A 144,179-nucleotide genomic window follows, 5' to 3' on the forward strand; every position below is an offset into this window, starting at 1 on the left:
ATGTAGTGTCCTTCTTTGTCTCTTTTAATAGTCTTTATTTTGAAGTCTATTTTGTCTGGTATGAGAATTGCTACTCCAGCTTTCTTTTGATTTCCATTTGCATGGAATATCTTTTTCCATCCCCTGACTTTCAGTCTGTATGTGTCCCTAGGTCTGATGTGGGTCTATTGTAAGCTGCATATATATACGGGTTTAGTTGTTGTATCCATTCAGCCAGTCTATGTCTTTTGGTTGGAGCAGTTAATCCATTTACATTTAAGGTAATTATCAATATGTATTTTCCTATTACCATTCTTAGTTGTTTGGGGTTTGTTATTGTAGGTCTTTTCCTTCTCTTCTGTTTCCTGCCTAGAGAAGTTCCTTTAGCTTTTGTTGTAAAGCTTGTTTGGTGGTGCTGAATTCTCTTAGCTTTTCCTTGTCTGTATAGGTTTTAATTTCTCTGATGAATCTGAATGAGATCCTTGCTGGTTAGAGTAATCTTGTAGGGTTTTCCTTTTCATCACTTTAAATATGTCCTGCCACTCCCTTCTGGCTTTCAGAATTTCTGCTGAAAGATCAGCTGTTAACTTTATGGGGATTCCCTTGTATGCTATTTCTTGCTTTCCCCTTGCTGCTTTTAAATTTTTTTCTTTGTATTTAATGTTTGATAGTTTGATTAATATGTGTCTTTGTTTGTTTCTCCTTGTTTCTGTCTTGTATGGGACTCTCTGTGCTTCCTGGACTTGACTGACTATTGTCTTGCCCATATTAAGGAAGTTTTCATCTTTAATCTTCAAATATTTTCTCAGACCCTTTCTTTTCTCTTCTCTTCTGGGACCTCTATAATTCGAATATTGGTTTGTTTAATTTTGTCCTAGAAGTCTCTGATACTGTCCTCAATTCTTTTCATTCTTTTTTTCTTTATTCTGCTCTGCAGTAGTTATTTCCTCTATTTTATCTTCCAGGTTACTTATCCATTCTTCTACCTCAGTTATTCTGCTATTGATTCCTTCTAGAGAATTTTAAATTTCGTTTATTGTATTCTTCATCATTTTTTGTTTGCTCTTATTTCTTCTAGGTCCTTGTTGAACCTTTTTGTATTTTCTCCATTCTATTTCCAAGAGTTTGGATCATCTTTACTATCATTATTATGATTTTTTTTTCAGGTAGACTGCCTATTTCCTCTTCGTTTGTTTGGTCTGGTGGGTTTTAGCCTTTCTCCTTAATCTGCTGTGTGTTTGTCTGTATTCTCATTTTGCTTAAGTTACTGTGTTTGGGTTCTCCATTTTTCAGTCTGCAGGTTCGTAGTTCCAATTATTTTTGGTGTCTGCTCCCAGTGGCTATAGTTGGTTCAGTGGGTTGTCTAGCCTTCCTGGTGGCGGGCACTGCTGCCTCCTTTCTGGAGGATGAGGCTGGGTCTTTTCTTTCTGGTGGTCAGGACCATGTCTGGTGGTGTGTTTTGGGGTGTCTGTGACCTTATAATGATTTTAGGCAGCCTCTCTGCTAATGGGTGTGTTTGCGTTCCTGTCTTGCTAGTTGTTTGGCATAGGGTTTCCAGCAGTGTAGCTTGATGGTTGTTGAATGGAGCTTTGTCCTAGCATTGAGATGCAGATCTCTGTGAGAGCTTTTGCCGTTTGATATTACTTGGAGCTGGGATTTCTCTGGTGGACCAATTTCCTGAACTTCACTCTCCCTCTTCAGAGGCACATGCCTGACACACAGCTGGAGCACCAGGACCCTGTCAGCCACATAGCTCAGAAGAAAAGGGAGAAAAAAAGAAAGAAAGGAAGAAGAAAAATAAAACTATTAAAATAAAAAATTAAAAAAAATTAAAAGTAATAAAAAAAGAAAGAAAGAAGAGAGCAATGAAACCAAAAAACAAATCCACCAATGATAACAAGCACTAAAACCTATACTAAAACCAACAAAACAAACAAAATGAACGGATGGAGGGAACCCTAGGACAAATGGTAAAAGCAATGCTATACAGACAAACTCACACAAAGAAGCATACACATACACACAAAAAGAGAAAAAGGAAAAATATATATGGATATCTATGTGTTAAAAAAAAAGGAAGAGAGCAATGAAATCAATAAACAAATCTACCAATGACAATGAACTCTAAATACTAAACTAAGATAAACTAAAACCAGAAAAAAATTAGAGGCAGAAAGCAAACCCTAAGCCTACAGTAGCTCCCAAAATTGACCGAATCAATTTTGGGATGATTCGTTTTCTTTCCAGGTATTCCAGAGATGCAGGATACATCAAGTTGACTGTGGAGACTTAATCCACTGCTCCTGAGGCTGCTGGGAGATATTTCCCTTTCTCTGTTTTGTTTGCACAGCTCCTGTGGTTCAGCTTTGGATTTGGCCCCACCTCTGCATGTAGGTTGCCTGAGACCATCTGTTCTTTGCTCAGACAGGACGGTGTTAAAGTAGCAGCTGATTAGGGGGCTCTGGCTCACTCAGGACGGGGGGAGGGAGGGGTACAGAAGGTAGGGCGAGCCTGCGGCGGCAGAGCCCATCAAGATGTTGCAACAACCTGAAGCGTGCCATGTGTTCTCCCAGGGAAATTGTCCTTGCATCCCAGGACCCTGGCAGTGGCAGACTGCACAGGCTCCTGGACAGGGAAGTGTGGTTAGAGACCTGTGCTTGCACACAGGCTTCTTGGTGGCTGCAGCAGCAGCCTTAACATTTAATGTCTGTCTCTGTGTTCCTCACTGATAGCCGCAGCTCAAGCCAGTCTCTGGAGCTCGTTTAGGCGGTTCTCTGAATCCCCTCTCTTCATACACCCCCAAAACAATGATCTCTTGCCTCTTAGGAATCTCCAGGCATTTTCCTGGACAACCTCCTGGCTAGCTGTGGCACACTAGCCCACTTCAGGCTGTGTTCATGCAGCCAACCCCAGTCCTCTCCTTGGGATCTGACCTCTGAAGCCTGAGCCTCAGCTTCCAGTCCCACCCGCCCTGGCGGGTGAGAGACAAGCGTCTCAGGCTGGTGAGTGCTGGTCGGCACAGATCCTCTGTGCGGGAATGTCTCCACTTTTCCCTATGTACCCCTGCTCTTGTGCTCTCCTCTGTGGCTCTGAAGCTTCCCCACCCCCATCTCTGCCAGTGAAGGAGCTTCCTAGTGTGTGGAAACTTTTCCTCTTTCACAGCTCCCTCCATGAGGTGCAGGTCCTGTCCCTATTCTTATGTCTCTGTTTTTCCTTTTTTCTTCTTCCCTACCCAGGTATGTGGGGAGTTTTTTGCCTTTTGGGAAGTCTGAGGTTTTCTGCCAGCATTCAGTATGTGTTCTGTAGGAGTTGTTCCACATGTAGATGTATTTCTGATATATTTGTCAGGAGGAAGATGATCTCCATGTCTTACTACTTCACCATCTTGAAGGTCTCCTGAATGTGGCATTTCCTACCATAATTCTCTGGGAATGAAGAAAATATTGACATGAGAACAAAGAAAAGATGAGACCTGGGAGTCAGCACTGCATTGTACATGCCCAAGAGAGGAAATATTGTCCACAAGACAGCTAGTTTTTTGCTGTTAAAAAGAGGTCAGATGACATTGACTAGAATTTTTGCTCAGGAGTCCTAAATTCAGTAGAAAAATGAACCAATAAACAGAAGGTAGAGGAAGGCAAATATTTAGCTATTTAATATAAGGAAAATAACTGGGAAGTTGAATGAGTTGTCTTGGGAGATCGTGAGCTCTCAATTATTGGAGGCATCCAAACAGAGTTTGTATAGTCATAAGGAAAGATTGTTGTATTGGGAGTTTTCTGATTTATTTTGCTAAGAACAGTTTCTTTGAATGAAGGTCTACATGGCTGCTTAACCCAGAATATAAAACAGGTAAATGCAGCTCCTTTAAGAGCCCTGGGAAGCAACCTAATATGGAAGTAAACACCATCCATGCCTTCTGAGGCCTTTTTTGCTCACTATTCTTCTAACCCGAGGTACCCCAGGTGGATTTGGGGGTTAGGTGCTTAGAGGAACTGGGCCAGGCTCATTACAATGGGTCAATTCGAAAAGCATAGGGACTGGCAGTGACAGACACACAGGACGTTTTGGTAACAGACTTGTTGGTCAAATAGTGAAACTATCAAGTACAACTAAGCCAACCTTAAAACTGGAAAAGTCCCACCTAAGTCATCTTCCCAAATGAAGGTTATGAATGCAGCTGTTTTCTCTTAAGATTTTGCTGACCATGCCCAAAGAGTGTCTTATTGATTACTTTGTTCATCATTCATTCATCTAGCAAATGTTTATTGAGCACCAAGTCTATATGAAGTGTTGTGCTAGGCTCTGAGGCTACAATGGGAAGCAAGAAAGATGTGATCCCTGAACTCAGAGGGTTTCTATTATAAGCTGTGAAGACAGGCAGTTAAACAAGGAATTTCAATAAACTCTGGTTAAATACACATTGTGTTTTGGGAGCACATGGAAGGGCCACCTAACTGAGAAACACAGGAAGTCAGGGAAAACCACTTGGAGGAAGGGAATTCTAAACTGAGACCCAAAAGATGAGTGGTAAGAATAATAGAGTGAAGAGTGTTTGAGCCAGATAGAACAACATATAAAGTCTGGAGGTAAGAGAAAGCATGTAGTACCTTGGAAAACAGACAAACTGATAGAACTCCAGTATGGGTGGAACACAGAGTATGAGGTGAGGAACGACAAACAGTGAGCTAGAAAGATTAGGTAGGAGGAGCTAAATTACAAAGGGCCATATAAGCCATGCTAAAGAGTTTGACCTTTATCCTAGAGAAAATGAGAAGTCATTAATTTTCTCAATATAACAGTTATAATTTTCTTATCCATAGGAATACAAAGAAAGAAACAAAAGTCAGTATATATTCACTTTCTAGATAATCTTTAAAAAAACAATTAATGTATGAGGTTTGAAAATTCAAACAGTTCAAAGTAAAAAATGAAATTCATGCTCCTCCCCAACTAGGTCACTCTCCCTGAAGGAAAACCACTGTTAAAAATATTTTTGTGATGATTTCCAGAAGAAAAATTCCTTATTCTCCTATATAAGTATATACATAGAAGTATGTGTGTGTGTGAATGAAGGAAACACAAAATGCTCATTGTTCTGTACCTTATCTTTTACTTAATGATATATCTTGGAGATATTTCCACATGTGCGCATACACACACACACACGCGCGCGCGCGCGCGAGGAACATTTCACCAGTTTAAATGTTATCTTTACCCGAGAGCCCTGTTAATCTCCATATTACTCTAACTTCAATCAATAAGGCAAGCACTTTGGAGGATTTTAAGTAAGGGGAAAATATACATTTGTGTTTTGGACAAAATAGCTTTGGTTGTTATTTGAAGAGCAGATTTTGGGAGGCAAGAATGAAGACAAAAAGAACAATAAGGAGGTCATTACAGTGATTCAATTAAGAGATGAGCATGGCTCAGATCACGGCTATGGCAGTGGAGATGGAGAAAAGTGGGTGGATTCAAAAGATATTTAAAATATAAATATGTCAAGATTTGTCAATGAAATGGGTGTGGATAGTGATGGAGAAGGCAGGAATCTTGGATGACATTCAGATTTCTGGCTTGAGAAATGGGAGTGGGAGGGAAAATGATATCATTCAGTCATTTATGAAGCTTATCCTGACACACACCTATTGAAAATGACTTCTTCCTGAGATTCCCTGGTGGCGCAGTGGTTGAGAGTCCACCTGCCGATGCAGGGGACACGGGTTTGTGTCCCGGTCCAGGAAGATCCCACATGCCGCTGAGCGGCTGGGCCCATGAGCCATGGCCGCTGAGCCTGAGTGTCCGGGGCCTGTGCTCCGCAACGGGAGAGGCTGCAACAGTGAGAGGTCCGTGTACCACAAAAAAAAAAGAAAAAAAAATGACTTCTTCCTTCTCTTAATTGTTGTAACACTTTGTATAGGCCCCCCTTCTCTCACTTACTATGTTATTTTATACTAATTAAAGGCTTTTTATTCCTTCATTGTTTTATCCTTCTTACTTGTTGCCAGCTCCTTAGTAGCAGAGGTGGTAGGCTGGAGTGAGAAAAGTAGAGAAAGTAAGGAAAAAGAGACTAACATTTACTGATATCTTACTATGTGACAGGTGTTGCACTAGGCCTTTTTATAGACATTTTTACATTTTATTTTCACAGCCTGATTTTACAGATGACAAACTGAGGCCTGTGGAACTCAGGTACCTTCCCACGATCACATACTTCAGGGAGAGGCAGAGCCAAGATTCACAGATTCACTGTCTGTGCCCATAGCCCACAATCAGGAAGCCACATGAGAATATAGAGGAGAGGTGGAAGGAGAAGCTGAGGCCATTTATAGAGCTGTTCAAAGATGGCAGCCAGAAAACAAGACATATTAACTGAGTGTGGAGGAGAAAGGGAAGTTTACTCAGGCAGGCAAGAAGGGTCTGAGGTAAAGGGAGTGGGCAAATAGGTGTTGGAAGGACACTCAGGGAGACTGCAGATGAATGAGGTACCAGAAAGCTAAAGGAAATATACTTTTTGACCTAGAGCCAAATATTGGATACCTGAGTACCAAGGCTGTTGAGAGCTGTCGAAATCAGTCTACAAGTGCAAGTTAGCTGGCAGGGGGGTAAGCTTCAGAGCCAGAGTCCCTTAGCCCTGAGCAGTGGTTCTTAAAGTGTGGTCTTCAGATGAACAGCATCAGAATCACCTGGGAACTTGTTAGAAATGCAAATTATTGGTCCTCACCCCAGATTTACTGAAGCAGAAATTCAGTTTCTTAACAAACACTCCAAGGGATTCTGGTGCATGCCCAAGTGTGAGATCCACTGCCTTAGAAGACTTAAGAAAGCAACAAGTCGAATTCAAGAACCACAGCTCAAGAACTAGACAGTGTGCCCTGAGGGAGCCAAGGAAACACATCACAGCAGTGTAGATCAATCCTTTCAAAGCATGATAGAGCCTGCTGGTGAGAAGTGGTGGTGGGTAATGAAAAGGGAGAATGGTGTCTTCAGAGGTGTGGTCTCTAGGGGAAAACCCCTTCCTCTCTTCCTCCCTGCATCCCTCAGTCTTTTCCCAGAGTCCCTCTTTATAAAAACTGCTAAGGGTAAGTTCATCAGAGTCCTGAGATAAAATGGTAGACTGGCTATGCCAGGGCACTGCTCAGGGCTTTTTATTTTCACAAGGCAACTAATGCTGCCACTAAATTTCACTGTGGGGAAGATGGGAAGAAAAGGAATATCTATTGACAGTCCCTAAGTTATTGAGCACTGTTCCAAGGGTTCATGCAAATTGCAGCTTATTTAATCCTCACAATGTTTCAGTCATGGAAGTGTTATTGTTCCAGTTTTACAGATGAGGTACCAGAGAGCCGGAAAGGTTAAGTGACTTGCCCAATGTCACACAACTCAGAAGGAGCCAGCCAGGATACCAATCCTGGTGTTTTTGACTCCAAACCCCATGCTTCTCACACTGGATAGCCTTTCCCTAGCATGAAGTTCCCTGTGATCTTCTCATCTTTGTAGACATCCCAGGGCCATGCCCTTGTGATTGTCCATACACAGATAACATGGAAATATTGACTGAGTAAATGAAAAAATGAAGGGATGGGTTAGTGACAGAATTTAAGACTTGAAGAATGCTTAAGCACATTCTGGTCTTGTGCTACTCAAACATGCTTTTAGTGTTAATGAAGGTCCTTACTTGTGCTCCAGGGTTAACCACATTGTCTGCATGGGCAGGCATACAAATGAGTAGGTCCCTGGGTATCCTCATCCCTGCTCATTTCCTTTCTCCCTCCTAACTTGCCTGTAGTGCTCCACAGGAAAGATGAGACTTCCATAGATAGTGGAGGTTTACTATAAGATTCTCTTTGGGGAAATAGTTTTGTCACCAAAAATAATTTTGAAAAATGACAAGTCAAGACTATCTTCTCCATTTTACAGGTGATGGAACTGAGTCCCATAAAGGCAAAGTGACTTATCCAAGATCACTGTGTTTTCTTTTGTAGCATAACTAAAACTTAAAACTAGGATTCTTGAAACACTCTTCCTTTTCTCCCTGAATTAATACAACTTATTTTCTAAGAATCAGGACAGAAGAATTTAGATTTCTTTATTAAACATTTTAAAATGATAACTCATTTTTGAGCATTTACTATGTACCAGTCACTCTGTTAAATAGTTCACATGTAAACTTTTATTTCAGTCCTTATAACAGCCCTATAAAATAGGTACTATTATCCCTATTTTACAGATGTAAAACTGAAGTTTAGAAGAATTAGATGACTTTTCCAAGGTCACAGAATCAGGAAGTGTCAGAATTGGGATTTCAATCTAGGATGTCTGATTCTAGTTTCCACACTCTTAATAATGTTGTCTTATTGTAAATGTCTATATTACAGTGGTTTTCAAACTACAACTCATGGGCCAAATCTGGTCTGCTGCTTGTTTTTGTAAATTAGCTTTTATTGGAATATAGATATACCCCGCATGCTACAATGGCCTATTTTAATAGTTATGACAGACAGAGACGGTATGTTCTGCACATAAGATATTTACTAACTGGCCTTTGACAGAAATAGTTTACCATCCTAGTCTATAGGTATCAACTTAAACCATTTTTAGGTGATCCTTGAGGAAAGGCACTAGAAATATGCCCAGGATTTGCAGAAGTAGGTACTCTGTGCCCTTTCAGTGAATTGCTGAATGAATAATACAGGCTCAGAAACCTAGCCTAGCTGGCCTCCTGCAGTCTTCACTATGTTGACTCAAGTGTGTCCATAAGACCTGTTTATTGTTGTCTTTTGTGAGTCAGAACACAGGCCTTATCCCTACCCCTCCCTGTCATAAATGCCTTTAAGCCTGGACTTGGATCCCAGCTTAATGGGTTTGGTCTCCACATTCCCACTCTAGCTTCAAGGTCTACATCTGTGCTAAGTTGGGGGAGAGACAGATCGGGCTGCTGTGGCCTGATCCAGCTTCCCTTGATCACTGATAACTTCTGAAGGAGCTGAAGAAATGTGCTTCCTGCCTTCTCCCTATTGGTGCTTCTACTTGGGTTAGCCTGGGGTGCAGTCTGTGGGGGCAGCTCCTAAATGTCTAGGCACCTTTAAGCACCTTCATTGGTTTATAACCCAGACTTTGCCCCACTGGCTCAGTCTTTGAAACTCCTCCTCCCTGGACCCTGCTCCAGACACTTTAAATCCAGGAGAGAAAAATGTGTTGAGACTGCCTGGGGAACAACATCTGCTCCTAGCCAAGATTACCCCATCACAAAGTAAGGATACTAGGTGGTGGAACTGCCATCATACCTTTCTCCTTCCTATACCTGGTTCTGGTGGGTAGATGCAGTCCTTTCTAAAGAGGCATGGAGTTCTCTACCTTTTCTCCACGAATTACTCTGCACCCATTCTTTTCTTACACTTTACATCTTTAAAATCTCTTTTTCTTCTACTCTTAATATCAAGAATGTGCCTTCTGGGCTTCCCTGGTGGCGCAGTGGCTGAGAGTCCGCCTGCCGATGCAGGGGACACGGGTTCATGCCCCGGTCCGGGAAGATCCCACGTGCCGCGGAGCGGCTGGGCCCGTGAGCCATGGCCGTGTCCGGAGCCTGTGCTCCACAACGGGAGAGGCCACAACAGTGAGAGGCCCGCGTACCGCAAAAAAAAAAAAAAAAAAAAAAAAAAAAAGAATGTGCCTTCTTCATGGAATCCTAGATATGTAAATTTATAGAGCTGAGAGGGTCCTTACCTAGTTTAAGGTCCTCATTGTACAAATGGAAAGACTGAGGCCCAAAGAAGAGAAGGGCCTGAGCCAATGCCACATATCTGATTACTGCAAGAGCAAGCGGGGGTTGGAACCTAGGTCACTTGACTCAGACCAGTGATTTTTCATTACTGTCTCTTTCTAACAGGAACAAAGATGGACTCTGGTTTTAAACAAATCCAGACTCCAGCTTCACCCAGAAATTTTGGGCCCCGTTTTGCTATTTTTATTAGTTCCTTTTTTATTAAATTTAATATTTCCAATTCTTCTGGGTCTTCTTAGTTTTTAGGATGTTGACTTATGTTAATCCAGGCTATGTTGTAGCTACATCCGGTCTCCTCGTTGGAAAATGTGAGTAATACAGCCCTGGGGTTTCACCCTAGCAGCTGATAAAAACGGCAGAGGCAGAGTTAATGTACATTTTAAAAAATCTAGCAGTGACTGGTGGACTGCAGGCACTCAATAACTGTGAAGTCACTTCCTTCTTTGCAAAAGGGCTCTCTGCGATTCTCCCTGAAGTAGCACAGTGTGGTCGTGTGGTGGCTAAGAGTCTAGACAGACCCAGTAAAATTCACCCCCCACCCCCCCCACCCCCCTCCCCCACCCCACCCCACCCCGCCTTTTACTTCTTAATTGTTTGACTTTGAACTGTTACTTTCTCTCTCGGAGTCTGCTTTCCTTCAGCTGTAAAATAAGGAGAATTAGCATATTCATTTCACAGAATAATTGTGAAACTTAAATGAGAGAATGCATGAAAAGTGGTTAACATAGGGACTGGCATGTAGAAAGCTCTTTGTTTTATTACCAGTTTTATTTTTCTCTATTACCAAGCAACCATGGCCTCAGAATATTAGGAGGGCTGATAACTGTACTTCACAACAAGGGAAAATGTTGATGGGGATGGGGGCTCTTTTCACATCTTGTAACCCTTGCAGAGGGCCCTATCCCTTAAATGAGGCTGTTGGAATCCTGTGAGTTTTGACTGGCTACAGTGACAGTGCATTTCCTTCCCCCTCTCAGCAAATACCAACTAGCAAGCTGAGATAAGAGAAGTGCAGCCCACCCTCTTGTAATTCCTCTGGAGATCCTAACCGGGATTTGGAAAACACCGGATATGGTCAAAGAACCGTCCCGGGTTTTGTACCAAACCAGGCCCAGAACAAGACATTCCAGCAGTTTAGTTTCTGGAAAAGAGGTCACCTAGAACTGCCCCAGCCTCCATTCACCCCTCTCCAGTAATACCAGCCAAATTGGAGCCCCGGACTTTATTTATGAGAAAGGCTCTGTAACCCAGGATACAGACTGAGCAGGGCTGGCAGACTCATGCTGGGGTCTGCAGCTTAGCATCACTAGGCCACTGACATGAATATGGAAGTGTTTTCTGCAGCAAAGGTAAGCTTTTTTCCCCTCTCTTTCCAAACCCTACCTTGCCTCCCTTTCTTTGAAGAAAACCTTTATTCAGCTTGGTTTAGGGGAATCCTGGGCCACTAGAAGAGAAAGTCAGTGGCTGAGAAGTTGGAGGAAGCATGGCTTGGTGTGCAGGAAAGTTAAAGTGGACAATACGCTCTCTTTGTTCCTCTCACCAAAATGGCTCAGCTGTTTCAGAGACGATCCTGGAGTTGTAGAGAGTAGTTAATTTTCCTGTTGAAATAGTGTGCTCATTTTCTGTCTCACAGTTTGTGGGGTTTATTGAAGTAATGGATCTGAGGACTACATAAATGGGAAGCTCAAGCACTTAAAAATGATCATTTAGTTTCATACTTTGAGATCCAGATTGGCACAAAGTAAGGCAGTAAATTATAGCTGAACTAAGCTATCAGCTTAAAATCTGAATTATTTCTCACACTTAGTGCCTAAGTAGAAGAAATATTTTAGAAAATATGGGTTCAAATTCTGGCTTTGCCAGTAACTGGCTGCTTGACTTTGAGCAAGCCCCTTCATCTCTCTGGTCTCAGTTTTCTATATGTCACATCAGGGATTGAAAAAATATAGTTTCTAAAGGTCTTTGTGGATGTATGTATCTAAAATACATTCAGTTTTTTACTGAGCATCTACTGTATTCTAAGCCCTTTGCTAGGGGCTCATATATCCATTATTTTGTTTGAGCCTCAAAACAATCTTGTGAAATAAATATTACCCCCAACTGGATGAGAAAACTGAGGCTCAAATAGGTGAAAGTGACTTGTTGAAAGGTCACATAGCTATTACAGGCAAGAAAGAGAATTTGAATCCAGCCTTTCTAGTTTCAAATCAGTATACTTTCTATTATACCACAACTGGGGTGTGAGGAAATAAAGAAACCTCCTTAATACAAATGCAAATATGTAGTGAAATCATATTGTCCCAGGAACAGTATGGTGATAATATACTGGACATGATTGCCAGGCTAGAGGATCTTAGGTTCTAGTACTAGCTCTCAGGATTTCAGGTGAGTCTCTTCCTCTGTGGGCCTCCATTTTCCCATCTCTGACATACTAAGATACAGTGACAATGATTAAAAAATAATATAAATTGTACTTGTACTACTCTTTTGAGACTTTAAACACTCTCCCCATTTTCCCTTCCAGTAAAGTCCCATACCCTCTGAAGGTGAGAAAATCCCCTATTTTGAGTCACAAGGTAAATAAAAAACCACACAGCATTAAGAAAGTGGAGGACCAAAAGGTCAATCTTGATGGAGGGTTCTATTAGTAAGACTTCTGAAATTGGAGATGAAACCTCAAGGATAGCTCAGCATTTCTGTGTCCAGCTGAGTGATCCTTTGTCTAGGATGAGAGTGTCCAGACCAGTCTATTCAAACTCAGAGTGAAGAGCATTGTCTCATTAAAGGATCAACTTGCAAATTCTAGGGAAAACAGTGATGAAAACTATCATGGATGATGGAGACCAGGCCCAGGTAACATTGGGATGCCAGGAAAGGAAGTTTTGACTAGTCTCAGTGTACACTGACTAAACTATGTCTAATTAGAAGTATCCCAGAAATCCCTTCTCTCTCTCTCTCTCTCTCTCTCTCTCTCTCTCTCTTTCTCTCTCCTCCTTTGAGCACCTCCTCCTTTTGCCCTCTTTTTTCACTTTCCTCCAGGATTCTTGCTCACTTTATTTCATTTCTCCTTTTACCTTTCCCTTTTATTTTTCCTCCTCAGTCTGGCCTTTCTATAAGACCTCCTCCTGTGGGCTCAGCTGAAAAAAAATAGCCCTGTCCAAGTGAAAAGTTTATATAGGGCTTTCAAATCCTTCATCTCATTTTATCTTCATAGCAAACTAATAGGGAGTCTGAAGCAGAGATTATTTCCATTTAAGAGATGATGAAATCAAGGCTCAAGAAACTAGGTGACTTTTTCCATGTCATACAACTAATAAATGATGAATTCATAACTAGAATCTATTTTCCTAGAGTCTAAAGACTTTCAATTTTACCATGAAATATCCAAGTGATTCTAAAAGAATGTTATGGGCTTTCCCTTTCTTCTGTTTTATAATGATAAACCAAGTTTAAAAAAACAACAATAAAAGTAGCAACAACAAATGCAGCTTTGGGAATAAAAAGGGAAGTTAGTGACTAGAAGAAGTGAAAACTTATACTTATCAGATACCTACTAAGTCCTTGGTGCTATTTCTTTCAAACGCAGCTGAAAACAGCACTCAAACCTAAGTTTATCTGACTCAAAAGTTCTGGTTCTTTTCATATATCATTTTCCTTCCAAAGAAATTAATCTCAGCCATATACATGTGCCTATATGCTTACAATGTGCTATTGTATATAGGAACTTATGAGTGTGTATGTGCTATGGCTATCCATAAAATGTTAAAGCTTTGTGAATCTGGCAATTTTCATTTCTAAAGCTATTTCCTTGTCTGTAATAATCATAGCCACTAATACTTTTTGATCTCTTGTGCACTTGAGTACTTATTTGTGTTCTATTCATTTACATATCTTAATTCATTTAATCCTCACAACTACTCTGAGATGTAGCAAATAATATAAATTCTATTTCAAAGATCAAGACACTATGGCTTGAGAAGTGAAGCAGTTTATCAAGTCACAGAGCTAGGAAAAGCGAAGCCAGGATTTGTTTAGGCAATCTGATTCCAAAGCCTGTGTCCTCAATGCAAAATGGGGAAGAAAATCCTTATCTCACAAGAATGTGAGAATTAAATAATATGGAAGATATGAAAAACATACTGTACAGTGGAAAGTGCTAGTCAAATGCTAAGTTGCATTTTTTCCCAGGTTCTATTATCTAGTCCTTTTGGTCATTAGTCACCCTTTGAATGATTTTTCATTTATTGCTGAAGTTCTATACCAGTCTTTTCTGGGAATATTTCCAAGTTAACAATGTGCTTCTTCAATTGTGGAACTCTTACCTGGGACAGTTTTCTCTTTACGTTAGTTTAAGGCACAACAGCCTTGCTGACACCTCTTTGATAAGGAAGCTTGAAAGAGGTGCATGTTGCATTCAGATTCTCATTGAATCAAGGACACTCCCTCCTTGCTGAGGACATGATATTTGTGTATCCATATGTGGTACTATATGTTGGTGCATGTGAATGCACCTGTATTTCATCAGTGAATGTGAGAGCTAGAAAGACTCTTTGAGAGCTCTTTATATAAAACATTTTTGTAGTTCTGTGTTTTTGCATTTCATTATATTCCCGAAGATCCATGACCCCCCAAAAGTAAGTTATAGTCCAGCTCTATTATATTATAGATGAGAAAACTGGGGCTCACTAAGGTTACTCTTTGAACCAGTGGCGAACTTGACTAAAGTCAACTGGTGGGAAAATGTATGTCTATGTTGTTTTATGTCACTTTAGCAGTAGCTGTTTATGTTACACCTACAGGGCCCCCATCACCATATCTGCCAGTAGTTACACAAAGACCTCTAAGATGTGACATCCACGCTCAAGGAGTTTATAGTCCAATCTGGTAAATAAAGACAGTTCATGAGGCAGCTTATGAGACAAAGAAAATAATAATACAAAGTTTCACTTCATGTATTTGGGTGTTATAGAGAGTAAATAGTTCTTCAGAGAACAGTGATATGGAGAGGCTAGAGTGGGTCTTCTGGAGCAGTTAGGATTTAAGTTAGCCCTTAGAGTTGAAATATAGAACATAAGATGTGTGGGAGACAGTAAGGATAAATTAACAAACTGTCACCAGGATGGAGAAGGAAGAGGAAGAAAACCAACATTTACTGTCTGTTATGTTCTAAGCACTAATTGTACTGGGGAATTTACATGTAATTTTCTAATTTACTTCTCCAAGGCTTATATTATTAGATATATTTTATAGATAAGAAAACAGGTCCAGAGTGGCTAAATATCATCCAAGGCTACATAATTGGTCAGTAGGAAAGCCAGGTTTTAGGAAGAGGAATCCAAAAACAGGTCCTCCCACATATCAAGGGCTTTCTTCCAAATGTCATATGAAGACTGGGGATTACACACTTGGGCCACTACTTTGTGTGGAGGGGTCTGAGAATATGTAGGGAAATCTGTAGTTCTGTTTATCAATCAGGGTAAATATCTGGGGATTTCCTATCCACGTGTGAGTCTGTGCATATTTTTGATTTTCTATTTTTGATTAATTGTCCCTAATATCATGTGCTTAGGTTGAGGATTTAGTGAAATAATTTATATATAAAAAAGTGAGCATCACATTTAGTGTGTAGTAATTTCTGCATGAATGATAGTTACCATCATTATTATCATCATCATGAATTATATTGATTAGATGTATCTCTGCCCATATGAATATATGTGTCTGTTTCTGGAAGTGATCACAACTACATATGATTGCATGTTTCAGAATGTATGGGGTTTTCTCAGATATAACTATAGCTATAGGCATATACAAGCATATCTTGGAGATATTGTGGGTTTGGTTCCAAACTACAGCAATAAAGTTAATATCATAATAAATCTTCACACAATTATTTGGTTTCCTAGTGCATGTAAAAGTTATCTTTATATTATAATGTAGCCTATTAAGTGTGTAATAGTATTACATCTTTAAAAATGTACATACCTGAATTTTAAAATATTTTACTGCTAAAACATGCTAAACATCATCTGACAATACAGAATTGCCACAAACCTTCAATTTGTAAAAAACACAATGTCTGTGAAGTGAAATAAAGTGAAGCACAATAAAGCAAGATATGTCTGTACATGTTTTCTCTGTGTGCTAGTATATTTTGTGAAAAGTAGTATAGTATGGTAATTACGAACATGTATACCTGAAACTAACATAATATAGTAAGTCACCTATACTTCAATTAAAAAAAAAAAAGCATAGACACTGGACCTATACTTCCCTGAGCTCACAACCCAACTCTACTGATTGTTAACTAGGTAAACTTGGACAAATTATCTTATACTGCTGTTCTGCGGTTTCTCCTTCTATAATATGGGGATAATAATGGCATCTGCTTCATAGTGTTGCTGTGAAGATTGAATGATTTAATCTGTAAAGCACTTAGAACAATGTCTGACATGTCATGCACACACTATAAATATTTATTTTTATTATTTTTTAATTGAAGCATAGTTGATTTACAATGTTGTGTTTCTGGTGTACAGTAAAGAGATTCAGTTTTATATATATATATATATATATATATATATATATATATATATATATATATATATATATATACGTTTTCAGATTCTTTTCCATTGTAAGTTATTATTATTTTGAAAGTGACTAAGGTTCTGTGTGACACTGTGGTTCTAGTGTGGATGAAAGTGTCTGCATCTCTGCTTTTAGATAAGACTGCATGTGTCTATGTATATGCATGCAAGTGTATGTATATTTGTGTTTATGTTATGTCACCTGTGTTTCTGGGATTGACTGTGGCTGTGTATAGTATGACTGAGTGCTTCATATCAGCCCCCAAAAGTCTAACTGCCTGGCTGATGTATCAGAATGAAAGGTTAGAAGCTTAGTTCTAACTCTGACTCAAGATTGGACACATTAAATGGATTTGTGCATGGCAGAGAACCAGCAGAGAACATTTCTTCTGATAAATGTGCTAAGTTCACATCTCAGTGTATTTTCACAAACTGAACGTACCCATGTAACCAGTAAGTAAATCAAGAAACAGAACATTTCCTAGAAGCCTTCCTCCTCTGCCTTACTAGTCACTGATCCCTACCTTAAGAGAAAACATTATCCTGGCTTCTAACAGCATAGATTAGTTTTGCCTGATTTTGTACTTTATATAAATGAAATCATACAATATGTACCCTTTGTGTCTCGTTTCTTTCTGCACCATTGTATTTGTGAGAGGCATCCATATTTTCATGTATAGTGTTAGTTTGCTCATTACCATTTATATAGAATTCCATTATATGAATAAAATATCATCTACTCATCCATTATAGTGTTCATGGACATATTGACTGTTTCCAGTTTGGGTCTATGAACATCCTAATAAATGTATTTTGGTGAATTCTCATTTGTTTTTAAACACAGTTCATAGAGGATGGAAAGTGACAATGGTGAAAACAGAGACACAGGGAGAATTAGTGACCTGATTTGGGTACCGAGTGAGTCAGTGGCTCATTCGGGCTACTGATGCCTGTTTCCTAATTTTTGGGCTAGAGTATATTCTTCTTTCTACATTGCTGAAGAAAATGGATCCAGATTTCTCTTCTGAAGAAAGTGATACACAATTGTCAGTACAAGTGATTTTTAACTTTGCCCTCCAAAGTCCAATGTGTAGAGATCCTTGAACACTTGTTGAAAGGAAAAAGGTAAGGCAGAGATTCTAGGCTAATCGGTTTTTGTTTTCTCAGTCACTCAGTCTGGCTCTTGCCTCTTTACTTTTCGAGACACATGCAAAGCCCCTTTGTTCTCTTTCTTCTATACCGACAGCTATTCATTTGCCTGTTTCCCAGAGTAATGTGGGCCATGGAGCCAGGCCATCTTCTATGGGCTCTGCTGTTCGTGCAACCCTTGTGGCCCCGACTGACTGATGGGGCCACTAGAGTCTACTATCTGGGCATCCAGGACGTGCAGTGGAACTATGCTCCTAAGGGAAGGAATGTCATCACGAACCAGCCTCTGGACAGTGACACGTAGGTTTAATCTCTTGTGGAATTAAAGGTGGAGTTAGGGAGGGGCACTCTTGAGGTCAATAGGTAGCTCTTGAAGACCTTTCCCCAGGGTGTGGTTGCAGCCAGCTCCTGATCTCTCTGGGCCATAAGCCCAGTGATACATTTCCTGAGAAGACAACTAGTTGACTCAGGAGCCAGTATCCCATATGGAGTTCGCTTTTCCACAGTGAGATGCCTAAGTATTTTTAGGGTCCTAAAGATCATTCCACATTGCCTTGATTCTAAGGTGATATCCACAATACTCTTTTAATAATAGGTATTTAGCTTTTAAGCAAGAAAAAACATGATATATATACAGTGTTTGTAAGATGTGTGTAGTATATGTATGCTGCCATAGTTCAGTGGAACTATACTGATTTAAGATATGTAAAAATGAGAAAAAATAAGATCAGCCTTACAATCAAGGAAATAACAGCAATAGCTATCACTTATGTAACACTTTGTGACAGGTACTGTACTAGAAATTTATATACTTTGTCCCACCTAATTCTTACAGAAACTTTAGGAGGTGAGTATGAATATTCTCATCTTATAGATGAAAAAACTGAGGCTCAGGGAGATCAAATGACTTGCTCAAGTCCAAGAGCTAGTAAATGGACAGCTAGGATTTGAACCTGGGTAATGTGGATGCAAAGCTGGTACTCTTCTCACCATTCTGCCTCTCACAGATCCTACAGCATTACCCTTTCTTTTTCTTTTTTTTTTTTGCGGTACGCGGGCCTCTCACTGTTGTGGCCTCTCCCGTTGTAGAGCACAGGCTCTGGACGCGCAGGCTCAGCAGCCATGGCTCACGGGCCCAGCCGCTCCACAGCATGTGGGATCTTCCCGGACTGGGGCACGAACCGGTATCCCCTGCATCGGCAGGCAGACTCTCAACCACTGAGCCACCAGGGAAGCCCAGGATTAACCTTTCTTGATTTTAGAGCTTTGCAGGTGTTCCACAAATGCCCATTGAAAAAAATCGAATTTATGTATTAAAAAATCTTTTGTGATCATGAATTGATTTGTCTCTCCAAAGCCTCAAAGTTTTCCAAAGTTGACTGTAACATCTCAGAGCTCTCTAGGAAGAATTAGAGTAAGAAAAACAGCTCTCTTTTTTAACAAACGATTTTTCTACTCATCTAGTTTTGGCGTCACAGAGTCTGTATTAAAAGTATCTTTGAGGGATAACTTTGTTATCCCCTTCTCCAATACCTTGAAGTAATAGTTAACATTTATTAAGATTTTACTATTTTCCAGGTACTTTTCTAAATTCTTTATGTATTTTAATTATTTTAGTCACCAGTAATAAGTGGTACCATGGTTATCTCCTTTTACAGATGGAGAAAATATGCATAGAGAAGTTAAGTAACCTGCTCAAAGTCCTACAGATTTGGAAATGGCAATATTGGCATTTAATTGAAACTCCCTGGCTCCAGAGTTTGTGAACTTAACCACTGTGTTATAAGACTTCCCATATACAGAAGGGCAGCACTAAGTTAGGCCACCTGGATAGGGAGTTGATCACTTAAAAAGAGTCTGTCCATAGTTGGTTGCCTCCACATTATTATATATTAGGATTTACTGAGTGAAATTGTCTATTTTGTAGGTTAAAATTGCTCAAATATCAGCAAATTCATATGGTTTAACTTAATACTTCTCATTGTCTAACAATTAGATTCTAACGTAAAGATTTCATGTTTTGATCAGTACAATCCCATTTCCTCTTGTTTTGCCCTAAACAAAGATGGACACATTTTGGTCAGCCACCTCTGGAAAAAGGCAAAATTGTGACTTTCCCTTTCCTTCCTTCCCAGAGTAGCTTCCAACTTCCTGAAGTCTGACAAGAACCGAATAGGGAGCAGCTACAAGAAGACCATCTACAAGGAATACAGGGATGGTTCATACATGGATGAAATGGTTCAGCCAGCCTGGCTGGGCTTCCTGGGGCCAGTGTTGAAGGCTGAGGTGGGAGATATTATTCTTATCCACCTGAAGAATTTTGCCACTCGTCCCTACACAATCCACCCCCATGGTGTTTTCTATGAGAAAGACTCCGAAGGTAAATCAGCCCATCCTTTTTCTCCTACCTACAACAAATATCGCTTTTTCTTTACTGCCATGGGAGAGGAGCTGGGAATGAAGATAGTGTTCCTTTTTGATCTGAAATGGGAGGGACTCTCCTCAGAGAAAATATGGCTGGGTACTGTTATCAGTTCTGCTATTCACACACTGTCACTTTGGGCAAGTCACTGTCCCTCTCTGAACCTCAAATTCTTCATTAAGAATGTAGAGATTCAATTTACCTTTTATCACAAAGAATTACTTGAATGGCATTTCCATAAAATATTTGACTGTGTTTTGAAAAGAGAGGGGTGTTCTGTGAATGTAAGGGAGCATTATTCTTGTGCCACAGTCTTCCAAAAGGCCCATTGTTTTTCTTAAGAGGGAGATCAGTTTACTCATCTGTATCTCCTACTATCCCAGGCCCAATGGCCTATAGTACTGACACAACGGTGAGTGAGGGGAATAGAGAGCAAACTCAGAAGGTCTTGACTTGACCATTAACTCCCTGTGGACAAGTTATTTTTCCTCTGTTTTCTCTTTCATAACATGGGAATAGATCAATTGATCACTAAGTTGCTTTTAAATGGAAATTCTGTGATTGTCTGCTTTCTGTTTTTCAAAGTGAGTGCTTGAAGGAAGGGAATATTTTCTTCTCTCTTGCCTCCATTGGCTTTGCACTAGAGCCTTACTAGGTTAGGCTGTATAGCACTTTCTATGGTCATAGCTCCTTCCCCAAGGGCTGCTAGCATTCTACCCACTGTTGATTTGAGGTCTAGGTTTCTTGGCTAGATATTACCTGAATCTGTGCCTTCCTTAGGTTGTGAGGAACACTGTGCTGAACTTTAGAACTCTACCTTCCACAAGACTGGAACTAGGTATTCCATACGTCCCTCTCCTGGCTTCTACATCTGCCAGGCTCCTTCTCACTCACCCTGGGACTAAACATATGCAATTTCATTTTCTAGGATCCTTATATCCAGATGGTTCCTCTGGTTGGCTGAAAGCTGATGACTCTGTTCCCCCGGGAGGCAGCCACATCTACAACTGGACCATTCCAGAAGGCCATGCACCCACTGATGCTGACCCAGCGTGCCTCACCTGGATCTATCATTCTCACGTAGATGCTCCACGAGACATTGCTACTGGCCTTATTGGACCCCTTATAACCTGTAAAAGAGGTATAAGCCCCAAATGTGAGCTGTGAGATACAGTTTGGGATATCTAGGGGAAGCAGTGATATTGTTGACTCACCTACATATTAAGCAGCAGGCTGGGGAGTGTTAATTTAGCACCCTAGTTTATTAACAGGAATAAATCCTGCCAAACTCCCTTTTTCACTGTTTTTTCTATTTCACTACTTTTTTTCTAAAAACAAACAAAAAACAGAAACAAAATACTTAAAAACACTTTGCTACTTTCTTTTTTTCTTATTTTACTTAAAAAACTCGAATTAGTAATGATGGATGTCAAGTTACATAAGACTAAGGCATGTGTTAATAGCCTGTTGGATAGGATTGAAAGTGTAGTCATCAGAATTTGGGGAGGATTGTGGGTTTCGTTTGAAATATGGTATGTTTAAGGTGTAGTCAGGCCTGAAGACCTGTGTGTTACAGGAGTGTGGTTAGATCAAGGCCCTGAGTTGAAGACATAGGCAGGGATGGTGGGAAGGAATTATTCTAGATCCTATGTACCTCATCTTCAAGTCACAGGCTCAATTGAATTGGTGGTTTCATGTGGAGAATTCAGAAATACAAATTAGCAGCAGAAGTCTCTACCTACTTTTCTGTTGCTGATAGACTCTTAAGGCCCCTCTCTTTCTATCCTTTACTTATGAGTACCCCTTACAGCTAACTGTTGCTAAATAAAGGTTTTTTTAACATCTTTATTCTAGTATAACTGCTTTACAGTGGTGTGTTAGTTTCTGCTTCATAACAAAGTTAATCAGTTATACATATATATATGTTCACATATCTCTTCCCTCTTGCAACTCCCTCCCTCCCACCCTCCTTATCCTACCCCTCTAGGTTGTCACAAACGACCGAGCTGATCTCCCTGAGCTATGTGGCGGCTTCCCACTAGCTATCTATTTTACGTCTGGTAGTGTATATATGTCCATGCCATTCTCTTACTTTGTCACAGCTTATCCTTTCCCCTTCCCCATATCCTCAAGTCCATTCTCTAGTAGGTCTGGGTCTTTATTCCCAACTTACACCTAGGTTCTTCATGACTTTTTTTTTCTTAGATTCCATATATATGTGTTAGCATATGATATTTGTTTTTCTCTTTCTGACTTACTTCACTCTGTATGAGAGACTCCAGGTCCATCCACCTCACTACAAATAACTCAATTTCGTTTCTTTTTATGGCAGAGTAATATTCCATTGTATATATGTGCCACATCTTCTTTTTTTTTTTTAACATATTTACTGGGGTATAATTGCTTTACAATGGTGTGTTACTTTCTGCTTTATAACAAAGTGAATCAGTTATACATATATATATGTTCACATATCTCTTCCCTCTTGCAACTCCCTCCCTCCCACCCTCCCTATCCTACCCCTCTAGGTTGTCACAAACGACCGAGCTGATCTCCCTGAGCTATGTGGCAGCTTCCCACTAGCTATCTATTTTATGTCCCGTAGTGTATATATGTCCATGCCATTCTCTTACTTTGTCACAGCTTACACTTCCCCTTCCCCATATCCTCAAGTCCATTCTCTAGTAGGTCTGGGTCTTTATTCCCAACTTACATCTAGGTTCTTCATGACTTTTTTTTTTCTTAGATTCCATATATATGTGTTAGCATACAGTATTTGTATTTCTCTTTCTGACTTACTTCACTCTGTATGACAGACTCTAGGTCTATCCACCTCATTACAAATAGCTCAATTTCATTTCTTTTTATGGCTGAGTAATATTCCATTGTATATATGTGACACATCTTCTTTATCCATTCATCTGTTGATGAGCACTTAGGTTGTTTCCATCTCTGGGCTGTTGTAAATAGAGCTGCAATGAACATTTTGGTACATCACTCTTTTTGAATTTTGGTTTTCTCAGGGTATATGCCCAGTAGTGGGATTGCTGGGTCATATGGTAGTGCTATTTGTAGTTTTATAAGGAACCTCCATACTGTTCTCCATAGTGGCTGAACCAATTCACATTCCCACCAGCAGTGCAAGAGTGTTCCCTTTTCTCCACACCCTCTCCAGCATTTATTGTTTCTAGATTTTTTGATGATGGCCATTCTGACTGGTGTGAGATGATATCTCATTGTAGTTTTGATTTGCATTTCTCTAATGATTAATGATGTTGAGCATTCTTTCATGTGTTTGTTGGCAATCTGTATATCTTCTTTGAAGAAATGTCTGTTTAGGTCTTCTGCCCATTTTTGTATTGGGTTTTTTTTTTGTTGTTATTGAGCTGCATGAGCTGCTTGTAAATTGTGGAGATTAATCCTTTGTCAGTTGCTTCATTAGCAAATATTTTCTCCCATTCTGAGGGTTGTCTTTTGGTCTTGTTTACCATTTCCTTTGCTGTGCAAAAGCTTGTAAGTTTCATTATATCCCATTTTTTTATTTTTGTTTTTATTTCCATTTCTCTAGGAGGTGGGTCAAAAAGGATCTTGCTGTGATTTATGTCATAGAGTGTTCTGCCTATGTTTTCCTCTAAGAGTTTGATAGTTTCTGGCCTTATATTTAGGTCTTGAATCCATTTTTAGTTAATTTTTGTGTATGGTGTTAGGGAGTGTTCTAATTTCATACTTTTACATGTACCTGTCCAGTTTTCCCAGCACCACTTATTGAAGAGGCTGTCTTTTTTTTTTTTTTTTTTTTGCTGTATGCGGGCCTCTCACCGTTGTGGCCTCTCCTGCTGTGGAGCACAGGCTCCGGACGCGCAGGCTCAGCAGCCATGGCTCACGGGAAGAGGCTGTCTATTATCCACTGTATATTCTTGCTTCCTTTATCAAAGATAAGGTGACCATATGTGCATGGGTTTATCTCTGGGTTTTCTATCCTGTTCCATTGATCTGTATTTCTGTTTATGTGACAGTACCATACTGTCTTGATTACTGTAGCTTTGTAGTATAGTATGAAGTCAGGGAGCCTGATTCCAGCATTTTTCATTCTCAAGATTGCTTTGGCTATATGGGGTCTTTTCTGTTTCCCTACAAATTGTGAAATTTTTTGTTCTAGTTCTGTGACAAATGCCAGTGGTAGTTTGATACGGATTGCATTGAATCTGTAGATTGCTTTGGGTAGTAGAGTCATTTTCACAATGTCGATTCTTCCAATCCAAGAACATGGTATATCTCTCCATATCTTTGTATCATCTTTAATTTCTTTCATCAGTGTCTTATAATTTTCTGCATAAAGGTCTTTTGTCTCCTGACGTAGGTTTATTCCTAGATATTTTATTCTATTTGTTGCAGTGGAAAATAGGAGTGTTTTCTTAATTTCACTTTCAGATATATCATCATTAGTGTATAGGAATGCAAGAGATTTCTGTGCATTAATTTTTTATCCTGCTACTTTACCAAATTCATTGATTAGCTCTAGTAGTTTTCTGGTAGCATCTTTAGGATTCTCTATGTAGAGTATCATGTCAGCTGCAAACAGTGACAGCTTTACTTCTTCTATCCTGATTTGGATTCATTGTATTTCTTTTTCTTCTCTGATTGCTGTGGCTAAAATTTCCAAAACTATGTTGAATAAGAGTGGTGAGAGTGAGCAGTCTTGTCTTGTTCCTGATCTTAGTGGAAATGGTTTCAGTTTTTCAACATTGAGGACGAAGTTGGCTGTGGGTTTGTCATATTTGGCCTTTATTATGTTGAGAAAAGTTCTCTCTGTTCCTACTTTTGCAGGGTTTTTATCATAAATTGGTGTTGAATTTTCTCAAAAGCTTTCTCTGCATCTATTGAGCTGATCATATGGTTGTTTTCCTTCACTTGTTAATATGGTGTATCACGTTGATTGTTATGTGTATGTTGAAAACTCCTTGCATTCCTGGAATAAATCCCACTTGATCATGGTGTATGATCATTTTAATGTGCTGTTGGATTCTGTTTGCTAGTATTTTGTTGAGGATTTTTGGATCTATGTTCATCAGTGATACTGGCCTGTAGATTTTTTTGTTTGTGACATCTTTGTCTGGTTTTGGTATCAGTGTGATGGTGGCCTCATAGAATGGGTTTGGGACTGTTCCTCCATCTGCAATATTTTAGAAGAATTTGAGAAGGATAGGTGTTAGCTCTTCTATAAATGTTTGATAGAATTCGTCTATGAAGCCATCTGGTACTGGGCTTTTGTTTGTTGGAAGATTTTTAATCACAGTTTCAATTTCAGTGCTTGTGATTGATATGTTCATATTGTATATTTCTTCCTGGCTCACTCTCAGTAGGTTGTGCGTTTCTAAGAATTTGTCCATTTCTTCCAGGTCGTCCAGTTCATTGGCATACAGTTGCTTGTAGTAATCTCTCATGATCCTTTGTATTTCTGCAGTGTCAGTTGTTACTACTCCTTTTTCATTTCTATTTCTCTGTGTCTTCTCCCTGTTTTTCTTGATGAGTCTGCTAATGGTTTATCAATTTTGTTTATCTTCTCAAAGACCCAGCTTTTAGTTTTATTGATCTTTGCTATCATTTCCTTCATTTCTTTTTCATTTATTTCTGATCTGATCTTTATGATTTCTTTCCCTCTGCTAATTTTGTTGTTGTTGTTCTTCTTCTTCTTCTTTCTCTAATTTCTTTAGGTGTAAGGTTAGGTTGTTTCTTTGAGATGCTTCCTGTTTCTTAAGGTAGGAATGTATTGCTATAAACTTCCCTCTTAGAACTGCTTTTGCTGCATCACATAGGTTTTGGGTCGTTGTGTCTGCATTGTCAATTGTTTTTGATTTCCTCTTTGATTTCTTCAGTGATCTCTTGGTTATTAAGTAGTGTTTCATTTAGCCTCCATGTACTTGTATTTTTTACAGATCTTTTCCAGTAATTTAAATCTAGTCTCATAGCATTGGGATCAGAAAAGATTCTTCATACGATTTCAAATTTCTTAAATTTACCAAGGCTTGATTTGTGACCCAAGATATGATCTCTCCTGGAGAATGTTCCATGAGCACTTGAGAAAAGTGTGTATTCAGTTGCTTTTTGAATGAATGTCCTATAAATATCACTTAAGTCCATCTTTTTAATATATCATTTAAAGTTTGTGTTTCCTTATTTATTTTCAGTTTGGATGATCTATCCATTGGTGACAGTGGGGTGTTAAAGTCCCCTACTATGATTGTTAATTGTCGATTTCCTCTTTTATGGCTGTTAGTATTTGCATTATGTATTGAGGTCCACCCATGTTGGGTGCATAAATATTTACAATTGTTATATCTTCTTCTTGGATCAATCCCTTGATCATTATGTACTGTCTTTCTTTGTCTCTTGTAATAGTCTTTATTTTAAACTCTATTTTGTCTGATATGAGAATTGCTACTCCAGCTTTCTTTTGATTTCCATTTGCATGGAATATCTTTTTCCATCCCCTCACTTTCAGTATGTATGTGTCCCTAGGTCTGAAGTGGGTCTCTTGTAGACAGCATATATATGGGTCATGTTTCTGTATCCATTCAGCCAGTCTGTGTCTTTTAGTGGGAGCATTTAGTCCATTTACATTTAAGGTAATTATCAATATGTATGTTCCTATTCCCATTTTCTTAATTGTTTTGGGTTTGTTATTGTAGGTCTTTTCCTTGTCTTGTGTTTCTTGCCTAGAGAAGTTCCTTTAGCATTTGTTCTAAAGCTGGTTTGTTGGTGCTGCACTCTCTCAGCTTTTGCTTGCTTGTAAAGCTTTTAATTTCTCCATCAAATCTGAATGAGATCCTTTCTTGGTAGAGTAATCTTGGTTGCAGGTTTTCTCCTTCATCACTGTAAATATGTCCTGCCATTCCCTTCTGGCTTGCAGTGTTTCTGCTGAAAGATCAGCTGTTAACCTTATGGGTATTCCCTTGTGTGTTATTTGTTGTTTTTCCCTTGCTGATTTTAATATGTTTTCTGTGTATTTAATTTTTGATAGTTTGATTAATATGTGTGTTGGTGGGTTTCTCCTTGGATTTTTCCTGTATGGGACTCTCTGTGCTTCCTGGACTTGATTAACTATTTCCTTTCCCATGTTATGGAAATTTTCAACTATAATCTCTTCAAATATTTTCTCAGTCCCTTTCTTTTTCTCTTCTTCTTCTGAAACCCCTATAATTTGAATGTTGGTGTGTTTAGTGTTGTTCCAGCGGTCTCTGAGACTGTCCTCAGTTCTTTTCATTCTTTTTTCTTTATTCTGCTCTGCAGTAGTCATTTCCACTATTTTATCTTCCAGGTCACTTATCCGTTCTTCTGCCTCAGTTATTCTGCTATTGATCCCTTGTAGAGTATTTTTAATTTCATTTATTCTGTTGTTCATCGTTGCTTTTTTCCTCTTTAGTTCTTCTAGGTCCTGTTAAATGTTTCTTGCATTTTGTCTATTCTATTTCCAAGATTTTGGATCATCTTTACTATCAATATTCTGAATTTTTTTCAGGTAGACTGCTTATTTCCTCTTCAATTTTTATGTCTGGTGGGCTTTTACCTTGCTCCTTCATCTGCTGTGTGTTTTTCTGTCTTCTCATTTTGCTTATCTTACTGTGTTTGGGGTCTCCTTTTCACAGGCTGAAGGTTCGTAGTTCCTGTTGTTTTTGGTGTCTGTCCCCCATGGCTAAGGTTGGTTCAGTGGGTTGTGTAGGCTTCCTGATGGAGGGGAATAGTGCCTGTGTTCTGGTGGATGAGGCTGGATCTTTTCTTTCTGTTGGGCATGTCCGTGTCTGGTAGTGTGTTTGGGGATGTCTGTGGCCTTATTATGATTTTAGGCAGCCTCTCCGCTAATGGATGGGGTAGCGTTCCTGTCTTTCTAGTTGTTTGGCATAGGATGTCTAGCTCTGTAATTCGCTGGTCCTTGAGGGAAGCTTGGTCTTGGTGTTGAGATGGAGATCTCTGGGAGATTTTCGCCATTTGAGATTACATGGAGATGGGAGGTGTCTTGTGGACCAGTGTCCTGAAGCTGGCTCTCCCACCTCAGAGGCACAGCACTGACTCCTGGCTGGAGCACCAAGAGCCCTTCATCCACATGGCTCAGAATAAAAGTGAGAAAAAGTAGAAAGAAAGAAGGAGGATAAAATAAAATAAGATAAAATAAAGTAAATTTATTTAAAAAAACTAATTATTAAGGGAAATATTTTTTTAAAAAAGTAAAAAAAATATCATACGGAAGGATGGAATCCTAGGATAAATGGTGAAAGCAAAACTATACAGACAAAATCTCACACTGAAGCATACGCATACACACTCACAAAAAGAGGAAAAGGCGAAAACATAATGTAACTTGCTCTGAAAGTCCACTTTCTCGATATGGGATGATTCGTTGTCTATTCACATATTCCTCAGATGCAGGGTACATGAAGTTGATTGTGGCAGTTTAATCCGCTGCTCCTGAGGCTGCTGGGAGGGATTTCCCTTTCTCTTCTTTGTTCGCACAGCTCCTGGGGTTCAGCTTTGGATTTGGTCCCGCCTCTGCATGTCGGTCACCTGAGGGCATCTGTTCTGTGCTTAGACAGGATGGGGTTAAGGGAGCAGCTGATACGGGGGCTCTGGCTCACTCAGGCCGGGGCAAGGGAGGGGTACGGCTGTGGCGTGAGCCTGCGGCGGCAGAGGCCAGCATGACGTTGCAGCAGCCTGAGGCGCTCCATGCATTCTCCTGGGGAACTTGTCCCTGGATCACCGGACCCTGGCAGTGACGGGCTTCACAGGCTCCCAGGAGGGGAGGTGTAGTTAGTGACCTGTGCTTGCACACAGGCTTCTCGGTGGTGGTAGCAGCAGCCCTAGCGTCTCATGCCCATCTCTGGGGTCAGCGTTGATAGCCGCGGCTCGCGCCTGTCTCTGGAGCTCCTTTAAGCAGCGTTCTTAATCCCCTCTCCTCGCATACCAGGAAACAAAGAGGGAAGAGAAAGTCTCTTGCCTCTTCGGCAGATCCAGACTTTTTCCCGGACTCCCTCCCGGCTAGCCGTTGTGCACTAACCCCTCCAGGCTGTGTTCACGCCGCCAACCCCAGTCCTGTCCCTGTGATCTGACCAAAGCCCGATCCTCAGCTCCCAGCCTCCGCCCTCCCCGGCGTGTGAGCAGACAAACCTCTGGGGCTGGTGAGTGCCGGTTGGCAACGATTCTCTCTGCGTGAATCTCTCCACTTTGCCCTTCACACCACTGTTGCTGTGCTCTCCTCCATGGCTCCAAAGCTTTCCCCCTCAGCCACCCACAGTCTCTGCCCACGAAGGGGCTTCCTAGTGTGTGGAAACCTTTCCTCCTTCACAGCTCCCTCACACTGGTGCAGGTCCCGTCCCTATTCTTTTGTTTCTGTTTTTTCTTTTTTTTAAACCCACCTAGGTACATGGGGAGCTTCTTGCCATTTGGTAGGTCTGAGGTCTTCTGCCAGCGTTCAGTGGGTGGTCTATAGGAGCAGTTCCACGTGTAGATGTATTTCTGACTTATCTGTGGGGAGGAAGGTGATCTCCGCGTTTTACTCTTCTGCCATCTTCCTCCGCTTCCAAGAAAGAAGGTTCTTAAACGCTCTTTTCTTACTTTCCCTAGGAACCCTGGATGGGAATTTCCCTCCTCAGCGGCAGGATGTGGACAATGATTTCTTCCTCCTCTTTAGTGTGATAGATGAGAACCTTAGCTGGCATATCAATGAGAACATTGCCACTTATTGCTCAGACCCTGCCTCAGTTGACATAGAAGATGAGACCTTTCAGGAGAGCAATAGGATGCATGGTAAGGTGGGAGTATGTGGCCACACTATGACAGTGAACATTGATGGAGGGTCTCCACTGGGCCTAGCATTTGGTGGATGTTTTCACATACCTTGTTCCTTTTAATTCTCACAAAGACCGTGAGTAGTAGATGGTTTTCCCGTTTCACTCATGAGGAAACCGAGGCTCTAGGATTACACAGAAAATAAATGGCACAGCTAAAATTCCAACCCTGATATGTCTGACTGCGTAGGCTATGCTCTTGCCATTAGGTACCCTGCTTTCTAAAGTGGAATAGCCCAGGTTGTGGACTCCAAAGTCATATACTATATGCTCAGGTCACTTTGGTGAGGATTGCCTACTGATATAATTAGTGAACATTTCTTTGTTCTAAAAAGGATGCAAACTGTTAAAATTACACATTTTGTAGAGAAAATAAATGATTTCCCATAAGGGAGTTGACCATCTTAATTAAATTTAAAACAAACTAAAGGCACAAAAGCCTGGGGCATGGACAGAGAACTGAGTTTAGAAATGAAAGTAAGTGATTTTGCTTTCATTTATTTTTGGGAGTGATTTACTTGGTGACAGAGGTGGGCGCAAAATGAGAGAGTCCCAAGGGGAGGTGAAAACTCAGAGGGAAGATGCAAAGTATGGCTTGGACAGCTCAAATTTCCCTTAGTTTTAAACCAATTGCTTGTAATAACTATGATAATTAGTTAGCTAACTTGACAGCTGTCCTGTGGAAATTTCAGAAGGAAATTGGTTTAGATGGACAGAAAGTTTGTAAAATAAACTCCATTTCTTAGAAAGCTTCCTCAGATTTCTGGGTTGGAATCCTGGCTCTACCACATAATAGATTTGTGGTCTTGGGAGAGAAGTAACTTTAGCTCTCTGAGCTTTGATTTTCACATTTTTTAACATAATAACAGTGAATTCTGCCTCTTTCCCAGGGATGTTTGTGAGATTTATATAAGATAATACATATGGTCAGCACAGTGTGCTCTTTGAATCCTCATCTAAATGTTATCTATTATTATTGTCTGATGGGAAGGCCTCTCTCATTGGGCTGTCCTTTCCTAACTCTGATATTTTCTTTTGCAGCAATCAATGGCTTTGTCTTTGGAAACTTACCAGATCTGAGCATGTGTGCACAGAAGCGTGTGGCCTGGCACTTGTTTGGCATGGGCAACGAGGTAGATGTCCACACAGCTTTCTTCCATGGACAGATGCTGACCATCCGAGGCCACCGTACTGATGTGGCTCATATCTTTCCAGCCACTTTTGTGACTGCTGAGATGGTACCCCGGGAACCTGGCACCTGGTTAATTAGCTGTCAAGTGAATAGTCACTTGCAAGGTGAGATCCAACATCTCTGATCTTTCAGATACAGGACATAGGTGGCAGTGATGATTATCAGGAGGCTGGGTTTCTGACCTGGAGACATAAAATTGGTCTTTCAGGTGAGATAGTTGGATATAAATGATGAAACATTAGACTAGAATTCTGGGATTCCAGGTTCTTTCCTGGCTCAGCCATTAAATTGCAAGTTGACCTGGGGCATTACTCTCTGAGTTTCATCTTCCCCATCTCTAACATAAGGTGGTATAGGAATGGATGAGTGAACTTTTAAGCTGCCTTTTTTTTGCTCAGAATTCTAAGGAATTAAGACCTGATAGTATTTGCTGCTGATTGAACAGGGAGTGAAGGAGTAATTAGTTAAAGAAGAGTAAGGCTTTTTCAGGAGATCATGGAGTATTGTGGGCAAGTAGTGACACTCTAGTTAGAATCCAACAGCAATAGGTTTAGAAGGTTTGGTTTTTAGAAGAAGAATGGTTGAGGTAATGGCCCTGTGCAGTGAGAAACATCAGAGGACCAGAGGAACCTATGAGACAATGGAAAGAGCATTAGGTAGGTGATTAGAAGGTTCAAGTTGTCTCAGCTCTGTGGAAAACTGAAGAAATCTCTATGTGATTTTGGAAAAATCCCTTCCCACTTCTATGCTTCATTTGCTATATATATATATATATATAATGCGGGATTGGGTTTAAATAGTTTCTAAGATCTTCAGCTCTCACTTTCTAGAATTATTTGAAGTATGGTAAATCAAGTGAAAGTCATGAAAATGATATGTGAGTATGTGAAAGTCGATTTGAGTAGGTGAGGAATTATAGACTGGTGGGATATTGATTCTGGAATGGTAAGTTTGACCCAATAGGAGCCAGGTATTCATGTTCCATTGTCCAGGGTCTGCCCTCAGTACCAGATGTACCTGGATAAGAGAGTATGAATGTGGATGGAGGTTAGGGATGCAGTGCAATAGTGAAACAAACATAAGCCTTAGAGCCAGACAAGCCTGGATTCAAAACCTGGTTCCACCAGTTAGTTACCTTTGATAAGACATATCACTTTTTTGAGTCTATGTTTCCTCATGAGGATTGCAATAATGATTCCTACCATATAAAGTTGTAATGAGGTTTCAGAGAGATAATGGGATTTTGAATCTTAGAGATGGGGGAATGATGAGACCAAGATCCTGGATACAAGAGAAGAAAATGAGTACTCAAATTTGCAGTTAAAAGATAGGCACTTAAATCTCAACTGTACCTCTGACTAGCTATGTAATCTTGGGCAATTTACTTAACCTCTCTGATCCTTAATTTTCTTAATCTTCAAAAAGGGACATTAAAAGTCTGCTTCATAGGCTAGTTATGAGGACTGAAGGAGATAACATATGTAAATCACCTGACACAGGGCCTGGCATATAGTACACATTCAACAAAAATGAATATCCTTACCTCCTCCTTCTTCATACCTCTGATTTCTGATTTCAAATTTCAAATCTCCTTGGGATGTTGTGAGACTCAGATGAGATAATGTACCTGAATGACCTCTATAATTAGCCAAGCAAATATAACACAGCATCATCCATTACCATTATGCCTCAATGTAACATCTTCCACATTTGGAAACACTACTTAGAATCTGAATTTTCCTGACAGTCCCAAGTGTGAAGCTTCATCTTCATGTGTAGATGATGTTCCATTACTTTGGGAGCTTCCCACTTTACAAATAACTTACTCCTCTTTTTAAAATTTGATGCTCCCATGGGCCTAGTGTGGTAGATTTCCCTATTCTCCCCATTTACAAATCAGGGGTTAAGCTCAGGTCTAGGAAGTGACTTGCCTAAGGTCCTATAGATAAGGATAAGTCTTGGACTTGAACTCAGGTATTTTGACTTCAAGCTCTGTGATGTTGCTACAATGTAAGCATTTTGCAGAGGCAAGAGCAAGGGTCTGGTAAATGAGTCAATGGTGGTGAGCAGGTGGAGATATTTGAATTCCCACATAGGCTTTCTCTCTCCCAGCTAGGCTCTTTAGGAGTGAGAGAAAGTAGCCCATTTGGAGGCAGGGGTAAAGAGCCTAGTGGAAGGTGGAAGGGGGAAACATTAGGAGAAGGAGAAAGCTGAGTCACCTGGGTAGAAGATGTTTTGGGTGGAATGGAGCTAGCCATGATGTTCTTCCTGCAGATGGCATGCAAGCACTCTACAAGATCAAGTCTTGCTCCATGGCACCTCCCATGAACCTACTCACAGGCAAAGTCCGGCAGTACTTCATTGAGGCCCATGAGATTCAATGGGACTACGGCCCAATGGGGCATGATGGGAGTACGGGGAAGAATTTGAGGGAGCCAGGCAGGTAAGAGGTAGTGTATTCCCTCTCCCTACTCCTGGGCCCAACAACACACACCTATTATTCCCTCTCAGAAATCTCTCACTTCACTTGGGGATCACAATCATTGTTTGTCTGAAGTTACATGGCACAACTGATAGCCAAATTCTTGTAGCCCCCAGAAGTGCTTGCTCTTGGGGAGCTATAAAACTTTTTGTATGGTTATGTCATATTCCCAGCAAAGAGTCCAAGCAAAGAGTCATATTCCCAGCAAAGAGTCCAAGCAGAAAAGAAGGTCCAGGTGGGACCGGATCATTTAAAATAATTTACTAATTATTTACGTCTTTGCTCCTTCCTTTCTTTACCATAGTCTGAAGGAGACATTTAAGCTGAAGTGTAAAATGCACTCTGAGAAGTGTAGGAAGAGGGGAAGCAACCTGCCTGTGGCCATTCCATGCTCATCCTTTTGGAGGAATTTCTCCAAATTCTCATGCCTCATCCATGACTCAGATGTGGGCAAGATAGAGTAGAAGGTTAGTGCCCTAATCAGTTGCTAAGCCTTAAGTTATACTTACTCACTGGTCTATCAGTGATTCAAGGTTTTTCAAAAGAGGCACTTGATAGATGACTAAGAGAGTTTATGGAGAAATATCCTAGGACACCCAATCATGTTTATTCTTCCAGTAGGACATAATGGAATGAATCTGCAGAAAACATAGGAAAGTAGGCACTTGGGTGTCAGCATGGCTTCTAAGAATCTGCAGCTCATCTTGTTAAGTTAGTGGGATTTCATTTTTGAAAGAAAGATATTATTGATTAAGGGAAGAAAGGATCTTGAGTACCTGAGGATGATTAAGGACAGATGTAAGACTACTTAACTCTGGAGAACAAAACTGATCCCAGTGTCTAGAACTTACAAGCAAGAAGATTTCAGCCTATTTCTATACAACAGTAAAAGGAATTGCTTTCTCTGAAAATAAGTTCCCTGATCTTGGAAAGGCTCAAGCAGAAGCTGTGTATTGTTAATTTGTGTTGTCACCAGAGGAAATACCTTCAGTGGGTGGAAGTTAACCTGGATGATCTCTGAGGTCCTTCCTAATCACAAAGATCCATAACTTGATGAGAAAAAGGGTGAGATGGAAACCTATTTGACACATGGCTAAATAATTTGAAATTTGCCTCCTTATATGCCAGTGGCTCAGATAAATTCTTCCAGAAGAGCTCCAGCCGAATCGGGGGTACTTACTGGAAAGTTCGATATGAAGCCTTCCAAGATGAGACATTCCAGGAAAAGGTGCAGCTGGAGGAAGATAAGCATCTTGGAATCCTGGGTGAGGAATCCTTAACTTGTGAATTTAATTGACTAGAGCCAGAGAATTGGGAAGGGCTTAGAAACTGGAGGCTGATGACAGCTCAGAAACACACTCTAGACCAACATTTCCCAAAGTGAGTCCCAAGAGATGAGTGTTTTGTGAGAAAGTGTTATAGGTCTGAATTTGTCTGCAAAACACTAAGTTAAACAGTTAAATAGTGTTCTTTGATGCAGGGCTTCCCAGAGCCTTGGATTTATTTTTGTTCATCATGAATCTCCAAGATGGGAGTAGAGTATATAGCATTTCTATATTTGCTTTGCTACTGAAACCTTTTTTCATTGAACATCTTCTGATAGCAGTGTTGTACATATCACACTTTTTTATTTTTATTTTTTTTTTATTTTGCGGTACGCGGGCCTCTCACTACTGTGGCCCCTCCCGTTGCGGAGCACAGGCTCTAGACGCGCAGGCTCAGCGGCCATGGCTCACGGGCCCAGCCACTCCGCGGCATGTGGGATCTTCCTGGACGGGGGCACGCACACGTGTCCCCTGCATCGGCAGGCAGACTCTCAACCACTGCGCCACCAGGGAAGCCCCATATCACACTTTTAAACGTTATTCTCTAGGTGTATTTCTGAAGGGCTATATAAGGCAGTAAGACTGTTCATGTTCTTGGCAATACGGGACCAGGAGCAGATTGGCATGACATGCAGACATGCTTGCTATGGTGAGGGTTGTGGAACAAAGCTTAGGGCCTGACCTTAGAGAAGGTATCTAGAAGGCCTAAATCACAGTATAGCACTGAATTACTATAGGAAGGTTTGGTGTGGCTTAGTCACTTGGTAGAGCAGGAAATAAGATAGATCAGATGGGAAAAAACTTTGAAAATGAAATAAAGTAATGGACCATATTCTGGGGATAGGTTTGTGCCAGTTGATTTTAGGAGACCTGAACATGGACAATTGCTGTTTCATTAGCTGGATAGGGAGATATAAGGAGAAGAAACCCACCTGGGTTTGGGAAAGAGGGTGGGTGGCGAGTAGTAAGGAGCTATCATTAGCTGGTATTCAGTGTTGGTCCCCAGTCCTTGTTTTTCTTCAATATTTTATTGTGGTAAAATATGCATAACATAAAATTTACCATCTTAACCATTTTAAAGTACACTGTTCAATGGTAGTAAATGCATTCATAGCATTGCACAGCCATCACCACCATCCATCTCCATAACTCTTTTCATCTTGTAAAACTGAATCACTATACTCATTAAAAAATAACTACCCATTCTTCCCTCCCCCCAGCGCTTGGCAACCACCATTCTACTTTCTGTCTCTATGATTTTGACTACCTTAAGCACCTCATATAAGTGGAATTTTACAATATTTGTCTTTTTGTGACTAACATTTCACTTAGAATAATGTCCTCAAGGTCCATCCATGTTGTAGTATATTGCAGAATTTCCATTGTAGTTTTGCTTATCCACTCATCTATTAATGGACACTTGGTTTGCTTCCACGTTTTAGCTGTTTAGAATAATGTTGCTATGAATATGGGTGTACAAATGTCTCTTTGAGACATGCTTTCAATTACTTTGGGTATATACACAGAAGTGGAATTTCTGGGTCTTATGGTAATTCTAGTTTTAATTTTTTGAGGAACCACCATGCTGTTTTCCACAGTGACTGCACCATTTTACAATCCCACCAACAGTGCATAAGTGTTCCAATTTCTACACATCCTTGGCAACACTTATTTTCTGATTTTTTTCATAGTATCCATCCTAATGGGTGTGAGGAGTTGGCTTATTGTCGTTTTGATTTGCATTTCCCTGATGATTAGTGACGTTGAGCATCTTTCCATGTGCCCATTGGCCGTTTGTATATCTGCTTTGGAAAAATGTCTATTCAAGTCCTTTGCGCAACTTTAGTTGGATTATTTTTTTGTTGTTGAGTTTTAGGAGTTCTCTATATATTCTGGATATTAATCTCCTGTCAGATGTATGATTTGCAAATATTTTCTCCCATTCTGTGGGCTGCCTTTTCACTCTGCTGGTAGTGTCTTTTGATGCACACTTAAAATTTTTTTTCATGAAATACAATATGTTTATTTTTTTAGTTACCTGTGTCTTTGGTGTCATAGCCAAGAAATCATTGCCCAATCCAGTATCCTGAATATTTTGCCCTATGTTTACTGCCAAGAGTTTTATTGTTTTAGGTACATTTAGATCTTTGATCTACTTTTATTTAATTTTTGCATATGGTGTTAGGTAAGGGTTCAACTTCATTCTTTTGCATATCGAAATCCAGTTTTCCCAGCACCATTTGTTTAAAAGACTATCCTCATATGTGCAAGGGTTTATTTCTGGGCTCTCTATACTATTCCTTTGGTCTCTATGTCTGTCTTTATGCCAATATCACACTGTTTTGATTACCATAGCTCTGTAGTAAGTTTTAAAATCAGGAAATGTGATGTCTTCTAGTTTGTTCTTTTTTCCCCAAGATTATTTTGCTATTTGGAGTCCCTTGAGATTACATATGAATTTTAGAAAGGGTTTTTCCACTTCTTCAAAATCATCATTGAGATTTTGATAGAAATTTCACTGAATCTATAGGTAGTATTGACATTTTAACAATATTAAGTCTTTTGATCTATGAACATGCAATGTGTTTCCTTTTTTTGTGTGTGTGGTATGCGGGCCTCTCACTGTTGTGGCCGCTTCCGTTGCGGAGCACAGGCTCTGGATGCGCAGGCTTAGCGGCCATGGCTCACGGGCCTAGCCACTCCACGGCACGTGGGATCTTCCCAGACCAGTGCACAAACCCGCGTCCCCTGCATCGGCAGGCGGACTCTCAACCACTGTGCCACCAGGGAAGCCCTGTTTCCATTTTTTATATCTATTTTATTTCAGCAATGTTTTGTAGTTTTCATTCTACAAGTTTTTCACAACCTTGGTTAAATAAATTCTAAGTATTTTATTCTTTTCATGTTATTATAAATGGAATTCCTTTTGTAATTTCTTTTTCAGATTTTTCAATGTTAGTGCAACTGACTTTTGTGTGTTGATTTTGTATCTCACTACTTTGCCTAATTCATTGATTCTAACAGTTTTTTGTGGGCACTTTAGGATTTTCTAAATAAGTATGATAAAGATCTTATCATCTGCAAACAGATAATTTTACTTCTTCATTTCCAATTTGGATATCTTTTATTTCTTTTTCTTGACTAATTGATCTGGCTAGAAGCCCCAGTAATATGTTGAATACAAGTGGTAAAAGCAGGCATCCTTGTTCTTTCCTGATCTCAGAGGAAAACTTTTCAGTCTTTCAACATTGAGTATGATGTTTGCTGTGGGTTTTTCATATATGGCTTTTATTATATAGAAGTAGACTCCTTCTATTTCTAGTTTCTGGATTTTTTTTTAATTATTAAAAGGTGTTGAATTTTGTCAAGTGTTTTTTCTGCATCAATTAACATGATCATTATTTCCCTTCATTTTTAACATAATATATTACATTGATTAATTTTTGTAAGTTGAAACATTCCTGCATTCCAGGAATAAAACCGACTTAGTCATGGTGTGTAATGTTTTTGTTTTTTGTTTTTTTTTTGCTTTTTTTAGAATTGAATGTATTTTTATTTTTTTTAACATCTTTACTGCAGTATAATTGCTTTACAGTGTAATATTTTTAATATGTGGCTGAGTTTGTTTTGCTAGTATTTCATTGAGGATTTTTGCATCAGTGTTCATAAGTAATATTGGTGCGTGGTGTTCTTGTAATATCTTTGCCTGGCTTTGATATCAGTGTAATGCTGACCTCATAGAATGATTTAGGAAGTATTCCCTCCTCTACAATTTTTTTGGGAATATTTGAGAATTGGTATTACTTCTTTAAATGTTTAGTAGAATTCACGAGTAAAGCCATCAGGTCCAGGGCTTTTCTTAATTCCCAGATTTTTGATGGCAGATTCAATCTCTTTATAGGTCTTTCAGATTTTCTATTACATTATGATTAATTCTTGGTTGTTTTTCTGTTTTAGGAATTGTCTATTTTATCTAGGTTTTCCAATTTGTTGGTTTACAAACAAATTATAATCTTTTTATAATCTTTTAAATAATATTTCTTATAATCTTTTTATATAATCTCTTATAAACATTTTTTTCTTTACTTCTGTAGAATCAGTAGTAATGTCCCCAATTTCATTTCTGATTTTAGTAATTTGAATCTCCTATACTTTTTTCTTACTCCATCTAACTAAAGATTTTTCAATTTTGTTGACCATTTTGAAGAACCACTTGTGGTTTCATTGATTTTTTTAAATATGTTTATTGGAGTATAATTGCTTTACAATGTTGTGTTAGTTGCTGCTGTATAACAAATTGAATCAGCTATATGTATACATACATCCCCATATCCATTCGCTATTGCATCTCCCTCCCACCCTCCCTATCCAACCGCTCTACAGTGACACAAAGCACAGAGCTGATATCCCTGTGCTCTGCAGCTGCTTCCCACTAGCTATATATTTTACATTTGATAGTGTATAGATGTCCATGCTACTCTCTCACTTCACCCAGCTTACCCATCCACCTCCCCATGTCCTCAAGTCAATTATCTAGGTCTGTGTCTTTATTCCTCTCCTGCCCCTAAGTTGTTCAGAACCATTTTCGTTAATTACATATATATTTGTTAGCATACGGTATTTGTTTTTCTCTTTCTGACTTATTTCACACTGTATGACAGTCTCTATGTCCATCCACCTCACTGCAAATATCTCAATTTCAATTATTTTTATGGCTGAGCATTATTCTATTGTATATATGTGCCACATTGTCTTTATCTATTTATCTATCAATGGATATTTAGGTTGATACCATGTCCTGGCTTTTGTAAATAGTGCTGCAATGAACATTGTGGTATATGACAATTTTTGAATTATGGTTTTCTCAGGGTATATGCTCAGTAGTGGGATGGCTGGGTCATATGATAGTTCTAGTTTTAGTTTCTTTAAGGAACCTCCATACTGTTCACCATAGTGGCTGTATCAACTTACATTCCCCCCAACAGTGCAAGAGGGTTCCCTTTTCTCCACACCCTCTTCAGCATTTATTGTTTGTAGATTTTTGATGATGGCCTTTCTGACTGTTGTGAGGTGATATCTCACTGTAGTTTTGATTTGCATTTCTCTAATGATTAGTGATGTTGAGCATCCTTTCATGTGTTTGTTGGCAATCTGTATCTCTTCTTTGGAGAAATGTCTATTTAGGTCTTCTACACATTTTTATATTGGATTGCTTTTTTTTTTTGCTGTTGAGCTGCATGAGTTGCTTGTATATTTTGGAGATTCATCCTTTGTCAGTTGCTTCATTTGCAAATATTTTCTCCCATTCTGAGGGTTGTCTTTTCATCTTGTTTATAGTTTCCTTTGCTGTGCAAAAGCTTTTAAGTTTCATTAGGTCCCATTTGTTTATATTTATTTTTATTTCCATTTCTCTAGGAAGTGGATCAAAAAGGATCTGCTGCAATGCATGTCACAGAGTGTTATGCCTGTGTTTTCCTCTGAGGCTTTTATAGTGTCTGGCCTTACATTGAGGTCTTTAATCCATTTTGAGTTTATTTTTGTGTATGGTGATAAGGAGTGTTCTAATTTGATTCTTTTACATGTAGCTGTCCAGTTTTCCCAGCACCACTTATTGAAGAGGCTGTCTTTTCTCCATTGTATATTCTTGCCTCCTTTGTCAAAGATAAGGTGACCATAGTCCATTGGTTTATCTCTGGGCTTTCTATCCTCTTCCATTTATCTATATTTCTGCTTTTATGCCCGTACCATACTGTCTTGATTACTGTAGCTTTGTAATATAGTCTGAAGTCAGGGAGTCAGATTCCTCCAGCTTGGTTTTTCTTTCTCAATATTGCTTTGGCTATTCGTGGTCTTGTGTGTTTCCATACAAATTGTGAAAAAAAAGTTCTACTTCTGTGAAAAATGTCATTGGTAGTTTGATAGGGATTACATTGAATCTGTAGATTGCTTTGGGCAGTAGAGTCATTTTCACAGTGTTGATTCTTCCAATCCAAGAATGTGGTATATCTCTCCATTTTACATCCTACTACTTTACCAAATCATTGATCAGCTCTAGTAGTTTTCTGGCGGCATTTTTAGGATACTCTATGTACAGTATTATGTCATCTGCAAACAGTGACAGTTTTACCTCTTCTTTTCTGATTTGGATTCGTTTTATTTCTTTTTCCTCTCTGATTGCTGTAGCTAAAACTTTGAAAACTATGTTAAATAATAGTGGTGAGAGTGGGCAAACTTGTCTCATTCCTGATCTTAGTCAAAATTGTTTCAGTTTTTCACCATTGTGAATAATGTTGGCTGTGCGTATGTCATATATGGCCTTTATTTTGGTGAGGTAAGTTCCCTGTATGCCTACTTTCCAGAGGGTTTTTATCATAAATGCATGTTGATCTTAGTCAAAGATTTTTCTGCATCTATGGTGATGATCATATGATTTTTATCCTTCAGTTTGTTAATATGGTGTATCTCATTGATTGATTTGCATATATTGAAGAATCCTGCATTTCCAGGATAAACCCCACTTGATCATGGTGTGTGATCCCTTTAATGTGCTGTTGGATTCTGTTTGCTAGTATTTTGTTGAGGATTTTTGCATCTATGTTCATCAGCAATATTGGCCTGTAGTTTTTGTTTGTGTGTGTGTGTGTGTGGCATCTTTGTCAGGTTTTGTATCAGGGTGATGGTGGCTTTGTAGAATTAGTTTGGGAGTGTTCCTCCCTCTGCTATATCTTGGAAGAATTTGAGAAGGATAGGTTAGTTCTTCTCTAAATATTTGATAGAATTCGCCTTTGAAGCTATCTGGTCTTGGACTTTGTTGGAAGATTTTAAATCATGGTTTCAATTTCAGTGCTTGTGATTGGTCTGTTTATATTTTCTATTTCTTTCTGGTTTAGTCTCGGAAGGTTGTGCTTTTCTCAGAATTTCTCCATTTCTTCCAGATTGTCCATTTTATTGGCATATAGTTGCTTTTCGTAATCTCTCATGATCCTTTGTATTTCTGCAGTGTCAGTTTTTTCTTGTCCTTTTTCTTTTCTACTTCTATTGATTTGAGTCCTCTCCCTTTTTTTCTTGATGAGTCTGGCTAATGGTTTATCAATTTTGTTTATCTTCCCAAAGAACCAGCTTTTAGTTTTATTGATCTTTGCTATCGTTTCCTTCATTTATTTTTCATTTATTTCTGATCTGATCTTTATGATTTCTTTCCTTCTGCTAATTTTGGGGTTTTTTTTTTTTTGTTCTCCTTTCTCTAATTGCTTTAGGTGTAAGGTTAGGTTGTTTATTTTTCTTGTTTCTTAAGGTAGGAATGTATTGCTATAAACTTCCCTCTTAGAACTGCTTGTGCTGCATACCATAGGTTTTGGGTCGGTTTGTTTTCATTGTCATTTGCTTCTAGGTATTTTTTGATTTCCTCTTTGATTTTTTCAGTGATCTCTTTGTTATTAAGTAGTGTATTGTTTAACCTCCATGTGTTTTTAATTTTTAGCCGTTTTTCCTGTAATTTATATCTAGCCTCATAGAGTTGTGGTCATAAAAGATACTTAATATGTGTTCAGTTTTCTGAAATTTGACAAAGCTTGATTTGTGTCCCAAGATATGATCCATCCTGGAGAACGTTCAATGAGCAGTTGAGAAGAAAGTGTATTCTGTTGTTTTTGGATGAAATGTCCTATAAATATCAATGAAGTCCATCTTGTTAAATGTATCATTTAAAGCTTGTGATTCCTTATTTATTTTCATTTTGGTTGATCTGTCCATTGGTGAAAGTGGGGTGTTAAAGTCCCCTACTATTATTGGGTTACTGTCAATTTCCCCTTTTATGGTTATTAGCATTTCCCTTATGTATTGAGCTGTTCCTATGTTGGGTGTATAAATATTTCCAATTGTTATATCTTCTTCTTGGATTGATCCCTTGATCATTATATAGTGTCCTTCCTTGTCTCTTGTAGTAGTCTTTATTTTAGAGTGTATTTTGTCTGATATGACTATCAGTACTCCAACTTCCTTTTGATTTCCATTTTCATGTAATATATTTTTCCATCCCCTCGCTTTTAGTCTGTATGTGTGCCTAGGTCTGAAATGGGTTTCTTGTAAACAGCATGTATATGGGTCTTGTTTTTGTATTCATGTAGCCAGTCTTTTGGTTGGAGCATTTAATCCATCTACATTTAATGTAATTATTGATATGTATGTCCCTATTATGATTTTCTTAATTGTGTTGGGTTTGTTTTTGCAAGTTTCTTCCTTTTCCTGTGTTTCCAGCCTAGAGAAGTTTCTTTAGCATTTGTTGTAAAGCTGGTAGGTTGTGCTGGATTCTCTTAACTTTTTATTGTCTGTAAAGCTTTTAATTTCTCCATCGAACCTGAATGAGATCCTTTCTGGGTAGAGGAATCTTGGTTGTAGTATTTTCCCTTTCATCACTTTTAATATATCCTGTCACTCCCTTCAGGCCTGCAGAGTTGTTGCTGAAAGATCAGTTGTTAACCTTATGGGGATTTTATTGTATGTTTTTTGTTGCTTTTCCCTTGCTGCTTTTAATATTTTTTCTGTGTATTTAATTTTCGATAGTTTGATTAATATATGTTTTGGCGTGTTTCTCCTTGGATTTATCCTGTATGGGACTCTCTGTACTTCCTGGAATTTATTGACTCTTTTCTTTTCCATATTAGGAAAGTTTTCAACTATAATTCTTCAAATACTTTCTCAGTGCCTTTCTTTTTCTCTTGTTCTTCTGGGACCCCTATCATTTGAATGTTGATGTGTTTAATATTGTCCCAGAAGTCTCTGAGACTGTCCTTAATTCTTTTTGTTCTTTTTTCTTTATTCTGCTCTATGGTAGTTATTTCCACTATTTTATCTTGCAGGCCACTTATCTATTCTTCTGTCTCAGTTATTCTGCTATTGATTCCTTCTACAGAACTTTTAATTTCATTTATTGTGCTGTTAATCATTTTTTGTTTGCTCTTTAGTATTCTAGGTCCTTGTTAAACGTTTGTTGTATTTTCTCCATTGTATTTCCAAGATTTTGGATCATCTACTATCATTACTGTGAGTTGTTTTTCAGGCTGAGTGCTTATTTCCTCTTCATTTGTTTGGTCTGATGATTGGTTTCTATCTTGCTCTTTCATGTGCTGTGTATTTCTCTGTCTTCTCATTTTGCTTAACTTACTGTGTTTGGGGTCTCCATTTCACTGGCTGCAGGTTCGTAGTTCTCATTGTTTTTGGTGTCTGCCTTCAGTGGGTAAGGTTGTTTCAGTGGGTTGTGTAGGATTCCTGGTGGAGGGCACTGGTGCCTGTGTTCTGGTGGATGAGACAGGATCTTGTCTTTCTGCTGGGCAAGACCACATCCAGTGGTGTGTTTTGGGGTGTCTGTGAACTTATTATGATTTTAGGTGACCTCTCTGCTAATGGGTGGGGTTGTGTTTCCGTCCTGTTAATTATTTGACCTATGGTTTCCAGCACTGCAGCTTGCTGTTTTTTTGAGTGGAGCTGGGTCTTAACATTGAGGTGGAGATCTATGTGAGAGCTTTCGCTTTTTGCTATTAGGTGCGGCCGGGAAGTCTCTGGTAGACTCATATCCTGAACTCAGCTCTTCTGCCTCAGAGGCTCACGCTGGAACTCCAAGACCCTCTCAGCCAGTCAGCTCAAAAAAAGGGAGAAAAAAATAAAATAAAGAAAAATAAAATATTTAAAAGAAAAAAATATTAAAAATAAAAAGTAAAAAATATTTTTAAAAAAGAGGGAAAGAAGAGAGCAACCAAACCCAAAAACTAATCCACCAATGATAACAACCGCTAAAAACTATACAAAAAGAAAAAGAGAAACGGACAGAGAGAAGAACCTTAGGACACATGGTAAAAGCAAAGCTATACAGACAAACACACACAAAAAAGCATACACATACACACTCACAGAAAGAGAAAAAGGAAAAAATATATATGTTAAAAAAAGGAAGAGAGCAACCAAATCAATAAACAAATCTACCAATGATAATAAGCTCTAAATACTAAACTAAAATAAGCATAAAACCAGAAAAAAATTAGATGCAGAAAGCAAACCCCAAGTCTACAGTTGCTCCCAAAGTCCACTACCTCAGTTTTGGCATGATTAATTGTCTATTCAGGTATTCTGCAGATGCAGGGTACATTAAGGTGATTATGGAGATTTAATCCACTGCTCATGAAGCTGCTGGGAAAGATTTCCCTTTCTCTTATTTGTTCGCACAGCTCCAGCTTTCGTTTTGGCCTTGTCTCTGTATGTAGGTCTCCTGTGGCCATCTGTTCCCCACCCAGACAGAATGGGGTTAAAGGAGTGGCTGATTAGGGGGCTCTGGCTCACTCAGGCCAGGGGGAGGGAGGGGTCTGGAATGCAGGGTGAGCCTGAGGCGGCAGAGGTTGGTGTGATGTTGCAACAGCCTGAGGCACACTGTTTGTTCTCCCAGGGAAGTTGTCCCTGGATCTCGGGACCCTGGAAGTGGCGGGCTGCACAGGCTCCTGGGGGGAGAGGTGTGTGTGTGTGGATAGTGACCTGTGCTTGCACACATGCTTCTTTTTTTTAACATTTTTATTGGGGTATAATTGCTTTACAATGGTGTGTTAGTTTCTGTTTTATAACAAAGTGAATCAGTTATACATATACATATGCTCCCATATCTCTTCCCTCTTGTGTCTCCCTCCCTCCCACCCTCCCTATCCCACCCCTCCAGGTGGTCACAAAGCACCGAGCTGATCTCCTGTAGCAGCAACCTTAGTGTTTCATACCCGCCTCTGCTGTCCACACTGATAGCTGCAGCTCGCGCCCATCTCTGGAGTTCGTCTAGGCAGTGCTCTGAATCTCCTATCCTCGCACACCCCGAATCAATGGTCTCTTGCCTCTTAGGCAGTTCCAGACTTTTTCCCAACTCCTTTCTGGCTATCTGTGGTGCACTAGCCTCCTTTAGGCTGTGTTCATGCAGCCAACCTCAGTCCTCTCCCTGGGATCTGATCTCCAAAGCCAGAGCCTCAGCTCCCAGCCCCCTCCTGCTCCAGTGGGTGAGCAGACAAGCCTCTCTGGCTGGTGAGTGCTGGTCAGCACTGATCCTTGTGTGGGAATTTCTCTGCTTTGCCCTCTGTGCCCCTGTTGTTGTGCTCTCCTCCATGGATCCAAATCTTCCCCACTGTCCACCCACCATCTCTGCCAGTGAAGGGGCTTCCTAGTGTGTGGAAGCTTTCCCTCCTTCACAGCTCCCTCCCAGAAGTGCAGGTCCCATCCCTATTCTTTTGTCTTTTTTTCCACTTTTCTCTTTTGCCCTACCCAGGCACATGGGTAGTTTCTTGCCTTTTGGGAGGTCTGAGGTCTTCTGCCAGCATTCAGTAGGTGTTCTGTAGGAGTTGTTCTACATGTAGATGTATTTTTGATGTTTTGTGGGAAGGAAGGTGATCTCCACGTCTTACTCCTTCACCATCTTGAATGTTCTCGATATTCATTTTCATTGACTTTTAAAATTGTTTTTCTATTCTCTATTTTATTTATTTCTGCTCTAATCTTTATAATTTCCTTTCTTCTGCTAGCTTTGGGTTTTGTTAGCTTTTATTTTCCTAGTTCCTTAAGTTGTAAAGTTGGGTTGTTGGTTTGTGAACTTTCTTGTTTCTTAAATGTGTTTATAGGTATAAGTTTCCAGCTTAGCACTGCTTTTACTACCTCTCATCTTTTGGTATGTTGTGTGGTCATTTTCATTTTCCTCTACATATTTTGTAATTTCCCTTATGATCCCTTTTCTGATATTATGGTTGTTTAAAAGTGTGTTGCTTAATTTCCACAACTTTGTGAATTTTCCAGTTTTCCTTCTGTTATTGTTTTCTTACTTTATCCCATTGTGGATGGAGACAATACTTTGTGTGATATATTTTTAAGTCTATTGAGATTAATCTGTGGCCTAACTTATGGTTTATCTTGGAATGTGTCCTCTGTGCACTTGAGAAGAATGTGTATTCTGTTCTTGTTGGGTAGAGTGTTCTGTATATATTATATCTAGTTGGTCTATCGTGTGTTTTGTCTTCATTTCATTGCTTATCTTTTGTATAGTTGTTTTTTCCATTATTGTAAGTGGGGTATAGGTTCCTAGTCTTTGAACAGAAGTGCAACATTAGGAGTAGCAATTGAGTAAAAACTAAGCCAGAAACCCTGAACTAGGGTTAGAGCCACCATAAGTACTCAAGGTATTGTCTTGGTATTTCTTGTTGATCTCAAAGTTGTTCCAGGCTAGGTTAGATGTGGTAGGTAATGGAAGAAAGGTAAGTGTAGAAGTGATGGCTAGACTACCTAGTCCAGGACCTGACTAGAAGTTATAATAATTTCATCTGTTTCAATTCAGTTTAGGATTGAGGCAAGCTCAGATTTTTAGTTGAGTTCTACCAGGAAATGCAGTTGTGGGAACTGGGGAAATGGGATTGGACCTGACAGTGGAGTAGGAGAAAACCCTGACTTCAGGACCTGGTTCTCTTCCTATTCAGTCATTTGAATTTGGGCAGATCAGTTCCAACTCTCTGAGCTGCAGTTTCCTCATCTGAAAAATGATGATATCATCTGCTTTTTATACCTTTGAATGGTGATTGAAGATCAAAATGAGGTGGTGGACTTTAAAGTGCTTTTTATAACTGTAAATTGCAATATACTTGAAAAAGATTATTCTTCTTATTGCAGAGGAAAAACTTCTCTATCTTTTTCACTTCTTTTTTACTTTTCTTCCCTCTCCTACTTCCATCCTACCTGATCATCCTGTTTACATTACCATTGTCTCTCCTTCCCATTTTCCAGGGCCAGTGATCCGGGCTGAGGTGGGTGACACCATCCAGGTGATCTTCTACAACCGTGCCTCCCAGCCATTCAGCATACAGCCTCATGGGGTCTTTTATGAGAAAGACTCCGAGGGAACTGTGTACAATGATGGTGAGCAGGCAGGGTTTCAAGTAATGTGGGCTACAGATAATAACAGGTACCTATAGAGTACAAATAAATAAAGGAGTGAAAGAGAGAAAAGAAGGCAGAATTAACTGCCATGGACGGATGTTGTTGAATGAATGTATGATATTTTAGTGAGACAGAGCTGGGATCAATAAGAGACAACTACTTTTAAATATATTTAAATATATTCTGATTATGAAAGTACATGTATTATGGAATTTTGATAAACATGGAAAATTATAAAATAAATAAAGTTCATTCATAAGTAAATTGCCAATATATTTTATATACCTTTTAACATTTTTCTGTGTTTATACAAATTTATATATTTAAAAATTTGTGATGATATATTTTGTATAGTTTGGTGTCTTACTATTTTCACTTACCATTATATTGTGTCCATTTTCTATGTCATTATAATCTTACAAACATTTTAATGACTATATAATACTCTAACACATAGATTTTACCTTATCTTCTATTATTTGGACATGTAGGTTGCTTTCATTATTTTTTAATATTGTAAATCATGTTGCAATGAATGAATATATATATTTGGTTTGGACTACTAGCTTAGGAAAAAATCCAAGAAGTGGGATTATTGGGTAGTTAATTTCTTGTTTTCCCTGAGAATAATATTAACACCTGCTAACCTCAAGCCAAAAATACCAAAAAATACTGAAAGCATAAAGGGCAAACTTACAGACAAATCTGGAATAAAAGAACATTCTACAATGCATCTGGTCTAGTATCTTCAAGAAATCAATGCCATAGGGAAAAGAATTAAAGAGACAACACCAAGGGCAATGTGCAAAGCTTGTCTGGATGTTAGATGATATTAGGGTATTTTCTTAGGTCTGGTAATGTTATTATGGTAATATAGCAGATACTTACTGATGTATTTAGAAGTAAAATGTCATTATGTTTGCATTTCACTTCCAAATGATTTAGAAAAAGTAAGCATACACATAGATTTAGATAAATTAAAGATGGCCAAGTCTGTGATAAAATAGATAACCAACAAGGACCTACTGTAAAAATAAATAAATAAATAAATAAATTTTAAAAAATACAAAGAGAAAAAAGGTGGCCAAATGTTAACAATCAACTCCAAGTGGTAGGGTAATTATCGCACTATCTTTTAAGGTTTTTTGTATGTTTAAAAATGTAAAGAGTTAGGAACAATGAATGAATAAGAAAAAATAAGTTAAAGCTATCCTAAATTATACCACCATATGATAAATTATACTACAAATATCCTTATGTATGCTTCTTTGCCTACTTTTATGATTATTTCATCAGAATATATATTTAAGATGTGGAATAATATCAGAGGGTGCACACATGAAAATTTCTGATACCTATGTCCAAATTGCTCTCTGGAAAAATTTGCAGTCACATCAATTTGGAATTCCATCAACAGTTACCAAGAGGGAGGACACATTTTCTTACAACCTCACCAGCAGAGGGCAGCCATTTTAATCATTGTCAAAATGTCAGTCTTGTAAGTAAACAACAAAACTCACTGTTATTTCTATTTGCATTAGGTTGAACATTCTTTTCAGTATTTATTTTGTATCTTACTTTTTTTGTGGACATAAACTTTTTAAGGCTTTTGATACATTCTGTCAACATTTTTTCTAAAATGGTTATTTTTATTTACACTTACCCTTTTAATAGGTGAGTGAGAGGAGTAAGTGCCATTTGAACCACTTATCACCAGAACTGATTATTATAATTTGTAAAATTTTGTTAATTTGACAGGCAAAAAAATTATATTTTCACTTGTACTAATTTGATTACTAATAGGTTTGAACATATAAAATAAAATTTCTGTGAATTGCCTGACCATGACTTGTGTCTATTTAAGGAATTACAGCCTTAGTATCATATACACACACACACACACACACACATACATACAAAACATATACACATCCATACATACATGAATACACATAGAGAGGAACATATGTTCAACAGTTAGAACCATTCAAAGATTAAACAGGCTATGATGGTAGGTAGTGAGTCTTCTATCTCTGGATACTTTTAAGCAGAGGTAGGACTACAAGAGGAGATGAATGTATGTTTTTAAGTGAGGGATATTCCAAATAAGTTTTAAAAGTTCTTTCAATCCTTGGGTCCTATGAGTTTGGAAAACTGAAACCTAGGGAAATTTAAATTTCCCCAGTTCATATCACAAGTAGTGGCAGAACCAGAAACCAAACTCTAGTCTCTTGACTCCTACTCAGAACCTTTTTTAATATTCTATATTTTATGTTGCTGCTTCTCCTACTGCTACTCCAAAATGCATTTGTAGATTATGATCTTTACTTCACTGTTTGGAGATGATGATACTCACTCTAGCCAATGTGAGTAATGAATTCTATGTCTTTTCCTATAGGCTCATCCCACCCTGGGTTGGTGGCTAAGCCCTTTGAGAAAGTAACATACCGCTGGACAGTCCCTCCCAATGCTGGCCCCACTGCTCAGGATCCTGCCTGTCTCACCTGGATGTACTTCTCTGCTGCTGATCCCATAAGAGATACAAATTCTGGTCTGGTGGGCCCCCTGCTTGTGTGCAAGGCTGGTGCCTTGGGTGCAGATGGCAAGCAGGTATTGCCATGGTTTCTGGCTGGAAAGCCTGCTGGGAAGATGATGAGGTTGGGTTGCTGAATAGGAGTTAAGCATGGAACTGGGTTCTAGTAGTGAAGGAATAAAAACAAAAGTTATTGAATCAGAAATTAATAGTTGGTGACTTCATGCTATCTTGCATGCTATTCTTTTATTCACAAACACATATCTTCCTTAGTCTCTATTCCTTTCTATTTTATATTCTCCCAACATCTCCTCATTGTTTTAACCTCAGTGGCCCTTAAACCTTGCTCCTAATTCCTAACTCTGCCCTACTATTTTCTTGCCTTCTTTCATAACCAGCCCATAAATCTTAGCTGTTTAACCTTGAGCAAATTACTTAACCTCTCTTTGTCTCAGTTTCCTCATCTACAGTAAAGGGTTAACAATAGAAGAAGGTATCTTGAGTTTCTGTGAACACTAATTAAAATAATCCATATAAAGTGCTTGGCACAGTGTCTGATACCTAGTAAAGACTCAGTAAATGTTAGCAGTAATAATAATAATATTACTAAAATTAATAATAAAATAATAGTAAGTTAGTAATTAGTATAATTATTTTTTCTTTTATTTTCTAGCTTCTCCATTCCCATAGAATCCTCTGCCACCCCCTCCCCGATCTCCCAGCCGTCTTTCCCCACTCCTTCCCTTAATTGATTCCAGGCTCTCTTCTATCACACTCTGTACCTCTTCATCAATCTTGTGCACAATCTTGTGCCTCTTTCATACATCCCTCCCCTCCAGTCTTATCACTTTATTCTAACCCCCTTCACCCACCTGCAATTTGAAGTTACCTGAGGAAAAACTTTACAGCAAGCAACTGCAGCTCTAGGCAGGAGATATGGGCTTGGATCTGTGTTTGGAAAAAGAAATGGAAAATAATCAGGGATCATTGGGCTCTGGAGCTGCACAGTCCACAACTGCTGAAACTGTGGTTATTCCCACTCTGTTTTCTTCCACTGGGACTACAGAAAGGAGTGGATAAAGAATTCTTTCTCCTTTTCACTGTGTTGGATGAGAACAAGAGCTGGTACAGCAATGCCAATCAAGCAGCTGCTATGTTGGATTCCCGACTGATCTCAGAGGATTTCAAGGGTTTCCAAGACTCTAATCGGATGCATGGTATGGGGAGTGCTTTTACCCTAAGCTACAACTGAGAGATTATAAGTAAAATCTAGCCTAGATTTAATCATGATCCATTCCTGAAAACATTGATCCTATCGGTCATCTCTTCCCAAGAGACAAGCTACATCAAGGTATTAAACCTAAGACAACATATCTTATACTTAGTCCTTTCTTGTGCTTTGTTCTGTGTTACACAGTATGGGAGACACTAGAAAAAGATACTGTAAAATGAGGACTGCACACAAAGAATCCGCTAGAGAATGAGGAGAGTAAGCTGGGATGATACCTTTCCAGTCTTATCTTCTTCTTTCTTATCACCCGCTATTCTTGCTTCCCAACCCCATACTCCAGCCAAATAGGGATATTTTCTCTATATAGACATACCTTGTACTCTTCTGAGTCCATGCTTTTGTAATGATTTGTCCTCCACTTGAAATACCCCTCCTTACATTTTTGCTCTTAGCCAGTGGAAATTCTTCTCATTTTCTAAGGCCCTACTCAAAAGCTACCTCCTCCTCATTTCTTATTACCAAGTCCCAGGATGATGATACCCTCTTACTAACTACTATTGTATTTTTATCAGACTCTTTCAATAGCAAGTTCCATACACTCCAAAATATTGTAGTTATTTGTTACGTGCCTTTTGACTTCTGCTAGAGTGTAGTCTCCTTAAAGGTGAGTATTGTTTGTTGTTTATCTGTGTATCTTTTACATGGTCTAATATATAGTAAGTAGTTATTGAACTAGTGAACTACTAAATTAATGAATAGGTGGGTGGGTGAGTGAATTAATGAGGAGTCATGGTCCAAGTTTGTAAGGAACTCTCAGCATTTTGCAATGAAATGAAACTAACACCCATGAAACAATTATAGAATATTCAAGACAGACTATAATTAAGTGCTAAATTGTGTGGAACAGCTTTTAAGTGACATAGCATTCAGAAAAGGAGAACATTAATGAGGAACAATCCAGTTAAAGGATTCCTGGAAGAAGGAAGTGCTTGACTGAGCCTTGAAGTCTGAATAACTTTGCAATCAAACATTATAGGTAGGGGAAGCAGAATCAAGCAGTTAGCGATGGTTCCATCAGCATCCCAGGGGATTATCAAATAAAGTTACTCATTAAAGCTGGTTCCAGTGGATGTAGGAACATTGAAAAGGGATCAGCTTCAAGCAGGTCTCCCTGTATTTTTGAGCGGAGTATGCAGGGTGGGAGAGGGTCAAGAACGAGTGTGTTGTCTTTTGGCTCTATCTCTTGCTTCTCATTACCAGTCAGTTACATCAGTTGGAAAAAGTAATACAGTCTACAAACCAAGTTTATTCCAGTATGAATTTATTTGACAACTGATAAGTACTAGGTAACATGCGAGGTGCTTGGAAAAAATGATGTGCTTCATGCTAGGTCAATCTAGTGTGGGAGATAAATTTGTACTTAAATCACTGGACTCTGTGGTAAGTGACATTTCAGAATTTTGTGGGGAGAAAAGTTTCAAGGAAGCCAGAAAGAGTGCAAAAACTGCTTTACAGGGTAGAAGATATTTGAGCTAGTGCATAATGGATATGTAGTAATTTGCTGTAGAGAGAAACCAGAGGGAAAGTTTATTCCAGGCAAAGGGAACAGCCTGTGAAAAATCAACAAGTATTTTCTACGTGCCTACCATGTTTAAGGTCCTGGGAATACAGAGGCAAATAGAGCTCACAGGATAAAGGTGTGTATGTGTGTGTGAAAGAGAGTGAGAGGATAGGATATAGGTAGGAGTACCAGGGAGGATGCTTTCGTGTGGGAGTTCAGACCAGAGATGTTGAGAGCCAGAAATAAGGCAGTGGGAGTGAAGATGAAAAGGAGGAAACAGATTGAAAGCTGAGGAAGGAACCTTGGGGAACTCCAACACTTTACAGAGGCATGGAGAATGAGTATAAGATGGAGGAGGAACATTCAGAAAAGTTATAAGAGAACCAGGGACATTTGGTGCTATAGAATCCAAGGGAGAAGAGTTTCAAGAAAGTGGGAATAGGAAAGATTAATACGTGTGTGTGTGTGTGTGTGTGTGAGTGTGTGTGTGTGTGTGTGTGTGTGTAAGTGTGTGAAAGAGTTGTGGGAGTGGAGAGTAGTTCAGTTTTGCCAGGATGTGAAGTATGGTGGAGGAGGGGCAGCAGGTAAAGCCAGAAAGGACAATAGGGCCCTCGTCCCAAGAGGCAGATCTTCATAAGTAGAACTAAAGTGGCTTAGGGAAGAAGGCAGAGGAGTTGAGAATGACTCAGAAATTTCAAGTTGTGGGAAAACTTAGTACAGAGCTGATGCCATGCTGCTGGCTGGTGCCCAAGTAGTCTGGTCTCACCTCCCCATCCTGTCTTGTGTTTTTGTTTTCCAGCCATTAACGGGTTTCTGTTCTCTAACTTGCCCAGGCTGGACATGTGCAAGGGTGACACAGTGGCCTGGCACCTGGTTGGCCTGGGCACAGAGACTGATGTGCATGGGGTCACGTTCCAGGGCAACACTGTGCAGCTTCAGGGCATGAGAAAGAGTGCAGCCATGCTCTTTCCTCACACTTTTGTTATGGCCATCATGCAGCCTGACAACCCTGGTAAGTGCTTTAGCAGCTGGCCCTAGGCTGAGAAACTTTATTGGGCATTGGACTGGGTGAGGTGGGGGGCTGGTGAAGAGAAAAGGAAAGTCATGTTGAGGGTACTTGTGAACTTTTCAAAACAGTTGTGTCTTCTCCTTCCTCAATGTGTACTCCATGTTTTGGTTATTTGGATTCTCTTCTCAGTTGCAGGCAGAATAAAGAGCTGAGGAAGCTCTTTTCTGAAACAACAGGAGAGAAGTAGGGATGCTGCCCAGTATCAGGGCAATTCTTGTATAGGCAGAGGGTAGACTTGGTTGCATAGACCCTTGGCCATGTAGAGATTCTATAGATTTAACTCTTGCACTGGAAAAGAGGTCCATGAGATGTACCTATAAGTGCTTCCAACTCTGATATTCTGTGAGGAGTTTTGCAAACTTCTGGTGGGAGTGGGGGGCGAAGTGTGCTGTAACATTTGCAGCCTAGGAATCAGAACACAGGAATTTCTAGTCCAGGCTCTTTCATTAACTTGCTGTCCAATTTTTGTCTAATTACTTCCCCTCTCTGTGGCTAGATTTCTTCCTTCTTTTTATTTTTTGTTCATTCTTCCCCCTCTCTCCCTCTCTTCCTTTCTTCTCTTTCTTCCTCTGTCCCTCCTTCCTTCCCTCTCCTCCTCCCTTTCCCTCTCCCTATCCTTCTTTCATGATGAAATTTGACTAGAATGTTTCTCCAGATTCCATCTGTGTCTGATATTTCATAACGTAGCAGTCATTTCTCTTTTTTTGTATATTTTGATTATGTTTTTAGCATCTTTATTGGAGTTTAATTGGGTTACAATATTCTGTTAGTTTCTTCTGTGTAACAAAGTGAGTCAGCTATATGTGTACACATATCCCCAAAATCCCTCCCTCTTGAGACTCTCTCCCACGCCTCTACGTGGTCACAAAACACCGAGCTGATCTCCCTGTACTATGCAGCTGCTTCCCACTAGCTATCTGTTTTACACTCGGTAGTGTAGATATGTCAATGCTACTCTCTCACTTCGTCCCAGCTTAACCTTCCCCCCTCCCCGTGTCCTCAAGTCGATTCTCAACGTCTGTGTCTTTATTCCTGTCCTGTCCCTAGGATAATCAGAACCTTTTTTTTTTCTTTTTAGATTCCATATATATGCGTTAGCATGTGGTAATTTTTTTCTCTTTATGACTTACTTCACTCTGTATGACAAAATCTAGGTCCATGCACCTCACTACAAATAACCCAATTTCGTTTCGTTTTATGGCTGAGTAATATTCCATTGTATATATGTGCCACATCTTCTTTATCCATTCATCTGTCGATGGACACTTAGTTTGCTTCCATGTCCTGGCTATTGTAAATAGTGCTGCAGTGAACATTGTGGTACACGATTATTTTTGAATTACGGTTTTCACACGGTATATACCCAGTAGTGGGATTGCTGGGTCGTATGGTAGTTCTATTTTTAGTTTTTTAAGAAACCTCCATACTGTTATCCATAGTGGTAGTATCAATTTACATTCCCACCAACAGTTCAAGAGTGTTCCCTTTACTCCATACCCTCTCCAGCATTTATTGTTTCTAGATTTTTTGATGATGGCCATCTGACCAGTGTGAGGTGATACCTCATTGTAGTTTTGATTTGCATTTCTCTAATAATTAGTGATGTTGAACATCTTTTCATGTGTTTCTTGGCAATCTATATATCTTTGGAGAAATGTATATTTAGGTCTTCTGCCCATTTTTGGATTGGGTTGTTGTTCTTTTGCTATTGAGCTGCATAAGCTGCTTGTATATTTTGGAGATTAACCCTTGTCAGTTGCTTCATTTGCAAATATTTTCTTCCATTCTGAGGGTTGTCTTTTCATCTTGTTTATGGTTTCCTTTGCTGTGAAAAAGCTTTTAAGTTTATTAGGTCCCATTTTTTTAATTTTGTTTTGTTTTTATTTCCATTTCTCTAGGAGGTTGGTCAAAAAGGATCTTGCTGTGATTTATGTCATAGAGTGTTCTGCCTGTTTTCTTCTAAGAGTTTTATAGTGTCTAGTCTTACATTTAGGTCTTTAACCCATTTTGAGTTTATTTTTGTGTATGGTGTTAGGAAGTGTTCTAATTTCATTCTTTTACATGTGGCTGTCCAGTTTTCCCAGCACCACTTATTGAAGAGGCTCTCTTTTCTCCATTGTATATTCTTGCCTCCTTTATCAAAGATAAGGTGACCATATGTGCATGGGTTTATCTCTGGGGTTTCTATCCTGTCTCATTGATCTATACTAAAAACAGAAATATAGTAATTTCTCTTTGCAGTGCCTGAGGTATATTCTTTTGTCCAGGCAGTAGGTGGCAATAGTGTTGGTAAGAAAAATCTGTCAGTTAAATGCAGTTCCCACGAAAGTTTTATTTTAGTTCTGTAAATTCCATTCATATTTGAGAAAAAAATCCTTAAACAAAGGAAGTTTCCTTGACAAATTAACAATTTCAGCCTGGCACTGGGTTTGACAAAAACTTGACAAAAAACATCACTTGGGTCCTCATTTCTCCCCATCTACCTAGGATACTTTCTTGGTCAAGAAGAGTTGTTGTTAGCAAATTAGAAATAACCATTAATGGGGCTGAAAGGGACAATAGAATTAAGTGCTTGTAGTGAGTGCTAGGGTGGGGAACTTCTGAGAAAGAAAGACCCATCTCTCTAGCCTTGGTCCCAAAGTCAAATCCTAGGTTTAATATCCTTCCTATGAAATTAGCCAGGCTACCCAGCCAGGTTTATATGCCTCTGTGGGGCTCATTCTTACTCTGGATGAGTGAAATTATTTTTGTGCCACACTAAGGCCCAAGGAGAGTGACTGTAGATGGCTTAAAAACATGGGAAGAGAGGCAGTGAATGGGTTTATAACAGTAAAGGCTTAAAAGGTTAATCTTGGTCAAGATTTCTGAGTTTTCTTATTAGAAAAAGCCCAGGCTCTTTTTACCTTTGCATTTTCCAGTCCTTTCAAACTCTCCTCTTTCTGAACAATCCTCGAGTCATAGAATGTTTGAACTGGTACAGCCCCTTCGAGATCATCTTTCACTTATTTTGCTAATGGGTGGAAGAGACAGAGATCTGGAGGGGGGGAAATGATTTTCTCATGTTAGGAACGTCAGCTCTAAATTTTTTTCCTCTTGCCCCTTCTTCATCAACCCCTGTTGATTCTTACTCCTAGGTAATCTCTTTAATCTGAAGTCTCCTTCATTCTACCTTGAGAGTTTAGTCTCTGATTAAGACTGAGAGAGGCCATTGTAAGTAGTTCCCCAAAGACAGGACAAAATTTCCAAGTTAATGGAAAAGCCAGAACCAGAATCTGGCTTTGGAATTCTAGAAAAAGGGGTAGCAATGAAGATTGGTAAATATAAATATGCAATTAAGCAGCTTTGCAGATGACTTAAAGCATTACCATGGAGATTCAACATGTTGTTTGCTGGATGCTTACAATTATGTTTAACAAAACAGAAGAATAAATTCCCAGAAAAAAATGCAGCAAAATGCTAGGAGTGTGAGTGTTGTGGGTTTATCGGTGACATTTTTAATCCTGTTTTTGCTTTGCTTTAAATTCTAATAATATTTTAATTTCAAATATTAATTACCTTTAATAGAAATGATGATTTTGCACTTAAAAATGTCCCGAATAATACACCTCAGCTTTTCCGAAAGAACCACTGATACTAGAGCTTTGATATCCAGGGAAAGTGGCAGAAAAAGAGGCTAGAGCTTGTAATGTGCTATTTTCCACCAACTTCATGTTAGATTTCTCAGCAGCAAAGAGAACATTTATTACTTCACATTATTACTTCACATTTCTTGTGAAGTCCAAGTGGTGTGGACTTTACAGCAGATAGCTGTGGGTAGAAATATAAACATTGGAGGAAAAGTCCAGGCTAGAGAGAGAGATTTGAGTATTTTCATAGTTGAAGTCCTTTAGCATGTAAAGTTATAGGAAATAAAACTTAAAGCAAAAATCAACATTTAAGTGGTAGAAGGGAGAAGACAAACCAGGTTAAGGAGACAGAAAAAAATTGGTCACAGAGGTAGGAGGAGACTCATATGCCAAAGGCAGAAAAGCGTTGAAAAAGAAGCAACTTGGGGACTTCCCTCACGGTCCAGTGACTAAGACTCAACACTCTCAATGCAGGGGGCCCGGGTTCAATCCCTGGTCAGGGAACTAGAACCCACATGGTGCAACTAAAGATCCCATGTGCTACAACTAAGACCTGGTGAAGCCAAATTAATAAATAAATTTTTTTAAAAAAAAGAATCACCTTGGACAACAATGTCCATATGAGATGATGTGATAGTCCTAGGTCATATGATTCTCCCAAAAAGGCTTCTATCTTTTCCCATTCCCTCCAGTGATCATCAGACTTTCTTCTCCATACCAACCCCTAAGCTATGATGTTTGGACAGTGTATGCAGTCATTCATTTGCACAGAAATTCATTCACTCAACACATATTTATTGCACACATTCCATGTGCTAAGACTGGGATAGAGAGGTGAAAAGATAGACATGATACTTACTCCCAGGGGAGATCTACAACAAACACACACACATAAAATAATAAGATAATTTCAGATCATGATATATGTCATGAAGGAAATAAAATACAATGGTGTGATGAACTGATTGGAGCTTTAGAGAAGTTATTTAGGGAAGACCACTCTGAGATTGTGACATTTAAGATCTAAGTAATGGGGAGGAAGGAGCTATATGAAGATCTCTGAGCAGAATATTCCGAGCAGAGGGACAAGCAAGTGTAAATGTCTCAAGGTGGGAATAAACGTGGTTTGTTCAAGGGTCAGAAAGAAGGCCAGTATGGTTGGAGTGTAGTGAGCAAGGAGAAGCCTGACATCATATGAAATCATAGAGGTTGGCAAGAGTCATATTATATAGGGCCTTATAGACCACAGTCAGGAACTTGAATTGTATTCTGAGTATGAATGGAGCATTTAAACAAGGCAGCAATGTGCTCTGGATCATATTTGTTAAAGAGGACCCTGTATCTTGTTTGGAGAATGTTTGAGGTGGGAGGGAGAAACAGAGAAGACAGTTGTGAGACCATTGAAGTTTTCCAGGTGAGAGACGATAGTGGCTTTGACTAAGGAAGTGAGAGTGGAAACAGAAGGATGACTGTGAGGGAAGAGATGATAGGATTTATTGATGGAATAGATTTGGGGTATAAGGGAAATTGAAAAGTCAGAAAGTAGATATGGAAAGAAAATATTAGATTTTTTCAAGAAGTCTATAAACTAGTGGAAAGGACTGTTTTTTAAAGAGAGGAACACTTAGTCCTTAACCATGTGATTTATATGTAAAGTGTTTTAAGAGTAGAGAGGTCAAGAACATAAAGTCCAATGTGGGCCAGAGTAGTCAGCGAGGACTTTCTGGAAGAGATGAAGCATGAATTGGGTCTTGGAGAATGAGTGCACACTTATAGATATTTATGGGGAAGGGGATGGGCAGGTCTATTCCAGAAAAGTAAAAATAACATGAGTGAAAATTCCAAGATAAGAATGAGATATGTGAGAGGGGCAATCAGGGACAGATTTAGTTAAAGCACTGATGAGTTTGGGACAGAGTGGTAAGTGGGATTGCATCAATAGTTTTCAGCTAGCTCATAGAGGCCTTTAAAAGCTAGGAGGAATTTGTAGTGGTGGTATAGGCAGTCAGCAGTAAAGGAAGTAATACTGGGGAAAATGTAAAAAAGTTAGTTTCTCCTGATCAATAGTCTATGAGCCTATGTGTCCTTGACATAGAAATCTGGATCTTGAGATTAGATCCAGGCAGCTCTACAATTCAGACATTTAAGACTGATATCCAAATATTTCATTGTAAAAAACCTAGGGGAAGCCATTCCAAAGCTCTCTGATGTAAGAATTCTTGTGATCAAGAAATTCATATATATATATAAGCCCACATTTATTTCTTTGAGACTTGGTAGGAAGGGAGAAAATTGGTCAATTTCTTCCTTTAAATAATAATTACAGCTTTATTTACTTACTTATAGTTTCACTTATTGAACATTTACTCTATAATGTGCCAAGCAATATCTACATATTATTGTGTTTAATTCTAAAAAAATCCTATTAAGTAAAATGCTCCCCACTTTACCATGAGGAAACTGAAACATACAGAGGCTTAAAATTTTCCTGAAGGTTATATAGAAAATAAGTGTCAAATAGGGTGACTGACCATCCCGGTTTGCTCAGAACTGAGGAGTTTCCAGGGGCATGGGACTTTCAGTGCTAAAACTAGAGAAGCCCTTGGTAAACAGGGAGGAGCTGGTCATCCTAGTGGCAGGTTTAGTTTTAAACCCAGACAATGTAGCTTTGGCACCAGAGCTCTTAAACTCTGTGCTCATTGCTCTCAATAAACTTGTAATAATCTTTTATCTAATGCATGGAAAAACCTTATCTAAAACTACCCACTCTCTGCAATATGCCTAGAGAGAAGTAGGAACTCCCTCAGACACTATACAGGGGTGTTTTGATTCAGGTTTTTCTCTCTGTTCCTACCTCAGGGACATTTGAAATTTACTGCCAGGCAGGCAGCCATAGAGAAGCAGGAATGAGGGCAATCTATAATGTCTCCCAGTGTCCTGGCCACCAAGCCAACTCTCGTCAACATTACCAAGCTGCAAGGATCTACTACATCATGGCAGAAGAGATGGAGTGGGACTATTGCCCTGACAGGAGCTGGGAACTAGAATGGCACAACCAGTCTGAGAAGGACAGGTAAGGCTTCAGAAAAGAAGTGATCACACTTTCAAAGACTCTGGACCATTTTACTGAAATGGAGGAGGATACTGAAATTCTGAGCTGTGGAGGCACTTATCTGAAGTCAACTAATAAGATACCAACAAATCTAGAGGAAGGACTAGAACACAGGTAAGCTGGTACTCAGTGCTTTATCTATGTTGTTATACTGTAGAGCTGAAGTAAAACCTTGCCCACATCCTCATGCTCTCAGTCTTGGCATCCTTTCCTCTGGTTAGCCAGAAGCACTGATATTGGGACTTAAACTTTATAGGGAATATACTCAAGGGACTGAATGTCCCCAAGCTCATATGTCCCTTGACAAAATGTCATTAAGATAGAGGCTAAGCTGTATAGAAGAAAAAGGCCAAAATAGAGTGGCTTAAATATGTTAGAATTTTATTTCTTGCTTAAGTACAAATATGAGCAGTTCGGGACCAATAGGTTAACTAGTTACCCATAACACTTGCTTTCATCTCTGGAACTAAGACATCTCTTCCAGTTGTAGTCACTCCCAGCTATCAAGAAATGGACACTAAATCCATGGCAAGCAGCATTGTCTGTGAGGCAATGACCTGAAGTTGTAATACATTACTTTCTCTGAAACCCCATTTTCCTGAACTTATTCATATGGCCATACCTAGCTGCAAGAAAGTCCAGGAAGTGTAATCTCTGGTTAGGCAGCCATGTGCTCAGCTAAAACCTAGGTGATTCTATTACTAAAAAGGAAGGAGTGGAGAATGGAAATTATGGTACAGTTTAGCAATTTCAACTATAGTTTATTTTTGGTGTTCTCACTACCCTTTGCCAATCTTTCTGTTGGTTTTTGAAGGTTGAAGCCTTCTTGCTAACTTGTACTGCAAGCTAGAAAAAATTAAGTCCCTTTTCTGGACTCTGGCTTACTCATCTTTAAAGTGATGTGGTATAGTTGAAAGAACTTGAGCAGCTTTTAATCCAAGCCCTGGCTCCCTTTCTGGCTGATAGTATCAATGAAGATAAGCCCTGTCACCTCTAGATCACTGGATTCCACCTCTAGGACATACATACCTCATCAGCCTATTGGGACGATCAAATGATAAAATGAATAGTAAAGTTCTCTGTAAACAGGAAAACATCCCATAATGAGAAATCTGTAAGATTTCATTTTCTTCCTACCTCTCCCTACCCCTTATCCACCAACAACAGAAGCAGTTAGTATTCTCCATTCTCCTACCACCTGTACCTTGTTCTTTGTCAGACTAATTCCATCTAATACATCATTAAGGCTTGAGCTAGAGTTCAGGGCTCTGATTCTTACCAGATTAATTTTACTATAAATTCATAACTGGATGATGGCAAACAAGGAAATATAAATAAATATTGAAATATGCCATCTTTAACTGCAGATATGCATCCAAAGTGTGTAATCTGATATTAGAATGAATAGGCCTCACCTTCTTATACCTGTGACATGAGGTTGGGTCTGACATAGATTTCCCATACTTGAAAATGAGGGGTTAAGGGCAAGGTGCTGATGCCACTCTTTGGATTCCTCTAGTTATGGTCACATCTTCCTGAGCAACAAAGATGGACTCCTGGGTTCCAGATACAAGAAAGCTGTATTCAGGGAATACACTGATGGTACATTCAGGGTCCGACGGCCAAGGACTGGATCAGAGGAACACTTGGGAATCTTAGGTAAGGGAATTCCACTTCCCTCCTAGTGTCTAGAAACCTGTTATGCTCTTAGGGAGGTCATGTCATATCAGGAAGGCCTCTCCATTCCCCATTATCAGTTTTCCTTATAGTGGAACTATGGTCATATTTTATAAATCATCCATGAAAATAAGCAATCATATGGGGGTAATTCATGAATTCTGCTGCAACCTAAACCAGGTATTTCCAGGCCTCTATATCTAGGGATCTGTAAGGGTGATGATTTTTTTTTTCAATGCTAAAAGCAAGGGAACTTAGGAACATCGAAGAGTAGGAAAAATGGTACAGGGAACTAGTATGACACTTACACCCTTGCAATTATTGCTGTAGTTTTTTCACTTTCATAGGAGCCAATGAGTTTCATCATTCTTATCTTCACACAGAAGGGACCCAATGGTCCTTGAAGGGAACCCAGCAATTCTGTACTCTGTGTCAAACTCTCACTCCTTACCAACAATTATTCCACAGAGCCCTGAATATCTAGAAACTTGGGCTGTTATACAGAGTTGGAGTGGGAAAAGTAGGGATAATTGGAGGCATAATCTTGTTGAAGTACCTTTATCCTGTGGGTAGCAGTATCAACTCAAGGACTTCTGAATTTAAAAATGGAGTCAGTCATGACTTTCAGTTTTGGGACCCTTTCTCCGGGCAAACTCCTAAATCTAGGGAGCTCCTATGTATATCCCTTTTTTAATGTCTTTAATGTCCCTGTTCCACTATTCTACTAATGAGACTTTTTCTTCTTTTGTGTATACTAGGTCCACTTATCAGAGGAGAGGTTGGTGATATTCTAACTGTGGTATTCAAGAACAATGCCAGCCGGCCCTACTCTGTGCATGCCCATGGAGTGCTAGAATCTAGCACCGGCTGGCCACTGGCTGCTGAGCCTGGTGAGTGGGAACACTTAGTGAAGGAACACGTGAAGCATCTCTGTTTCAGCTCTCTGGCTTGTTCCTTTAAAAACTATATATATATATATATATATATATATATATATATGTCCTTAGCGAACAGAAACAGGAATATTAACCAGAACTAAGCCCCAGTCTGAATCTGTCCCTATGAAACACTCATTTTTTCAATCTCAGAACAGACTGTTCACCTAAGGTCTTGTGTGTGTGTGTGTGTGTGGCTTAAAATAATACAAATTTATTATCTTCTGGTTCTGTAGGTCAGAGGTCTGACATAGGTCTTCTTGGACTAGAATCAAGGTTTTGGCAGGGCCTGTGTTTTTTCTAGAGAATCTAGGGGAGAATCCATTTCCTTGTCCTTTCCAGCTTCTAGAGGTCACCCACATTCCTTGGCTCACACCCGATTCCCCCAGCTTCAAGCCAGCAGCAGTGGGATGAATCTTTTTCACATTGTGTCACTATAACACTGATTTTCTGCCTGCTTTTTCCATTTAAAATATTTGTGGCAAAACAAACATAAAATTTGCTATCATAACCATTTTAAGTGTACAGTTCAGTGGCATTAAGTACATTCACATTGTTGTGTAGCCATCACTGTCATCCAACCATAGAACTGTTTTCATCTTGCAAAACTGAAACTCTATACCCATTAAATAGTAACTTGCCATTCCTCCTTCCCCAGCTCATGGCAACCAACATTCTACTTTCTTGTCTTTATGGATTTGACCTAGGTAGCTCATGTAAGTAAAATCATACAGTACTTGACCTTTTCTGACTAGATAACTTCACTTGGCATAATGTTCTCATGGTTCATCCATGTTGTATTTTGTGACAGGGTTTCCTTCCTTTTTAAGGCTGAATAATATTACACTATATATATACCCCACATATATATGTGTGTGTATATATATATATATATACACACAAAACATTGTTTTTTAAGGTATGTAAATTTTATTTTACTTTTTTATTCTTTTTTTAACATCTTTATTGGAGTATAATTGCTTTACAATGGTGTGTTAGTTTCTGCTTTAAAACAAAGTGAATCAGTTATACATATACATATGTTCCCATACCTCTTCCTCTTGTGTCTCGCTCCCCCCACACTCCCTATCCCACCCCTCTAGGTGGTCACAAACCACCGAGCTGATCTCCCTGGGCTATACAGCTGCTTCCCACTAGCTATCTATTTTACGTTTGGTAGTGTATATATGTCCATGCCACGCTCTCACTTTGTCACAGCTTACCATGCCCCTCCCCATATCCTCAACTACATGCTGTAGTAGGTCTGTGTCTTTATTCCCAGCTTACCCATAGGTACTTCATGGCCTTTTTATTTATTTTTTTTCTTAGATTGCATATATATGTGTTAGCATACGGTATTTTTTTTCTCTTTCTAACGTACTTCACTCTGTATGACAGATTGGAGGTCCATCCACCTCACTACAAAAAGCTCAATTTCATTTCTTTTTATGGCTGAGTATTATTCCATTGTATATATGTGCCACAACTTCTTTATCCATTCATCTGATGATGGACACAGGTTGCTTCCATGTCTTGGCTATTGTAAATAGAGCTGCAATGAACATTTTGGTACATGAATCTTTTTTTTTTTTTTCGGTACGCGGGCCTCTCACCGCTGCGGCCCCTCCCGCTGCGGAGCACAGGCTCCGGACGCGCAGGGCCAGCGACCATGGCTCACGGGCCCAGCCGCTCCGCTACATGCGGGATCCTCCCGGACCGAGGCACGAACCCGTGGACCCTGCATCGGCAGGCGGACTCTCAACCACTGCGCCACCAGGGAAGCCCCATGAATCTTTTTGAATTACGGTTTTCTAAGGGTATATGCCCAGTAGTGGGATTGCTGGGTCGTATGGTAATTCTATTTTTAGTTTTTTTTTTTTTTTACATCTTTATTGGAGTATAATTGCTTTACAATGGTGTGTTAGTTTCTGCTTTATAATAAAGTGAATCAGTTATACATATACATATGTTCCCATACCTCTTCCCTCTTGCGTCTCCCTCCCTCCCACCCTCCCTATCCCACCCCTCCATGCGGTGACAAAGCGCCGACCTGATCTCCCTGTGCTATGCGGCTGCTTCCCACTAGCTATATACCTTACGTTTGGTAGTGTATATATGTCCATGCCTCTCTCTCGCTTTGTCACAGCTTACACTTCCCCCTCCCTATATCCTCAAGTCCATTCTCTAGTAGGTCTGTGTCTTTATTCCTGTCTTACCCATAGGTTCTTCATGACATATTTTTTCTTAAATTCCATATATATATATATATATATGTTAGCATACAGTATTTGTCTTTCTCTTTCTGACTTACTTCACTCTGTATGACAAACTCGAGGTCTATCCACCTCATTACAAATAGCTCAATTTCGTTTCTTTTCATGGCTGACTAATATTCCATTGTATATATGTGCCACATCTTCTTTATCCATTCATCTGATGATGGACACTTAGGTTGTTTCCATCTCTGGGCTATTGTAAATAGAGCTGCAATGAACATTTTGGTACATGACTCTTTTAGAATTATGGTTTTCTCAGGGTATACGCCCAGTAGTGGGATTGCTGGGTCATATGGTAGTTCTATTTGTAGTTTTTTAAGGAACTTCCATACTGTTCTCCATAGTGGCTGAACCAATTCACATTCCAACCAGCAGTGCAAGAGTGTTCCCCTTTCTCCACACCCTCTCCAGAATTAATTGTTTCTAGATTTTTTGTTGATGGCCATTCTGACCAGTGTGAGATGATATCTCATTGTAGTTTTGATTTGCATTTCTCTAATGATTAAAGATGTCGAGCCTTCTTTCATGTGTTTGTTGGCAATCTGTATATCTTCTTTGGAGAAATGTCTATTTAGGTCTTTTGCCCATTTGTGGATTGGGTTGTTTGTATTTTTGATATTGAGCTGCATGAGCGGCTTGTACATTTTGGAGATGAATCCTTTGTCAGGGACTGCATTTGCAAATATTTATCCCATTCTGAGGGTTGTCTTTTGGTCTTCTTTATGGTTTCCTTTGCTGTGTAAAAGTTTTAAGTTGCATTAGGTCTCATTTGTTTATATTTGTTTTTATTTTCTTTTCTCTAGGAGGTGGGTCAAAAGGATCTTGCTGTGATTTATGTCATAGAGTATTCTGCCTATGTTTTCCTCTAAGATTATGATAGTGCCTGGTCTTACATTTAGGTCTTTAATCCATTTTGAGTATATTTTTGTGTAAGGTGTTAGGGAGTGTTCTAATTTCATACTTTTACATGTACCTGTCCAGTTTTCCCAGCACCACTTATTGAAGAGGCTGTCTTTTCTCCACTATATATTCTTGCATCCTTTATCAAAGATAAGGAGGCTATATGTGCGTGGGTTTATCTCTGGGCTTTCTACCCTGTTCCATTTGTCTATATTTCTGTTTTTGTGCCAGTACCATACTGTCTTGATGAATGTAGATTTGTAGTATAGTCTGAAGACAGGGAGGCTGATTCCTCCAGCTCCATTTTATTTTTCTTTCTCAAGATTGCTTTGGTATTCAGGTTCTTTGTGTTCCCATGTAAATTGTGAAATTTTTTGTTCTAGTTCTGTGAAAAATGCCAGTGGTAGTTTGATAGGGATTGCATTAAATCTGTAGATTGCTTTGGGTAGTAGAGTCATTTCCACAATATTGATTCTTCTAATCCAAGAACATTGTATATCTCTCCATCTGTTTGTATCATCTTTAATTTCTTTATTCAGTGTGTTATAATTTTCTGTGTACAGGTATTTTGACTCCTTACATAGGTTTATTCCTAGATATTTTATTCTTTTTGTTGCAATGGTAAATGGGATTGATTTCTTAATTTCACTTTCAGATTTTTCATCATTAGTGTATAGGAATGCAAGAGATTTCTGTGCATTAATTTTGTATCCTGCTACTTTACCAAATTCATTGATTAGCTCTACTAGTTTTCTGCTAGCATCTTTAGGATTCTCTATGTATACTATCATGTGATATTCAAACAGTGACAGCTTTACTTCTTCTTTTCCGTTTTGAATTCCTTTTATTTCTTTTTCTCCTCTGAGAGCTGTGGCTAAAACTTCCAAAACTATGTTGAATAATAGTGGTGAGAGTGGGCAACCTTGTCTTGTTCCTGAACTTAGTGAAAATGGTTTCAGTTTTTCACCATTGAGGACGAAGTTGGCTGTGGGTTTGTCATATATGGCCTTTATTATGTTGAGGAAATTTTCCCTGCTTTCCCTGAGGAAAGCAGGGCTTTTATCATAAATGGGGGTTGAATTTTGTCAAAAGCTTTCTCTGCGTCTATTGAGATGATCATATGGTTTTTCTCCTCTTTTTGTTAATATGGTGTATCACATTGATTGATTTGTGTATATTGAAGAATCCTTGCATTCCTGGAATAAACCCCACTTGACCATGCTGTATGATCCTTTTAATGTGCTGCTGGATTCTGTTTGCTAGTATTTTGTTGAGGATTTTTGCATCCATATTCATCAGTGATATTGACCTGTAGTTTTCTTTCTTTGTGACATCCTTGTGTGGTTTTGGTATCAGGGTGATGGTGGTCTCGTAGAATGTGTTTGGGAGTGTTCCTCCCTCTGCTATATTTTGGAAGAGTTTGAGAAGGATAGGTGTTAGCTCTTCTCTAAATGTTTGTTAGTATTCGCCTGTGAAGCCCTCTGATCCTGGGCTTTTGTTTGTTGGAAGATTTTTAATCACAGTTTCAATTTCAGGGCTTGTGATTGGTCTGTTCATATTTTCTATTTCTTCCAGGTTCAGTCTCAGCAGGTTGTGCATATCTAAGAATTTGTCCATTTCTTCCAGGTTGTCCATTTTATTGTCATAGAGTTGCTAGTAGTAATCTCTCATGATCCTTTGTATTTCTGCAGCGTCAGTTGTTCCTTCTCCTTTTTCATTTCTAATTCTATTGATTTGAGTCTTCTCCCTGTTTTTCTTGATGAGTCTGGCTAATGGTTTATCAATTTTGTTTATCTTCACAAAGAACCAGTTTTTAGTTTTATTGATTTTTGATATCGTTTCCTTCATTTCTTTCTGATCTGATCTTTATGATTTCTTTCCTTCTGCTAACTTTTGGTTTTTTTTGTTCTTCTTTCTCTAATTGCTTTAGGTGCAAGGTTAGGTTGTTTATTTGAGATGTTTCCTGTTTCTTAAGGTAGGACTGTATTGCTATAATCTTCACTCTTAGAACTACTTTTGCTGCATCCCATAGGTTTTGGGTCGTTGGGTCTCCATTGTTATTTGCTTCTAGGTATTTTTTGATTGCCTCTTTGATTTCTTCAGTGATCACTTTGTTATTAAGTAGTGTATTTTTTAGCCTCCTTGTGTTTGTATTTTTTACAGATCTTTTCCTGTAATTGATTTCTAATCTCATAGTGTTGTAGTCAGAAAAGATAATTGATACAATTTCAATTTTCTTAAATTTACCAAGGCTTGATTTGTGACCCAAGATATGATCTATCCTGGAGAATGTTCCATGAGCACTTGAGAAAAATATGTATTCTGTTGTTTTTGGATGGAATGTACTGTAAATATCAATTAAGTCCATCTTGTTTAATGTATCATTTAAAGCTTTTGTTTACTTATTTATTTTCATTTTGGATGATCTGTCCATTGGTGAAAGTGGTGTGTTAATGTCCCCTACTATGATTATGCTAATGTCTTTTATGGCTGTTAGTATTTGCCTTATGTATTGAGGTGCTCCTATGTTGGGTGCATTAATATTTACAATTGTTATATCTTCTCCTTGGATCGATCCCGTAATCATTATGTAGTGTCCTTCTTTATCTCTTTTAATAGTCTTTTTTTAAAGTCTATTTTGTCTGATATGATAATTGCTATTCCAGCTTTCTTTTGATTTCCATTTGCATGGAATATCATTTTCCATCCCCTCACTTTCTGTCTCTATGTGTCCCTAAGTCTGAAGTCGGTCTCTTGTAGACAGCATATATGTGGGTCTTGTTTTTGTATCCTTTCACCCAGTCTCTGTCTTTTGGTGTGAGTATTTAATCCATTTACCTTTAAGGTAATAATTGATATATATGTTCCTATTCCCATTTTATAATTGTTTTGTGTTTGTAATTGTAGGCCTTTCCCTTCTCTTGTGTTTCTTGACTAGAGAAGTTCCTTTAGCATTTGTTGTAAAGCTGGTTTGGTGGTGCTGAACTCTCTCAGCTTTTGTTTGTCTGTAAGTGTTTTAATTTCTCCATCAAATCTGAATGAGATCATTGCTGGGTAGAGTATTCTTGGTTGTAGGTTTTTCTCCTTCATCACTTAAGTATGTTCTGCCACTCCCTTCTGGCTTGCAGAGTTTCTGCTGAAAGATCAGCTGTTACCCTTATGGGGATTCCCTTGTGTGTTATTTGTTGTTTTTGCTTTGCTGCTTTTAATATGTTTTCTTTGTCTTTAATTTTTGTTAATTTGCTTAGTATGTGTCTTGGCGTGTTTCTCCTTGGATTTATCCTGTATGGGTCTCTCTGTGCTTTCTGGACTTGATTATTTCCTTTCCCATATTAGGGAAGTTTTCAACTATAATCTCTTCAAATATTTTCTCAGTCCCTTTCTTTTTCTCTTCTTTTTCTGGCAACCCTATAATTTGAATGTTGGTGTGTTTAATGTTGTCCTAGTGGTCTCTGAGTCTGTCCTCAGTTCTTTACAGTCTTTTTCATTTATTCTCCTCTGCAGTAATTATTTCTACTATTTTATCTTCCAGGTTACTTATCTCTTCTTTTGCCTCATTTATTCTGCTATTGATCCCTTCTAGAGTATTTTTAATTTCATTTATTGTGTTGTTCATCGTTGCTTGTTTCCTCTTTAGTTCTTCTAGGTCCTTGTTAAATGTTTCTTGCATTTTCTCACTTCTGTTTGCAAGATTTTGGATCATCTTTACTATCATTATTCTGAATTCTTTTTCAGGTAGACTGCCTATTTCCTCTTCATTTGTTACGTCTGGTGGGTTTTTACCTTACTCCTTCATCTGCTGTGTATTTTTCTGTCCTCTCATTTTGCTTATCCCACTGTGTTTGGGGTCTCCTGTTTTCATTCTGCAGGTTCGTAGTTCCCATTGTTTTTGGTGTCTGTCCCCAGTGGCTAAGGTTTTTTCAATGTGTTGTGTAGACTTTCTGTTGGAGGGGACTAGTGCCTGTGTTCTCTTGGCTGAGGTAAGATCTTGTCTTTCTGGTGGGCAGGTCCACGTCTGGTGGTGTATTTTGTGGTATCTGTGGCCTTATTATGATTTTAGGCAGCCTCTCTGCTATGGGTGGGGTTGTGTTCCTTTCTTTCTAGTTGTTTTGCATAGGGTGTCCAGCACTGTAGCTTGCTGGTCGTTGAGTGAAGCTGCGTCTTGGTCTTGAGATGGAGATCTCTGGGAGATTTTCACCATTTGATATTATGTGGAACTGGGAGGTCTCTTGTGGATCAGTGTCCTAAAGTTGGCTCTCCCACCTCAGAGGCACAGCACTGACTCCTGGCTGGAGCACCAAGATCCTTTCATCCACATGGCTCAGAAGAAAAGGGAGAAAAAATAGAAAGAAAGAAGAAAGAAAGAAAGAAAGAAAGAAAGAAAGAAAGAAAGAAAGAAAGAAAGAAAGAAAGAAAGAGGATAAAATAGAATAAAATAAAGTTATTAAAATAAAAAGTAATTATTAAGAAATTTTTTTAAAAAAAATAAAAAATGAATAAATAAAATGGATGGACAGAACCCTCAGACAAATGGTGAAAGCAAAGTTTTGCAGACAAAATCTCACAGAGAAGCATACATGTACACCCTTACAAAAAGTGGAAAAAGGGAAAAAATAATATATCTTGCTCTCAAAGTCCATCTCCTCAATTTGGGATGATTCGTTGTCTAATCAGGTTTTCCACAGTTGCAGGGTACATCAAGTTGATTGTGGAGATTTAATCCGCTGCTCCTGAGGCTGCTGGGATAAATTTCCCTTTCTCTTCTTTTTTCGTACAGCTCTCGGGTTTCAGCTTTGGATTTGGCCCTGCCTCTCCATGTAGGTCACCTGAGGGCATCTGTTCTTCCCTCAGACAGGAAGGGGTTAAAGGAGCAACTGATTTGTGGGCTCTGGCTCACTGAGGTTGGTGGAAAGGAGGGGTACAGATGCGGGGCGAACCTGTGGCCGCAGAGGCTGGCATGATGTTGCAACAGCCTGAGGCGTGCTGTGTGTTCTCCTGGGGAAGTTGTCCCTGGATCACGGGACCCTGGCAGTAGCGTGCTACACAGGCTCCCAGGAGGAGTGGTGTGGATAGTGACCTGTGCTCGCTCACAGGCTTCTTGATGGTGACAGCAGCAGCCTTAGCATCTCATCTCCGTCTCTGTGGTCCGCACTGTTAGCTGCGGATTGCGCCCGTCTCTGGAGCTCCTTTAAGCAGTGCTCTTAATCCCCTCTCCTCATGCACCAGGAAACAAAGAGGGAAGAAAAAGTCTCTTGCCTCTTTGGCAGGTCCAGACATTTTCCTGGACTCCCTCCTGGCTAGCTGTGGTGCACTAACCTCTTCAGGCTGTGTTCACACCGCCAACCCTCATCCTCTCCCTGCGATCCGACCAAAGCCCGAGCCTCAGCTCCCAGCCCCCACCTGCCCTGGCGGGTGAGCAGACAAGCCTCTCGGGCTGGTGCTGGTTGGCACCAATCCTCTGTGCAGGAATCTCTCCACTTTGCCCTCGGCACCGCTGTTGCTGTGCTCTCCTGCATGTATCTGAAGCTTCCCCCCTCCGCCACCCACAGTCTCTGGCCACGATGGGGCTTCCTAGTGTGTGGAAACCTTTCCTCCTTCACAGCTCCCTCCCACTGGTGCAGGTACCATCCCTATTCTTTTGTCTCTGTTTTTTCTTTTTTCTTTTGTCCTACCCAGGTACGTGGGGAGTTTCTTGCCTTTTGGGAGGTCTGAAGTCTTTTGATAGCATTCAGTGGGTGTTCTATAGGAGCAGTTCCACGTGTAGATGTTTTTCTGATATATCTGTGGGGAGGAATGTGATCTCCGCATCTTACTCTTCTGCCATCTTCCACCACCTTAGGTCTTTTGTTTAATCAAAGACATGCTCAACACTTGCCACACATGGAGCCTTATACTGTCATTAGCGCTGAGTACAGATTGAGCTTCTAACCCTCTCTAGATCTGAAGTTGAACTTGGCTATAGTCTGAGCTCCTAATCATGACTAGAGAGTGACCTGTACCAGACCACAAACTGATCCTTAAACCCAGCCATAGATAAAGTTCTTGTCCTCTTAGTACAGACTAAATCCTAACTTCAGTCATATACTAAACTTCTAATACTAAATGTAGTGTTACCATATTCCTGACCACATTATCTTCCATGCATTCATTCATTGAATTAACACTTACTGGAGCCTTACTGGGTGCAGGAGAAATTTTAGAAATTATAGAAAGAGTGGGGAATAATACTTTTTCATACCCTAAAAAAAAAACTTGGGCTAATAGGATAGATAAGTAAACCAGTAATTATAATCCCAGTTTTAACTGTTAAATCGGAGCTTTAAAAATGTGCCATGGAAGTGTAGAATAGGGTACCTAATCTAAAGTTTGGATGGTCAAGGATTGTTTCCCAGAGTAGGTGATAGCTGAGATCTAAATCAGTAGTTCTCAAACTTTAACATGTATCAGAATCACCTGGAAAGTCTGTTAAATCATAGATTTCTGGGAATATCCCCAGATCCTCTGATTCAGTAGGTCTGGGATAGGGTTCAAGAATTTTCTTATTCAAACAATTTCCTAGGTGATTCTGATGTTGCTGGATCAGGATCTACACCTTAAGAACCACTAATCTAAAAAATGAGAAGTAAGTATACAGGTAAATTGGTAAATTGATAGTGTGGAAGAAAAGAAGAAATTTGATGTTGAGGAATGGGTTCTAAAAAGATCAAGTAAGTAGAATCAACAGGATTTGATTAATTGGATATGGAAGGTGAGAAGGAGGATTCTTGAATGACAGCCAGATATTTGGAGGAAAATCCTGGAATGATTCCCACATTTTTGGCCTGGACAACCAGATATATGGTAATGTCATTCACCACTATAGGGAACATGGGCAGAAACTGATTTGGGATGGGGAAGAATGGATGATGGTGAGTTCACATTGGAATTTCTTGAATTTGTGATGTCTGTAAGACAACGAAATAGAGATATCTAATAGACATAAAGGTCCAAAGCTCAAAAGAAATGTAGGATCTGAAGGAATAGGTGTGAAAGACATCAACATTTAAGTAGTAATTGAAGGCAAAGAAATAAGCACAGTCACCCTGGAAGAGTATATTCATTGGGACAGTAGGAATCCTAGAATGATACCCTGAGGAAAACCAACTTTTAAGGGAGGTACTAATTGAAAGGTAAGCGTGAGAAAAAGTGAGCAAGATGTTAGAAGAAAAACCATGATAAGATTGTATCGAAAATGTTTAAAAGATCATTTCAAAAATGAAGAGGTCAACAGTTTCAGCTTCCTCAGAGGGATTAAATGAGATAACATAAAATTTCCCATTGGATATAGCAACAGAGGAATGGCTGGTGCTTTTCATAAATTGGTGGGAAAAGAAGCCAGATTATAATGGAATAAAGAGTAATTGGGAGAGTTGGGAGTAGAAACAGTGAGTGTGGATTGATTTTAAGACTTAAGAAGAGCAATTTCAGGTGACGAGATGGTCTGGGGTTTGACCAGGGGCTAAAGTAAAGTGGAAGTGAAAGTTAATGGAATTGAGATCAAGGGACTGAAAGGCTAGAGTGTTGGATGAGTCATACATATAGACTTCAAAGTTACTCAGAAGAGTGGTAGAGATTGGGGTGGAAAGGAAGATGGTGATCCAGGTACTAAAATCATCAATAAATGAGTAAAAGGAGAAAGGAGATACATTGGAAGCAGGGAAAACATTTAGAAGGTTGTTGTACATACAAGTGATGATGATGACTTTAACAAAAATGGTAGGAAATGAGGATTGAGAGAATTAGTTGGGTTTGAGGGATGTTAATGGATAATCAATAGGACACGATGATTGTACAGGTGTTAGGGGATAAGAGAGAGTTAAGGATTACAAACTGATTTTTTGGATTAAGCACCTAGATGGTGGTACCACTCACAAAAGAAGATAAAAAAGCACGAAGTATGGGGTGTTTTTGTTTGTTTATTTAGAGGGGGAAGATATTAAGTTTATTTATTTATTTTATTATTATTTTTTTGCAGTACACAGACCTCTCACTGTTGTGGCCTCTCCTGTTGTGGAGCACAGGCTCTGGATGCGTAGATTCAGCGGCCATGGCTCACGGGCCCAGCCGCTCAACAGCATGTGGGATCTTCCTGGACTGGGGCACGAACGTGTGTCCCCTGCATCAGCAGGCGGACTCTCAACTACTGTGTCACCAGAGAAGCCCATTAAGTTTTTTTTTTTGATTGTCTTGAATATAAGGTACCTGTAAGACATCCAGGTGGAAAAGAGAGCACTGAAAAGAATAGGAGGTTGGGCTTCCCTGGTGGTGCAGTGGTTGAGAGTCCGCCTGCCGATGCAGGGGATGCAGGTTTGCGCCCTGGTCCGGGAAGATCCCACATGCCGCGGAGCAGCTGGGCCCGTGAGCCATGGCTGCTGAGCCTGTGCGTCCGGAGCTTGTGCTCCACAATGGGAGAGGCCACAACAGTGAGAGGCCTGCATACCGCAAAAAAAAAAAAAAAAAAAAAATAGGAGGCTGTACTCAATTTGAGTATGGGTTTGTAATTTGGAAGAAATATCTGTAAAAATGTGGAGTTTTAACAGTCACCAGTAACTACAATAAATGATAGTTGAAATCATGGTCATATGTGAGATCACCTAGTGAGATAGTGTGTAAAGTGACAATAACATTGAGCTGAGAATGGAACTTTGCAAATACCATTATTTAATAGGAGGTGATATACCTTAAATAATTTATAGATTTGAAGCAGTTCTAATCAAAAGCACAATTGGACATTTTTATACTTAAATGAAATGATTGTATATAAAGTTCATTTGGAAGAATAAGGAATGCCTGGACAAGAAGATCCAAGAAGTATTTTAAAAGATGAATGAGATGAATGGACCTAGAGAATATAATACATAGTGAAGTCAGTCAGACAGAGAAAGACAAATACTATATGATAACACTTATATGTGGAAATTAAAAAAATAATACAATAATATAAAATGAGTCTATATACAAAGCAGAATCAGACTCACAGACATAGAAAACAAACTTATGGTTACCAAAGGGGAGAGGAAAGGAAGAAGGGACAAATTAGGAGTATGGAATTAACAGATACAAACTACTATACATAAAATAGATAAACAACAAAGATATACTGCATAACACAGGGATTTATATTCAATATCTGTGATAACCTATAATGGAATATAATCAGAAAAAAACCTGAATCATTATGCTGTACACCTGAAACTAACACAATATTGTAAATCAACTACTCTTTAATAAAAAAGATTAATGAGAGAAGACTAGCACAACCCAATATTACAGCATATTATAAAGGTACAATAATTAAAGCAGCATGGTACTGTTAAAAAATAATTAATAGGACAAAAAAATCCCTGAAACAGACTCAAAGTTCTACCTTTGTCAACAGCTGTGGGAATACAATTATTCCAATACTAGCCCACATTTCTTCTTTCTACCTCCCTCCTTAGGTCTCCTCACTAAGGAAATGTTATTAACCTGATTAGTCAGAACCCAGGATATTTGTTGGACAATGCCTTACTAGTGGGCAGGGTTACTCTTTCTCTCATCTCAGCACTCTCTATTTCACTCTTCCATGTGGTAAGTTGATCTGTGCCTGCAAATGGGTAAACTGGTTATATGAGTTAAGACTCATATAACTGGTTTTCTGTGTTATGCCTGCACTGCAGATCAAGCTATCTGTTTCAAGGGGCTGGAATGAGGAAGCTTTGTTTAGGACTTTAAGTCAAAGTTTTTCAGAAGCCTCAAGGAGAGGAGTAATTAATAAAAGTCAGACATTCTTGTGGTCCTGTATTAATATTATCACAAGCGCATAGAAATCTTGCCTCTTGCCTCTAATGCTGAGTGTATATAAAAGTTTAATATTAGAAAAATCTAGCATTTCAGTGGCAGAAAGGAAAAATTGATCAATACAGTCAGCCCTCCATATCCACTGGTTCAACCAACTACATCCATGGATTCAACCAACTACAGACTGAAAATATAGTTGATCCTTGAACAACATGGATTTGAACTGCACAGGTCCTCTTATATACAGATTTTTTCAATAAATATGTACTAAAGTACTACCCAGTCTGTGGTTGGTTGAATCCACAGATGAGGAACCATGAATATGGAGAGCCAACCATAAAGTTATATGTGGATTTTCATTTTTTATATAATTTTTAAAACATATTTATTTATTTATTTGGTTGCACCAGGTCTTAGTTGCAGCAAGCGGGCTCCTTAGTTGTGGATTGTGGGCTCCTTAGTTGTGGCATGCATACTCTTATTTGCAGCATGCATGTGGGATCTAGTTCCTTGACGACGGATCAAACCTGGGCCCCCTGCATTGAGAGCACAGAGTCTTAACCATTGCACCACCAGGGAAGTCCTTATATGTGGATTTTCAGTTGTGTGGAAGGTTGGCATCCTTAACCCTGTGTTGTTCATGGGTCAACTGTATTCAGAAAAAAATTCCAGAAAGTTTCAAAAACCAAAACTTTAATTTGCCATGGGCCAGGAACTATTTACATAGCATTTACATTGTATTTACAACTATTTACATAGTATTTACATTGTATTAGATATTAAAAGTAATCTAGAGATGATTTAATGTATATGAGAGGATGTGTGTAGATTATATGCAAATAGTGTACCATTTATATAAGAGACTTAAGCATGGATTTTTGTATCTATGGTGGTTCCTGGAACCAATCCCCCATGGATACCGAGAGAGGACTATATGGCTTTAGGACAAGTTGTCTCTTGCCAAAAACAAAATTAGATCTCTGTTTATTACCATATGCTAAAATAAATTACAAACAGATTAAAGGTAAAATAGTTTAAAAATAAAAGAATTAAAAGAAAATATATCTGAATTCTGGGTGGAGATAGATTTTTCTAAGTTTGAGACCCTAAAAAGATGTTTAACACATAAGATATTGTTACTACAGGTAGGAAACTTATTTTTTTTAAAGAGTAGCAAAAGAAAAATGAGTATATAGACAGGAAATTTATGAAGGAAGAAATACAAATGTCTAATGAAAAAAAATTGGGGGGTCACTAATAAATATTGCAGTGCAAATTGGTTAGTAAAACCAATGTGACCTCTGCCTTCATAAATTTTACAGTCTAGGGGAGAAAGCAGGTAGTAAGTGAGAAACCAATAGATACATACATATTTACAAAATTTGGTAAGTTCTATGAAGGAAGCAGAAGAAGATAATGTGACAGGGTGGAGGGAGAAGTGTATAAATCTTCCTGAGGCCATGACGTTTAATTTGAGACCTGATGGATATAAGGAGATAGGGAGACAACTATGAAAAGAGTATTTGAGGAAGGGGAGAAAATTCCAAGAAAAAGGAACAGCAAGGGTAAGGACCCTGAAGCAAGAGTGTATTCGTTCTGATCAAGAAGAGCAAGACTGCTAGTATTCTGGAATTGAGTAGGCCACAGGGAGAAGGGTAGGCGAAAAGGTCAGAAAGTTAAAAGTGGAAGAAGAGCAGGAAGCAGATTATGTTGGGTCTTACAGGCCATAATAGGAACTTTGAGTGGATTGGGAAACCATTGGAAGATTTTAAGCAGAGGAGCGACATGATCTGACTTACATTTTAACAGGATCAATCCTATTGCTGTGTTGAGGAGAGATTATAAGTAGGCAAGGGAGGAATTAGGGAGATGATCTAGGAAGCAATGCAGTAATTCTGTTTAGAGATGATGAGATGATGGTAGCTTGGAAGTGATGAGCAGTGGTCATATTTAGGATGGGTTTTTAAGGTAGATCCAATGAGATATTTTGATGGTCTAGATGTGAGATGGGAGGGGGAAAGCAGAAAAAGATGATTTCAAGGTTTTTGGTCTGGACCAATGGAAATAGTTGTCATTCAATGAAATGGAGAAGTTTGAAATAAAGTTTAAGATGTGGAAATATCAAGTAGGTATTTGGCTACACGTGTAGCCAAATTAGAGAAGAGGTGTGAACTCGAGATAGAAATTTAAGGGTCATCAGCATGTAGATGATATTTAAAGATATAATATGCATGAGATCACTTAGAGAGTGAGTTAGACAATAAAGAGTGACCGAGATAATTAGATTAATCCAGGTATGAAATGATGGCAGCTCAGGCCAGCCAAATACAGTGAAAGGAGTAAGAAGTGTTCTGATTCTGGGGTTTCTAGATAGATTGGGGTTTCTAGATAGATTTTTCTTTTTGATCTTCAAGAGTTTCTATATTTTACATATTAGTTCCTTGTCTGTTTTATACATTGCAGGTATCTTTTCCCAATTTGTCATTCATCTGTTCATTTTGTTCATGGTGTTGTTTGTTGAACAGAACATCATTTGTAATCAAATTTTGGCCTCATGATTTGTGCTTTTTAAGTTTTGTTTATAAGGTCCTTTTCACCTCTGGTCACAAGGATATTGGGCTATGTTATCTTCTATTTATAATTTTGTCACATTCAGATATTTAATAATGCCAGAATCTACCTTTCTATGTGCCATTAGCTAGGGATCCATTTAATTTTTTTCTCCATATAGTGAGCAAGTTTTCTCAATACCATGTCTTAAACAACTCAGCTCTTCCCCATTTTACTTGTTTTTGCCACCTTTATAGTTTACTTTCTTTTTTTATGAATTTTTATTGGAGTATGTTTGCTTTACAACGTTGTGTTAGCCTCCACTGCACAACAAAATGAATCAGCCATACACATACAGATATCCCCTCCCTTTTAGCCTTCCCTCCCATTTAGGTTACTACAGTGCATTAGATAGAGTTCCCTGTGCTATATTGTATGTTCCCATCAGTTGTCTTTTTTATACATAATATCAATAACGTATATGTGTCAGTCCCAGTCTTCCAAATCCTCCCACCCCACCCCTTTCCCCCTTGGTATCCATACATTTGTTCTCTATGTCTGTGTCTCTATTTCTGCTTTGCAAATAATATCATCTATACCATTTTTCTAGATTCCACATATATGCAAGCATATATCACATATTATTATATGATATTTGCTTTCCTCTTTCTGACTTACTTCACTCTGTATGGCACTCTCTAGGTCCATCCACATCTCTACAAATGACCCAATTTCATTCCTTTCTATGGCTGAGTAATATTCCATTGTATATAGGTACCACATCTTCTTTATCCATTCCTCTGTTGATGGACATTCATTGTTTACTTTCTTTAAATAAATAGATCTGACTCCAAGTTTTTATTCTGCTGTATTTGTATGTTATTATGTTATTGCAAAAATATCATACTATTTTTATTATTATAAGTTTGAAATTTGTCTTAATATTTGGAGGATAGGCCTCCTTTGTTCAAGATTGACTGAAGTGTGTGTTATTTTTTCATATAAATTTTAGAGTAAGTTTATCAAGTTCAACAACAAAATCCAACTATGATTTTGATTTGTATTGTGTTGAATTTATAGATTATTTTAGAGAAAATTGGCATTTTTATATTATTCACTTGTTGGAATAACTTTCCGTTTATTCAGATAGTCTTCTCTGTGAAGACACATAACACTTTTTTCATAGTGTTATGAAATTTTCCCCATTAAGGTTTTACATATGCCTAATTAAGTTAATCTGTAGATGTTTTATTGCTTTTGTTGCTAATTTTAAATTATATTTCTAATTGATTATTGCTAATGTAGTTAAATGCTATTGATTTTTATAATTTAATCTTTTATCTGGTAGGCTTCCTGAATTTCCTTATTAATTCTGTAGTTTGTTGATTCTGCAAAAAATGAGTATTTTATCCTTCTACTCATTATTTCCTTTTTGACATATGTGTTTGCCAGGATCTCTAATATTAGTGATAGTGGTGGTAACCTTTAGCTTTTTCCTAATCTCAAGGGGGATACAACTAACTTTTCTCACCCTTTGCTATGGATCTTTTTTGGAGGAAGATGATAAATTTATTTAAATTTTAGTCAATGTAAATGACTAAAACCTTTAATAGAAGGATCATTTTAAAACCACTTTGAAGGATCATTTTAAAACCACTTTCCAAGATGGTTATACCAGACATGCCCTAATCCCCAAACCATATTAAATGATATAGGTTCTGATAAGCTTGGAATTTGTACACCTTCCCCTCTTCCCCAAATAAATTTAAAGGTTTTATAATACATACTCCCACATGGCGTACAAATTTTCCTGTATTCAGTAAATTTCTTCTTAGTAGAGAGGAAAAACCTAACCCAATTATGAGACCAATCACAGCACTGTTGAAAAACTGTACTTACTACTTCAGAATACTGGCATGAACAACTTGTATTTTAACCTAAAATCTTTATTAAATCCTAGTTTAGTGTCTGTATTATAAGTTAGAGTGTTGGTTAACTTGTGGTGAAATGAGGATTATGCAAGTAATAATGCAGCATAATATTTTACTACTATAAAAACAAGTATCATGTAGTTAGAGTTGTAAATGTACACACACCTTAAAAATGTTTTCCCACATATCTATGTAAAACATGTAATTTAAAAATACTTACACCATAATATATAAATAGTTGTTATAAATACACATAGCACATTCTACAGACACCATATATATTTTTTAAAGAGACTGTAAATTATACATGGAAAAATTACACCCTTGGAAAAGCTTATATTCTAATAGTGTTAAACATCTAGATTAAATAATAAATTGTATTTCAGAAGCATGCTATATTACATGTATATCAATTCTATTACCTTGAGTGCTCACCAACAAATCATTAACATATAGAGACATTCATCACAAGAATCAAGAACTATCATCTATCTCTTCCGCATATTAACAGGTGGTCAACTCCAAATCAACAATGCTCACATACTTATGTCTGTAAACAACTATCTTAAGTGAAAGATGGGCTGAGTTAAGTACAGCTACAACATATTATGAACAATTCATTACAAAAAGATCGCAAGTTAAAACCGGAACACTTTACAAAGTTGATCACAAAACATCATAAAAACTGTCTTCAGTAAAACTCTGTAACAGATTGGTCAACTGGATATAGAGACTTCTTATTGAATATGCACACAAGTTAGGATTTTGAGAAAAAAACAACCATCAGGTCTGCTTCACCAGGCTCCTGAAAGGTACCCATCACTGCATTACAGAACCTCAAGTCTGTTTTGAAGCCCCAGACAACAGATTTCCCAGAGACACTGTTCATCTACGGTAATGACAACAGCAATCTTGGATTTGCATGATGAGGCTTCTTTTTTATTGAAGTATAATTGCCATTTGACATTATATTCATTTCAGATGTACAATATAATAATTCAATAATTGTATACATTGTGAAATGATCACCGTAATAAGTGTAGTTAATATCCATCACCATGCATAGTTACAATTTTTTTCTTGTGATGAGAACTTTGAACGTCTACTCTCATAACAACTTTCAAATATGCAATACAGTATTATAAACTATAGTCACCATGTTTTACATTGCATCCCCATGACATTTATTTTACAACTGGAAGTTTGTACCTTTTGACTGCCTTTACCCATTTTGCCCAACTCCTAACCCATGCCTCTGGCAACCACCAATCTGCTCTCTGTATCTATGACCTTGGGTTTTTTGTTGTTTATTTTTTGCTTGTTTTTTTTTCTAATTTAAGATATAAGTGAGAACATATGGTATTGAACTTTTTCTGACTTATTTCACTTAGCATAATGCCCTAACGGTCCATTCATTTGTCACAAATGGAAGGATTTTATTTTTTTATGGCTGAATAGAATTCCATTTTGTGCGTGTGTGTGTGTGTGTGTGTGTGTGTATACACACACATGTATATATCACATCAACTTTATCCACTGAAGGACACTCAGGTTGTTCCCATGTCTTGGATATTGTAAATAATGCTGAAATAAATGTGGGAGTGCATATATCTTTTTGAATTAGGGGTTTTGTTTTCTCTGGATAAACACCCAGAATTGGAATTGCTTGATCATATGGTAGTTCTATTTTTAATTTTTTGAGGAACTGCCATACTATTTTCCATATGGCTGCACCAATTTACATTTCCATCAACAATGCACAAGGGTTCCCTTTTTCCCACATCCTTGCCAACACTTATTTCTTGCCTTTTTGATAATAGCCATTCTAATGGATATGAGTTGCTAACATGGTTTTGATTTGCATTTCCCTAATAATTAATGATGTTGAGCATCTTTTCAGGTACCTGTTGGCCATTTTGATGTCTTCTTTGGAAAAATGACTATTCAGATCCTCTGCCCATTTTTTAGTCAGGTTGTTCATTTTTCTGAATGTTGAGTTGTATGAGTTCTTTGTATATGTTGTATATTAATCCCTTACTGGATCTACTGTTTGCAAATATATTCTCCTATTCAGTAGGTGGCTTTTTCGAAAAGTGGGTTTTTTATTCAAAAGCTTTTTAGTTTTATGTAGTCCCATTTGCTTATTTTTTTGTTGTTGCTTTTGCCTGATGAAACAGATCCAAAAAATGTTAAGACCAACATCAAAGAGTGTAGTACCTATGTTTTCTTCTAGGATTTTTATGGTTTCAGGTCTTACATTTAAGTCTATATCCATTTTGAGTTTATTTTTGTATATGGTGTGAAAAGTAGTTTAGTTAGATTCTTTTACATGTAGCTGTCCAGTTCTCCCAACACCGTTTATTGAAGAGGCTGTCTTTTCACCATTGTATATTCTTGTCTCCTTTGTTGTAGATCAATTGCCCATATAAGTGTGGATTTATTTCTGGGCTGTCTATTCTATTTCATTGATCTATGTATCTGTTTTTATGCCAGTACCATAATGTTTTGATTACTGTAGTTGTGTAATATAATTTGAAACCAGGGAGCATGATGCCTCCAGCTTTGTTTTTCTTTCTTAAGATTGCTTTGGCTATTCAGATTCTTTTGTGATTCTGAACAAATTTTAGAATTGTTCTATTTCTGTGAAAAATGCCATTGAAATTTTGATAGCAATTGCATTAAATCTGCATATTGCTTTGGGTAGTATGAGCATTATAACAATATTAATTCTTCCCAATCTGTGAAGATCTTTCCATTTATTTGTGTATTCTTCAATTTTTTTCCTCACTGTCTTATAGTTTTTATTTTTCAGGTCGTTCATCTCCTTGGTTAATTTTATTCCTAAGTATTTTATTCTTACTGAGGAATTATAACTGGGAATTATTTTATTAATTTTTCTTTCTGACAGTTTGTTATTAGTGTATGGAAACACAACGGATTTCTGTATGTTGATTTTGTGTCCTGCAACTTTGCTGAGTTTGTTTATTAGTTCTAAAAGTTTTTTGGTGGCGTCTTTAGAGTATTCTATATATAAGATCATGTCATCCTCAAATAGTGGCCGTTTTACTTTTTCCTTTATAGTTTGAGTACCTTTTATTTTTTCTTCTTGCCTAATTGCCCTGGGTAGGACTCAATGCTATGTTGAATAAAAATTGTGAGAGTGGGCATCCTTGTTTTGTTCCTGATCATAAAGGAAAAACTTTCAGCTTTTCATCGTTGAATATGATGTTATATGTGGGCTTGTCATATATGGCCTTTATTATGTTGACTTATATTCCGTCTCTTCTCAGTTTGTTGAGCTTTTTTAATCAGGAATGGATGTTGAATTTTGCAAACGCTTTTTCTGCATTTATTGAGATGATTATATGATTTTTATCTTTCATTGTGTTAATGTGGTGTATAATTATGTTGACTGATTTGTGGATACTGAACCATTCTTGCATCCCTGGAATAAATCTCACTTTATCATAGTGTATGATCCTTTTAATGTATTGTTGATGTTGGTTTGCTAATATTTTGTTGAGGATTTTTGCATCTATGTTCATGATAAACCTATGTTTATCATGTACTTATTGCCATTTTGTTTATTTTCTGGCTGTTTTGTAGTTCCTCTGTTTCTTCTTCTCATGCTCACTTTTGTGGTTTGGTGACTTTCTTTAGTGATATGCTTGGATTCCTTTCTCATTATCTTTTGTGTGTTTACTATAGGTCTTCCTTTGCAGTTACTACAACACATATAACAACCTCTATTTATAACCATCTATTTTAAGTTGATAACAACTTATGTTTGAATGCATTCTCAAACTCTACATTTTTACTCTTCCCCCCCAAATTATATGTTTTTGATGTCACATTTTATATCTTTTTATTTTGCATATCCCTTAACTAATTATTGTAGTTATTGTTATTTTAACTACTTTTGTCTTTTATCCACCATACTAGTTTTCTTGTTTAGTACTGATGAACTTCTTAAGATTTTTGCTTGTCTGGAAAACTCTTTATCTTACCTGAAGACAGCCCTCCCCTCCACACACAAAGCTAAAACTCCAGGACAAACAAAGAGGCCTCTTTCAAGGAAAGACTGGGGGTTTGTTTCAGTCTGCTCTGTGTGCAGTACCCCAGGGATGGTAGCCTTCCAGGAACTGTCTCTCCAGTTGTGACAATCCCATGTGACCCAGGAACACAAGCCCCCCCTAGTCACCAGAGCCAGGCATTTAAGGGGAAACTCCTGGGCTGCAGCCATATAAACCACGGCACCAGATATAAAAACTGGGGCACCAGACATGTATAAAAGCTTCCCTCTGGGAGATACTGGCATTCTGGACAGTAGCAGAGGGCAACAGTGAAGGTGGCACTTACTGAGGGAAAAAAGACTTAGTGCCTGCCAGCTTTATCAAGGCAGAGAGAGAGAGAGAGAGAGGGAGCACAGAGGTGGTGCCCACCAATTGGTGGGTAGAGGTGGCGCCCATTGAGAAAAAATAGCTCTTGTCAGCTTTAGCATTTTAGAGCGACAGTGTGAAAATGGTGTCCACCAGCATCTTCATCCATGGAGATTATCCAAACATGCCCCTGCTCCTCAGGTCAGTGCTTTAAGATTAGCAATGAATTGCTTTGACATAAAGTCTGAGTGCTTTTCGAATGGTTACATCTGTGCTGGGCCCTGGGGCGAGTGAGTCTGCATATGAGCCATTTAGAAGGTATTTCTTAGTTCACTACATCGCTTTGGATCTCATGAACATGAGCCCCATTGGTTTAAAAAGCCAGATATTTTACAGCTTCATATTTCAGGTTCAGGTATTAAAGGGGGAGGGTGCTGATATGAGGTATGAACACTTTGCTCCTCAGGGAGAAGCTTCGGTTGTGTGAGTTCCCTCCTAATTCTGGATTGTTGAGCTGGGGCGGGATTTATGGTAAGACCATGTCTCAGCCCCTCCTACTGCCTCGATGTGATCCTTTTCTCATTTGCCAATATGAAGGAACCACTCAGCCAGTTTTCAGGTCTCTTTTCAGAGGAAATTTTCCCATAAGTAGATTTAGATTTGGTGTTTTCCTGAAAGGAACTGTGTTCAGAATATTCCTACATTGTGTCTTAGACTGCCTCCTGAGAACCCTGTGATGATGAGGCTTCTTTACCCTCTGGTAAAGAGGGTCGCTTTTTGTGTCTGCTTTAATAGCCAGATGTTTGCAAGCAGTTTTCCAACAGCAGATATAAGTGATCTAGTTGTTGAGAATTCTTTTTGGGCAATCCATTTTCTTTTGGCCAATGTTCAACTCTTAGGCTACTTCTGTATCCTTCACTGTCACTCCCATCAGCATTAAAAAGCTTCAGTAGCTCAGGGAAAAAATTGCTTCTTCAACAGTGACTGAAGTGATCTGTTTTCCATGCTATAAGAATTTTTTTAGCTTTTTAAAGAAAGTATATATTATACATTAATGAATATATTTTACAGTGAAATTAAATTGAAATCATACTCTTTTAAAAAGCCTAAAATGGAAATCAAGGCATTTATCAAATTTCCATGATGCACCAAAATCCTGACTTTCAGAATTCAGCAATCATGATTGTAGATGAGGTCCATTAATCCATGTTTTTAAATAACTAAGGATCTTGTCCATACTTGGAGCAGAATTCTGTGTATAAGTGACAATCATTTCAAATATAAATATTTTAGGGGCCCCAGATATTTTAATTGTTCAGCCATACATGTGTTGTACTTCATCATCTGATAACTTGCATGACTCTCAGCCAAAGAAAAATATGTTACCCATCAGAGTTTAAGGCCTGACCACACAGATCATGGCCTAATCAAGACCCATGGTTCTAACAGAGAGAAGGACTAATACTTCTGTTTTAGAATTTTTTTAATTAAAAATAACTTTATATTTAGTAAAATTCACTCATACTGTAGAATTTCATGGATTTTGAAAATGCATACAGTTGTGTATTCACCACCATAACCGAGATACAGAACAGTTCCATTACCCCAAAACAACTTCTTCAGGCTGCCTCTTTGTAGTCAAGCCTTTCCCCCAATCCCACCACTTTTGTCAACCACTTTCCTTATGTTCTACATCCCTATGGTTTTCCGTTGTACAATGTCATAAAAGTTGAATCATACAGTTTAGCTTTTGACTTCTAGATTCTTTTCACTTAAAAAAAGAATTTGGAGGATAGCAAAATTTGCAGATTAGGGAACACCAGCTTCCTGTTCCTTGACAGCCCATACTTCTAAGAAACAAAGAAAACAACAAACCAAATTCAAATATAACATAGATGTTGGAACTGCCTGACAGGAATTTTTAAATATCTACAATTAATATGTTAAAGGCCCTAATGGAAAAGGTGACAAACATGCAAAATGGGATGATAATTTCAGTGGAGAAATTAAAAACTATAAGAGAGAATCAAATGAAAATGCTAGAAATGAAAAATAGAGAGAGAGAGAGGCTTCTCTGGTCTCTTCAGTAGACTTTACACAACTGAGAAAATGACTACTGACCTTGAAGATAGGTCAGTAAAAATTACCAAAACTGAAACACTAGGAGACAAAAAAGAGGAAAAAGAAACAGAATGAAGCATGTAAGATCTGCGTGATAATATCAAACACTCTAACATAAATGAAATTGAAATCATAAGAGAAGAAAGAGAGATAGGACAAGCAAAAGATTTAGAGAAATAATAGCTGAAACTTTTCCAAAATCAACCATAGACATAGAACTACAGAATCAAGAAGCTCTGAGAAGACCAACGGGGATAATTACCAAAAGCAAACAAATAAATACACACACATACACACACATGCACACACACACACTTGCAAACACCCTTAGTCATGCCATGTAAAGTCTACTAAAACCAAAGACAATCAGAAAAATCTTGAAAACAGCCAGAAAAATAGAACAAAAGCACATTACATACAAAGGAACAAAGATAAAACTTATGGCAGATTTCTCATCAGAAACTATAAAAGCAAGAAAGAGTAATGAAACATTTTTAAAGTGCTGAAATAAAAATGCTGTCAATGAAGAATTATATATTCTGTGAAACTAATAAGGAAAAATAAAAACATTCTCAGAAAAAAAGGTTATAAGAATTCATTGCTAGTATATCTATATTACAAGAAATTTTAAAGAAAGCACTTCAGGAAGAACTGACATGACACCAGAAAGCAAGTGGTAACTATACAGTGAAATAAAGAGTGCTGGAAATAGAATAAATAAAGATAATTTTTTTCATTTTTAGTGCTCAAAAGACTGTCTAAAAGAAAACTTTATCAATGTAGTGTATTTTTGTATATGCAAATATAAAATATATGACAAAAAATGCCACAATGATTGGAAGTGATGTATTGGGAATATACAGTTGCAAAGATCTCTTTCTAGATAGTAACCAATATAATATTATTTGAAGATAGATTCTAATATATGTTATAAATTCTAGAGCAATAAGTAAAATTATTTTTAAAGGGGTAGAGTGAATTAATAATAGAGAAAAAATGGAATCACATAAAATGCTCAATTAATGCAAAAGAAAGCAAGAAAGAAGGAAAAAACAAAAAGAAATAGAAAAATAGAAAAAAAATCTACCAATATGATAGATTTTATTTCAACAATAATTTTAAATTTAAACAAATATAAATACACCAATAAAAACAGATGTATATTGTGATACTGGATTTTAGAAGATTACCCAACTATATGTTATATAAAATAAATTCACTGTAAGCGTAAAGGCAAAAATAGGATAAAAGTGAAAGAATGGACAAAGATGTACCATGTAAACTCTAACATGGCTAATACTACTGTCAGGGAAAGTACACTTTAGACTAAGGAATCTACCAAGGATAAGAAAGATATTACAATATAATAAAGAGATCAATTCTCAAAAATAAAATAAAAACTGTCCTAAATATGCACACATTGAACAACAGAACTCCAACATACATGAAATCAAAAACTGATAGTATTGAAAGGTAATTTGTATATTTCTAGGAATTTGTGTATTTCATCTAGGTTATATAATTGGTGGATATATAATTGTTTTGGTGTTTTCTTATAATCCTTTTTATTTCTGTGAGGTTGGTAAAATATCCCTACATTCACTTGTGATTTTAGTTTTTTTATTTCTGATTTTTTTATTGAAGTATAATTGATTTACAATATTGTACAGAAAAGTGATTCAGTTATATATAGATAGATAGCTATAGATATATTTCCCTGTGCTATACAGTAAACCCTTGTTCATAATCTATTTTATGTACAGTAGCTTGCATCTGTTAATACCATACTCCAAATTTATCACTTCCCCTCTCCCTTTCCCCTTTGGTAACCATAAGTTTGTTTTCTATATCTGTGAGTCTATTTCTGTTTTGTATATAGATTCATTTGTATTATATTTTAGATTCCACATATAAATGACATCATATAGTATTTGTCTTTCTCTGTCTGACTTACTTCACTGAGTGTAATATTCTCTAGTCCATCCATGTTTTTCCAAATGACAATATTTCATTCTTTTTTATGGCTGAGTAATATTCCATTGTATATCTATACCACATCTTCTTAAACCAATCATCTGTGATGGGCAATTTGGTGTTTTCTATGTCTTGGCTACTATAAATAATGCTACTATGAATGTTGGGGTGAACATATCTTTTGAAGTAGAATTTTCACCTTTTCTGAATATATGCCCAGCATCATGTTGTAGCTCCATTTTTAGTTTTCTAAGGAAACTACTGTTTTCCATAGAGAGAGAACCAATTTACATTGCCACCAACAGTGTACAAGGGTTCCCTTTTCTCTGCACCCTCTCCAGCATTGGTTGTTTGTAGACTTTTTGATGGTAGCTATTCTGACCAGTGTGTGGTGATACCTCATTGTGATTTTGATTTGCACTTCAGTAATGATTAACGATGTTGAGCATCTTTTCATGTGACTGTTGGCCATCTGTATGTCTACTTTGGAGAAATGTCTATTTGGGTCTTCTGCCCATTTTTTGATTGCGTTCTTTCTTTTTTCAATATTGCATTGTATGAACTGTTTATATATTTTGGATATTAATCTCTTGTTTGTTCCATTGTTTGCAAATATTTCCTCCCATTCCACAGGTTGTCTTATTGTTTTATTGATGGTTTCCTTTGCTGTGCAAAAGCTTTTAGATTTTATTAGGTACCATTTGTTTATTTTTGCTTTTATTACTTTTGCCTTGGGAGACCGAACTAAGAAAATATTGCTATGATTTATGTCAGAGAATGTTTTGTCTCTGTTCTCTTCTAGGAGTTTTATGCTTTCATGTCTTAGATCTAAGTCTTTAAACCAGTTTGAGTAATTTTTGAATATGGTATGAGGAAGTGTTCGAGTGTTCTATTTTCATTGATTTACATGTGGCCATCTGGCTTTCCCAACACCACTAGTTGAAGAGACTTCTTTCTTTCCATTGTACAGTCTTGATTCCTTTGTTAAAGATTAATTGACTGTAGGTGTGTGGGTTTATTTCTTGACTCTCTATTCTGTTCCATCGATCCATATGTCTGTTTTTGTGCCAATACCATGCTGTTTTGATAACTGTAGCTTTGTAGTATTGTCTGAAGTCTGGAAGTATAGCTTTGTTCTTTTTTATTAGGATTGTTTTGAAATTTTTGGGTCTTTTTTCGTTCCATATAAATTTTAAGATTATTTGTTCTAGTTCTGTGAAAAATATCATGGGTGTTTTGATAGGGATTGCATTAAATCTGTAGATTGCTTTGGGTAGTATGGACATTTTAACAATATTAATTCTTCCAATCTAAAAGCATGGGATATCTTTCAATTTCCTTGAATTATCTCCAATTACTGTTTTCAATGTTTTATAACTTTTAGTGTATAGGTCTTTCGCTTCCTTGGTTAAGTTTATTCCTAGGTATTTTTTGACACCATTTTAAACAGGATTACTTTTTACTTTCTCTTTCTGATATTTCATTGTTAGTGTAAAGAAATGCAACAAATTTCTGTATATTAACCTTGTACCATGCAACCTTGCTGAATTTCTTTATTAGTTCTAATAGTTTTTGTGTGGAGACTATAGAGTTCTCTATATAGAGTATTATGTCAACTAGAAATAGTGAGAATTTTACCTCTTCTCTTCTAACTTGGATACATTTTGTTTCTTTTTCTTACCTGATTTCTGTGGCTAGGATTTCCAATACTGTGCTGAACAGAAATGGTGAGAGTGGGTATCCTTGTCTTGTTCTGTGTCTCCATTCTATTTCCGAGATTTTGGATCATATTTACTATCATTACTCTGAATTCTTTTTCAGGTAGGTTGCCTATTTCCTCTTCATTTATTTGGTCTTGTAGGTTTTTACCTTGCTCCTTCATCTGTAACATATTTCTCTGTCATCTCATTTTTATTGATGTGTGGAGCTGTTTTCCTCTCTTGCTGGTTGTTTGGCCTGAGGCGTCCAGCACTGGAGCTTGCAGGCAGTTAGGTGGAGCCAGGTCTTGGTGCTGAGATGAGGACTTCTTCGAGACCTCACAGTGATGAATATTTCCTGGGACCTGTAGTTCTCTGATAGCCCAGCAGTTTGAATTTGGTGCTCCCACCACAGGGGCTCAGGCCTAACCCCTGGCCTGGGAAACAAGATCCTGCAAGTTGCACAATGTGACAAAAACAAATAAACAAACAAAAAGCAGACAAACAAAGCCCAAGGCAAATAATAAAAACAAAACCGAACCAACAAAAATAAGAAGTAACAATCACACAAACAAAAGAAAACAAACAGACAAATAAAACCAAAGACAACAAAAAAAATCAAAATAAACAAAAGACAAAACAACAAACAAACAACAACAACGAAAAAAAACCCAAGGAAAGCAAAAAAACAAGAAGACACCAAAATGAACAAGAGAGCCCCCAAACCAAAACCAATAATAAAAACAAAACTAACCCAAACAGAAAACTGAAAACAAAAGAAAATCAAAAAACTAACTAAAAGAAAAGCTGAGTGAACAAAAGACAAACACACAAAAATGACACACACAAAAAAAATCAAAACTAGAAAAAAAGGATAAAAACAAAAGAAAATAATAAACAAAGCAAAACAAAACTAAACAAAAATATCAAAATAACAAACCAACAGGAAGAAAGGGACAACAAATAACAAAGAGCAGGACAGTAACAAAGAATAAAAAGAAAAATAAAAAATATTTTAGAAAAAATAAAAATGAAATAACAAAGCAAAATAGAACAACAGCAAAAAGATAAAATAAAATAAAATAATTTTAAAAGTTTAAAAAATAAAGTTAAAGATAAAAATATAAAAAATTTAAAAATGGAAACTTCTGTGATGCCTCCACTATCAATGTCCCTGCACCCACGGTGAGCTACAGCCAACCCCCACCTCCCCAGGAGTTCCTCCAAGACCTCTTGGTAGGTCTCTGGACCAGCTGTGTCATCCCCACCTCTGCTTGTATTCCTCTCACCAGCATCTGCTCCTGAAGCTGGCCTGGAGCACACATGCTTGCATAGGCCAGCCAGGGTGCAGACTTCCATGGGCATGGCTTCAGGGGCTGGCACAGATGGAGGAGGCTTTGGAGAAAGGTGGTGCTCAGCCTGCCAGGACCTCCGTGGACAAAGGAAGATTTGTCAGGGGTGGTGGCAGGCTGCCAAGACCCACACAGCCCATGGATGCTTTGGGGGAGTTGTGCTCAGGTCCACCTGAACCCATGTGGCCAGAGGAGGTTTTGGCAGGGGTAGGGCTCAGGCCTGGGTCCCTAGCAGGCTTGCCAAGGCCTGAGCAGGTGAGGGGAACCCTGGTTTTCAGGGTGGGTGAGCCTGCTCAGGCATGCACAACTTACGTTGCCCAAGGAGGCCAGCCAAACGGGTGGGAAAGGGCATTCCAATGGCAGTCCTGCTCTTTGCACACCACTCAACAATTGCATCTCACCTCCATAGTGGCCTGGGCTTCCTCTGCAAACTTTTCTGGCCATGGAGCCCTTCCCTCCTGCTGCCTCAGGCTGTCTCCTCACAACCAACAGCTACCCCCTCCCTGGGTCCACTCTCCAAACCTCACTGTCCAGCACCCAGCCCTCCTACACACAACTCAGGCTGGGGTGTGCAGGGCTGTGGCACAGACTATGTGAATAGGTATTACTCTGTCCTGCCTTACACATACTGGTTGCTGCATTCCCCTCCAATCTCCCAATCCCCTGAAAGTCCCTCTCTGTCACCACTGTTCCCCTTGCTGTAAGTGAGCTTTTCTGAGTGTAGGAACCTCTGCTCTCCTTTAGCTACCCCTCAGGGGCACTGGTCTCATCCTGTTTCCACTTTTCTTCCCCCTTTCCTTCATCCTACCTGGTTGCTCGGGGATTTTTTTGTCCCCTTAGGTGTCCGAGGTCCTCCACTAGTGTTCAGTAGGTGCTCTCTGAGAATTGTTCCAATGTATTCTTGATGTATTTGTGAGGAGATGCAAACTCCACATCCTCCTATTCTGCCATCTTGACTCTGTCCCCAATGTTCAGTCATTGATTTACAATATTATGTTAATTTTAGTTATACAGCATCATGATTCAATATTTTTGCAGATTACACTCCATTATAAGATATTTTAAGATAATTGCTATAATTCCCTGTACTATACAGTATATCCTCTTTGCATATCTATTTTATATAAAGTAGTTTGTTTCTGTTAATCCCATCAAACAAACAAACAAACAAACAAATAAATAGTCTGAAGTCAGGGAGTCTGATTCCTCCAGCTCCGTTTTTTTCCCTCAAGACTGCTTTGGCTATTTGGGGTCTTTTGTGTCTCAGTACAAATTTTAAGATTGTTTGTTCTAGTTCTGTAAAAAATGCCATTGGTAATTTGATAGGGATTGCATTGAACCTGTAGATTGCTTTGGGTAATAGAGTCATTTGCACAATATTGACTCTTCCAAAAAAAAACATGGTATATCTCTCCATCTGTTGTTATCATCTTAAATTTCTTTCATCAGTGTCTTATAGTTTTCTGCATACAATTCTTTTGTGTCCTGAGGTAGGTTTATTCCTAGGTATTTTATTCTTTTTGTTGCAATGGTAAATGGCAGTGTTTCCTTAATTTCTCTTTCAGATTTTTCATCATTAATGTATAGGAATGCAAGAGATTTCTGTGCATTAATTTTGTATCCTGCAACTTTCCCAAATTCATTGATTAGATCTAGTAGTTTTCTGGTAGCATTTTTAGGATTCTCTATGTATAGTATCATGTCATCTGCAAAGAGTGACAGTTTTACTTCTTCTTTTCCAACTTGTATTCCTTTTATTTCTTTTTATTCTCTGATTGCCATGGCTAGAACTTCCAAAACTATGATGAATAATAGTGGTGAGAGTGGACATCCTTGTCTTGTTCCTGATCTTAGAGGAAATGCTTTAGGTTTTCACCATTGAGTGTGATGCCTACTGTGGATTTGTCATATATAGCCTTTATTATGTTGAGGTACGTTCTCTCTATGCCCATTTTGGATTGGAGCTTAATGACAAGGAAAGTCTGGCTAAGTATTTGAGGCATCAATACACGCAGATTAATTGACATCAGAAAGATGGCTTAAATCTTCCATGGAGACAGTATGGAAAAAGAGGAGAAGAGGACTAGAGACAGAGCCTTGAAGAAACAGCTGCATTTAGGAGGCAGCAGCAGGATAGGGAGACCAAAACAGAGCCAAAGAAGGAAGGTCATTATAAGCAGGGAGAATAGTAGCAGAACTGCCTTACTAGAGTATTGGACCTGAATATTTAAAGATAGGGACAGTAGAAGAGATGTTGAGGGTGTCCCAGGAGGGATAAGAATAAAGTCACAAAAATAAAATGAAGACTGATATGGAAATGATGGAGAAATATCTTAAAGGTCCTGGGACTCACCTGCCACAGCCTCTTAGGGATACCCGGGAACTGGGAGAAATTTCTGATCTGGTCTAACTGGAGACTCCTGTTACCACTTCTAGGTGAGGTTCTCACTTACCAGTGGAACATCCCAGAGAGATCTGGCCCTGGGCCCAATGATTCTACTTGTGTTTCCTGGATCTATTATTCTGCAGTGGATCCCATCAAGGTAAAGACAATATTGGCTTCCTGGAGTTGTCTCAGAATTGGGCAGGCTGCCTAGTAAAAAGAAGTTATTAAACAGATGTAGTAAGAAGCCCAGCACTAAAGTCCAGGGTTCAGGTGAAATTCCTCAAATGCTGGGCTTATTCTAGTAGTTAGGAGGAGGGATGAAAGGAATAGGTAGCATCACATGTTAGTTCTGAGGATTTTCTTCCTTATTTCTTCTTCTTGGATAATATAAGGCAGTATGTTATCATTCAAGAAACCTAGAATTTGTTGTCAAGAGATTGGGTTTCTAGCCCAAATTTTGTTCTGTCTTGCTTTTGAAGTGACTTTAGGCAAGTCATTCTGCCTCTGTTTCCTGGAAAATGGGCTTATCTATGTAGCCACCCATCCACAGGCAGATGTCAGCTATCATTTATTGAGAGCCTACTACATTTTACCTGGTGCTTTGGATGATACAAATGTAAGATACAGTTCCCATTTTCAAAGAGTATGATCTAGTTGTGGGAGACAGATGAATATAAACATAACGTTGACATTAAATATATAAAATATAACTATATATATATATACACAGAATAAAATTTAAATATAGCATAGTATTAGCAGCTCTATAAAACCATTTAATAGAAACTGCTGTGGGGGTCCATGAGAGAGTGATTACTTCTGCTTGGAGGAGAGGATGAATGAGGGGGAAACTGGAGAAGGCAACATAATGATAGGTAGACATACATTGAGCCTTGAAAGCTGAATAGCAGTATGATAAAAGATAGGGATATGGTGGTGGGGGGGCATTACAGGAAGAAGAAACAGCCTGAGAAAAGGCATTGTGTTGTGAAAATGATTGGTGAGTTTGGAGATCAACGAATAGTCCAGCAGAGGTAAATCATAAGTGAGATAGCATATCTTTCCTATGTCCCAAGATTGTTGTGAGGATGAATTCAGATAATATAGATGAGGTACTTATAAATACAAGACATTATGATGAAGTGCTGAGGGCACATTGGGCTTGGATGTTAGCCTGTCTCTCTGTAGAGCACTACCACCCAGAAACAACTCCATCTAGTTCACTCTCTCCCTCTTCCTCCTATCCTTAGGACATGTACAGTGGCCTGGTGGGACCCTTGGCTATCTGCCGAAAGGGCATCCTAGAGCCCAATGGAGGACGGCATGACATGGACCGAGAATTTGCCTTGTTATTCTTGATTTTTGATGAGAACCAGTCTTGGTATCTGGAAGAGAATGTGGAAACTTATGGGCCCCAGGATCCAGGCCACGTTAACCTACAGGATGAGACTTTCTTGGAGAGCAATAAAATGCATGGTCTGTAGAAAAGAACCTAACCCTCTTCCAAAGAAGTCCCTACTGGCTGCATGGGGGTATCTGATAGGCCCATCACAACCCAAGGGAGCATATTTTCTGAAAGGATAGGAAAGTGGAATGGGGACAAATTAGAAGAAATGTCTCCTACTACAGTATTATATATTTCATACATAAAATAGGTAATGTGGTCTACGTTAGTTCAAGTGCCCAGAAAGCAGGAAGCTGACTCTGTAAAGTTGCTGTGGTGACACTAGCACATTTTAACATATTAGAGAAGGCAAGATGGACATTTATGACCCTCAATGTACCTGGTGCACTGGCTGATTAGGGCCTCTCTACTTAAAAATTCTGAGTTTAGTTTCTCAATATTATCTTATTTCCTTACCACTCTGGATCTGAGATCTGTTTTCTCAATATATTCTAATATAGTCAAATGAAGGACAGCTTATCTTTTAATCTATTTTTAAAACAAAGGTTCAATTTACAGATGGAAGGATTGGAGAGAGAGCTTCAGAGAGCAGCATACTGGGTTATATTACATACAAATAAGAGCTTCTTGATGCTCAAATGGATTTTGGAGGTAAATTGTTCACTCAAGCCTTCCTTTGTTCTAGAGATTTGTGTATCTTTAAAAAAAATAGAGAAAATCTCAAAGAAGAGGGAGAATTTAAGTGCAGCAGAATGTATGAAGTGATTTCTCACTATCTCTTCTAGTGTAGTATTTCTTTGATTTGAGGATAAGTTGCAGCTTTTATAGTGACTCTACTGGAACTCAAAAGTAGTATCTCATAGTCACACAGATTCTAGCTATTTCCCCTTGATGGAAATATGAGTGATTCACATTGAATCCAGTGATTCACAAATTTTACAAAATGAATTTTTTTAGCTCTTTTCAAATCAGAGAAATAAATTGCCCAAAACCAAAATGAAAAGAGGACACAGATCTTGCTAGTGCAGGGGTTTAGATAATGCTCATTTCCATCTTTTTGTTTATGTGTTTATTCATCCAAACTCTTCAGGTATCAATCTATCTACCTATCAAATATTTGTTGAAAACTCTCTGAGTGCTGACACTAGAGAAAAAAAATAATGTTGGTGTCTGAGGGCAAACAAATAATACCCTTTCTCTCACTTCCAGATTCCTGAACCAATTGAGCAAGAGGCAGAGATGCTTAAGATCAAATGTGAACTTACTGAGAAAGCTAATTTGCAAACTGAATTTAGTTCTGCAACAAAATGGGCTTACTAATACTACCCCAACAATGGATAGATTTTTCATCCTGTCATTGACGTAGAGGGACAACAATACCCTCCTCCTTCACAGGGATAAAATCTTCCCCATGATGGAATAACAAATCCATCTGCACCACTTTCTATGGTCAGACTGAGTTAAGCGTATTTAGTCCCTTCTCTCAAATACAAAATTTGGCCAGAGTAAATAGGCTATAAATGTTCCTTCCATTATTTCCTCTCTTGGGATGTAGAGTATAAATCATCTTCCCTCTGTGAGAACATGAAAAGTGGGGGTGTGTATCCTGGGCATAGTCTTGACAGTGTGAATTAACATGGTGATGAGTGGTTTGTTGTTTTTAAAGCATAGGATGTGGCCTGGGAAGAGGCAGATGATGAGTCCCATGTGTTAATATCATTATAAATTCCAAGAATGTGACAGGTATTTTTTTAAACATTTATTGTAGGCTCAGGTGTCTGCTGGGTGTTCTGAAGAATACAAGGAATATAGTATATACATTTATGTCTTGCCTAATAGAAACCTAGTTGGGGATATAAAATTCCACAAATTAAAAGATAGGTAAATGTATAAGGCAGTTTCTAGTGAGTTCCAAAGGGTGGTACAGACAGTATTGGAGGAGTTTAGTTGTGGAAAGGAATGCAGGCAATGAGAGGTGCTGAGAGGCGCTAGATCAGGGAAGTATTATTAGAAGAGGTGAAGGTATGACTGGGCTTTGAAAAGATGGATAAAAGTAGGGAAAATTTCTGGGAGGGAAGATCAGAAACATAAGCAAGAACACAGAGAACATGAATATGGGACCATATGGGGGGATGGTGAAAAAATCACCTTAATTGAAATAAATATGTTAGATAATGGTAGATGAGTTTGGGAAGGTAGTTTGGGGCTGTATTTTGAAGGACCTTGTTGGCTGAGCTAAGGAGGCATGGACTTGATATTTTTGGCAGGAGGGAGCTATTAAAGTATTTTAAGCAGCAGAATAACATGATCATATTAGTTATTTAGAAAGACCACTCTTGTAACACCAATGTGGAAGATAGACTGGAGAGGGACAAATGGAATAAAAATGAGAGAATTTAGGAGGGTATTGCTATCATCAGAGATGATAGGGATTAGCTCTAGGGTAGTGGCAGTGGTAAGTCAAAATGAGAGATATAAAATAGTTTTCTTCTCTTACAGCCATTAATGGAAAACTCTATGCCAACCTCAGGGGCCTTACCATGTACCAAGGAGAACGAGTGGCTTGGTACATGCTGGCCATGGGACAAGATATTGACCTACACACTGTCCATTTCCATGCAGAAAGCTTTCTCTATCGGGTGAGCTGGAAAAGAGGCTGAGTCCCTCAGAGTGCTTTGATATCCATTAAGAAAGAAGAGAATAAAAAGAAACATGATAATAATCAGTTAAAAGAAGAAAGGTCTTGTACATGGAGTATTGATCAGGGAATTCTAGTTTGGCTTTGTATCCCAAGGTCAGTCATTGCCCTCCAGGCCTTAGCTTTCCCCTATGATATAGAAGAAATGAATGGCTCATTTATGTGATAAGGAGATTGAAGGAATAAATGTAATTAGGTCTCAGTCAGGGACTTGAGGTCCAGTAAGCAGTCATCCTGAGTAAGAAATTTCAGAGTAGTGTCTCACAATCTCTGAAAGTCCTTAATCCATTCCTGAACTTCAATTCAGGACCTACATGGGACTACATGTGGGTTTTGAAGAAGAAATTTTGTCTTAGGAAAAGGGGTCAGAGTTGTAGGCATTAATGTGGACTTAAAGACTTAGAAGTCCTGATAAAGGTGGTGGCATAGAGGAGAAACTAAATTGAGTTTCATTTCTAAAGTAAATATGTGGATCCTTCCTAGGGGTCAAGGCTTAAGCCTGCTAAAATGTATGGATATACTAGTTTTTATCCCCCTAATGAAAGACTAAATGAACTTTACTTTGGGACACTTTAAGAAAAAGTAGGAGGAGAGAAAGTCTCCTCTGTTGAGTCAGTTTGTATGGGTGGGTTCACAGAAGAGATGGATAAGATGGAATCTTTAAGCTGTTCTCTGGTCTGTAAATCTTGAAATTCCATGTCTCTGGTGTGGATACCCAAGCCTTTTAATTCCTATAAGTTCTGAGACTATCTCTACCCTTCACTTTCTCTCTCTCACCCACAATCTCTCTTGCAGAGTGGAGAGAGTTACCGGGCAGACGTGGTGGATCTGTTCCCAGGGACCTTTGAGGTTGTGGAGATGGTGACCAGCAACCCTGGGACATGGCTGCTTCACTGTCATGTTACAGACCATGTCCATGCTGGCATGGAGACTGTCTTTATGGTTTTGTCCCAAAGAGGTAAAGCCTAATTAGGATATCTTCTGGCACTGTATCTAGCCTGTAAGAACCAGATAATCCAAGAAGTGACTTGCATCCATCTTCTGATCCCAAGAAGACAGAACAGACCCCTTCTAGTGTTCTCCCAACCAATATTTCTCATTCCCTGTTGCTCCCCTGCTCATGCCCCCTCCTAATTTCTTTGATACTTGTTGAGCTCACATGAATTGACTCAGCCTGGCTGGGCTGTATGCATTGATGCTTAGTGTAGATTTGCTTCCTTTGGATACATTTAATTTGTATGTAAATTTATTATTTTAGAGTTTATTAGAGGTATTAACTATTTCAAAGGAATCTTATTAATGAGTTCTTTTTTTATAAAAAGGAAAAATATAATTCCAACAGTCACCCCTTAATTAGTTTGTTTTGTGGGGATTGTCTAAGGCTGGAAAGAGATATTAGCCTTCAATTACAACTAATCCCAGACAGATGCTAACAAGGATGGAAAAAACTTTTTCCTTGTATTTGTTATATGGAGACGTAATAGCCAGGGTATTTTCTTTACCAATAAATCTTTGTTCACCACCAATAACATAGAAGAGTAGGCTGTGTTGAATTTTGTGTCCTTGGGTCATCAAAGCATTGAGTCTCACTTCTTAAGTCTCTTAACCTGAATCCAGTACTCATCATTATCCCCCTTGCAAGAGGCTCAATAGAAACTCTAGGGACCCACATGAATCCAGAGAGGTATTTTTTCTCCTGTTCTTTTTTTTTTTTTAAAGTCATGCTGTTTTGAAAACTGGTTATATTGAGGTAGGTATTCTGGGATTCCCAGCCATTGATATTCTGTCAGCAGGAATAGAAAGTGGGAAAATGTCTTTAGACATTTAAACAGGGCTAGCAAACCAGGGTAGAAAATACAACTCTGCTATTTACCCCCAGGGAGGAAGACGAATAATTGTACATTATGATTTCCTATATCTTTGGAAAACTTTGTTCTCTGGTAACATATACTGCTAGAATGTGTCTTCCAGTTACTACTGTGGTACTATTCCCTACCACCCAGACAGGCACACATAATTCTTTGTTGTATCCTGTCAGTCCTTAGAATCAAACTCTAGTGGTAAATTGATATATCATCAAGATGCTATAGATCCAAAGCAATAGATTTTCTCCATGTGTAGTAACGGGTCATGTCAAATATGGACCATCTAATAGATAAGAGACTGCATCAATACATATCATCAAGGAACTTCCATGAATAAGAATAACTTACCTCTCTCTATAATAATGAGCCAGTCCATAAATTTTACCTATTTACCTTTTGTTTGTTTGACAGACTATGGTCTAATTTGATATTGTTCCAATCACATATAAGCTAACAGGCCAACCAGAGGGAAGAGTTGAAGACAGATAGGGAATAAAAGACTAATTGTTGGAAAGGGCTTCCCAGGGAAGAAGCAGGGGATGAAAGTCAGAGCTACAAAAAAATATTAGAGTGGGGTAAGGTCATTTTTTTCTACTAAAAGAAGAAAGAAAACAGAAAAGACCAATGTGTAGGTTTGGGTGAGAGGCTTGACAAAAAGGTAGATATTTCTGTCTGATGGTCTGTGTTTCATCTGTGATGGAGGAGACAGAGTCATCTACTAAGAATGAAAGATAGATGGTAGTGTAAGGGGCTTTAGAAGAGTGGGCAAAGTGGTTATGAAATAACCACTCTGGGTGGTGGGGGAAAAGTTACTCTGAGTGATGGGAAATAAATTAATTATTGCCAAGCAGCACTGAGGACTTAGTTGAAGTTGGACCCAAAGAATACTGATCTTTACAATTGTGTGATGTTTCTCCACCAGCATTCATCATAATACCAGAAAAAAATACAATGAAAGTATAGTTACTGGGGTTTCAGCAAATGATTATAATATTCCTGGTAAGTTAGTAGTTGAAGTGATAGACAATGGAGTCCAGCCTGGCCAGGAATGGAAGAAAAAAACAGGATGAAACTGGTGAGGTGAGAAAAATGGAAGTGTCCAGGAGCTAGAGGTCTTCATGAGAGGAGAAAATAACAGGTGAAATAGAATAAATAGCATTAGAACATGGAGAGAATAGGAGGCTGTTGTTAGATTTTAGACTTATGAGATGGAGCAAGTCTGCATAATTAGCCCAATGTAACCATAAGAGTGGTTGATAGAGTTGGAGTATATTTGAAATTTGTTAGAGTTAAGAGGTCTAAAAACTGTGAGGCTTAAGTGTTGGATAGGTCGACACTTATGATGGGAATTGAAGACAAGAAAGACTGAGCCACGTACCAAAGACTTCCATGAATGAAAACTGCTAGGTAACAGTGACAAGAAGTGGTTGTGATTTTTTAGCCAAGTAATATAAGCCTCAAAAGAGATGGATCTTTGCAAAAAGGGGAGGAATAATAAATAATCTCAAAACAGTATTGAGAAGATATAAAGGAAGTATAGTTCTCAGAAAAGAGCTCAGCCTCATTAAAGCAAGAAGAGGAAGAAGTATTCTAAAAAGGTTGAATATGTAGGGATGCAGGTTTGACAAAGAACAGGGGCTTCCTGAAGGAAGGCTGGGAAAAGGTGGCAAAAAGAGCAATAATGAGGATAAAGTGTCAATAAATATGTAAATTTTGGCAGAGGGGTGACTTACCTTTTGGACTCCTAAGACTATGCTCTTGCTTATATTTTGTGTCACTGCTCAAAATCAAATCCACATACCAATACTGACTTTGATCACAAGACAGTTAATTCCAGTCACCTCCATTTTGCTTACTATATCACAGAGAGTCCTCCAACCATTGCTAACCTCCTACAACAAGCCTGTGGATAAGTAGGAAGAATAATAGGACTAACTTCTTTTCTCTTTTTCCTCCAGAACACTTAAGCACTACCACCATCATCTCTGAAGAGACTGGAAAAGGTAGGGAGAAGGATACACAGATTGGGTAGTTATATATGTTGTGCATTTGGGGAAAAGTTCAGTGCCTCTAGAAGATGAGTTTCATATGGCTGAAATGTGGACCTCAATACTAGCAGAAAACATCCTGAGATTTATTTAAGATTTCAGAAGCCAGGAATCTAAGGTTAAGCTTCCAGTTAAGCTTCCCTCAGCAGGTTTATTCTCTCTGACCCCCATGCCCAACCTCCTGAGTTGAGGAAAATTGCCTCATCCTCAGTGAAGGCTGCTATCTTATCCTCTTACTAATGTATGAGGGGAAATAAAATTCAAGGTCTTGCTGAGTTGTGAATGAAGGTGCTATAGTACAGATATGAATTCCCCACAAGGACAGTGTGAAACTAGGACAAATGCCATTCAGTCTGCACCAGGTAATTAATCTTTCATCTATAGAATACTAAATAGTTGACACTTTAGAACCATCCATTTCTGTACTTCCAGAAAATAGAGCTTCTTGTTCTATCCAGGCTGGGTTCAAATAATGCTTTCACTCTCTACCTCATTTGTACCTGAACTGAGAAAGATTCATAAAGTTGTGAGAGGCTAGAATAGATGTTAGAGATTTTCAGTTTAGTCTGGAGGTTTTTCAGCTCTGTTTGGAAAGGTCCTAATGATCTAAGTATCTTATAAACAGTCAACCAGGGGACTAGGGTATGTCCTGGAGGATTAGGGAGAGGTAAGGTGAAGCAGAGAGAGCAGAGTGACATACATATATGTATATGTATTTGTATATATATATACATATATATATACACACACATATATTTTTATATATACATATTTTGTGCATACATTTGTATATGCATTTTTACATATCAGTGTGTACATACATACATACATCCTCATAAGCTCTTGTTTGTTAAAAACGTTAAACAGTGAGGAAAACCCCTCAAAACTGGTGGTCTACTAAAGCCCAATATTTTCTGAGAGATGGAAAGTGATTTTTCCAAGGTCACAAGGGAAGTAAGTGGTAGAATGTAAACTCAAAACCAGAATGTTTCCCAGCTTCCATTTGAACTCATTATATTTCATCTTCTCTCAGTTCTGTAAGAATATTGATTCATCCAGTTATACATTCATCAAACACATACTAACTGCCAGAGACACCAAAAAAGTAAGACATAGTCACTATTTTCCAAGAGATTCATGTCTAAAAGTGGAATGAGACACAGAGACAATAATTGCAGTGCTGGATACTATGTTATTTTTTTAAAGTGGGGAAACAATAATAACAACGGATCAATTATTGTGCATTTGATGCCTTCCAGGAGCTATGTTAAATATTTTATAAATATCAACTCACTCAAGCCTCACAATAAACCACTGAATTAAGTATGGTTATTATCCCCATTTTATAAAAGAGGAGACTGAAATCCAGAAGTGAGGGTGGATTAGGTCACTTAGCCCAAGGAAGTAAATTGTGGGAGTACAAACAGTACAGGTACTTTGGGCACACAAAAGAAAGACCATTGTTAGTTATACAGCTGAATTGAAGAAAGCTTTGCTGAGACATATAATGTTTAAGCTAGGGATAGAATGGTGAGGAAGAAGAAAGGGTGTTCAGGCAATGGGAGCAGCATGAGAAAGTCTTGGAAGCCTGAAGAGGCTCACCCATTCTGTAGAACAAAGAATGAGTTGCTATCCCTGAAGATAGTAAATAAGAGTAGGCTAAGTTAGAACCTGATCGTGAGAGTTGCAATGTCTGACTTGAGTCTGAGCTTTATTCCATAGGCTGATTGGAGATCATCAAAAGTTTGTATGCCAGGAACTAAGAAAATTAGATATTTCACCTAGAAAGATCAATGTGACATCAGTGTTACAATGACGCAAAGATGTGAGAGACCAGACAGCACAGAGACAGGCTCTTGTCATGGTCCAATGGTCAAAGTGAGTATTGATAAGCTAGATAATTGAGTCAAACTGCTTCTCAGGAGTTTCTACTTACTGCTCCCAGTTCTACCCTCTGGAACCACGCAAACCAAATTCAATTCTTTTTTTTTTCTACATCACAGGTTTTTATATATTTAAAGAAATATGTCAAGGCCCTTCTCACTCTGAGTGTTAGCTCTTTCCATGGGGGGACTGGTGCCTCAATGCTTCCTAATAATTTTCTCAGCTATGACATTTTGTTACGCTGGTTCTCTGTAACCTCCGTATCTGTCATCATTGGCTGATCTTTTGAGGGCTAAGGATAGTTTCTCTGTCCTATTTGGATGACCTTATTTCTCCTCTCCCAGAGTTGACTATAAAATAAGACATTTTAGAATATTCTCCATCGCAGGGTTCCCACTTGCCTCTTGTTCCATTTCAGTAGCAATTCCCAGAGACATTGGAGAAAGCAATGTGAGGATGCTGGGCATGCAGATCCCTGTAAAGGATATCGAGATACTGACTTCTGTCTTGATTGCCATGGGTGTCACTCTCCTGCTCATTGCTCTGGCTCTTGGTGGTGTGGTGTGGTACCAGCATCGGCAGAGAAAGCTACGGCGCAACAGGAGGTCCATCCTGGATGACAGCTTCAAGCTTCTGTCTCTCAAGCAATAACAGCTGGATCCTGGAACTGCACATCTGGGACACACTCCCAGCAGGTCATGGACTAGCAGCTGACCTCATTGTCATTGTCAAAGGGGAATGGGTTTTAGAGAGGCAGAGGAGGGAATCAAACTCAAAAGAGTATTTCTTCACCAATTTATTTACATGGAAATGATATGCTTTCTTTTTCTTTAGTTTCTTTACTCCACTTGGGCACCTGGGGCTGAGTCCCCTAGTATCTAATATCACAAATTTCAACAGCTATATTATATCACCCACTGACACTTGGAAGGTCTGGAAATTTCTAAAAACTGACTCCTCTCACAAAGTAGATACCAAGAGTAAGGTTCACTGATTAGGTTTCTACTGCTTTCCAGGACTTAGGCAAGTTCAGTTTGAACTGAGGCTAAGTGAGCTGTGATGATAATCCAAATCTAAACTAGGACTAAGAACATAGTCTTGATGGGGAATGGGTGGGGTGGGATTTTAAGATCCAACTTGTATTTTGATTCTTCTTGGCAGTGGACTGTTTTGGTTAAGTGGGTAGATGGAATATTGTTGTCATGAGCAACTACAACCTTTGGAGGCAAAAGCTCCTCAGGAAGGCAGTACTCCAAGTTCTTGGTGCATTTGCACTGAAGGGAATGTTGAGTGTCCTCTCCATGTTTTAGTCAGAAAATCCTACACATTAAAGTGCTTGTTAGAATACCATAAGAGTGAACTTGGTGAATTTGATTGTCTCTGTGGCCTCTGGGAAGTTGTGACTGTTATTGAAAAAGAGAGCACTCAGCGAGACTGGTGGGGGTGACTAGTGTTGGTCATAGAATGGGTCTGCCTATCCTTTGTGGACCCTGCAGGTTTGTGTTTTGGAAGTGAAGAAGCTGCCCAAGAGGAAGCCTCAGAATCAGAGTGGTAGGTACCATCTTTTGACCCATAAGTGCCAAAAGTATTCTGAATGCAAAGAAAAGTTGCCAGAGGGAAATAAAGGGCTGAAACTAAGCTCAAACCTTTACACTGGGCAAGGAGAGGTGGGCACAGATCCAAAGGGCTCTTTTGGTAGTTGGGGGTATGAGAGGTCTACTTGCAATTTTGGGGGCCTCTTTATAGGGTAGAGTCCTTCCTCTGGTAATTTAAAGCAATATTCCTTTGTCACTTACAAGTTCAAGCCTCTCTAAAACCTTGGTCAGAGAGCACAGACAAGACACAGATTAGGGATGAGATAAGATGGCCCATTCTTACTATAGTATCCATAATACCATTTTACATGGCAAGTGGAAAATGGAAGAGGCATCAGGGACAGTTAAAATAATAACTGAAATGCATAGTGCTTTACACTTTACAAAGCATCTAATACCTGATTGCATTTTACTTCCCTTAGTTCTATCAGGGTGATACTTTGTTTTACCTTTTAGTAAACAAATTATTATAGAGAGTAAGTGATTTTACCCCAGGTCATTCAGCTAAAAATTGAGTAGGGATTCAAGCCTTCATCTATTCGACTCCAAATACCTGCTTCATCCTTCTATATCATGGAAACTCCACTAATCTCCATCATTTGTTACCCATATTGAATCCAACTTTCCTTTTCCTGTCTTTCCAGCAAAACTGTCTGCCTAGTTAGCAACACTTTGCAGATTAACTGTAGAAACCCACAAAGCTGGTGTTCAGGTGCTAAATAATGTTGAAAGTTGGAGGGTAAAACACAGGCCAGAGCCCATCATTCATCTTGGTTTACTGTGGTCAATGGCTCTGTGGAGAGCTTTACTGGAAGTCTCAGAAACATAACAGGGTGTGGAGTAGGGAGAAGATTTGGATTTTTAGTGATAAAATCAAATGAGAGTATTTAAACCATTGCATAATCAATGTACTTAACAGCAGAACTCTGTTGGTGTATTGTTAACGTGAAGGTTATTGAAAACTCAGTGCACTCTGGGGACTCTACTCAATTATTGTAATCTGTATGCAAATGGAAGGTGGTCTCAGTCACGAATCTGAGACAAGGAGAAGTAGGTGGGATGGGGATACGTTTTTTCTGAATGTGTAACTCTGCTCCTGATTGGGGAATGTAAGCTCAAGCCCATGTATTACAGAAAAGTATGCATTTTTGTAATGGGTGTTCTCCCTGTGGGGATGTAGGAGATGTTTTTGACAATTAAGTGGCACTTCCATCCATTCAATTGCTCAAGTCAGAAATCACAAAGTAAGCCTTGTTTGCTTTTCCTCCAAAATATCTTTAATTTATTCATCTGTTTCTATCTTCATTGCTACCACCCCAGACTAAAGCACAACCATCTGTTACCAGGATTTGTGTGGTAGCCTCCTGCTTATAACCTTACATTCACTCCAGCCTCCTACAATTGATTCTCCATGCAGAAAAGTGATGTTTGAAAAACATAAATTGGACTTCCAGTTTAGATGAGATGCCATAGGTTCACCTCTCTCTGGAGATAAATAAACCTTGGAAATAATAAAAAAAAGACAACAATAGAAGCGCTCAAAAAGATAGAGAAGAGGAAGGCAGCCTGAAGAAGAATAGAGAAACATAGCAACAAATCATCTTCCTAACACCTAACCTAGAAGAATGCAGCACAAAGTCAAAAAGGAGTCCTAGGGACAGCCCAGGTGGGCCTGGGACTCTGGAACGAGGGACTGGGGAGGAGCCTTGCTTACATCAAGTAACCATGGAAGCTGCTCTTCATCTCTGTTGACCAGAGACTCTCCTCCCCCAGTTAGACATTAGGAAGCAACTGCAAGGAGAATCCCAACATAGTAAGCTGCAGCCCAAGAAGCACTCTTTGTGCCTGTAAGCTGGAGAATCCCTTTTCCTACCCAGAGACAATAATGGTTCTGGCAGAGGTCAACAGGAACCGCAGTGACACCAGAGAGACCAAGCAAAACTGAAGAGCACAGCAAAGTCTCTGAAAGTTACATTGCCATTGGAACACAAAGTTATGCCAGGACTTATGCTAAACATAAACAGGGTTACTGCCTCCTAAAATAGATTGTTTTAATATGATTCAGAGTTCCATCATACCAAGAATCAGTAAAATCACAACTTGAATGAGAAAAGACAGTACACTTTCTGGGTTCCCTCTATGTGGGCTGTGTGGGTCCTTCTGTTGTGGTGGGCTGATTACTGTGAGGACACTGGTAGGTGGGACTGTACCCCTGTCCAGTTGGTTGCCAGACACTGCCTTGTGCAGAGGCTGTGAGCCACAGGTGATCAAGACCATGTCCTGGTATGGCTGCTTTCACAGTCAGGGGATTCCAGGTCCTGGTGCCAAGCCACAGATGGTTGTGGCCATGTCATAGGTTGACTGGCTACTGAGCCCAGAGGGATCTCAGGGCTAGTGCTGGTCCACCAGTGCGTATAGCCAGGTCCCATGGTGGCTGGCTCTGGTGCCAGGGATCTCAGAGCAAGTGTCGACCTGCTGTTGGGTGGGGCCCCAGGACGTCCTGGGGTGGTGTTGGCCTGCTAGAGGACAGGCTGGTTCTTGCCACAGCTGGATGCAAGGCTGCCGTGGTCCCAGGGCTGGTGCTCACACAGAAGCAGCTGAAGCTCGGTCCTGGGTGTCAACTGACTTGAAGAGTTAGGTCCTGGGGTACCTGGCTGTGGGGCACGGGTTCCCAGAGCTGGTGTTGGCCCACTGGTGTCCAGCTCCAGGGCCAAGGATGACCCAGGGCTAATGCCAACACACTGGTGGGTCTCTGCAGGACCCTGGGTACCCTAGAGTTGGTATAGGTAGGTGGATAGGGCAAGGGACAAGGGAATCCTGGGGCTGGTGCCAGGCTGCTGGTGTTTACACTGTGTGTTGACACAGCTGCCTACAGGGCCTTGATGATCCTGGGGCTGGAGTCTGCCTGCTGGTGGGTGAGGCCTGGTGCCAGAGCTAGTGCCAGCCAACAGGATGGCAAAGCCAGGTCTTAGGGTCTCTGGCTATGGGACCCAGAGTTTCTGGATCTGAAGTTGTCCTACTGGTGGGTGGTGCCAGGGCCCAGGAAGTCCTGGGGCTAATGAGAGCCCACTGGTGGGTGGAGCTGGGTCCCAGCATCTTTGGCTGCATGACCTTGGTGGTCCCAGAGATGTTGTCAGTACAAGGGTGGGTAGGAACTAGGCTCAGGGGATCCTGGGGCTCTTGCCCATGCCCTGGTGGGCGATGCTGGGTTCCAGGGTTAGTAACGATCCACTAGTGGGTGGGGTTGGTTCCTGGGTCCTCTGGTGGGCGGGTCCAATCCCGGGAGGGCTTGGGTCTTGGGGTGGGGGGTCCTACAGAAGCTGGCCTGCTGGTGAGTAGGGCTGTGTCCTTGCTCTGCTAGCTGACTGACATGGAGCATCCCAGAACTGGTGCCAAATGGCTGATGGGTGGGGCCAGGTTCCAGCACTAATAAGCAACAATGGTGCTTACCAGCACCAGTGTACTCTTGGTGGGATGAGCTCCCACAAATGGCTACTGCCAGTGTCTGTGTCCCCAGGGTGAGTTTCAATTGCCTCCTGCCTCTCCAGGAGGTTCTCCAAAATCAGTAAGCAGGTCTGACCCAGGTTTCTTTTAAATTACTGATTCTGCTCTGAGTCTCAGAGCATGTTAAATTTTGTGTGTGCCTTTTAAGGGTGGAGTCTCTGTTTCCCACAGTCTTCTGTCTCTCCAAAAAGCCCCATTGGCCTTCAATGTCAAATGTTCTGGAGGCTCATCTTACTGGTGCAGGACCACATGGCTGGAGAGCCCAATGTGGGAAGAACCAGTGCAGTTGGGATTATTCTCCCTTTGTGGTCATATACCAGGGAATATGGGTCTCAACTATACGGAAGCTCTGTCTCTCCTACTCATCTTGTGATTCCTTATTTATATCTTTAGCTGTAGCATGTCATTTCTGCTAGTCTTCAGGTTGCTGTCATGGATAGTTGCTCTTTGAATAGTTGCAGTTTCATTGTGCCCATGGGAGGAGGTGAGTTCAGGGTCTACCTAGTCAGCCGTCTTGTCCATACCTACATCCAGTCTCATGTTACAATTGAAAAATAAAATTCAGACATTATGTTAGACACTAAGGATACAGGGATAAACTGTTCAAGCTCATTTTCCAGTACAGAAGACAGTTATAAGTAAAGTGCTCTGAAAGCAGATGGAAGAACCAGATAACTGGGAGGGATCAGGAGGAATAACAAAGAGAGTATACTTCAGCTGAACCTTGAAGGATGAGGAGAAACTTGGTAGATAGGTGAAAAAACATTCTATGCCAGACTAACAGCATATATGACAGCAGGGAGCTTGAGAATGTATTGTGTCTTTAGGATGTAGAAAAGGAAATTCATATTTTAATATGTCTAATGGAGAAATATTGCTTTTTCCCACTAAATGTGCTGCTCCTCCATTCTAGCCCATTTCAGCAAATGGTATCACCATCTGTTAAGCTATTCAAGATGGAAACGTAAGAGTCATCCTTCAGCCCTCCCTTTCCCTCACCCCTAACTTCCAATACAACCATAATTTCTACCAGTAGTATATTCAAAATGTATCCAAAATCAATCTATTTTTAACATTTGTACACCCCCAGCCAAGTACAGGCCACTATCAACTTTCAACTCAACAAAAGCAATAACCTCCTCCCTGTTCATACTTTTACCCTTGCCTTCCCACTACACATCCTTTCCACTGCAAATTGTGAGAACTTTTAAAAACATAGATTGGGAGAGGAGCTTCAAGATGGCAGAATAGTAAGACGTGGAGATCACCTTCCTCCCCAAAAATACATCAGAAATACATCTACATGTGGAACAACTCTTATAGAATACATACTGAACGCTGGCAGAAGACCTCAGACCTCCCAAAAGGCAAGAAACTCCCCCGTACCTGGGTAGGGCAAAAGAGAAAAAAGAAAAAACAGAGACAAAGGAATAGGGATAGGACCTGCACCAGCGGGAGAGAGCTGTGAAGGAGGAAATGTCTCCACACATGAGAAGCCCCTTTGTGGGTGCAGACTGTGTGGCAGAGGGGGGAAGCTTCAGAGCCATGGAGGAGAGTGCAGCAACAGGGGTGTGGAGGGCAAAGCGGAGAGATTCCTGCACAGCGGATCAGTGCTGACCAGCACTCACCAGCCAGAGAGGCTTCTCTGATCACCCGCCGGGGCAGGCGGGGGCTGGGAGTTGAGGCCCGGGCTTCGGAGGTTGGATCCCAGGGAGAGGACTGGGGTTGGTTACCTGAACACAGCCTGAAGGGGGTTAGTGCGCCACGGCTAGCTGGGAGGGAGTCCGGGAAAAAGTCTGGAGCTGTCACAGTGGCAAGAGACTTTTTCTTTCCTCTTTGTTTCCTGGTGCATGAGGGGAGAGGATTAAGAGTGCCGCTTAAAGGAGGTCCAGGGACGGGTGCGAGCCGCGGCTATCAGTGCGGACCCCAGAGACGGGAATGAGATGCTAAGGCTGCTGCTGCAGCCACCAAGAAGCCTGTCTGCAAGCACAGGTCACGCTCCACACCTCCGCTCCCAAGAGCCTGTGTAGCCCGCCAGAGCCAAGGTCCCATTATCCAGGGACAACTTCCCAGGGAGAACACACGGCGTGCTTCAGGCTGGTGCAATTTCACACTGGCCTCTGCCGCCGCAGGCTCGCCCTGCATTGTGTGCAACTCCCTCACCCCCAGCCTGAGTGAGCCAGAGTCCCTGAATCAGCTGATCGTTTAACCCCAACCTGTCTGAGCAAAGAAAAGACACCCTCAGGGGACATACATGCAGAGGAGGGGACAAATCCAATGCTGAACCCCAGGAGCTATGCAAACAAAGGAGAGAAAGGGAAATCCCACCCAGCAACCACAGGAGCAGCAGATTAAATCGCCACAATCAACTTGATGTACCCTGAATCTGTGGAATACCTGAATAGACAATGAATCATCCCAAATTGAGGAGGTGGACTTTGGGAGCAATGATATATATATATATATATATATATATATATATATATATATATATATATATATATATATATATAATTTTTCCTTTTCTCTTTTTTTGTGAGTGTGTATGTGTACACTTCTGTGTATGAATTTGTCTGTATAGCTTTGCTTTTACCATTTGTCATAGGGTTCTGTCTCTCCGTTTTTTTTTAGTATAGTTTTTTGCACTTGTTATCATCGGTGAATTTGTCTTTTGGTTTCGTTGCTCTCTTCTTTCTTTCTCTTTTTATTACTTAAACATTTTTTAATTATTAATTTTTATTTTAATAACATTCTTTTATTTTATTTTATTGTCTTATTCCTTTCTTTATTGTTCTTGTCCCTTTTATTGTGAGCTGTGTGGATGACAGGCTCTTGGTGCTCCAACCAGGCATCAGGGCTGTGCCTCTGAGGTGGGAGAGCCAAGTTCAGAACACTGGTCCACAACAGACATCCCAGCTGCATGGATTTTCAAACGGCAAAAATCTCCCAGAGATCTCAATCTCAACATCAAGACCCAGTTCCACTCAACGACCAGCAAGCTACAGTGCTGGACACCCTAGGCCAAACATCTAGCAAGACAGGAACACAACACCATCCATTAGAAGTGAGGCTGCCTAAAATTATAATAAGGCAACAGACACCACAAAACACAACACCAGAAGTGGACCTGCCCACAAGAAAGACAAGATCCAGCCTCCACCACCAGAAAACAGGCACTAGTCCCCTCCACCAGGGATCCTACAGAACCCACTGAACCAACCTTAGGCACTGGGGACAGAAAACAAAAAAAAAATGGGAACTACGAACATGCAGCCTGCGAAAAGGAGACACCAAACCCAGTAAGTTAAGCAAAATGAGAAGACAGAGAAACACACAACAGATGAGGAAGCAAGGCAAAAACCATCCAGACCTAACAAATGAAGAGGAAGTAGGCAGTCTACCTGAAAAGCAATTCAGCATAATGATAGTAAAGATGATCAAAAATCTTGGAAATAGAATAGAGAAAATACAAGAAACGTTTAACATGGACCTAGAAGAACTAAAGAGCAAACAAACAGTGATGAAAAACACAACAACTGAAATTAAAAATTCTCTAGAAAGGGTAAATAGCAGAATAAATAAGGCAGCAGAACGGATGAGTGACCTGGAAGATAAAATACTGGAAATAACTACTGCAGAGCAGAATAAAGAAAAAAGAAAGAACAGAATTGAGGACAGTCTCAGAGACCTCCAGGGACAACATTAAATGCACCAATATTTGAACTATAGGGCTCCCAGAAGAAGAAGAGAAAAAGAAAGGAACTGAGAAATATTTGAAGAGATTATAGTTAAAAATTTGCCTAATATGGGAAAGGAAATAAGTAATAAAGTCCAGGAAGTACAGAGTCCCATAGAGGATAAATAAAATGAGAAAAATGCCAGTGGTAATTTGATAGGGATTGCACTGAATCTGTAGATTGTAGACCATATATATATATATATATAAAATATATGGTCATGAAGAGCCTAGGGGCAAGACGGGAAAAAAGACTCAGAACTTCTAGAGAATGGACTTGAGGATACGGGGAAGGCTAAGGGTAAGCTGGGACAAAGTCAGAGAGTGGCATGGACATATATACACTACCAAACATAAAATAGCTAGTGGGGAGCAGCCGCATAGCACAGGGTGATCAGCTCGGTGATTTGTGGCCGCCTAGAGGGGTGGGAAAGGGAGGGTGGGAAGGAGGGAGACGCAAGTGGGAAGAGATATGGGGACATAGGTATATGTATAACTGATTCACTTTGTTATAAAGCAGAAACTAACACACCATTTTAAAGCAATTATACTCCAATAATGATGTTAAAATACATATACAGATAGATAGATGATAGATAGATAGATAGATAGATAGATAGTTAGATAGAAAGATAGATAGAGTGGGTAATATCACTTCCATTCTTAAAACTCCTCATCATAGTTATAATAAAATTGAAACTTCTTACACTGCCCTCTAAAACTGTATATCAACTGGCTCCTGCCTATCACATTGACTTATTTCCCAACAGTCTTACAACCCCACTGACCTTCTTTCTATTCTTCACACTTGGTAAGCTTATTTTCTTCTCAAGGTCTTTGTAGGTGATGTTTGCTCTGCCTGAAACACCCTTATTCCAGATATTGGCATAGCTGGCATAGCTTCCTGTTACTCAAACCCAAACTAAAATGTTATATTCTCATAGAAGTCTTGTCTAGCAAGGCCACATATGCATTCACACATCCCCAATGAAATTACTATCCCTATACCTTCTCTTAATTTATTCATAGCACATAAAACTATTTGAAATACTATTTTTAATGTATTTGTTTATGTATTTATTGTCTTTCTCTTCCCCATTAAGATGTTTTATTCATGAGAGCAGAAACGATACCAGTCCCCAGTATCTAACAGTTTGTGTAGTAGATAGTAAATAATAATTTTTTTTGTGTGGTATGCAGGCCTCTCACTGTTGTGGCCTCTCCTGTTGTGGAGCACAGGCTCCGGACATGCAGGCCCAGCAGCCATGGCTCACGGGCCCAGCCGCTCTGTGGCATGTGGGATCTTCCCAGACCGGGGCACAAACCTGTGTCCCCTGCATCGGCAGATGGACTCTCAACCACTGTGCCACCAGGGAAGCCCAATAAATGTTTTTGAATTAGTAAATGAATACCTGAATTAAAAATAACTGCAGAGATTTACAGTTCTGCCAAGATGCAAGAGCCTCATTCCCCTCAGGTTTACCCCTTACAACTAAAATACCCTGGATATAATCCAAAAATCAAGCATAGAAAATCTCTTAAAGGTGGAAAGATAAAGCCTGGCTGCCTAGAGAATTTGAGATTTGAAGAACAACATGTTAGTGAGTTCCCTTGTTGTCTCTTATATATACCAGACATGGTGCTGCAGAAAAATCCAACCTGGAACTGCTAACAGTCACAGACAGAAAACTCCAGAAAGAGATTATTTCTCCTAGAAAGGACAGGGGAAAATGTGGCCTAACAACAGAAACTGTTTTGAGCAATACTCATCCTACTCCAGCCAAACACCTATGGAAAATTACATGCCCACCACCTCCACAGTTTCAGTAGAGACAGGCGAGAAATTGATCTTCTAAACCCCTCACCTGCAGAAGTCAGTAGTACACTGAGTCCCTCATTGGGTGGTTTTGGGGATGGAGCAGGCAATTGATTTTATATCTCCCTCCCACCAGAATTAGACAGTGCTCCAATTCTTGAACCAGGGTAGTGTCAGTGAAGCTGAGTGGGGAGCTGATCTACCCTCACCCAGAAAAATCAGGTGATGTTCTGTTTCCCTTGCCAAGGTAGAGTCAGTTGGATCCAGCAGAAAGCTGGATCTGTATCCCCATCCAACAGTAATATGAATTAATGAGGTAATATGAGTCAAAGCTAATTACCGCTAGACTTCATGCCCATCTCCATGTCAGTGGGGCCCAGTGGGGAGCTGAGGATGGAGCTCAGCTGGAAGCAATATGAATAAACCTGGAGGTGCATGGTGAGGCATTCTTGCCTATTCTTATATCATCAGAGTCCAGTAAGGAGCTGAGTTTCCACATCTGTCCTGTAGCAACAAAGCAGTATGAATCAGTCCTCAACTTCCCCTTTCCCTGCTGGCAGTGTTGCCTAAAAAGAAGCTGATCTTACACCTCCACATGGAGGCAATGAGAAACTGTTAGATGGAGCCCCACTTTCAGCAAGAAAATGTCATCAGGGTTACAGGAGTAACTGAGCATCCACTCTACCCATCTGCAAAGACATAGTGTAAATCAGCACCCCACGTTTTCTGGGTTGCTGTCAGTAAGGTCAAGCAGGAAGCTAACCATACAAACCAACCCAGATCTCATACTACCTCAAAAAAAGGATGTCTTACTAAAAAACAGAATGAAATAGGTTTCTAAGTGTAATAATACAATATCCAAAATATGCAGGATACAACAGAAAATCACTCATCATACCAGGAACCAGGAAAATCACAACATGAATGAGAAAAGACAACAGATGCTAACACTGAGAAGAATCAGAACTGGGACTGTCTGACACATATTTTACAGCAGCCATCACAACAGTGCTTCAACAAACCACTTCAAAATATCTGAATCAAATTTTCAAACTAGAAAATATGGCAAAGAAATAATCATTATTAAAAAGGTCCACATGGCAAATAAAGAACTGAAAAATAAAATAACAAATAATAATAACAATAAAACCCTCACTGGGGTGCTGGGAAGATGGCGGAAGAGTAAGACGTGGAGATCACCTTCCTCCCCAAGATACAACAGAAATACATCTACACGTGGAACAACTCCTACAGAACACCTATTGAATGCCGGCAGAAGACCTCAGACCTCCCAAAAGGCAAGAAACTCCCCAGGTACCTGGGTAGGGCAAAAGAAAACAAAGAAAAAACAGAGACAAAAGAATAGGGATGGCACCTGCACCAGTGGGAGGGAGCTGTGAAGGAGGAAAGGTTTCCACACACTAGGAAGCCCCTTCGCGGGCAGAGACTGCGGGAGGTGGAGGGGGGAGCTTCGGAGCCACGGAGGAGAGCACAGCAACAGGGATGCGGAGGGCAAAGCGGGGAGATTCCTGCACAGAGGATCGGTGCCGACCGGCACTCACCAGGCCGAGATGCTTGTCTGCTCACCCGCCGAGGCGGGCAGGGCTGGGAGCTGAGGCTTGGGCTTCGGTTGGAGCACAGGGAGAGGACTGGGATTGGCAGCTTGAACACAGCCTGAAGGGGTTAGTGCACCACAGCTAGCCGGGAGGGAGTTCGGGGAAAAGTCTGCACCTGCCAAAGAGGCAAGAGACTTTTTCTTCCCTCTTTTATTCCTGGTGCGCGAGGAGAGGGGTTTAAGAGTGGTGCTAAAAGGCACTCCAGAGACGGGCGCGAGCCGCGGCTAAAAGCGCGGACCCCAGAGACGGGCGGGAGATGCTAAGGCTGCTGCTGCCGCCACCAAGGGGCCTGTGTGCGAGCACAGGTCACTATCCACACCACTCTTCTGGGGAGCCTGTGCAGCCCGCCACTGCCAGGTTCCCGGGATCCAGGGACAACTTCCCCGGGACAACGCACGGCAGGCCTCAGGCTGGTGCAACATCACGCCAGCCTCTGCCCCCGAGGCCCGCCCCGCACATCATGCCCCTCCCTCCCCCCCGGGCTGAGTGCGCCAGAGCCCCTGAATCAGCGGTTCCTTTAACCCCATCCTGTCTGAGCAAAAAACAGACGCCCTCCAGCGACCTACATGCAGAGGCAGGGCCAAATCCAAAGCTGAGCCCCTGTGAGCTGTGAGAACAAGGAAGAGAAAGGGAAATCTCTCCCAGCAGCCTCAGAAACAGCGGATTAAAGCTCCACAGTCAACTTGATGTACCCTGCATCTGTTGAATACATGAATAGACAACGAATCATCCCAAATTGAGGAGGTGGACTTTGAGAGCAAGATCTATGATTTTTTCCCCTTTTCCTCTTCTTGGGAATGTATATGTGTATGCTTCTGTGTACGATCTTGTCTGTCTAGCTTTGCTTCCACCATTTGTCCTAAGGTTCTATCCGTCCATTGTTGTTTTTTTTTTAATTTTTTTCTTAATAATTAATTTTAATTTTATTAACTTTATTATACTTTCTTTCTTTCTTTGTTTCTTTGTTTCTTTCTTTCTTTTTTTCTTTCTTTCCTTCCTTCCTTCCCTCCTTTAGACAATGAATCATCCCAAATTGAGGAGGTGGAATTTGAGAGCAAGATTTATGATTTTTACCCCTTTACCTCTTTTTGTGAGGGTGTATGAGTATGATTCTGTGTAAGATTTTGTCTGTATCGCTTTACTTCCACCATTTGTCCTAAGGTTCTATAAGTCCCTTTTTTTCCTAAATAATTATTTTTTAATTCAATAAATTTATTATACTTTATTTTATTTTACTATATCTTCTTTCTTTGTCTTTTTTCCTTCCTTCCCTCCTTCCATTCTTCCTTCCTTCCTCCCTCCCTCCCTCCCTCCTTTCTTTCCTTCTTGCCTTCTTTTCTTCTTTTCTTCTTTCTTTCTTTCTTTCTTTCTTTCACTCCTCTTCCTTCCTTCCTTCCCTCCTTCCTTTCTTTCTTTCTTTCTTCCTACTTCTAGTAATTCTCTCTACTATTTCTCCCTTTTATTCTGAGCTGTGAGGATGAAATGCTCTTGGTGTTCCAGCCAGGAGTCAGTGCTCTGCCTCTGAGGTGGGAGAGCCAACTTCAGGACACTGGTCAACAAGAGACCTCCCAGCTCCACATAATATCAAATGGCGAAAATCTCCCAGAGACCTGCATCTTCACACCAGCACCCAGCTTCACTCAACGACCAGCAAGCTACAGTGCAGGACAACATTTTCCAAACAACTAGCGAAACAAGAACACAACCACACCCATTAACAGAGAGGCTGTCTAACATAAATCATAACAAGTCCACAGACACCCCAAAACACACCACCAGACGTGGACCTGCCCACCAGAAAGACAAGATCCAGTCTCATCCACCAGAACACAGGCACTAGTCCCCTCAATGAGGAAGCCTACACAACCCACTGAACCAACCTTAGCCACTAGAGACAAACATCAAAAACAACGGGAACTATGAACCTGCAGCCTGCAAAAAGGAGACCCCAAACAAAGTAAGAAAAGCAAAATGAGAAGACAGAAAAACACACAGCAGATGAAGGAGCAAGATAAAAATGCACCAGACCTAACAAAGGAAGAGGAAAGAGGCAGTCTAGCTGAAAAAGAATTCAGAATAATGATAGTACAGACGATCCAAAATCTTGGAAATAGAATGGATAAAATGCAAGAAACATTTAACAAGGACCTAGAAGAAATAAAGATGAAACAAGCAATGATGAACAACACAATAAATGAAATTAACAATACTCTAGATGGGATCAATAGCAGAATAACTGAGGCAGAAGAACGGATAAGTGACCTGGAATATAAAATAGTGGAAATAACTAGTGCAGAGCAGAATAAAGAAAAAAGAATGAAAAGAACTGAGGACAGTCTCAGAGACCGCTGGAACAACACTAAACGCACCAACATTCAAATTATAGGGGTTTCAGAAGAAGAAGAGAAAAAGAAAGGGACTGAGAAAATATTTGAAGAAATTATAGTTGAAAACTTCCCTAATATGGAAAAGGAAATAGTTAATCAAGTACAGCAAGCACAGAGAGTCCCATACAGGATAAATCAAAGTAGAAATATGCCAAGACACATTTTAATAAAACTGTCAAAAATTAAATACAAAGAAAGCATATTAAAAGCAACAAGGGAAAAATAACAGACAAGGGAATCCCCATAAGGTTAACAGCTGATCTCTCAGTAGAAACTCTGCAAGCCAGAAGGGAGTGGCAGGACATACTGAAAGTGATGAAGGAGAAAAACCTGCAGCCAAGACTACTCTACCCAGCAAGGATATCATTCAGATTTGATGGAGAAATTAAAACCTTTACAGGCAAGCAAAAGCTGAGAGAGTTCAGCACCACAAAACCAGCTTTACAACAAATGCTAAAGGAACTTCTCTAGACAAGAAACACAAGAGAAGGAAACGACCTATAATAACGAACCCAAAACAATTTAGAAAATAGGAATAGGAACATACATATCGATAATTACCTTAAATGTAAATGGACTAAATGCTCCCACCAAAAGACACAGATTGGCTGAATGGATACAAAAACAAGACCCATATATATGCTGTCTACAAGAGACCCACTTCAGACCTAGAGACACATACAGACTGAAGGTAAGGGGATGGAGAAAGATATTCCATGCAAATGGAAATCAAAAGAAAGCTGGAGTAGCAATTTTCATATCAGACAAAATAGACTTTAAAATAAACACTATTACAAGAAGAAGGACACTACATAATGATCAAGGGATCGATCCAAGAAGAAGATATAACAATTGTAAATATTTATGCACCCACCATAGGAGCACCTCAATACATATGGCAAAAACTATCAGCCATAAAAGGGGAAATCAACAGTAACACATTCATAGTAGGGGACTTTAACACCCCACTTTCACCAATGGACAGATCATCCAAAATGAAAATAAATAAGGAAACACAAGCTTTAAATGATATATTAAACAAGATGGACTTAATTGATATTTATAGGACACTCCATCCAAAAACAACAGAATACACATTTTTCTCAAGGGCTCATGGAACATTCTCCAGGATAGATCATATCTTGGGTCACAAATCAACCCTTGGTAAATATAAGAAAATTGAAATTGTATCAAGTATCTTTTCCGACCACAACGCCATGAGACTAGATATCAATTACAGGAAAAGATCTGTAAAAAAATACAAACACATGGAGGCTAAAAAATACACTACTTAATAATAAAGTGATCACTGAAGAAATCAAAGAGGAAATAAAAAACTACCTAGAAACAAATGACAATGGAGACACAACGACCCAAAACCTATGGGATGAAGCAAAAGCAGTTCTAAAGGGAAAGTTTATAGCAATACAGGCCCACCTTAAGAAGAAGGAAACATCTCGAATAAACAACCTAACCTTGCAACTTAAGCAATTAGAGGAAGAAGAACAAAAAAAAACCCCAAAGTTAGCAGAAGGAAAGAAATCATAAAAATCAAAACAGAAATAAATGAAAAAGAAATGAAGGAAACAATAGCAAAGATCAATAAAACTAAAAGCTGTTTCTTTGAGAAGATAAACAAAATAGATAAACCATTAGCCAGACTCATCAAGAAAAAAAGGGAGAAGACTCAAATCAATAGAATTAGACATGAAAAAGGAGAAGTAACAACTGACACTGCAGAAATAAAAAAGATCATGAGAGATTACTACAAGCAACTGTATGCCAATAAACTGGACAATCTGGAAGAAATGGACAAATTCTTAGAAATGCACCACCTGCCAAGACTGAATCAGGAAGAAACAGAAAATATGAACAGACCAATCACAAGCACTGAAATTGAAACTGTGATTAAAATTCTTCCAACAAACAAAAGCTCAGGACCAGATGGTTTCACAGGCGAATTCTTTCAAACATTTAGAGAAGAGCTAACACCTATCCTTCTCAAACTCTTCCAAAATATAGCAGAGGGAGGAACACTCCCAAATTCCTTCTACAAGGCCACCATCACCTTGATACCAAAACCAGACAAGGATGTCACAAAGAAAGAAAACTACAGGCCAATATCACTGATGAACATAGATGCAAAAATCCTCAACAAAATACTAGCAAACAGAATCCAACAGCACATTAAAAGGACCATACACCATGATCAAGTGGGGTTTATTCCAGGAATGCAAGGATTCTTCACTATACGCAAATCTATCAATGTGATAAACCATATTAACAAATTGAAGGAGAAAAACCATATGATCATCTCAATAGATGCAGAGAAAGCTTTTGACAAAATTCAACACCCATTTATGATAAAAACCCTGTAGAAAGTAGGCACAGAGGGAACTTTCCTCAACATAATAAAGGCCATATATGACAAGCCGACAGCCAACATCATCCTCAATGGTGAAAAACTGAAAGCATTTCCACTAAGATCAGGAACAAGACAAGGTTGCCCACTCTAACCACTCTTATTCAACATAGTTTTGGAAGTTTTAGCCACAGCAATCAGAGAAGAAAAGGAAATAAAATGAATCCAAATCGGAAAAGAAGAAGTAAAGCTGTCACTGTTTGCAGATGACATGATAATATACATAGAGAATCCTAAAGATACTACCAGAAAACTACTAGAGCTAATCAATGAATTTGGTAAAGTAACAGGATACAAAATTACTGCACAGAAATCTTTGGCATTCCTATATACTAATGATGAAAAATCTGAAAGTGAAATCAAGAAAACACTCCCATTAACCATTGCAACTAAAAGAATAAAATATCTACGAATAAACCTACCTAAGGAGACAAAAGACCTGTACGCAGAAAATTATAAGACACTGATGAAAGAAATTAAAGATGATACAAATAGATGGAGAGATATACCATGTTCTTGGATTGGAAGAATCAACATTCTGAAAATGACTGTACTACCCAAAGCAATCTATAGATTCAATGCAATCTCTATCAAAATACCACTGGCATTTTTCACAGAACTAGAACAAAAAATTTCACAATTTGTATGGAAACACAAAAGACCCCGAATAGCCAAAGTAATCTTGAGAACGAAAAATGGAGCTGGAGGAATCAGGCTCCCTGACTTCAGACTATACTACAAAGCTACAGTAATCAAGGCAGTATGGCACTGGCACAAAAACAGAAAGATAGATCAATGGAACAGGATAGAAAGCCCAGAGGTAAACCCATGCACATATGGACTCCTTATCTTTGATAAAGGTGGCAGGAATGTACAGTGGAGAAAGGACAGCCTCTTCAATAAGTGGTGCTGGGAAAACTGGACAGGTACATGTAAAAGTATGAGATTAGATCACTCCCTAACACCATACACAAAAATAAGCTCAAAATGGATTAATGACGTAAATGTAAGGCTAGAAACTATCAAACTCTTAGAGGGAAACATAGGCAGAACACTCTATTACATAAATCACAGGAAGATCCTTTTTGCCCCACCTCCTAGAGAAATGGAAATAAAAACAAAAATAAACAAATGGGACCTAATGAAACTTCAAAGCTTTTGCACAGCAAAGGAAACCATAAACAAGACCAAAAGACAACCCTCAGAATGGGAGAAAATATTTGCCAATGAAGCAACTGACAAAGTATTAATTTCCAAAATTTACAAGCAGCTCATGCAGCTCAATAACAAAAAACAAACAGCCCAATCCAAAAATGGGCAGAAGACCTAAGTAGACCTTTCTCCAAAGAAGATATACAGACTGGCAACAAACACATGAAAGAATGCTCAACATCATTAATCATTAGAGAAATGCAAATCAAAACTACAATGAGATATCATCTCACACCAGTCAGAATGGCCATCATCAAAAAATCTAGAAACAATAAATGCTGGAGAGCATGTGGAGAAAAGGAACACTCTTTCACTGCTTGTGGGAATGTGAATTGGTTCAGCCACTATGGAGAACAGTACGGAGGTTCCTTAAAAAACTACAAATAGAACTACCATATGACCCAGCAATTCCACTACTGGGCAGATACCCTGAGAAAACCAAAATTCAAGAAGAGTCATGTACCAAAATGTTCATTGCAGCTCTATTTACAAGAGCCCCGAGATGGAAACAACCTAAGTGCCCATCATCGGATGAATGGATAAAGATGTGGCACATATATACAGTGGAATATTACTGAGCCATAAAAAGAAATGAAATTTAGCTATTTGTAATGAGGTGGATAGACCTAGAGTCTGTCATAGAGTGCAGTCAGAAAGAGAAAGACAAATACCGTATACTAACACATATATGTGGAATTTAAGGGAAAAAATGTTATGAAGAACCTAGGGGTAAGACAGGAATAAAGACACAGACCTACTGGAGAATGGACTTGAGGATATGGGGAGGGGGAAGGGTGAGCTGTGAAAGGGTGAGAGAGAGGCATGGACATATATACACTAACAAACGTAAGGTAGATAGCTAGTGGGAAGCAGCTGCATGGCACAGGGATATCGGCTCGGTGCTTTGTGACCACCTGGAGTTGTGGGATAGGGAGGGTGGGAGGGAGGGAGACGCAAGAGGGAAGAGATATGGGAACATATGTATATGTATAACTGATTCACTTTGCTGTAAAGCAGAAACTAACACACAATTGCAAAGCAATTACACCCCAATAAAGATGTTAAAAAAAAGGAAATAAATTTACAACCTGAAAAATAAATTTAAAAAAATAAAATCATACTAAGTTCATAGACACCCAAAAACACACAACTGGATATGGCCCTGCCCAGCAGAAAGACAAGATACAGCCCCACCCACCAAAACACAGGCACCAGTCCCCTCCACCAGGAAGCCTAAAGAAGCCAGTCACTAGCACTGAAATTGAAACTGTGATTAAAAATCTTACTAACGAAAAAAAAGCCCAGGACCAGATGGCTTCACAGGTGAATTCTATCAAACATTTAGAGAGGAGCTAACACCTATCCTTCTCAAACTCTTCCAAAATATAGCAGAGGGAGGAACACTCCCAAACTCATTCAACGAGGCCACCATCACCCTGATACCAAAACCAGGCAAAGATGTCACAAGGAAAGAAAAGTACAGGCCAATATCACTGATGAACATAGATGCAAAAATCCTCAACAAAATAATAGCAAACAGAATCCAACAGCACATTAACAGTTGTAGATTTTAATGATGGCCATTCTGACAGGTGTGAGGTGATACCTCATTGTAGTTTTGATTTGCATTTCTCTAACGGTTAGTGATGTTGAGCATCCTTTCATGTGTTTTTTGGCCATCTGTATATTTTCTTTGGAGAAATGTGTATTTAGGTCTTCTGTCCATTTTTGGATTGGGTTGTCTGTTTTTTTGATATTGAGTTGCATGAGCTGTTTCTATAATTGGAGATTAATCCTTTGTAAATATTTTCTCCCATTCTGTCTGAGGGTTGTCTTTTCCACTTGTTTATGCTTTTCCTTGCTGTGAAAAACATTTAAGTTTACTTAGGTTCCAGTTGTTTATTTTTGTTTTTATTTTCATTACTCTAGGAGGTAGGTCAAAAAGGATCCTGCTGCAATTTATGACAAAGAGTGTTCTGCCTATGTTTTTCTCTAAGTGTTTATAGAGTCTGGCTGTACATCCAGGTCCTTAATCCATTTTGAGTTTAGTTTTGTGTATGGTATTAACAAGTGTTCTAATTTCATTCTTTTACGTGTAGCAGTCCAGTTTTCTCAGCACCATTAATTGAAGTTACTGTCTTTTTTCCATTGTATACTCCTTCCTTTGCCATAGATTAGGTGATCATATGAGCGTGGGTTTATCTCTGGGGTTTTTATCCTGATTCATTGGTCTATATTTCTGTTTCTTTGTGCCAGTACTGTACTGTCTTGATTACAGTAGCTTTGTAGTATAATCTTAAACCAGGGAGCTTGATTCCATCAGCTCCATTTTTCTTTCTCAAAATTGCTTTGTCTCTTTGTGGTCTTTAGTGTTTCCATACAAATTGTAAAATTTCCTTTTCTAGTTCTGTGAAAAATGTCATTGATATTTTGATAGGGATTTCATTGAATCTGTAGATTGCTTTGGGTAGTATAGTTATTTTCACAATGTTGATTCTTCCAATCCAAGAACATGGTATGTCTCTCCATCTGATTGTATCATCTTTGATTTATTTCATCAGCCTCTTATAGTTTTCTGCATACAGGTCTTTTGCCTCCTTAGGTAGTTTTATTCCTAAGTATTTTATTCTTTTGTTGCAATGGTGAATGGGATTGTTTCCTTATTTTCTCTTTCTGATCTTTCGTTGTTAGTGTATAGGAATGCAAGTGATTTCGGTGTATTAATTTTGTATCCTGTAACTTTACCAAATTCATTGATTAGCTCTAGTAGTTTTCTGGTGGCAACTTTAGGATTTGCTATGTATAGTATCATGTCATCTGCAAACAGTGGCAGTTGTAATTTTCTTTTCCAATTTGGATTCCTTTTATTTCTTTTTATTCTCTGATTTCTGTGGGTAGGACTTACAATACTATGTTGAATAATAGTGGTGAGAGTGAACACCGTTGCTTCTTTCTGATCTTAGAGGAAATGCTTTCATTTTTTCACCACTGAGAATGTTTGTTGTGGGTTTGTTTTATATTACCTTTATTATGATGAGTTAGGTTCCCTCTATGCTCACTATCTGGAGAGTTTTTATCATAAATGGGTTTTGAATTTTGTCAAAAGCTTCTTCTGCATCTATTGAGATGATCATGTGTTTTTTTTCTTCAATTTATTAATATGGTGTATCACAATGATTGATTTGCATTTATTGAAGGATGCTTTCATGCCTGGGATAAATCCCACTTGATCATGGTGTATGATGCTTTTAATGTGTTGTTGGATTCGGATTGCTAGTGTCTTGTTGAGGATTTTTGTGTCTGTATTCATCAGTGATATTGGACTGCAATTTTCTTTTTTTGTGATATTTTTGTCTGGTTTTGGTATCAGCCTGATGATGGACTCATAGAACGAGTTTGGAAGTGTTCCTTCCTCTGCAGTTTTTTGGAAGAGTTTGAGAAGGATAGGTGTTAGCTCTTCTCTAATGTTTGACAGAATTCGCCTGTAAAGCCATCTGTTCCTCTACTTTTTATTTTTTTGGAAGATTTTTAATCATAGTTTGAATTTCATTACTTGTGATTGGTCTATTTATATTTTCTACTTCTTTCTGGCTCAGTCTTGGCAGGTTGTACTTTTCTAAGAATTTGCCCATTTCCTCCAGTTTGTCCATTTTATTGGTATAGAGCTGCTTGTAGTAGTCTATTATAACCTATTGTATTTCTGCAATGTCAGTTTTAATATCTCCTTTTTCATTTCTAATTTTATTGATTTGAATCCTCTCCTTTTTTATCTTGATGAGTCTGGCTAAAGTTTTATCAGTTCTGTTTATCTTCTCAAAGAACTAGCTTTTAGTTTTTTTGATCTTTGCTGAATTGATCTTTTTGTTTGTTTATGTATATATAATTTATTTGAAATATAAATGAATTATTATTTTATTTATTTCTGCTCTGATCTTTACGATTTCTCTCCTTTTACTAACTTTTTTTGTTATTGTTTTTGTTGTTCTTTCTCTATTTGCTTTAGTGGTAAAATTAGGTTGCTATTTGAGACTTCTTTTGTTTCTTGAGGTAGGATTATATTGCTGTAAACTTCCCTCTTAGAATTGTTTTGCTGAATCCAATAGATTTTGGGTAGTCGTGTTATCATTGACATTTGTTTCTAGGTATTTTTTGATTTCCTCTTTGATTTTTTCAGTGATCTGTTGGTTGTTAAGTATCATATTGTTTAGCCTCCATGTGCTTTTGTTTTTTTAGCTTTTTTCCTGTAACTAATTTCTCATCTGATTGCATTGTGGTCAGAAAAGATGCTTGGTACTCTTTCAATTTTCTTCAATTTACGGAGGCTTGATTTGTGACCCACTATATGATATATCCAGGAGAATGTTCTGTGTGCATTTGAAAAGAAAATTTATTGTGCTGTTTTCGCATGGAATGTCCTATAAATATCAATTAAATCTATCTGGTCTAATGTTCCACTAAAGTGTTGTGTTTCCTTGATAATTTTCTGTCTGGATGATCTGTCCATTGTTGTAAATGGGGTGTTAAAGTTCCCCGCTATTATTGTGTTATTGTCAATTTCCATTTTTTATGGGTGTCAGAAGTTTCCTCATATATTCAGGTACTCCTACGTTGGGTGCATAAATATTTACAAGTGTCATATCTTCGTGAATTGATCCCTTGATCATTATGCAGTGTCCTTCCTGTCTTGTAACAGTCTTTATTTATTTATTTTTTAACATCTTTATTGGGGTATAATTGCTTTACAATGGTGTGTTAGTTTCTGATTTATAACAAAGTGAATCAGTTATACATACACATATGTTCCCATATCTCCTCCCTCTTGCATCTCCCTCCCTCCCACCCTCCCTATCCCACCTCTCCAGGCGGTCACAAAGCACTGAGCCGATATCCCTGTGCCATGGGGCTGCTTCCCACTAGCTATCTACCTTACGTTTGTTAGTGTATATATGTCCATGCCTCTCTCTGGCCCTGTCAAAGCTCACCCTTGCCCCCCCCCCATACCCTCAAGTCTGTTCTCCAGTAGGTCTGTGTCTTTATTCCTGTCTTACCCATAGGTTCTTCATGACATTTTTTCTCTTACATTCCATATATATGTGTTAGTATATGGTATTTGTCTTTCTCTTTCTGACTTACTTCACTCTGTATGACAGACTCGAGGTCTATCCACCTCATTACAAATAGCTCAATGTCATTATTTTATATGGCTGAGTAATATTCCATTGTATATACGTGCCGCATCTTCTTTATCCATTCATACGATGATGGGCACTTAGGTTCTTTCCGTCTCCGGGCTATTGTAAATAGAGCTGCAATGAACATTTTGGTACATGACTCTTTTTGAATTTTGGTTTTCTCAGGGTATATGCCCAGTAGTGGGATTGCTGGGTCATATGGTAGTTCTATTTGTAGTTTTTTAAGGAACCTCCATACTGTTCTCCACAGTGGCTGAACCATTTCACATTCCCACAAGCAGTGAAAGAGTGTTCCCTTTTCTACACACCCTCTCCAGCATTTATTGTTTCTAGATTTTCGGATGACGGCCATTCTGACTGGTGTGAGATGATATCTCATTGTAGTTTTGATTTGAATTTCTCTACTGATTAATGATGTCGAGCATTCTTTCATGTGTTTGTTGGCAGTCTGTATATCTTCTTTGGAGGAAAGTCTATTTAGGTCTTCCGCCCATTTTTGGATTGGGTTTTTGTTTTTTGTTATTGAGCTGCATGAGCTGCTTGTAAATTTTGGAGATTAATACTTTGTCAGTTGCTTCATTTGCAAATATTTTCTCCCATTCTGAGGGTTGTCTTTTGGTCTTGTTTATGGTTTCCTTTGCTGTGCAAAAGCTTTGAAGTTTCATTAGGTCCCATTTGTTTATTTTTGTTTTTATTTCCATATCCCTAGGAGGTGGGTCAAAAAGGATCTTGCTGTGATTTATGTCATAGCGTGTTCTGCCTATGTTTTCCTCTAAGAGTTTGATAGTTTCTAGCCTTACATTTAGGTCATTAATCCATTTTGAGTTTATTTTTGTGTATGGTGTTAGGGACTGATCTAATCTAATACTTTTACATGTATCTGTCCAGTTTTCCCAGCACCACTTATTGAAGAGGCTGTCCTTTCTCCACTGTATATTCCTGCCACCTTTATCAAAGATAAGGTGTCCATATGTGCGTGGGTTTATCTCTGGGCTTTCTATCCTGTTCCATTCATCTGTCTTTCTCTTTATGTGCCAGTACCATACTGTCTTAATTACTGTACCTTTGTAGTATAGTCTGAAGTCAGGGAGCCTGATTCCTCCAGCTCCGTTTTTCGTTCTCAAGATTGCTTTGGCTATTCGGGGTCTTTTGTGTTTCCATACAAATTGTGAAATTTTTTGTTCTAGTTCTGTGAAAAATGCCAGTGATAGTTTGATAGGGATTGCATTGAATCTATAGATTGCTTTGGGTAGTAGAGTCATTTTGACATGTTGATTGTTCCAATACAAGAACATTCTATATCTCTCCATCTATTTGTATCATCTTTAATTTCTTTCATCAGTGTCTTATAATTTTCTGCGTACAGGTCTTTTGTCTCCTTAGGTAGGTTTATTCATAGATATTTTATTCTTTTAGTTGCAATGGTTAATGGGAGTGTTTTCCTGATTTCATTTTCAGATTTTTCAGCATTATTGTATAGAAATGCCAGAGATTTCTGTGCATTAATTTTGTATCCTGCTACTTTACCAAATTCGTTGATTAGCTCTAGTAGTTTTCTGGTAGCATCTTTAGGATTCTCTGTGTATAGTATCATGTCATCTGCAAACAGTGACAGCTTTACTTCTTCTTTGCCGATTTGGATTTCTTCTCAGATTGCTGTGGCTAAAACTTCCAAAACTATGTTGAATAAGAGTAGTGAGAGTGGGCAACCTTGTCTTTTTCCTGATCTTAGTGGAAATGCGTTCAGTTTTTCACCATTGAGGATGATGTTGGCTGTGGTCTTGTCATATATGGTCTTTATTATGTTGAGGAAAGTTCCCTCTATGCTTACTTTCTGCAGGGTTTTTATCATAAATTGGTGTTGAATTTTGTCAAAAGCTTTCTCTGCATCTATTGAGATGATCATATGGTTTTTCTCCTTCAATTTGTTAATATAGTTTATCACATTGATAGATTTGCGTATATTGAAGAATCCTTGCATTCCAGGAATAAATCCCACTTGTTCATGGTGTACGATTCTTTTAATGTGCTGTTGGATTCTGTTTGCTAGTATTTTCTTGAAGATTTTTTCACCTATGTTCATCAGTGATATTGGCCTGTAGTTTTCTTTGTTTGTGACATCCTTGTTTGGTTTTGGTATCAAGGTGATGGGTGCTTCGTAGAAGGAATTTGGGAGTGTTCCTCCCTCTGCTGTATTTTGGAAGAGTTTGAGAAGGATAGGTATTAGCTCTTCTCTAAATGTTTGATAGATTTCGCCTGTGAAGCCATCTGGTCCTGGGCTTTTGTTTGTTAGAAGATTTTTAATCTCAATTTCAGTGCTTGTGATTGGTCTGTTCATATTTTCCATTTCTTCCTGATTCAGTCCTGGCAGTTGTGCATTTCTAAGAATTTGTCCATTTCTTCCAGTTTGTCCAGTTTATTGGCATACAGTTGCTTGTAGTAATCTCTCATGATCTCTTTTATTTCTGCAGTGTCAGTTGTTACCTCTCCTTTTTCATTTCTAATTCTATTGATTTGAGTCTTCTCCCTTTTTTTCTTGATGAGTCTGGCTAATGGTTTATCTATTTTGTTTATCTTCTCAAAGAACCAGCTTTTAGTGTTATTAATCTTTGCTATTCTTTCCTTCTTTCTTTTATTTCTGATCGTATTTTTATGATTTCTTTCCTTCTGTTAACTTGGGGTTTTTTTGTTCTTCTTTCTCTAATTGCTTTAGGTGCAAGCTTAGGTTGTTTATTCGAGATGTTTCCTACTTCTTAAGGTGGGCTTGTATTGCTATAAACTTCCCTCTTGGAACTGCTTTTCTGCATCCCATAGGTTTTGGGTCGTTGTGTCTCCATTGTCATTTGTTTCTAGGTATTTTTTGATTTCCTCTTTGATTTCTTCAGTGATCACTTTGTTATTAAGTAGTGTATTTTTTAGCCTCCATGTGTTTGTATTTTTTACAGATCTTTTCCTGTAATTGATATCTAGTCTCATGGCGTTGTGGTCAGAAAAGATACTTGATACAATTTCAATTTTCTTAAATTTACCAAGGCTTGATTTGTGACCCAAGATATGATTTATCCTGGAGAATGTTCCATAAGCCCTTGAGAAAAATGTGTATTCTGTTGTTTTTGGATGGAGTGTCCTATAAATATCAATTAAGTCCATCTTGTTTAATGTATCATTTAAAGCTTGTGTTTCCTTATTTATTTTCATTTTGGATGATCTGTCCATTGGTGAAAGTGGGGTGTTAAAGTCCCCTACTATGAATGTGTTACTGCCGATTTCCCCTTCTTTGGCTGTTACTTTTTGCCATATGTATTGAGGTGCTCCTATGGTGGGTGCATAAATATTTACAATTGTTATATCTTCTTCTTGGATCGATCCCTTGATCATTATGTAGTGTCCTTCTTTGTCTCTTGTAATAGTGTTTATTTTAAAGTCTATTTTGTCTGATATGAGAATTGCTACTCCAGCTTTCTTTTGGCTTCCATTTGCATGGAATATCTTTCTCCATCCCCTTACTTTCAGTCTGTATGTGTCTCTAGGTCTGAAGTGGGTCTCTTGTAGACAGCATATATATGGGTCTTGTTTTTGTATCCATTCAGCCAATCTGTGTCTTTTGGTGGGAGCATTTAGTCCATTTACATTTAAGGTAATTATCGATATGTATGTTCCTATTCCCATTTTCTAAATTATTTTGGGTTCATTATTATAGGTCTTTTCCTTCTCTTGTGTTTCTTGTCTAGAGAAGTTCCTTTAGCATTTGTTGTAAAGCTGGTTTTGTGGTGCTGAACTCTCTCAGCTTTTGCTTGTCTGTAAAGATTTTAATTTCTCCATCAAATCTGAATGATATCCTTGCTGGGTAGAGTAATCTTGGTTGCAGGTTTTTCTCCTTCATCACTTTCAGTATGTCCTGCCACTCCCTTCTGGCTTGCAGAGTTTCTGCTGAGAGATCGGTTGTTAACCTTATGGGGATTCATTTGTGTGTTATTTGTTGTTTTTCCCTTGTTGCTTTTAATATGCTTTCTTTGTATTTAATTTTTGACAGTTTTATTAAAATGTGTCTTGGCATATTTCTACTTTGATTTATCCTGTATGGGACTCTCTGTGCTTGCTGTACTTGATTAACTATTTCGTTTTCCATATTAGGGAAGTTTTCCACTATAATCTCTTCAATTATTTTCTCAGTCCCTTTCTTTTTCTCTTCTTCATCTGGAACCCCTATAATTCGAATGTTGGTGTGTTTAATGTTGTCCCAGAGGTCTCTGAGACTGTCCTCAGTTCTTGTCATTCTTCTATCTTTATTCTGCTCTGCAGTATTTATTTCCACACTATTTTATCTTCCAGGTCACTTATCCGTTCTTCTGCTTCAGTTATTCTGCTATTGATCCCATCTAGGGTATTTTTCATTTCATTTATTTTGTTGTTCATCATTGTTTGTTTCATCTTTAGTTCTTCTAGTTCCCTGTTAAATGTTTCTTGCATTTTATCCATTCTATTTCCAAGATTTTGGATCATCTTTACTATCATTATTCTGAATTCTTTTTCAGCTAGACTGCCTCTTTCCTCTTCCTTTGTTAGGTCTGGTACATTTTTATCTTGCTCCTTCATCTGCTGTGTGTTTTTCTGTCTTCTCATTTTGCTTATCTTACTGTGTTTGGGGTCTCCTTTTTGCAGGCTGCAGGTCCGTAGTTCCCGTTGTTTTTGATGTCTGTCCCCAGTGGCTAAGGTTGTTTCAATGGGTTGTGTAGGCTTCCTGGTGGAGGGGACTAGTGCCTGTGTTCTGCTGGATTAGGCTGGATTTTGTCTCTCTAGTGGGCAGGTCCACGTCTGGTGGTGTGTTTTGGGGTGTCTGTGGACTTATTATGATTTTAGGCAGCCTCTCTGCTAATGGGTGTGGTTGTGTTCCTGTTTTGCTAGTTGTTTGGCATAGATTGTCCTGCACTGTAGCTTGCTGGTTGTTGAGTGAAGCTGGGTTCTGGTGTTGAGATGGAGATCTCTGGGAGTTTTTTGCCTTTTGATATTATGTGGAGCTGGGATGTCTCTTGTTGACTAGTGTCCTGAATTTGGCTCTCCCACCTCAGAGGCACAGCACTGAGTCCTGGCTGAAGCACCAAGAGCCTTTCATCCACATGGCTCAGAATAAAAGGGAGAAAAAGTAGCGAGATACAAGTAGTAGAAGTAGGAAGAAAGAAAGAAAGGAAGGAGGGAAGGAAGGAAGGAAGAAAGCAAGAAAGAAGGAAAGAAGCAAAGGAAGCAGGGAGGGAGGGAGGGAGGAAGGAAGGCAGGAACGAGGGAAGGAAGGAAAATAGAAAGAAAGAAAGAAGATAGTAAAATAAAATAAAGTATAATAAAGTTATTAAATTAAAAATAATCATTTAGGAAAAATAAAGGGACGGATAGAACCTTAGGACAAATGGTGGAAGCAAAGCTATGCAGACAAAATCTTACACAGAAGCATACACATAAACCCTCACAAAAAGAGGTAAAGGGGGATAAATCTTGCTCTCAAAGTCCACCTCCTCAATTTGGGATGATTCGTTGTCTAAAGGAGCTAAGGAAGGAAGGAAGTAGGAAGGAAGGAAGGAAAGAAAGAAAGAAAGAAGGTAAATTATAATAAAGTTATTAAAATTAAAATTATTATTAAGAAAAATATTTTTTTAAAAAAACAGACAGATAGAACTCTAGGACAAATGGTGGAAGCAAAGCTTTACAGACAAAATCTCACAGAGAAGTATATACACATACACACTCACAAAAAGAGGAAAAGAGGAAAAAATCATAGACCTTGTTCTCGAAGTCCACCTCCTCAATTTGGGATGATTCGTTGTCTATTCATGTATTCCACAGATGCAGGGTACATCAAGTTGATTGTGGAGCTTTAATCCACTGCTTCTGAAGTTGCTGGGAGAGATATCCCTTTCTCTTCTTTGTTCTCACAGCTCACAGGGGCTCAGCTTTGGATTTGGCCCCACCTCTGTGTGTATGTCGCCGGAGGGCAACTCTTCTTCGCTCAGACAGGACGGGGTTAAAGGAGCCGCTGCTTTGGGGGCTCTGGCTCACTCAAGCTGGGCGGAGGGAGGAGCATGGATTGCGGGGTGAGCCTGCGGCGGCAGAGGCCAGCATGACGTTGCACCAGCCTGAGGCACACCGTGCGTTCTCCCAGAGGAGTTGACCCTGGATCCCGGGACCCTGGCAGTGGCGGGCTGCACAGGCTTCCCGGAAGGGGGTGTGGATAGTGACCTGTGCTTGCACACAGGCTTCTTGGTGGTGGCAGCAGCAGCCTTAGCATCTCATGTCTGTCTCTGGGGTCCGCGCTTTTAGCCGCGGCTCGCGCCTGTCTCTGGAGCTCCTTTAAGCAGCGCTCTTAATCCCCTCTCCTCGCGCACCAGGAAAAAAAGAGGGAAGAGAATGTCTCTTGCCTCTTCGGCAGCTCCGGAACTTTTCCCGGACTCCCTCCGGGCTAGCCGTGGTGCACTAACCCCTTCAGGCTGTGTTCACGCAGCCAACCCCAGTCCTCTCCCTGTGCTCCAACCGAAGCCCGAGCCTCAGCTCGCAGCCCCGCCTGCCTGGGCGGGTGAGCAGACAAGCCTCTCGGTGGTGAGTGCCGGTCGGTACCAATCCTCTGTGCGGGAATGTCCCCGATTTGCCCTCCACACCCCTTTTGCTGTGCTCTCCTCAGCGGCTCCGAAGCTCCCCCATGCGCCTCCCGCAGTCTCTGCCCACGAAGGGGCTTCCTAGTGTGTGGAAACCTTTCCTCCTTCACAGCTCCCTCCCACTGGTGCAGGTGCCGTCCCTATTCTTTTGTCTCTGTTTTTTCTTTTTTTCTTTTGCCCTACCCAGGTACATGAGGAGTTTCTTGCCTTTTGGGAGATCTGAGGTCTTCTGCCAGCATTCAGTAGGTGTTCTGTAGGAGTTGCTCCACGTGTAGATGTATTTCTGGTGTATCTGTGGGGAGGAAGGTGATCTCCGCATCTTACTCTTCCACCATCTTCCCCCACATCTGTAACAGTCTTTATTTTAAAGTCTATCGTGTCTGTTATGAGTAATGCAACTCCAGCTTTCTTTTGATTTACATTTGCATGGAATATCTTTTTCCATCCCCTCACTTTCAGTCTGTATGTGTCCCTAGGTCTGAAGTGGGTCTGTTCTAGACAGCATATATTGGGGTCTTCTTTTTTATCCATTCATGCGGTCTGTGCCTTTCATTTGGAGCATTTTAGCCTTTTACAATAAAGGTAATTATCAATATGTATGTTCCTGTTGCCCTTTTCTTAATTACTTTGGGTTTGTGTGTGTAGGTATCTTTTCTTCTCTTGTGTTTCCCTCCTAGAGAAGCTCCTTCAGCATTTGTTGTAAACTGGGTTTTGCAGTGCTGAATTCTCTTAGCTTTTGCTTGTCTGTAAAGCTTTTGATTTTTCCGTCAAATCTGAATGAGATTCTTGCTGGGTAAATGATCTTTGTTGTAGGTTTTTCCCTTTCATCACTTAAACTATATCCTTACACTCCTTTCTGGCCTAGTTTCTGCTGAAAAATCTGATGATAACCTTATGGGTATTCCGTTGTATATTATTTTTTGCTTTTCCCTTGCTGCTTTTAATATTTTTTCTTTTTATTTAATTTTTGTTAGTTTGATTAACATGCATATCAGCATGTTTCTCTTTTGGTTTATCCTGTATGGGACTCCATGCTTCCTGGACTTGGGTGGCTCTTTCCTTTCCCATATTAGGGAAGTTTGCAACTATAATATCTTCAAATATTTTCTCAGGCCATTTCTCTTTCTCTTCTTCCTTGGGGCCCCTATAATTTCAATGTTGATGTGTTTAATGTTGTCCTAGAGGTTTCTGAGACTGTCTCATTTCTTTTCATTCTTTTTTCTTGATTCTGCTCTGTGGCGGTTATTTACAACATTCTGTCTTTCAGCTCACTTATCCGTTTTTCTGCCTCAGTTATTCTGCTATTAATTTTTTCTAGTATATATTTAATTTCAGTTATTGTGCTCTTCATCACTGTTATGTTCTTTAGTTCTTCTAAGGGCTTGTTAAACATTTCTTGTATTTTCTCAATCCATTCCTCCATTCAATTTCTGAGATTTTGGATCTTTACTATAATTATGCTGAATCTTGTTTCAGTTAGAATGAGTATTTCCTCTACATTTATTTTGTCTTGTGGATTTTTACCTTGCTCCTTCATCTGCAATACATTTCTCTGTCTTCTCATTTTGTCTAACTTACTGTGTTTGAGGCCTCCTTTCCACAGGCTGCAATGTTGTTGTTTCTCTTGCTTTTTGTTTCTGCCTCCAGTGAGTGAGGTTGGTCCAGTGGCTTGTGTAGACTTTCTGGTGGGAGGGACTGGTGCCTGTGCTCTGGTCAGTGGAGCTGGATCTCTTCCTTCTTTTGGAATTGTCTGTGTCAGGTGGTGTGTTTGGGAGTGTCTCTGAGCTTAGTATGCTTTAGGTAGCCTGTATGCTGATGGGTGGATTTTTTTCCTGTCTTGCTTGTTGTTTTGCATGAGGCATCCAGCACTGGAGCCTGCAGGTAGTTGGTCTTGGCCAGGTCTTGGAGTTGAGATGGAGACTTCCTGTGGGGCTCTTGCCAATTAGTATTCCCTTGGACTGGAAATTCTCTGGTGGTCCAGCATCCTGGAGTCGGCACTCCCACCCCAGAGGCTCTGGCTCAAGCCCTGGCTGGGGAACCAAGACCCTGCAAGCTGCACAGTGTGGCAAAAAAAAAAAAATTGGGAAGGGGGAAGCAAACAAATAGACTAACAAAACCTAAGACAAATAGCAAAAACAAACAGTAACAACAACAGTTTAAAAACAGAAAACAAATGAATAGATATTAACCAAAACAAATGGTAAAAGCAAATCCATGAAAGGAAAAGCAAAACCTAACAAAGAAACACACACAAAAAAAGAAACAGAAACAAAAATAAAGAAAACAAAAAACAGGAGAAGAACCAGACAAATAAAATAACTAAAAAATGAAATCAAACAATTAAAAAACAGAACAAAAACAAAAAAATCGAGAAACAAAAGAAAAGCATAATGCAAACTAAAAAAAGCAAAGAAAACATAAAATAAACACACAAAAACTATTAAAAAATAGAAAAAGGATTAAAAACAAACATAACAAAAGAAGGAGAAAACACAAAACACCAAAAATAAAAATAGAAAAATAAAAAATACAATAAAAATATATTAATTTTTTTAATTTATAAAAATAATAAATAAAACAATAATAATAATAGAAACGACAACAGAAGTAAAACATTAAAAAATAATAATATTTTCTTGGGGTCTCTGCTTTCAGTGTCCTTGCCCCCACAGTGAGTCACAGCCAACCTCTGCCTCCCCAGGAGGCCCTCCAATACCTCTAGGTAAGTTTCTGGACCTGCTGTGGGCACTGTGGGGACAGCTCAGACTCTGATGTGGCCCAGCTTTCAGGTGTACTTGCCCCCATATATCTGGCTCCATTGTGGGAATATTCAGTGTCAATTCAGATGGAAGCATTTACCAAGCCAATCACAGGCATTTAATCTGCAGCTTGTGCAGCTGCACAGAAAGATTTTCATTATTCTTCCTTAGTCACCTGCCCCTGGGACCCAGCTGTGGTTTTAGCCCCATCTCTGTGTGTGGGCCACCCACAGTGGTGTGCTCCTGAGGCTGCCCTAGAGCACTCAGGTCTGCCCCTGTGAGGACAGGGCACGAAGTTGGCATGGCACTGGGGCCACAGGAGCTCTGGTTGTTACAGGTGTGTGTGGGGGGGCTGGCAGCTGCGAGACATCCAGTCCTGCCAGTGAGGAGGTGTGCTGGTAAGACGGCAGCCATGGGTATGAGAGATCCGGCCCTAGTGGGAACCTTTCCTGGGGCCCAGCGGACATTGTGAGAGGATGAGCCCTTTTGTAGTGCCTGGTGGCAGGTGTGCAAGGGCCATCCCTGGTGCAGCCTTGACGGGGACCTTTCCTAGTGCTGGGTGACAGGTGTGAGAAGGTCAGCCCCAGTAGGGATTTTTCCTAGCGCCTGGTGGCAGGCACATGTGTGACAGCCTCAGCAGGGGCTTTTCACAGTGTCCAGCAGCAGGCACATGAGGGCCAGCCCTATTGGAGGACTTTGCTAGTGCCTGCTGGCAGGGACAAGAAGAGCAGCCCCAGTAGGGGTTTTTCCTAGTGCCTGGCAGCAGGCACGTGTGTGCCAGCCTTGGTGGGAACCTTTCTTAGCACCTGGGGTGCAGGGGCTGGCATGTGGAGAGAGAGAGACTGCAATGGTGGCTTCAGCCCCTGAACATCATTCAACAGTTGTACCTTGCTTCTCTGGCAGTCTGTGTTTCCTCCATAAGCGTTCCTCATTGCAGATTACCTTCTTCCCATTCCTTCAGGCTGTTTCCTTGCAGCAAACAGCAGTCTTCTCCCCAGGTTTGCTCTCCAACCCCTACCTTTCAGTTCCCAGCCCTCATGCAGACCAGCAGACACACACCCGTCTAGCGTGTGCAAGGCCGTGCCATGGACCATCTGTGTAGGTAACACTCTGTCTTGTCTGCCACTGACTGGCTATTTCACCATCCTCTGACAACCTATGCTCTCCTTCTGTCCCAACTAATTTCCCTATCAGTGAGGGAGCTTCCCAAGATGTGGGAACCTCTCCTCTTCCTTGGCTCCACACTAGTGGTGCAGGTCTTGTCCCACATCCACTTCTCTTCTTTTTCCTTTCTTCTTTATTTCATCCTGCCCAGTTATGTGGGGATCTTTCCTGTCTTTTCTGGTGTCCAAGGTCTTCTGCTAGTGTTCAGCTGGTGCTCTGTGAGAATTGTTCCATCTGTACATGTATTAATGCATTTGTGAAGAGAGATAAACTCCACGTCCTCCCAGTCCTCTGTCACCTTAAAAACTGTCTCTTAAGTTTCTTAAATTATATGTGATGATTGAAATAAAAATTATAAAAACGTTGGATATAGCATTTAATGTATGTAGAGAATATTCTCAGTAATATTATACCTAAATGGCAATACCATTTCTATACTTCAATGTGATGAAATGTGAATATCAACATGCTTCAATAAAGAACATACATACTTATTGTGTATATACATTATAATAGCTAGAACAGCCACTAAGAACATTATACAAAGCAATACTCTGGAAAATACTATAAACAAATCAACATGGAGTCTTAAACCATGTACATTTAACCCACATCAATATTAGAAAACAGAAACAGAAGAATGAAAAACAAAGGAAACAAACAAAAAAATAACAAAATGGCAGACTCAAGCCTTAACATATCAATAATTGCCTGAAATGTAAATGATCTAAGAGCACCAAATAAAGACAGAGATTGCTAGAATAAAATTTAAAACACAATCCAGCAATGTGCTGTCTACAAGAAATTTGCTTTAGATATAATTATATAGATAGGTTGAGGGGACTTCCTTGGTGGTTCAGTTGTTAAGAATATGCCTTCCAATGCAGGGGACAGGGTTTGATCTCTTGTCGGGGAAATAAGATCCCACATACCATAGGGGCAACTAAGCCTGTGCACTGCAACTACTGAGCCTGCACACTCTAGAGCCCACTTGCCTCAACTAGAGAGCCCCCATGCCACAAATACTGAGCCCAAATGTTCTGCAGCCTATGCACCACGATGAAGAGCCTGCACATCACAACAAAAGATCCCACAGGCCACAAATAAGACCTAATGCAGCCAAATAAATAAATAAAAATAAAAGCCAGAATCAAAAAAAAAAAACATATAGGTTGTTTGAAAGTAAATGATGGAAAAAGATATACTATGCAGGAGGATATAACAATTCTAAATGTAAGCACACCAAACAACAGAGACTCAAAATACCTGAGGCAAAAAATGACAAAACTACAGAGATTGGTTCAAGATGGCAGAGTAGAAGGACGTGCACTCACTCCCTCTTGTGAGAGCATCGGAATCACAACTAACTGCTGAACAATCATCTACAGGAACACACTGGAACTCACCAAAAAAGATACCCCACATCCAAAGACAGAGAAGCCACAATGAGATGGTAGGAGGGGCACAATCACAATAAAATCAAATCCCATAAACACTGGTTGGGTGACTCACAAACTGGAGAACAATTATACCACAAAAGTCCAGCCACTGGAGTGAAGGGTCTGAGCCCCACATCACGCTTCCCAAATTGGAGGTCCAGCAATGGGGGGTGGGGGGAATTCCCAGAGAATCACACTTTGAAGACTAGTGAGATTTAACTGCAGAACTTCGACAAGTCTGAGAGAAGCAGAGACTCCACTCTTGGAAGGCACACACAAAGTAGTGTATGCATCAGGACCCAAGAGGAAGGAGCAGTGATCCAATAGGAGAGTGAATCAGATTTCCCTCCTAGTGTTGGAGGTCTCCTGTGGAAGTGGGGGGTAGCTATGGCACACCACGGGGACAAGGACACTAGTAGCAGAAGTTCCAGGAAGAAATCCTTGGCATGAGCCTTCCCAAAGTCCTCCATTATCCACACCAAGGACCCTCTGTGCCCTGGTGCTAGGTCACCTCAGGCCAAACAACCAACATGGAGGGCATTCAGCTCAACCCATCAGTAGACAAGCGGATTAAAGTTTTACTGAGCTGTGGCCCTCAGATCAACATCCAGCTCTACTGATCACCAGTTCCTCCCATCAGGAAGCATGCACAAGTCTCTTAGATAGGCTCATCCACCAGATGGTAGACAGCAAAAGCAAGAAGAATTACAGTCGTGCAGCCTGTGGAACATAAACCACATTCACAGAAAATAAACAAAATGAAAAGGCAGAGGACTATGTACCAGATGAAGGAACAAGATAGAACCCCAGAAAAACAATTAAATGAAGTGGAGATAGGCAATCATCCAGAAAAAGAATTCAGAATAATGATAGTGAAGATGATTCAGTACCTCAGAAAAAGAATGGAGACAAAGATCAAGATGATGAAAGAAATATTTAACAAAGACCTAGAAGAATGAAAGAACAAAAACCTAGAAGAATTAAAGAACAAACAAACAAACATGAACAATACAATAACTGAAATGAATAATATACTAGACGGAATCAATAGCAGAATAACTCAGGCAGAAGAATAGATAAGTGACCTGGAAGATAGAATGGTGGAATTCAGGACCATGGAAAACAATAAAGAAAAAAGAATGAAAAGAAATGAAGACAGCTTAAGAGACCACTGGGCAACATTAAATGCACCAACATTCACATAATACGGGTCCCAGAAAGAGAAAAGAGAGAGAAAGGACCTAAGAAAATATTTGAAAAGATTAGATGAAAACTTCACTAACATAGGAATAGAAATAGCCACCTAAGTCCAGGAAGTACAGAGAGTCCCAGGCAGGATAAACCCAAGGAGAAACACGCTGAGACATATAGTAAACAAATTGAAAAAAAAATAAAGACAAATAAAACTTATTAAAAGAAAAAAAGGGGGCTTCCCTGGTGGCGCAGTCGTTGAGAGTCCGCCTGCCGATGCAGGGGACACGGGTTCGTGCCCCAGTCTGGGAAGATCCCACATGCCATGGAGTGGCTGGGCCCATGAGGCATGGCCACTGAGCCTGCGCATCCGGAGCCTGTGCTCTGCAACGGAAGAGACAACAACAGTGAGAGGCCCGCGTACCGCAAAAATAAAAAAAGGGAAAAATGATAAAAAACATACAAGGGAATTCCCATAAAGATAAAAGCTGATTTCTCAGCAGAAACCCTACAAGCCAGAAAGGAGTGGCACAATATATTTAAATAATGAAAGAGAAGAACCTACAACCAAGATTATAATACCCAGCAAGGACATCATTCAGATTCAATGGAGAAACCAAATCTTTACAGACAAGGAAAAGCTAAGAGAATTCAGCACTACAAAAGCAGCTCTACAACAAACGCTAAAGGAACTTCTCTAGGTGGGAAACTCAAGAGAAGAAAATGACCTACAAAAACAAACCCAAAACAATTAAGAAAATGGTAATAGGAATATACATATTGGTAATTACCTTAAATATGAATGGATTAACTGCTCCAACCAAAAAACACAGGCTCGCTGAATGAATAGAAAAGCAAGACACATATATATGGTGTCCACAAGAGACCCACTTCAGACCTAGGGACACATACAGACTGAATGTGAGGGGATGGAAAAAGGTATTCCATGCAAATGGAAATCAAAAGAAAGCTAGAGTAGCAATACTCATATCAGATAAAATGACTTTAAAATAAAGAATGTTAAAAGAGACAAGGAAGGACACTACACAATTATCAAGAGGTCAAACCAAGAAGATATAACAATTATAACTATATATGCACCCAACATAGGAGCACCTCAATACATAAGGCAAAAGCTAACAGCTATAAAAGAGGAAAACAACAATACCACAATAATAGTGGGGAACTTTAGCACCTCACTTACACCAATGAAAAAATCATCCAGAGAGAAAATTAATAACAAAGCACAAGATTTAAAAGACACAATAGATGAGATAGATTTAATCGATATTTATAGGACATTGCATCCAAAAACAGCAAAGCACACTTATTTCTCAAGTGCACACAGAACATTCTCCAAAATACATCACATCTTGGGTCGCAAATCAAGCCTTGGCAAATTTAAGAAAATTGAAATCATATCAAGCATCTTTTTGGACCCCGATGCTATGAGAATAGAAGTAAATTACAGGGGGAAAAAACTGTAAAAAAACACAAACACATGGAGGCTAAATAATACATTACTAAATAACCAAGAGATCACTGAAGAAATCAAAGAGGAAATCAAAAAATACCTAGAGACAAATGGCAACAATAACACGATGACCCAAAACCTATGGGATGCAGCAAAAGCAGTTGTAAGAGGGAAGTTTATAGCACTACAATCTTACCTCAAGAAACAAGAAAAATCTCAAAAAACCAATCTAAACTTACACCTAAAGGAACTAGAGAAAGAAGAATATACAAAACCCAAAGTTAGTAGAGGAAAGAACTCAGATCAAAACAGAAATAAATGAAATAGAAACAAAGAAAACACTAGCAAACATCAATAAAACTAAGGTGATTCTTTGAGAAGATAAACAAAATTGATAAACCATTAGCCAGACTCATAAAGAAAAAGAGGGAGAGGACTCAAATCAATAAAATTAGAAATGAAAAAGGACATATTACAACTGACAATGCAGAAAAACAAAGAATCCTAAGAGAATACTACAAGCAACACTATGCTAATAAAATGGACAACCTGGAAGAAATGGACAAATTTTTAGAAAGGTATAACATTCCAAGACTGAACAAGGAAGAAATAGAAAATATGAACAGATGAATCACAAGGAATGAAATTGAACCCGTGAATAAAAATCTTCCAACAAACAAAAGTCCACAACCAGATGACTTTGCAGGTGAATTCTATCAAACATTTAGAGAAGAGTTAACACCCATCCTTCTCAAACTCTTCCAAAAAATTGCAGATAGAGGAAAACTCCCAATCTCATTCTATGAGACGACCATCACCCGGATACCAAAATCAGACAAAGATACTACAAAAAAATAAAATTACAGACCATTATCACTGATGAATACATGTGCAAAGATCCTGAACAAAATACTAGCAAACAGGATCCACCAATACATTAAAAGGATCATACACCATGAGCAACTGGGATTTATCCCAGGGATGCAGGGATTCTTCAATATATGCAAATCAATCAATGTGATAAACAATATTAACAAATTGAAGAATAAAAACCATATGATCGGGCTTCCCTGGTGGCGCAGTGGTTGAGAGTCCGCCTGCCGATGCAGGGGACATGGGTTCGTGCCCCGGTCTGTAAAGATCCCACGTGCCACGGAGCGGCTGGGCCTGTGAGCCATGGCCGCTGAGCCTGCACGTCCGGAGCCTGTGCTCCACAATGGGAGGGGCCACAGCAGTGAGAGGCCTGCATATGGCAAAAAAAAAAAAAAAAACCAAACCATATGATCATCTCAATAAAT

General features: G+C 39.2%; 1 protein-coding gene across 5 annotated transcripts; it reads left to right on the forward strand.

Annotated features, from left to right (window-relative positions):
- Positions 1–10,915: 10,915 nt before the first annotated feature.
- HEPH (hephaestin) lies at positions 10,916–106,080 on the forward strand. 5 transcript variants are annotated; one of them, XM_030851429.2, is made up of 21 exons: positions 10,916–11,112; positions 17,600–17,802; positions 19,638–19,882; positions 20,853–21,065; positions 29,540–29,722; positions 30,805–31,059; positions 33,230–33,398; positions 34,566–34,702; positions 47,552–47,683; positions 50,103–50,314; positions 51,304–51,454; positions 53,829–54,041; positions 60,584–60,797; positions 62,356–62,495; positions 63,272–63,403; positions 94,884–94,990; positions 96,084–96,309; positions 98,738–98,877; positions 99,732–99,894; positions 102,760–102,804; positions 105,152–106,080. In XM_030851429.2, exons 1-21 carry the CDS (start codon positions 11,083–11,085, stop codon positions 105,382–105,384), a joined length of 3,543 nt encoding a protein of 1,180 aa, XP_030707289.1. In that variant the 5' UTR covers positions 10,916–11,082; the 3' UTR covers positions 105,385–106,080. The 5 variants fall into 5 exon arrangements, with proteins under 5 accessions (XP_030707289.1, XP_060148849.1, XP_060148850.1 ...); XM_060292866.1 differs by having other exon boundaries at positions 105,155–106,080; XM_060292867.1 differs by having other exon boundaries at positions 17,623–17,802.
- Positions 106,081–144,179: the final 38,099 nt, after the last annotated feature.

Source organism: Globicephala melas, chromosome X (genome assembly GCF_963455315.2).
Source record: "Globicephala melas chromosome X, mGloMel1.2, whole genome shotgun sequence".
In the NCBI taxonomy this organism is placed as follows: Eukaryota; Metazoa; Chordata; class Mammalia; order Artiodactyla; family Delphinidae; genus Globicephala; species Globicephala melas.

Bases quoted from the DNA above. Each gene is read 5' to 3' on its own strand.
- HEPH (XM_030851429.2), top strand. From the start codon at position 11,083: ATGAATATGGAAGTGTTTTCTGCAGCAAAG. The intron at 33,399-34,565 runs GTAAGAGGTAGT...CTTATATGCCAG, and splicing joins AATTTGAGGGAGCCAGGCAG to TGGCTCAGATAAATTCTTCC. The intron at 62,496-63,271 runs GTAAGGGAATTC...TGTGTATACTAG, and splicing joins GGAACACTTGGGAATCTTAG to GTCCACTTATCAGAGGAGAG.